We start from the raw sequence: 121,394 nt of genomic DNA on the forward strand, positions 1-121,394 counted from the left end.
TCTGGAGAGCTGCGTCCTCTTGCTGGCTGCCCGGGAGCGCAGGGTGCATCTCATGAGCTGAGGAAGTGAAGGCATTCGTGCTATGCTTGGCAGCCCCTATAAGCTGGCTGCGGGGCTGGACGGTTTCAGATCCGCCCTGCAAGGCACTGGGGGGGTCTGTTGTGTAATAAGAGGGGACAAATGGCATCCAGTGTTGTATTAGCCTAGTGCCCCAGAGCCCGGGGAGGTTGGGAGCCTTGTGCAAACAGGACAGATCGGGGGATTGAGTCTGACCCTGCTTCCACCACCATGAATCAGGGCCAACTGCACCCAAGCCCACCCTGTTACCCCAGCATACCTGACAGGAGAGGGCATCTCCTGCACCTGGCAGGACACGGGATCCCAATGCTCTGCCTGGCACAGGGCCGACAGCCCTGCTTCGTTCGGCCCCTGGTCTGCACAATGCACCAGCTGGCTCCAAACGGTGCCTGTTAACGGCACAGTTCCCCACACAGAGATCTCAGGGCAGCCCGTCTGCACAGAAAGCAACTCCCGGCTGTGCTCAGGGGCAGGGGTACTTGTGGAGCCAGAGCCCCGGTCTACCCGTCCTGGACCCGGGGCTGGACACACGCCTGACGTTGGCACAGATGGGGCGGCCAGTCAGCCTCACTCTCTCCTGGAGGTACAAGCCGGGTGTACGACCCCCGCCCAGTCCTTTCTCTGTGCAGTGACTTCAGGGGGGGGTTGGCTTTCACCGCATTGCTCAGGGGGTGGGGGAAACTGAGGCACAGGGAGGTTCAGAGCAATACACTGAGAAAGAAACACTGATTTGTGGGGGGGGGGGGGGTGCAGGTTTTGGGAACCCAGCCTGAGACATGGGCCAAATCCTGCTCTACCCTTGTCCCCCACCCTGGCTTTTTTGCTGGCAGAGAGGTGAAAGGGCAAATGCCCCCCAGGGCCTGAACTCCGCCCGGCTCTGGCCCAGGCTCCATGGCTTATCTTGCATCGTTCTGGGCTGGAGCAGGGTCCAGGGTGACGGTGCTAACCACACCAGAGGAAACCCCCCAGGGCCAATTTGGAGGCAATGATCTGTAGGCTCCCGAGGCATCTCCCTGTGCTCGTGCCAGGATGTGCGGCTGCAAGGAGCCCTGCCTTTCTGCTCCTGCCGACTCCAGCCAGGGCGGTTTTGGCTGACCTGTCAAGGGCGTTTTTAATGAGGACGGGAAGCCTTCGTTAGGGATGGTGGGGTGGGGTGGGGTGGAGGAGGAGCCCACTGGCGGGCTGGGACCTGGGCAGTGAGGCGAGGAGCCGCACCTGTGGAGGCAGCAGCTCTTGGCGGGGAGCGCCCAGGTGAGCCCTCGGATGCTCTGGGCAGGGGTGTCTGGCCTGGGACGGGCGGGAGCAAGGCACTCGTCTGTGATGCCCCGGGGTCCAGCCAGCGGAGGGGTGGGCTGAGCAAGGCTCTGGGAAAGGCTCTCCGCTACACTGCCACAGCCGTATCACACTGTGTTCCCATCTGTGCCCCCGGGCCAGAGCCGCAGCAGATCAGAAACCTCCCTGGTGCTCCAGGCCCTAGGGCGGTTTGATCCCTGGCTCTGCCACAGATGCCCTGAGTGACCTTGGGCAAGTCCCTCCACCTCCCTGTCTCTTTTCCCTGTGGGTGACTGGGGAGGGGGTCTAATGTTTCCTTAGAGAGGGCTGAGAGGGACTCATCTGAGGATGGTCGCCCTCCGTGCAGCTAGTCCTGGAGCCCAGTCTACTAAAAGAAGAGGGCAGGGGGGTCTTGTCTGGCAGTATCATCCTAAAGCCAGAGTCCTTCTGCATCTTGGTCACTCCAGACCCCTGGGAGCTCTCCCCAGGGCTCAGGGCTGCCCCCCCGCGCCCTGCGCCAAGCCCAGCCTGCTTCAGCAAACAGGTACTGGGGCCAACAGACAGGAGGGGGGCAGGGAGGAGGAGGTGAGATGGTGCTTCTCGGTGCGAGTCCCTGTGGGGTGGGGGCTGGGACACGTGGTCCATTTCCATGCTGTGGACTCTCCTTTCTTTCTGATCCCCAGAGGTCCCCTTTCGCTAGACCCGAGCTAGCAGCTGGGTGAGAAATGATTTCCCCTTTCCTAGAAATACTGAGGCAGTGCAATCATTGTTCCAGCAAAGATCAACCCCCAAATGTTAATTTTTGGACCATCGAAAGCCACAGTCTGAGTTTTTTCAGAATTTAAAAAAAAAGGAATACATTTTAGAGTCTCTTGAATGAAAACCTGAACAAGCCTGGGATATTTTCTTGCTGTGCTAAGCCACTTCCCAGGGAAGAGGTAACATCTCCCATCAGCTCGTCCTCCCAACTACCCCGCTGCTTGCCCACCCTCTGCCTATGAGGACCCCAAACCGGCTAGCTGCAAACCTTCCTTTTGTCTTTGCTGCAAGCCCCCCGGCCCATCCCAAGAGCCGCTCTCTCCCTTTCCAAGACAGGGTCCTGCAGGCTCAAGGGCCTGTCTGTGGGCTGCCATCTCTACCCCGCAGGGTCCTGGATGGAGGGGGCAGGGCATGCATTGAGGGGGGGTGCCCGGGGTAGGGATCAGGTGAAACCAGTTTGGATTAAACAGGAGCAGTGTCTCCAGGGGCCCAGTCCGAGCCACGATGGCTTTTCTCAGTGGGGCTACCTTTGCTTGCTGTCACTGGTGCTTCCATCTCCTTGAATGCAGCGGGGCAGCGCGGCAGTCAGGGAGCCCGGGAGGCCGGGGTATTGTGCTGTCTTGGGATTATGCTGTCCGTGCCCTCCCTCTGGTTGCTCCCACCCACTCCCTCTTGCAGGGCTCGTGTGTGTGGGGCATGACCCCTATTACCAGGCTGGGCTCTGGCCCCCTTGCTGGTCCAGGGATGTGTCAGCCACACTTACTGCATGCAGGGGCTTAGCAGCGGGGCGGGGGGAGGCCTTCGGGCTCCAGCCCCCCTGGAGAACTATTGCCAGAGCACAGCCATGGCGGATGGAGCCAGGAGGCCACGTGCAGTGGGTCTCGCTCTGCTGGAGAGGCTTCGGCAAGGCAGGCCCTCCAAGGTGACCCGCTTGGGCCGCACATGTTCCAGCTGGCTGGCCAACCTCTGCTATTATTAGTGCAGTAGGGCTTTATCGGGGGCAGGATCTTTCCTCTACACAGCTTTCCAGAATCCCCCAGGGCTGGGTATTTTTGCTGGCAGCTCCCCGTTGCTGTTTGGGGTCAGGGGGTGTCTTGCTGCTCTTGCTAAGGACAACCCAAGGTGCCCGGGTGCCCGGCTGGATTTCAGCCCCTTTGGAGGTGCGGGCCAGGGAGAAGGGCTGGGGTTTGAAACGAGCTGGAGTCAACAGGTTGGGATGCCCGGGGCATGTTCTCTACCTGGGATCTCTCGAGTGTACATTAACCACCTTTTCCACAAATGGGACATGGGCTGCCATGGCCCCCCTGCTTGCCCTGTGGCAGGTTTGGGTGTGATGCCTTGTGTTGTGTCGGGGTTGATGGTAGTTTTACTAAGCGGCTGGATTTGTTTAGGATGGGTTGGATAGGCCTGATAGGGGTTGGACTAGACGTGAAGCCTGGAGGTCCCAAGGCTCTGGATGCTGTGAATGCACGGGGAGTCTGGTTGGGATGAGGGGCAGGCTCCTTCCACCACTGAGGCCAGGCTGGAGGTAGGGGAGGGGGTGAGAACCAGCCCGAGGAAAGCCCAGGGGGCTGGGATGAGGGTAGAGAGGGACGAAGACACCAGGCACTTCATGTGGCTAATCCAACAAGGTCTGGCTCCCAGGGGAACAGTGGCAGGTGGCGGGACCTGCTTGCAGGTATCCCGGTTGCTGAACACTGCTAGTGAAACAGGCCTAGTAAGAGCCATAGCTTTCCGCCTCTGTGACGCAGCTCTTCATAACACAGCCCCTTGCAGCCACGAAGCCCTGGGCTGGCACCTGCCACAGCGCAACCACTTGTACGTGCCTCCTCCCGTCCATGCAGGGAATTGCTGCTCGTGGTGTGGAGGCATCACTAGCCCATGGCAACAGAGGGGCTGGACCGGAGGGAGCACGATGTGGCTAAGGAGGAGGAGAGGATCCTCATACTCAGCGAAATCTGGAGGCCGTGGCCAAAGACCCGCAGGAGAGTCCAAGGTAAGAGCGTGGATGCCGCCTGAGAGCAGTGAAGGAGTCCATCAGGGTCACCTAACCCGGGTGGGACAGGAGACCCCATTCCCTTCAACCTCAGATGTGACCCCCACCCCCACAACATCAGCTTCCTAATTGCCCCGATGGTCCTTGATCTTCTAAGCCGGGGGGCAGCAACTACACCTAGCGGAGCCACGGCCCAGGGGTTTCAGCAGCGTTTGGCAGTGGGGGCTTCCCCACGTGAGGTGGGGAGAAGAAGCAGCGGCAGTGATGGTGGCTGGGGACTAGCTCCTGGGTCGTTCCCACCTGCAACCTGCAGCCGTTGCCGACGGCTGGGGAAAGCACCTGTCCCTATAACCCTGTCCGTGCTGGTTCTTTGCTGCTCCCAGGGGACTCACTGGAGCTCAGATGGCGAGGAGGTGGCCCCAAAGCCATTGCTCTGGGCTTGCTCAGCCCTCACAGATGAACAGCATTTAATACCTCCACCTGGTCTTTCCAGCGGGCCCTGACAATTTGTACAGAGCCCGTTCTCTGGACGTTTGACTTCCCAAAGAGCTCTATGCAACCCAGGGCAGGGGATGGGGAGCAGGGTCAGCAGCAGGGTTGGTCTCAATGGGATCAGCTGGTCTGGGAAAGACTCTCGGAAACCTCCGTGGAATATTTCAGCCATAATGAAGCTGCCCATGGTTAATAATTGAGCTGGCTGCAAAGCGTCTTTGTGCTCCTGCCACCCCTGAGGCCCCCGGAGCTGACTGTGGTGGGGTGGGTGTGACCCCCGTGCCCCCCTTGCAGGCTGCCTGGACTGCGTGAAGCGCCAGCTGTTCCGCGTCGGCGAGGACTGGTACTTTCTCTTCGCTCTAGGGGTGATAATGGCTATGATCAGCTTTGTCATGGATTTCACCGTCACCACGTTGCTGAATGGTAACTATAGGTGGGGGGAATCACGACTGTGCTAGTGAGCCAGGACACCTGGGCTGCTTTCCTGCCACTGACCCTCGGCAAATACCACGTGGGTTTCATGGGGACGGCAGCGCAGTACAGACCCTCCTGTTTTAGCTGATGTACCACACTGGGCAATGGAAACTGAGAGCTGGAAGCGAGTGCGGATGCCTGGGGGAAAGATGTGGTTGTGTGGACATCCGGAGGGGTCCACGCTAGGCTGGGCTGCCCCGTGACGGTCCCAGGGTGTTGTAGGTGGGGTATCAGAGTAGATGGACCTCAGCAGGGAGGGGTGTGAGTTACCAGATGAGCCGCACGGCTGGGATATGCGGGTAGCTAGGCCAATGGCCCATGCCCATGTGCATTTCTATGCCCCCCACTTGCCTATGCTTATTTTTCAGCACACCGGTGGCTTTACCAAGAGCTGGGGGATTACTTAGTCCTGAAATACCTGTCCTGGACCATGTACCCCATTGCCCTGTCTGCTTTCTCCACTGGCTATGCACAGAGCATCACTCCGCATTCGGGAGGTGAGTCTGATGCTCCGCAGCTGGAGGCTGCCTGTGGGGGCCTGTGAGCAGACTGATCTGCTAGAGAGCTGGCCTGAACAATGGGAGAAGCTCACGACCAGTGCCCACGTCCCAGGAAACCTTCCCGCGGTTGGCATGAAGTGGATCTCTAGCTGGTCAGCTCGGCAGAGAGACCAGGTGTCATGGCTGAACAAGCACTAGACGGATCAAGAGCCACTAGCTCAGGGACAGGTGATGACCTGCTGCTTGCCTACAAGCTCCTTAAATGGTTGAACATCTTTCTGTGGGGCATGGGCTGATGGGAGTCCAGGACACCCCAAGGACCACTGGAGACTCAACTCCCTTCATACCCCGCAAGGGTCAGGAGTTTGGGGCACTGGCAAGGGTAGCCGTTTTCATAGCTTCAGCTGTTCGGTGTATGGGCTTAGTGCATAAACAGAGAACTTGACTCTCTGGGACTGGTAATGAGGATTTCCACTGGCACAAACCACCAACTGGGGGCAAAACCCCTTAGCCTCCTTGCAAGCAGCAGATACCTCTTTTCCACTTTTGGAAACTAGAGGAAACTGGTTAACCAGCCCTTCTGTCTGCCTTTGGGCAACTAATGGCCTCTGGTCTGAACTGCAAATGTCCTGGTCAGAATACACCCTTGACCTCAGGCCTAGCTAGGAGTTGCCCTGGAAATGCAGAAGTGGAGACCCAGATGTCGCCACCTTCATTTCCTTTAGGTTTGGATCGCTGAGTGGCACCCAGAAGTGCTCTGATGTGTCCCCCATTTCTGGGATTTTCCAGGCTCTGGCATCCCGGAGCTCAAGACCATTCTCACCGGGGTCATGCTGGAGGACTACCTGGCCATCAAGAACTTCGGAGCCAAAGTGGTGGGGATGACTTGCACCTTGGCCGCTGGGAGCACCATCTTCCTTGGCAAAGTTGTGAGTGTCCCCAGACCAGCTTCACAGCTGGTGGGGATGGAGGGGTGGATATAGGGCTGGCAACTGTGGAGTGCTGCCATGGAGCGGTTCGGCCACTGTCAGGGTTAGCGTGAAGGTATGGTGAGGAGACAGGGCCAGACGACAGAGTTGCTGCAAAGAAATTTTCCAAATTGTGAGTGAGATGTGGAGTCAAAATGCTTGGGGATGTCCAGGGAATGGGAGCCCACCCAAGCAGGGGCAAGTCATGCAGCTCCTCTCACTTCAGCGGGGCCCTGTGGCTTTACGTCAGCTGAGCACCTGCTTCCAAGTCACGGCCCTGGAAGGGAGCCCGGTGGCTGGGGGAGTCCTCTGCTTCGAGTCACCCCAATGGCTTTGAAGCCCAACGGGAGATGGGACATGTGTAGACTTAGGCTAATGGGCTGTGATTCATAGCACAATAGTTAGCCTGGAGGCAGGGTCATACAAATACAGCTCTCCTAATTCTGGTTCCTGAGCTAGAATGAGTACAGCTTAGTGCCTAGAGGTCTAGCTTTGCCTTGGCTTGTGTTAAAATAAAAGCCATTTTGCAATGAGCCCAGCTTCCCTGGCCATCTACATTTGTTTTGGCTGCTGTTAACTCCAGCCTTCCCCTTACATTCAGAAAGCCCCGTTTGGGAATGATTGCAGCATGTCCATAGTGCTTCTAACCCTCGAATGCCCGATGCAGGCGTGCAGCTGTCTGCCGCTCTTAAAGCAGCCCTTTGCCCTAGCGCCGCATCTCCCATGTGTCAGGTCCACCAGAGCATCCCTGAAGTTTGCTGACACCTCCCTGCAGTGAGAAGGACCTCCCTCGGCGGCCTGCGCCCATGCGTTTCACTGCGGGAGGAGTTGCAAGCAGCTGACGGTAAAGCATGAACTGCTTTAACCCTAAGCTGAAGTCAGACGTGTGCTGGAGGTGTTCATTTAAAAATAAGAAAGTATTACTATGGTTCCCCTCGGTGGGAACGCCCCCAGTAATAGCGCCACAATGCCCAGCTGCCGGCTTTGCAGGCACGAGGGAGGGAGCATTGGGTCCCTCTAGTGACTGTGACGTAGGGAGCGTGAAGGTCTTGCCACTACTGGCAGGTGTGCTGCCTTCTCCGTTCGCATGGCAGGGGCCTGAGGGTTTCTGGCTGGAAGTGCAAGGGCTCCAGGTGTGCTTCCTTGGGGGCCCATGTGAGCTGGATGGTCCTGGTGCCTGTCGTTCGCCGTGCGGCGCTACGGCACGTGGATTTGTCGATTCATTGCAGCACAAGGTACCAGATAATCTCTGGAGAGGGTCGGCTCTCATGGGCTTTCCAGCTCACACCCTTGCCCAGAGAAGTTCAGACGATCCGCTGGGGCCAAGTTCATACCAGTTGCTTTAACTGCACTGATGTCAGCCGCTTACACCGGGGGTGAACGTGGCCGTCGGGCTTTCAGCTGTTTCTCTGAACTGAAACTCCTGATTTTCAGACCACTGCTCTTTAGGCAAAGCACTCAGAGTCCCATGCCCCCTCTCCTCCAGGGTCCCTTCGTCCACGTTTCCAGCATCATGGCTGCCTATTTGGGAAAGATTCGGACGTCCGTCATCGGGGAGTACGAGGTAAGGCCGAGACCAGAGCAGCACCCTGTTGATGGGGGAAAGGGGAAACTCAGGGCGTCATGCCCCCTCCCCAAGACTTCTCTTCATCTACCAGGCTGATGCATTGATTTGCATCTCATATGCATATTTTAGCAGTGATTTAGTTTAACAGACATGTATTGACATTCTTAGTTGTTATACTTTATGCCTTAAGAAATAAGGAATGGCATTTTTATTAATTCCCCCCCCGGTTTTTGTCAAGCCACTTTGAATGAAAATCAGTATGCAAAGAAACTTGCAAAAAAACTGTAGCAAAGACATTTTTTGTTGAAAACAGGCTGAAAATATAGAAAGGTCTGTCAAACGTTGGCATTTCAGATGAACGCATGCATTAAACAAAGTCGATATTATTTGTTGTCAGTGAATTCAACTGGTTGTTTCCAGTCCCTGTGTGCTTCAGGAGTTTAGAGTTGGGAGATCTCAGCCTTTCCCAGCTAGCTTATATTCATAGACTGGAAATGGAAAAGAAGCTTTCCTGGGGGGCGGTTTCTGACCCGTAACTGGTTTCTGAACTTTGAATAAACACGGTATCATAGAATCAGGGCTGGAAGGGACCTCAGGGGGTCACATCGAGTCCAACCCCTGCTTGAGGCATCCCTATCCAAACCACCCCATACTAGTGCTTGTGTCTGACCTGTTCCTAAACCTGTAGATACAGCCCTATCATGCAGCTACAAGGCACATTGCCCCCAAACCGCGAGGAACACCCGAACTGGTGAAAGGTAAGGGAGGGGGACGAGGGCCTTCTCAAGGTCCTGCCGCTGCAGCTGAGCCAAATTTAAATGACTTTAGTCTCTCTGTATCTCCCAAAAAGTCCCCAGCTAGCAAAACCTGGTTTCTGTCTTCAAGTGCTTAACCAAGGACTTCTCCTTGTCTGCTGGTTTGCTATTCTTTAAAACAGCGGTAGGACACATACACTGCTTGAATATTCTGCTATATTTAAATATTTTAATGGATTTGGGTATTTAGTTTAAGCCTTGATATTAGCTATCAATAGCTAAAGGAAAATATATTTTCTTTAAATTAAAATTAAAAAAAAAAAAGAGTCCGAATACTAGATGAACAAGCGCCCAGGCAGCGTAGCTGTGACTCTCTTGGGGCTAAAGTCTGAGGCCAAACGGCTCTGTTCTGTGTGTGTTGTCCCCCTCTTTCCAGAATAAAAGCAAGCAGAATGAAATGCTGGTGGCAGGAGCTGCTGTTGGGGTCTCGACTGTCTTTGGGGCTCCCATTAGCGGTAAGAGTCTCCCAGGCAATAACCTAAATTTCAGAAGGGAACAAGCAAAGACTTCCTTTTTGAAAATGATAAAACGGGACTGATACAGCCCTGGTGTGGCTCCCCCGATGGCTACACGCCCAACTGTCATGTTTGGGACTCACTATGCTGGACCTAGATGCTCTTAAGCTTCCCGTGGCTTGAGTAGGCTGCAATTCTCTTGCCTTGCTTGTGCTGTCTAGGCACGAGCTGGTTGTTCCCCCTTTAGAGCCCGTCCGCCCTAAATTCCCAGAACCGGTGGTGACCTGTCTGCTCCCCAGTTGCTGAAGCACGCAGTTTCGGAGAGGCCCAGCCTTGTGACTGCTCTGGTGACCGGTATAACTCTATGGAGGATGCATGAGAGGGAGAAGCAGGCAGACGGGTCTGCTTTGTGAGGGTTTCTCAATGCAATGCCTCTTTACTTTCACTAGTGCAAGGTCTCAGTAAAAACACATCTGCCTAAGAACACCTACGTGGTATAAGTCGGGCTCCTCTGTGCTCAGCTTCTTCCCCTGTTGCATGTGGCCTCTCATCTGAATCACAGACTCTGTCTGTCTGCCCCTCCCTCTCTGACTGTTGCATCCAGAGCCCGTCCACTCTCCTACCCAAGCCCCCTGCACCATGGCTGGTAAGAGCCCCTGCCTTTCATAGCCCCTGGCTTCATAGCCCCTGGCTACCAACCACTGGTCAGCTCCACCTCTCCTTGCTTTGGATCCTATCTTTAGCTTGTCCACTGTATTGCCAGGTCTTCCTATCCAAATGGCAAAAAATCTGGATAGTCCACTCAGCCAGCCTAGACATACGTACCCGTACTAATCCACTGATCGCTCGCTTCCCTCCCTGCTTAGAAGTGACTCCTCTGTAGCCACCTAACAGGCAGCATGACTGGCAAATCAGACCAGGCAAAATGTGTCATTAGGACAGTGGAGAATCTTCTGCGTTTTCCACGGGGCCATTCTGACACTTTCATAAAGGCTTTATCCCCATGCTGAGATCTGGCCACTGAACAAGCAACTAGGACCCTCTGGGAGCCTGTATGGCTTCCCTAGGGTGCAATGTGTAAGCAGGAGCACATAGCTCTGTCTGAGATATCCCCAGCTCCTGGATGCATCCAGCTCACAGTGGGAGTGTCTACACGTGCATTTACACTGGCTTAAAGTTAATATGCAGTAAATGGAAACAGGCCAGCATCTACACATGCACAAGTCAGTCCGCACACGCACACACAGTGTTGTTGCGCAGTAAGGCATCTACATGTGCATTACTGTGCAATAGCTAATCAGGCATACATTTTTGATGCAGGTATCAAATTTGCACCCAAGTTGGCATAAGTCACTCTATTTACTGCATAGTACAGGTGTGCACTTGTAGATGCACACTGGTACTGTGCAGTAATTTTGGTTACTGCGCAGTAAATGTGCACGTGTAGATGCGCCCAGTAGGTATCTTTTACCATTAGCACCGTAGAGGTATGACCAGTACCACCGCAGTAACCAGAGACCTGCTTGTACCCAGGGGTGCTGTTCAGCATCGAGGTGGTGTCTTCTCACTTTGCTGTCAGGGACTACTGGAGGGGCTTCTTCTCGGCCACCTGCGGAGCCTTCATGTTCCGCCTCCTGGCTGTCTTCAACAACGATCAAGGTAAAGAGCAGAGCGGCAGCTGCGTGGCAAGGCCAGGGTGCCGTGGCTGGCAATGACAAGGTGGTGGTGGTGGTGTGGGGACCGGCTGTACCAGTCAATCACAGGATGGCTGTGAGCCACCAGTGGGATAGTTTATGCCGCTGGAGTGATTTACAGTAATTGTTTAGGATTCCCTTAAATTTCAGTAGAACCCAGCTGATTTAACCCCTGCTGAATCCTCAAGCACTTTCCCTTAAGGAGCTGCTGTATAACAGCCATATCCCCTTGTGTCGTGGTCCTGTCTCCTCTCATGAAAGAAGAGGGCTGGCATGGAGGTGAGATAGCTCAGGTGGGGGGTTTCGATAGGACATCAGGGGATAAAGTTATCCAGCGTGGAAGCATCCTGCTGATTCACTTGGCAGTCAGATCAGGCGGGCCCTATTCATTAATTCAGCCGCAGCAGTGGAAAAGGAGTCAGAGATCTCTGGAAACTTTGCCAACGGGGCAAGGGATTGTAGAGATGCTGCAGGGAAAAATCCAGTGCTTTGGCTCACTTCTGCCTCAGCTAATAATGTTTTTGTCTTATTACCGCCCTCGGCCCTTTCTCCTGATGTGTTGTGAGAGGCTTTTTTTGTATGCCATTAACCCACTGCCGAGCTCCACCTGCGTTTCAGCCGTGGTAGGATGACTCCTTTGCATGTCTGCGGCTATAGTCTGTGAGGCCCTGGCGATACCTTGGCCTAGCTTGCTTATGAGTCAAATATCAGCAGTGTATTTTATTTTTCTGGGAAAAGGATTCATCTCTTTTTCCAAGACAATCCAGAAAAAGATGCTAGTCTTTGAAAGCAGACTGCTGAGGTTTAGTCTGCGTAACCCTTCCGCACCCAGCTAAAAATCAGCTCTTTAATAGGCCACGCTGTATCTTTGATGACTTGGATGCTGGTGAAAGAATCGCGGTCTATCACATCTTGTTCTGAACTCCGGGGGTGCAATTTCAGACACGGCCGCGCTGGAAAAAATCGATAGACTCCCGTGGTGTCAGCCGAGGGGATTGCAGACAAACAAAGGGAAGATTAAATGAGACGCGCAACCTCTGACGGTCTGCTGCACTGAAGCATAAATGGCTTTGGCAGCCTGTCAGCCCAGGCTCTAATGGATGTTTGCTCGTGGCACAGCCATTTGGTGTGATTAGCGGCCGTGGGGCCACAGGTTGGGGCTGAGATGTGCTGGTAGTGCTGCGTGGCTGGGAGAAGCCAGGGCTGAAACAGCAGCGGAGTGCATTCGAGATACAGAGGAGCTGCTGGTTTTGGTCCTGGGCAAGGTGCTTCCTAGCAGGACCCCAGACTCTGCAGCCCAAAGCTGTGTCAGGTGCCCCCACTCCAGGTGGATATATTTCTTGCTGGGGTCACTTGATCCCAGCTGACTTCCCACTTATGGTGGGGGGGCCTGGACCTGATGATCTCCCGAGGTCCCTTCCAGCCCCTAACGTCTATCAAATCTATGACCCCCTGGTCCCTGCACTGCTGCTGTCCTCTGCATCGTGCTTCCTTTCCTTGGAGCCCGTGCGAACGCTGCATCTTCCAAGTGACCACTTGTGGAGACCAGGCTGGGTCTGGCCCCGGAGTCCTACACCCCGCTCCTCCACTCCTGGCCATCACCCCGTGCTACCAACTAATATACAGTGTTGAATCACCCTGCGGCCTCGCCGGCAATGACCTGTGGTTCTTCCCTTCTCCCAGAAACCATCATGGCTCCCTTCAAGACCAACTTTACACTCGATTTCCCCTTTGACCTCCCAGAGATATTCTTCTTCATGGTTGTTGGGTAAGAGCAGGTCCGGTCTGGGCTGCTGTTTTGCCTTTGTTCAGGGCAAAGATGTTGCCTTTAAGGGGAGGCAGGTCAAGCAGGTCCTCATGTGCCCTGGGATTTAGGACACCTGGGTTCAGGTGCTACCACTGTGGTGGGCCAGTCACTTTTTTGGCCTCGGTTCCTCATCTCTAAAACAGAAGCAGCAGCTTCATGGGGAGGATAGTACCTCGAAGGTTGTGGGGTGCTCTGATGCCCGGTGATGAGGGGTGTTCAAGTGCTGGATGGATGTTATTAGCCAAGCCTAGCAAGACCTCTGTCCTTGGCCTTTTTATGTTCCTGGAGCCTAAGACCTCCTGAGCACAAGTGATCGCCTTGGAGCTACTCAGTCCACATGACCCTTCACCAACCAACACAACGAGCCCCACAAACCAATGTGTTGTAAATATTCATGGCCCAAATCCTCTGCTCCTGACTTAATTTTGACTCCTTCCAGCTTGGAAGTAACTTCCCTCATCTCCCTTGAAAATGGTGTTGGAGTAACGCTGTATCCCCACCCCCGGATGTGTCCCTGGGTCTCACGTGGGGAGATGGGTTGCAAAGTCACACGCTCGACAATTAAGAAATGTCAGAATTAGAGTAGCTGGGACCACCTCACTTTGCCTTCTTGTGCGTGTGCACCACGATACCAGCCCGAGCTGTCCCTTCCCTGCTCTGCAATGTTAATGACTATGCCTGGTGATCATTAATGACCCCTGAATGCCCGCATGGGGCTGTCTGGAAGGATGCTGGGGCAAGAGGGAGACCTGGCCCCTCTCACCTCCCTTCCCTCTTCTCCACAGGGTGATCTGTGGGATTATAAGCTGTGCGTATCTCTTCTGTCAGCGCTGGTTCCTGGGATACATCCGGAGAAACAAGCTCACCGCCCAGCTGCTGGCAACGGAGTAGGCATGCTGGAGGGAGGGATTTTTTACAGCTTAGTGCAGTGGGCTGGTGGGTGTGCTTGGAGACACGTGGATAGCTCTGTGTGCATATAGCCAAAGATCTCCCCTGCCCTCTCTTCATCCTGCCAACCTCCCGACCCGCTCTGCTGCACTGGATGCACAGCCTGGTCCTTATCCCCCGGGAATTAGCACAGCATCTGGCTGCCTCTTGGTCCTATCCAAGGTCCCTTGTGCCCGGCGGGCAGTGGAGACCCATCTGCACCCTGGAGTGGTCTCCTTCTGCTTCCAGCTGGACTCCCCACGCTCCCTGCCCCGTGGCGATGGTGGGCTCCCCTCCCTGCTGCAGCTGGAAGAGGAAACTCCCCCTTCCCTGACACCTTTGCTGGCTGCCAGCCCCTGCTGAGGGGAGAAGGGAGCATGAACATCATAGGCATCAACCTTCAGGGACCTCTGAGGTGACAGTCCAGAGCAAGAGCGGTCGGGGAAGGGCAGTGCGATGTGTGTGTGACTGACCGGCCTCTTTCAGCAAGCCGCTGTACTCTGCCTTGGTGGCCCTCGTGCTGTCCTCCATCACCTTCCCCCCCAGCCTGGGGCAGTTCATGGCTTCCAGGGTAAGTCCTGAGCTACACCCCCCCGGGTCCCGTGTGTCCTCTGATCGCTGGGGATGGAGCTGCCTACACCCGGGGTGTTTCTGTCCACAGCTTGCAGAGGGAATCTGGCCCCTTCCTCACATGTGGCTTCACTTAGACTTTCTTTCTAAGCTTGGCCACTCTTCCAGCTCCTCTCTGCAAATTGTTCGTCCCACTTCCTAAGTCATCTTTATCTGCCCTGAGCGCCCTCTGAAGCCAGTGTTGGCCCTGAAGCTGGTATCCTAGGCTTGATATGACTGTAAGCGTTTTGGGCTGGGGCCAATTTTACACGTGAGCAATGCCACGGATGTCCAGTGAGTTACCCTTGAAGGCAGCTGGCAGCAGAATCAGGCCGCGTCCCTGAGGACAGCCGTGGCAGCTAGGAGGAGGTGGGCCTGTGGGGGATGCATTCGTTGTCTCTGCTAGTCAGACCTCCTTCCTTCCTTCCTCCCCCAGCTCACCATGAAGGAGTATGTCTCCTCCTTGTTTGACAACCAGACCTGGGGTGCCCTTTCCCAGAATGCCTCACTGGCCAGGCCTCCTCAAGTTGACCCAGAAAACCTCTGGATGGAGTGGTGGGACCCTAACATCACCATCTATGGCAATTTGATGGTTTTCATAGTGATGAAGGTAGGCAGGGTGGGCAGCAATGCAGGGTAGACCTACCAGAGGTCATTTTGGATGAGCTGGGGAGGTCCGGGGAGCAGTGCAGTTGCTAGAGCAGAGCTCAGAGAAGACTGCAAAACCCACCCGAGAAGCAGCATCTGATAGCGTGCGCTGAACAGTGGGCTGGCCTGGTGTGGCTGCCACCTGTGCATGAACTAGCTCATTGAAAGCTGTGAGGGCGATGCAGACTTCCCCAGGGGAAAGCCCTAGTCTGGTTATGGCTAGGGAAAACCCTGTGTGGATTGAGAGGAAGCCTGGCCAGCAGCTCCTGCAGTGCCCACCTGTGTCTCATGCTTGGTCCTGAGACCCAGAAAGGCTTGCAGGGTAACTCATGCACAGAGTCCGGCTCAGCACAGCCCTTGCAGCCCAGGCCAAAAGAAGACTTCCTTCCAGGTGCCCCGAGCTGCACCTGCTGGGGAAGGGAGGGCCAGGCAGGGTGCATCTGGAAGACCACCTCGTGATGTCTTCTTCACTCTTTCTCCCTCTTGTCTTTGTTATTCAAGTTCTGGATGTTGATCTTGGCCACTACCATGCCAATGCCAGCTGGGTACTTCATGCCGATCTTTGTGTACGGTGAGTCCGTGTCACCCCGGCAGGAGAACCGTTTCTGCAGCCGAGCCTACCTGGACCATCTTACTGAGCCCATTACCACAGCTGGGCATATGGACGGCCAGCTGGAGCAGCTCGTGCATGTCCTCCGCAGAGAGAGGCTGTTGGGGTCCCTCGGCTCTCCAAGGCTCACTCTGCAGGAAGGTCTTGAGAGAGAGAAATCCCAGCAAGGCCCATATGCAGCCCCGTGAGCTCGGGTCCCTGCCCCGTGGGATGTACAATTGACCGTTGCTCTGTGCACTTGAGCTTCTGCCCCACTCTGGACCCACTCTGGACCTATAGGCTGGGCATGGTTTGATTTCAGCTCTGACTCTTTGTCCAGGTGCTGCAATTGGGCGTTTGATTGGGGAAGTGGTGGCCTTTCTCTTCCCCCATGGCATCAAATTAGGCGGCGCTGCTAACCCCATCATTCCTGGAGGGTATGCGCTGGCTGGTGAGTCTGCAGCACGTGAACTCCTGTTCTGAGCCCTTGCTAGGGGGTAAGAGGTAACGAATGAGGCTGCAGACACTACACTTGCAAATGCAGGAGTTCAGGGGTTGGACCTGTAGCTTCTGCAAAGCCCTGGGTCGTGGCTACCTTAGATCTGGTTGAGGCAGAAGACCTCACCCATCTGAGAGCTGGGCCGTAGCAAGAGGTCACTGCCTGTTTTCTTGTCTTCTTGCCAGGAGCAGCAGCGTTCTCAGGCTCCGTCACTCACACCATTTCCACCGCCTTGCTGGTCTTTGAGATCACGGGGCAGATTGCCCACATCCTGCCCGTCATCATGGCCGTGCTCATTGCTAACGCTATTGCCCAGAAGTTCCAGCCCTCCTTCTACGATGGCACCATCATAGTGAAGAAGCTGCCCTATTTGCCCCGGATCAGGAGCAGGCACATTGAGTGAGACCTCCTCTCTCCTTTGGGAAACTAGATTTTGGAGGGGATCCTGGTGGGTGGGTGGCAGGGCAAGCTGGAGCCAAAGGGGATGGGGGTTGGAAACCAAGCCCTGCTGTGGTGCAGTGACCACCCTGTGCCGGGCGTAGGGGCAGGGCGGTGGTACAAGGATCGTCCTTAGCTTGGACACGGTAAGGACCATCAAGTCTTCACATCAGTCGGAGGGGTCTGCCTCTGGCTCACATCGTACCCAGGCGGTGCTGGCAGCCCAAGGGACCTCAGTGCAGGGTTCATGGAGAGAATTGCCCTTTTCCTCTCTGACCCGTGGCCCTTCCTCCTCCAGCTCCTACCGCGTGACCACCGACCAGTTCATGAACACTGATTTTGCTGTCCTGCCCAAGGGGGCCACTTTTGAGGAAATCCTCCGAGTCGTGACTTCTACGGATGACTTGGAGTATCCCATTGTGGAAAGCGCAGGTACCAGAGCGGGGGCTGTGTCCCTGATGACGTCCCAGGCTGTCCCCGTCCTCCTGGGGCTGTTCATGCTCCTCTCTAACCCCCTCCCCAGGGCTTTAATCCTTTCTTCCTTCCCCTTCCCTTTTTCTTTCCATCTATGATATGAGGAAGTGTTGGAAAAGAGAGGATTATTTCTTCAAATACCAAAAAAGAACTGTTGTAAGAGGAGGGTGGCTGTTCTCTGTGTGTGGTGGGGACAGGACAAGAAGTAATGGGCTTACATTGTAAAAAGGGAGATTGAGGTGGTGGAATAGGGGGCTGGACCCAATGATCTGCAAGGTCCCTTCCATCCCCTAACAACCTGTGAATAGGATGAACTTCCTAATTGTGAGGGCGGTGATGCGCTGGAGCAGATTGCCTATGGAGGCAGTGGTGTCACTAGCTCTGGCAGGTCCTACAGGTGGGTTAGACAAAGACGAGGTGGTTTAGATGGGGATCATCCTGTCACAAGCAGGGGGTTGCATGCCACGACCTCTTGAGGATCCTTCCAGCCCTATTTCGTCTATGGCTTCAGCTCCAGATGCAGGAGCTGAGCACTGCTGCTGCCCTACTTCTGCAGGTCTGGGCGACGACTGGGTTGGACGCAGCACTGGGTTGAGACAATTCCCTTGGAAATGGCTGGTGTTTCCCCTTAGCTGTAGGGCCACCGAGGAAAGGAGTTGCTGCTGCTGCAGCAGATGATATTCTGAGTTTTGTCTCAGTGAATCAGGAATGGCAGGAGGAGCCTCTAAGGGTATGTCTGCACTGCACGGTATCATGGAGAGGTCCCTGAGATAGCTTAAACTAGGTCCGGTGACAATAGCAGGAGCTACCATGTGCCTAAGCCTCAACACAGCCTTTGGTGCAGAGATGCTTCCCTGGAGGACACACGCTCCTTGCCCGCCTGGGTGGAAGAAGTGTGCCTTCAGCTCAGTGCCACGATTAGGCATCAGTTCATTGGTGTAAGGGATCTGAACCACCTGTCCACCGCCTGTGCAGAGTCCTCTCCCAGATTTCCCCTCCTTCATCCCCAGAGTCCTTGTTGCTGGTGGGCACGGTACCAAGATCTGAGCTGGTCAAGTTCCTCCAGACCCACGAAGATGCCAAGCTGTCTTCCCAGGAGGCTGGGGAGAAGGACAAGGTAAGCCCAGAGCCCTTGTCTCTCCTGCTCCCAGCTCTGCAGGGGAGAGATCCCTAAGGAAGTGGCTACCATTGCCCCCAATACTAAAGCGGCTGAGTGAGTATCCGGTTGGGATGGGCTGATGGCATGGAGAAGGTGCCAACCTTGGAGAGCAATCACGGTTGATGAGCAAGCATCCAGAGGAGGGGGCTGGGAGGTTTCCTGGCCAGGAAGAGCCTCTGCGTGTAGGAGGGGTGCCTGCATGTCCCATGGCAGAGTCCTCATCAAGGCTTCCTGGTTGGGTCTCGCCCCGTCCCATAGCCTGTGCAGGATTGAACCCTGCTTGGCATTGGAGAGGCTGGAAATGCTGCTGCGGGCACTGTGCACAAGCACCCTGCTTGTTCGAGACAGCAGCCCCTCTGCCTCTATTTCCCTCCCTTGCAGGCGCTCTGCAGCGGGACACTAGGAGAAGACTGCACCATCAACCCCATCACGTTCCAGCTGTCCCCTTGCACCTCTCTGCACCAGGTAACCACACCAGAAAGGGGATTTGGGACATGCGGTGCTGGGCCCAGCCAGGGGAGGGGTGGGACTGCCCTGGCTATTACCCTGATCATGGTCTCCAGCTGCAGCCGGGAGCCACCACAGGGTGGAAAACTCCATGAGATCCACGCTTGCTTTACTCAAGCCCTGACAACCCACCCGAGGCACCGGGATGTTGGTGAAGCCAGGTCCCTGTGTGCGCTCTCCCTGGAGGTGCTTAGTGCTAATGTGTTCACCGAGCAGTTCCTAGCAGCTGTCTCCCCAGGTCAACATGGCGTGCATTCAGGGCTGTTCCACTTGCAGACGGCTGTGCATGTGGCCCGGACTCACGGTGGGGAAGAGCAGGATAAAACACGTAGGGAGACCCACTCAGGACAGAAGCAAGCTCCCCTGCCCATGCCCATCTCCACATCCTGTTCTCACGGTGCTGTGAGATGTGCTGAAGGGGGGCACTGGGTACCAGCCGGGGTTATTCTGGCTTGTTTCTTCCCCTGGGTGCTCACATGCAGGGAGGCCGGCATCTAGTGTCGGGTGGTGGGTACTGCAGAGTTGCCTTCTCTGCCGGGACTTTCGGCAGGGCAGGAGCCTTTATCCCTCCTTGTCCAATGAAGTTGCCCAAGCCCGTTCCAAACAGATGCCCTGGGCTACCAAATCGAAGTCACCCCATTGCACAGGGGGAGAGATGCCACAGGGTGAGGAGGGAGGAGAGAGACCGCCCCGTGGGAGGATGGCTGGAGAGGGTGCAGATGATTTGGGCTGCCTCTGTGCAGAAATGCCCTCCGGATCCCAAGGGCACAGACACACAGGCCTCTCCTCCTGCCTGGCTGAGAGAATGACACCCCTTCCACCTTTTTTGCAAGGGGGAAGGAAGCCCACCTTGCAAAAATAAGAGCTTGGGACTTTGGAGTCCAGCTGCCAGCAGCTGCCTCCTGCAACCCTGTTCATGGGTCATGGCTTCCTCCCCCTGCAACCTCCCCCCTTCTTCCAGACCCACCACCTGTTCGAGCTGCTGAATCTGCAGCGTGTCTTCGTCACCTCCCAGGGGAGAGTTGTCGGGGCTGTCTCAAGGAGTGAGGTATGGGCTCTGGCCAGAGGGGAATCAGGACAGCTGGGGCTGGGGCTGGGGTGGTGTCTGGGGAGATAGGGGGTGTGCAGAGGCCCCGGGCTGCATCCTGTCTTGGGCAAGGAGAGGGTGTGGGCAAAGCGGCTGAATGGCTCTCCCTTCTGCAAGTGGGGGTGGGGGTGTCATTCATTCCCCAGCTCAGATGGGGGGGATGAGGACAGTCCTCACACCTGCCAGGAGCCTCGCACACCGGCTGATTCCTCCTGCAGGTGAAGAAGGCGATTGAAGATCTGGCAAATCCGAAGACAGGCAAGTGAGAGACTCTGAGCCTTGGAGAACAGCCCGCTCCCTGTGCCCTGCCTCACCCCCATCCCTGCAGCAACGATCAGGGCCAGGGATAGACACAGATCCAGTGCTGGAAGGAGACCACATAGCTTGCTCCCCCAAAACCATTTCTTGTACATTAAAGTGTTCCTCAAAGCTTGTCTTTCCTTCCTGCCTTTCCTTTCCATGCGTGTGATAGCAGATGTACCTGTAGCTCTTTGCCCCTGAGAGCCCAGCCCTCCTCCGTGATAGCAATAGTGCACTACGTCGAGATGAGCAGTCAATGCAGAGGGCAAGTCCAGGCTGTCATGGCTGTAGCAGGAGGACACGTGCTTGGGACACATGGGCTTGGGGCTGCTGTCACCCTCTAGGCCCACGAAAAGTAAGAGCCCACCACTTAATCCCTGGAGTGCTTTTTCCTTGTTCGTTTGGTACAGGAAGTCCCGGGTCCAGATATCACCGGTTTCTAGAACAGAGGGCGACATCCTTTAGGAGCAATGGGCAACCCCAGTCACTGCTTGACTTGGCTGCCGCGGCTGCCCCCCCCCCCAGCTCCCACAGTTCCCAGCATGCGTGTGCCCATAGGCATCTCCTTCTCCCAGAGCATCCCTGGGCTAAAGCTGCTGTCCCCCATTGATCCAGTAGCACTGCCCAAGCCCAAGTGGAGCGATATGCAGGCCCGAGGAGCAAGAGGACTTCCCGCCAGCCTCCGGAGGAAACGCTGCAGCTGGGGGGTTATGTCCATAGCAATGCGGCTGCCTCCACGGAAGCCCATTGTTTCCAGTCCCAGGGTGCATTGGATCAGAGACAAAGCCAGGCACATGCAGATCTCATCGGTCACTTTAATTTCTCCAAGGATACAGAACATAGGGAGGAAAAGACGTCACAGCCACTGCAGCAACCCCGCCCCCCGCCTGTCCCCGGGGCCCGCTCCCCTCGCCGCCGCAGGGAGCGTTGCTAAGGCGCACAAGATCCATCTCCAGGCAGCACGAGAGAAACCAGCTGGGAGGTTACACAGCTCACTGGGAAAGGAGACATGTCGGCTGTGTTGGACTGTACAGTGTCTGGCCAAGGAGGGAGGCGTTCGGGCGATGCCCTGGGCTGGCAGAGGATGCGCGGCCATAAGTTATACTCAGCTGCAGGAAGAACATCCCTGCAGGCAGCTTTCTTTAAAGTCCCAGATTGAAGGTGTCCACTTCAGTGGCAGGGAGCCTGCAAGAGATGCCACCCTGCACCCGGGTCCTATTGCAGGTGTTAGCATCAAGCTGCCTCCTTGACATTAACTGATAATATTCAGCTGTTCCCCAACTCCCTAAGGTAGTCTGGGGTTCCCATCTAACCCATTTCCTCTCTCCTCCACAAAGAGAGCAGTGTAGGGACCCAGTGTGGGACAGCAGGGGCCATGCACAGCACGAGACACCTAGGCAGATGTGCACAGTGATAGTGCACAGAGCCTGATGTGCGCAGTGATGGTGGTAGATCACCACGCTGCAGGGCACAGACTGGGCACAACCATATTGTGACCATATCCTCAAAGGGGATGCTATAGCCTGGTAAGGAGGGCAGGGCCATTCCTGCAGACCCTCCCCAAGCAGCTCCAAGCTCCTGGATGCCATCACTGGCACATGCTTAGCATTTGAACACCATTGAGAGGCAGGAACTGGTGTAACCAGCTTGCTTGCCATTAGCCTTTAGGCTGGGCTTTGCAAAGAAGCCCCAGGAAGGTCGAAGCCTGGCTGCCACTGGAGTGAAATGGGACACAGGGGTCTAACAGCCTTTGAACCTCAGGCTGATTCCCTCCTACTAGCCAGCTCATGCTCGCACCTTGCCCAAGCCACCAGTGCCAAGGGATAGATAAAGCCTAATGTCTGTCTGCAACAGGGCAGGCTGAGGAGCCTGGGGATGGGCCTGTATTTCAACCTGCCAGGCGCTTGTCTGAGCTCCACAGAGACAAGAAACCAAAGCATTGGTGCATAAGCCACACACACACGCTGGAAGCTCCTAGGACAAGCGGCTGCAGCTGCAGAGCAGGTATCAAATGCACAGGGAAGAGGATGCCTTCTGGGCGCTTCCCAGCCCTCGAGGGAGCCCGGCTGTGCCTGCCATCCCCTTGTTCTTGCGTCAGTGCCACTTAATGCAGACCAGTGGCCTCGGAAACAAATCAGAGCCTCAGCTGTGGTGCGCGTGGCCTCAGTCCAGTCGTGGCCTGCTCTGGAGGACTAGACGAGACGCAGTGAGACAGCCCCCTCCCTGCCATCCTCTGTCTAGGCGGTCGCAGCGGGCACTGCTGCGGGGGCCTTCTCCCCACATGCCACGGTGAACCCAGAGACAGCTGCTTCTGCAAGTGTCCAGGAAGCCGGGGCTGGACGAGCACGACTGATCTCCCTGCTGCCCCGGGGAGAGCGGGGAGGGGGCATCTAGTTATAAAACACATCATCCTCCGAGAGGGAGCTGCTGTCCACGTAGCGGAGGGAGCTGGCGAGGCGCTGCTGGAGGGTGCTGCTCGCGCTCTCCTGCTCTCCGGCTGAGCTGGCCGGCTCCTTCTCCACGCTTCCTAGCCCGGAGCTCCTGGCGTGGGGGGAGCCGCAGGGCAGAGTCCCCAGGGAGGGGAGGCTCGAGGTCCTCTCGTCTGCTGTGGGGTGTCCCCGGGGCGGTGGGGACGTGCACGTGGAGGGGCAGAAAGCTGGCAGGATGCCTTCCAGCTGCGGGCTGCTGATCACCTGGGGGCTGGGCAGCATCTTTTCCTGTCGGTAGATGCCCTCCAAGTCTGCAAGCAAAGGTATTTTGAGATGGGGGGAGGTTGTTGGAGACTCAGCAGGATAAAGCAAACCAGGAGACTCTCAACTTACAGGGCCCTGAGACAGATGCACCCCAAGGCCAGCAAGTGTTTTGGCAGCTACTGATTCTGGGTGCCCATCTCGAGACCCCGATTCTCAGAGGTGCTGCCCACCCCAGCACCCTCCCGATGCAGCTCAGGGTGTTCAGTACATCTGGGCCCTGATCCTGCTCCAATGCTACCGCTGTCATTGGCTTTGTGGAAGAAACCCCAGGGAGGCAGAGCTGGCTAGTCAAAGAGGAGTCTGTGATGATGGAAGATGATACACAGGGCCACGGCCAGATGGTGTCTGGTGCAAGACACCAGCGCGCGGGGCATCGAGATCCCAGCCAGAATCCATTGCACACCAGTCCCACAACACGCAAAGTGGGCAGCTGGGCCTATTTCTGCTGCTCCCAGAGCGCGGGGAGCTGCCAAGGGACTGCAGCCCTTCCAAAGGGCTCTGGGTTTGCATGCTTTGCAATCAGTGCTGGAAGGGACCCGATCGGGATTTGCAGGCGAGATGACTTCTGAACGGGGGCACCAGCAGCATTGCAGCCTGATCACAACTGAGCAGGGAGGAGGTACCTGGAAGCTGTATGACATCCTGGGAGCTGCCCCTGTAGTTGATTTCGTCATCATCTAGCGAGGACCAAGCACTCAGGGTGGCTTCGGTGATGGCAAATTGCTCTGCTACACCTGGACGGGACCACAGGAAACCCAATGCGGGTGAAGAGGGGATGGGCGGGAAGCCAGGCCAGGTTCTCACTGTGGTTGTCCCAGGGAACCATCCCACTGGAACCAGTCTCTGCCTGGATCAATTGTAGAGTAACCAAGAGGAGCATGTGGCTTTTCCCTGGGAAACCCACAGGGTCCATCAGTGCTACCAGGCTGGCTCAAACCATGCTCCATCCACCTCATGTCCTGTCTCCAGCAGTGAGCAACATCACCAGCTGCAGAGGACGCTCCAAGAAACCCTGGGATGGGATCACCTGTTCCTATCCTTGAGCAGGGGGGTCTCTGTGGCTAGACAAGAAGGTCAAGCTTTTAGGTCCTGGCAGCCCTAGGCAGCCCATTGGGCTAGCCTGGTTAATGCATACCCATTTTGGTAGTCATAGTCAATGGCACACGACACAGCAGCGTGGCCAGCACCGACTCTGCCCGCTGTTCACTCCCCACCCTGCTTGAGTACATACCCAGGTACCCCTGGTCAAATTAGGGAACTCTTCAGGACAAGCCCTGGATCTGCGGGGAGACACAGTCATTGCCAGGCTTGTCGCTCTCCTGGCAGCTACCTGCTGGGGCGGTCTGCAGCTGCCTTGCCCGCGACTCCCCGTCTACCTGCTGCAAATCGCGCCTCCTTCAGCTCATCGGTGAGGTAGGAATACTGGTCTTCATCCGGCAGCGATGGGTCCCAGCCCGACTGGGGGGCACTCCAGCCTTTCCACTCGATGAGGTGAGCCACCCGGCCACGGGCCATGGCTGTGGGCTTGGTGATGTGATCCTTGATGGTTTGGACCAGCCCTAGAGCAGAGACACAGGGTGAGCTCGATGGGAGCAGGCAAGGTTGGGAGCTCCTGGACCAACCGCACTAACACTGGGCGTGGGAGGAACCATCTGTACGACAGTCTGGCTTCCCTTCTGCATGGCAAGTGCACCGTGGTTTAATGTCTCCCCGCAGCAGCACCCCATCCCTCCAGCCCCACACGACCTCTTCTTGCCACTCTTTCGGTACGGATGATGCTTTTAGGCGTTTTCCCCGGAGCCTCCCAGCTTTGCTTTGGCACGTCTCATTGAACAGAGAGTTACTGGACACTTGGCTGGCAAACACTGCCTCTCATGGAGGGTGCATGTCTATGGCACTCGCATGCAAGCCTTAGCTGCCCTCAATAACACCCAGCAAACAGCGACATTCGCGTGGCACTAGCCACGGTCATTCCAAGCAGAGAGATGCTACGTTTCACCATAGAAAATGTCCTTTTCTTTTTAGGAGTGAATTAAGCACCGGTGGGAGGGGCTCGAGTGATGGCCATGGGAAGAAAACTCCTCATGATGCTCCGATGAGAGCATAAGCAGCCCCAGATCGGGCACAGCATTGCAACGACAGCGCTGGACACTTCACCCACGTCCTGGAGACGAGAGAGTTCAGGCTCCAGAGCTCTCCCATCCCATGGCCTTGCTTTTCTACTGAGGTTGCTACCAGGAGGATCAGATACTGCCATGGAGGGGGTGATCCTTTTGGCACTGGGGACAGCAGTCCATCAGGAATGACACTGAGGCCTAGCAAACTCATTATGCCTGGGCCAGCCCCTAAACCAGCAGCTGCAAAGTCACTGCACTCAACAAGTAGGGGTCCAATCCCCACAGACATCTAATAGGACCGGCCAGACCCAGATCAGAACTGGAGTAGGTGACTGCTTTCGGTACCTTGCTGTCCTCAGCGATTTGGGCTGGATCCGGGGTGAAAACCCCTAGAGCTCTGGGAGGCAGGTCACCAAGGGGCTGCCCCAAAAGCCCATTGAAGCCGGTGAGGTGCCGGCTAAGGATCAGGTCTTGTGCTGGCGCAAGTGGCAACCACCTGTTTTAGAGCTGGCTTCATCACACATGCTGCATACACGCCAGCCCCAGCTCTCCGAACAGAAGGCCGAGTGACCTGGGAGCATCCTTAGGGAACGAAGAAGTTCATTTTCAGGTCTGCTTTCCCTGCTGTGGGTCTGATTCTGGAAAGGGCAGTCAAGGCCCCATCAGGGAGGGGTCTGACAAAGCCCTAAGGGATTTGGCTATGCTGGGTATAAAGCACCGACTCTACCTCTGGGAAGGCCATGGCCCACCCAGAGCTGGGATGGGGCTCTAAAAAGTTGTGCGCGCACCTCTCACTGGGTGTATCGATATGTGCATTAACGTGCTTTAGATAATTAAATCCATTGTGAGGTACTAGGCAAATGTGCATTAACTAAAGAGCGTGGTTTTAAAGTGCTGCTTAATGTGCATTAGTTTATTTTAATGCACATTAATTAAAAAGCATGTTTTTTTTAGTGACACTTTAATGTGCATTAAAATAGGCAAATGAGCCTTAACGTGCATGTGTACACACACCCTGTCTCTCTTTCTGGGTCCCCCACACCCTCCACTTCTAGCTCCTGACTAGAGTTGGACACGCTGCATGGCCATAGCTGCTAAATCCTTCTGTCTGGATGCAACACCTCAGATATGTCTCCCTTCCCAGAGCGGTCACCGGATTCATTGCTCCAGCAATAAGGATAACAGCCGGGGATGGGGATGGAGAATCGCCCGGGGAGGCAGTACTGGGTTGTGAATCTCGGAGTGGCCATCTTGCACTGGACTCTGTGTTCGATGGGGAAAAACTGAACATTTGGGGCTTTTTCAGGGTTTGTGGGCTGAGGGAGAGAGGCATTTCCACCAAATCACCCCAAAACCTTCCTGCTCCTCTGCCCAGTTTGCCCGGGCCGCTTCCTCCCCAGTGGCCATCAAAGCCGAGCATTTGTCACTCAGCCGTGGGCACCGTGAGCTTTGCGGAGGAAAGGGAGTCTGGCCAGACAGCTTAGTGACTGCTGTCTCCATGGAAACAAACACTTTATTAATCTTCACATTGCTCAATTAATTATGCCGGTGGACAGCACTGCTCTGGGAAGCTCCTGGAGCTGAAAAATTCCCCTGGCTTCACCAGGCATGCGAGACCCCAAATTTGGGACGGGCTCCCATACCTTGCTTCTGCTTGGGCCGGACCCATGCAGGGAGGGAGGCAGGGAGCCCCAGCCATAATTATGGGGTGGGATTTAGAGGCATGCCCGAATGGCAGCCCTCATGGAGCCGATGCAATGGGCTGCTGGAGGGGAGCCTGCCGTGGGGCACCGGCAGCCCACATCAACCTCCGCAGTGCTCAGCACCCACACCCCAGGGCACCAAAACTCCTCGTTGTGCCTCTGGCCCTAACCCTAACCCTGTGCTAGGCAATGGCATTCGCCCCAACCCCAACCTTAGGCCGAAGCAGTGACCAAACTAAGGCCCTTTAGCACATTAAAAAGTCAAGACTCAGGCGTATATCAGGTGTGTTAGCCCATATCAGCCTTTGGGAGAACTGCAGGGCTTGTGTGGCCAGCGGTTAGGCACAATAATGATCCTTTTTCTCTTCCCTAGAGCCAAGTCCTGGTTCTCATCAACCCTGTGAGCTCTCCCAGCCCTGTTCCTCTGAGATATCAAGGGTCCTTGCAAATCGGCTTTGGAGGGAGTCAGGCTGGATGACACCCAGGTCTGAACAGGGCAGAGAGAGAACCGGGACTGCACAGGACTTGAAACCATTCCCGGGGGCTCTGTTTAAATGGGGAACAGTGAGAGCCCTGCCGCGAGTCCCCGAGACATTTTTCTCAAACGCTCGGAGCCCCGAGTTTCTCCGCTCTTGGAGCGAGACCTGGCAAGGGAGGACTCGAGTGTCTCCAGCTGATAGAAAGACGAAGAAGATGGGGAGAAGGGAGGGCTGGTCTTTACCTACCCACCAGAGAGGAGGTCGCCAGGGCTGTGACATTGTAAGTGCTGGAGCCCGACTTGGAGCTGGAGAGAATCCCATGGGAGGTCTTGAAACATTTCTGCAGAGACAGGAGACGGTCAAGGTGGCAGGGGGCTCTGCGCAGCCTTGGCCAGATCCATGCAGAGGGACGGGAATGACGGAGGAATCCTGTACACCTCTGAGCTAAAGGAGCCCCAGACGGCTCAGCAGCCCCAAGCGCTGATGGTACCCGGGGGCGACTTCTTCCCACCGAAGCTCAGTACGAGCTGCCCCTCTTACAGTAGCACCCCCTGGCCCTAGAGCTTGTCTGGACACGGGAAACCAAGTGAGGCAAAGAGCAGCCAGCCTGCGCTCACCTGCAGTGGGTCCCAGCAGAAATCCATCTGGTTTTCCTGAAACAGAGCAGAGGAGAAACGCCTAAAATAACGGCTAGTCCCAGAGCTACCCCATCTGCAGGTCCCCCTTCCTTCATGATCCCCTGCATGGCTTGCATGGGACGGAGATGGCCGTAGCACTCTGGGGAGGGTGGGTTTTGTCACTTCTGGGGGTAGCATTTAGCACAAGGAAGCGCCGAATAAGACGCCTGGGCATGGCAGATGCCTTCCTCCACCAGGAGCTCCAGAGTGGGGAAAGATAACAATTTACATTGCATGCCCGCTATCCAGGCACTCCCCTTCTCTTTTCCTGTCCCCCTTGCACCCAATGCCATGACCCTCTGGCTAGCAGGGGGAAGCAGGTACCTGCTGGCACAGGGCAGGCTGCCTCAGTCAGCGGGCAGGGACCCCCCTGTGCCATTTCTACCAACACTGCTGCTGTGGGGTTATGGGGTGTGGGCTGCAGGACAACCCCATGCTCACCACGGGGCCCATCCATGGCCCCCATCACAGACACAGTGCCCCTATTATAGAAGGCAGAACTGGAGACTTGCCCAAGGTCACACAACACCTCTGTGGCAGAGCAGCATCTTGGGCCTGGCTCTCCCAGGTGACAAGCTAGTGCTGTAACTGCTGGACCATCCTTCCCCCCGGCTCTGCTCCCATGTGCACTGATGGAGCTCTGGGATTGGGGTGCATGATTAGCTCACGCACCCCAACGATAACTTTGCAGGTCTCCCCAAAGGTTGCTCCGGCTGGACTCAGCACCTGATGCTCCCCTTCCCCCTTATCCTGTTTTATCTATTCATTCCTTCCCATTCCCCTGCTCCTGGCCTTGCTCCAGCCCCGTGCGTCACTGCTTTTGCCTTGTTTACCTCCCAGGCACTTTCTCCCTCCAGCTGACAGCACATCTTGCTCATTGCCCGGCTCTGTCTGGAGAGAGCCAGCAATCAGAGCAGGCTGAAGGTGGCCGTGAACATCAGATTGAATCTGTCAGGGGGAACAGCACAAGGGATGCCCAGATGTGGGCAGGGGCAGGGCTGGAAAGTCAAAAATCTCTGCCTTTAAGGTGATGCTTGCTCAGCAAAGCGATGCTGCCAGTGGCGGGCTTATTACCGGGGTGCACTCAGCCTGCTTCCATCAGCCACACTCTCCAAGCTGGACGGCGGGCTGTGGGTTATATTGCTGCTGGGCCACGAGAGCGGTGGGTTTGATTCCCTGCTCTGCCTCTTGCCTTGGGCAAGTGGCCTAGGTGCAGGCTCTGAGAGGTGTATACTACTAGGTACCTAACTCTCACTGCAGCCATCTCGCTGAGTCCTAAATCCTCTTGCCCACACAGAATATGAGTAATGCCTGTATTAGGGGGCTGGAGGGTACAATCCTTTCATGCTCATTCGATGTGGTGAAAGCGTCAGATGGTACCTACCCTGGGCAGGCTACCAAAGGTCTGACTAGGAGGGAGACAGCTTGTTATTAATAGGGCTCCTCTGACAAACAGGAAGAAACCCAGCTTTCTGTGGGTGTCTCCAAAGTGCAGTACATTGCAGCATGGACCTAGCTAACTGGGGTACCACTCGCCGACTAACAGCATCAGCATGCAGCTCCTGGGAGCTCAGCGCCGATACGTTTAGCTTGCTTCTTGGCAGCCGAAATAAATTAGATCCCAGCGAGCTTTGTGCTGCTGTGGTCAGAGTGGTAGAGACACGTGCAGAACGAAAGACCATGAAAACAGTCATCTGGCCTAGTGGAGAGAGCATCGGTAGGTGGTGGGCACAGAATACCTCTTTTCCAATAGGCTGCGGCACCAGTTCCCAACCTCTTCGGGGTCCGCAGGCTAGATGCAAACAAGTTATCATTTCCTTTGGAAGATGCAAGAGGCGTTCTTGTGGTGCTGGGGGGGAAGGGGCTGGTACGGGGGCGGGGGCTGGCTGGGGGGATCCCAGGCTGGCACACGTACAGCTTACGTGCCCTCCTGGCTGCGCGATCTTTGTCCTCGGCAGCCGGCTCTTTCGTTACCTTGCTGACGGTCTTCGCCACGGCAGCAGGCGGCCCTTGCTGGCTCTCGCGGGGGGCAGCGGGCGAGCGCTCTGCCTGGCCGGGTTTGCTGGCGGCAGGATATTCCTTGTGAGCACTCGTGAGGAATTCTGCAAGGGAAGAAGGCGAGGGAGGGAGAGGTGGGCCACCCTGCTCTCCGCTCCTTCCTTCCCGCTGAAAGGGGAGCTGTGGCATCGCCCAACCCCAAACCATTTTGGCCGACATCTCTTTCCAGTCGGCGCCGATGCCGCAGGGTGCTGCGGTTTGATGCCCCGCGTCGCCGCTCTGCGCGATACGACCAGATGCCCCCTCCTGCGGTGCAGCCGTCGACCTGCTTGCTGAGACCCTGCCGTGCCGTCCCCCCCGGGAGGCACCAGCCCTTTTGGCACTATGGGACAGCAGATGAAACGAATGGACGGTGTATACAGCTGAGGAACCGGGCAACAAACCCAGCACCCCTCCGTCAACTCTGACTTGCATGGCCAAGCAGCAGGACCTTCACCTAGGAGAGAAATTCCTCAGGTTTCCTGGAGATCCCCAATGGCCCTCGATCCCTCCCCCAGCGGCTGAGGAAGTAGCACATTTGGGGTCGTTTGGCCTGAGGAAGTAGCACATCCTAAATGCAAGGACTCTTCCTGGAAGAGCCCGAGACACCAGCTTCCTCGCTCCTACGTGGCGTTCAGTGCTCCACCGATTATGTGGCATCAGGGCCATGAAAAGGAAACCATTTAAAGGGCCCCTGTGTTGGGGGCTGCCTCTTCCAGGCCATCTGCACCAGGAACTATAACGGAGCTTCGGGGTCTTTAAAGCTGCAGTGGACACAGCCAGCCTGAAAGGGTCGGGGGATATTTTCTTTGCTTTTTATTGTGCTTATCTTACATGTCAAAATCTGGTCTGGCCTACGCTTCTTTTGTTCCAGGAGGATGGATGCTGTACTCTCCCTCTGCCCGAAGAAAGGCGTTTGTACCTAAAAGCTGGAAAAATTGTGCTTTGCAAACTATTTAGCTGGTCTAATAACAGATACCACATCGACCCAAAGAAGTCGCCTGCCTGTGGTGCTTGAAGGCCGGGACAAGGCCATGACGTGAGCAAACCAGGAGTGCTGAGTGTGGGGAGAGGGGATGCGATTTTCCTTTGGCCTGTGGCAATCGGTGCAGCTGGCTTTGCCGAACAGGTCTTTGATTCCAACGCAAAAGAAACACTTGGGAACAAAAATATCTTTGCTAAAGATCCAACACCTCCCCCTGCCTCCCTCTTTGTTTCCCACTCACTTTCTTTCAAAGCCTGTCTTGCGCTCTCCAAAACCTCCCTACCTTTTAAAAAACCAGCGTGCAACCACTTTGCCTTGCAGGGCTGGTTATGGTGGCTTTAACTCTTCCCTCCCCACTCCCTCTGCTTCCATTTACTGAGCCGGAGCGACCGCTGAGAAGCCACAGGTGTTTCCACCGCTGAAGTCACGTTCTCAAGCCCCGCTCGCCCGCTGGGCCCTGCTTTTAACTCCGTGCCCTCTCCTGCCCTGCTTTCAAGCATGGCAGCTTTCTCAGCATGAAGCTCTTTGTCCTGGCTCCCACTGTGCAGCTATTTGCTTGCCGGCCTTGACTGATTAGCTTGGCTGGTTGACAGCGGGAAGTAACAGCACAGATGCAAGAAGCTGCCACTCTGGTGCACGCCGGCTCGGACACAGAATTTTCCACGAGGGTCCACGCCGGTTGTGTCCGACAGCTCCAGATTATGTCTCATCTTTTTAGTAGTCAGAGGGGCCCCAAGAGCCTGTCTACACTGCACTTCAGCTGCATTTCTGGGTTGGACCCATGCCTGGGGGTGCAGCCCGATGGGGACACCACAGAGATGGCATTCGCCATCCTCCTCCTTTCACAGCCATTTACACCTGTGCAAAGTGGGCAGGAATGGCCACACAGGCCACCCTATTCAGGCATCATGAAGTCAGTTCAGTGAAACCAGATCCAGGCTCCTTCCACTGCTCATGTCTGGGTGCATGCAGTAGCGGCCTCACGGGAGGGCAACCCAGGTGACGGCCCAGGGCCCCACACTTTGGGGGGCCCCAAAGTTTTGCAACAAATTTTGGGCGGGTGACATTTTTGCAAGGAAGTGCATTTTAACCCTCGAATATTTATTTAGTTCCCTCAAAGAATATTTAAAAGATCCACGATACATAGGTCATCAAAATTAAGCCTCTACAGGGTCCCAAATGACTCTCTTGCCCCAGGCCCCAACAACCCTAAGGCCACCCACTGGTGCATGCAGTGGCACTAAGATCAGACTGGTTGTTAAACCAGTCTAGAAAATATCTTTGATGAAAAAGAGCTCTTGGGAATCAATCCAATCTCCCTCAAAGTGCCTTTAGAAACAATGACGCCAACTTAGAAACCACTGATGGGAAGCACAACATGGAGCGAGGGACTCATAGGAGACGTGTCCCTTTCCTCGCGGCTCTTCTTGGGGTGCTCGACCATCAGCCTGGCTCCTGGGGACGCAACCCAGAGCCCCCTGCTCACGGCTGTCCCCTTCCCTACGTGCAAGGAGCTCCTCGCTGGAGAAAACAAGCCTGCTCGAGCTCTCCCTTCTCACATCCTTCTCCACAGCAGCTAATCTCTCCCAGGCCCAGCGCCGGCTGCCTGGCGAGCTGCAGCCTCCCTGGAGCTAAAAGCCCTGCAGACAGTGATGTTATTAAGTGCAACCGAAGGTCCTTGCGGATGAGTCAGACACAGGTATAAACTGCTACCTCCTGCCCAGGCTCACACAGCTCCATCCAGGGATGGACGCCACAGGCTGACACTAATAGGCTTTGGAGAGGAAAATTCATCTTCTCTACAGATATTTATAGGGAGCATGTGCAATAAGATTCGGTACAGACCTCGGGCATTTCAAAGCCTTTGTTTCTATACAAACAGTTTCTCCAAGCAGGTTTTGTCAGCACTTAATGGTTTTCCCATCAACTCCCCCCCACTTTTTTAAATATATAAATTCAAACTCTTTGAAGTTTGCCTAGCTCTAGTTTAAAGAGAAACTGGAACTTTCCAAACAGAGGGGAAGTGCTTTAGAAATCCCGCTCCCCACCCCAGAGAGGTCCCAACTGTACCAGGTCTGGCCCCTCTGCACCACTGTGGGTGGACGTGCGTGAAATGACAAGCGCGTGCAAAGCCACCCACTGAGCGAGACTGCAGGGTTGGGGGTCCCATGGAAACGTAAATGGAAAATGGGGCGGGTGTCTTTCTGTAACACCAGCATCGACTCAGGAAGGCTTGTGTTTTCTTAAATTCTACGTGGATTTCTTTTTAGCAGCGATAGTGCAGATTTCCTTGGAGAGTCAAAGAAATGGGGGGAGACTGCATCGCAGAGAGCAAAACTTGCAAGAGCTGGCAATGGAAAAGAAACCAAACCAAGCAAAATTAGGGAATGAGAAACGGACGGCCTTCCCTGAAATTAGGCACAGATTTCTACTTTGAATACACAAGCAAGATGAGAGCGTGAAGAAAGGGTACATTTCATATTCTTTCCCTCTCTGCCCTTTCTATTTGCTTAAAACAGAGCCTGATGCCTCACAAATATTAACAAACTTCCTCCCTTACCACTGCTATGATCCTGCTCTCGCAGATGGGGAAACCGAGGCGCAGATGCACAAGGCTACAGAGGAAGCCTGTGGCAGAGACAGACCTTCAACCCGCGTAATCCAAGACCCTCACCACCCGTCTGGAGTGCTGCCAAGCAAAATTAGAAGCCTCTACTAAACACAATTAGCAGCACTTAACCTTCCCCCCGTCCCTTATAACTCAGACCCAGAGCAGCTGCGGGCCAGGCAGCGTTTCTAAAGAAACGTTCTGCTTGGAGTTTGCTTTGCCTAGGCTTTGCTGCCCCACTTTTTTTTTTCTTTTAAGCAGTGAGCCAGATCTTAAACAGGTGCAAATCAAGGCACCCCTTGGAAGTCAATGGGCTAGATCCTCAGCTGGCCTAAATCAGCATAATTGCATTGGAGCCGGTGTCACTTTGCTGACTGAAGTCAGAGGAGCTCAGCCAATAACCTGACCATGGGGAAATGAAACCTAGTGACGTTCCTCATCCTTTCCCCACCACCCAGTGAATAGGCTTTAGCTCAGGCAGGATTTCATTGCACAAAGCCATGTTTCTGGCCCAGACCTTTGGCTGGTGGGTCCTGGGTCAGAAAGACAACTTCACACCAGCAAGCTGAAATTCTTATTTCCATTCATAGGCAAACATTCCCCATCCCTGGCCTTCCTGGGGGGAACAGGATCGACTGGCCATGGCCAACATAACACACCACTGTTCGTGGGGGCACGGTTCTAGTTGCACGCGCACACCCTGCAGCAGGCTGTCGCCTAATGCTAACTGCTAAAGAAGAGGTTGTTTAAGGAGGAGCTGATCCCCCCCATCCCAAGCTTTTCATTCCTGCTTTGCCCAATTTAGACCTGAGACACAATCTCCCCCTACTCCTAAATCCTTGCTTTTTCTCCTATTATGAGGTTACCTAATCCTTTGCCCCCCATCCCTTGGTCTGCATTACTTAGCTGTGGGTTGTGCAGCTGTCTGACATCCCTGCCTGGGTCTCGGTGTAAGATCTGGGGGTTTCTGACCCGGGTCCATCAGGATTTAAAGCCCTACCGTAATCCTTGGTGTTCAAGCACCGTGCCAACAGCCAACAATGATTTGCCCCATAATTGCTTGGAAAGCGGAGGAAGAACTCGCTCAGACCTGGAACGTGGCCAGGGCATGCGCTCTTCGGTTCTTCCTGAGTTTGTTGTGATGATCGAGAGTGTTTCATCACAAAAGGAGCTGACTACAGCGACAGGTGAGGCATGCCTGGCTCCCGCTGTCATGTCTAAGTCAAGGTGATAGTGGTGTTCAGCCCTTACAGCGCACGGCGGCGTGGTGAGTGACAGCTGGCTGTCACAGTCTAGCCACGCACTACGGGACATTGGGTGTTGGAGACGTGGACAACCTGCCTTCCCTTCTGCGTGTTGTGCGCTTGATAACCTGGTTCTGGGTGGGATGGTGTCCCTAATGGGCTTCTCGGTCTTCAGTTTGAATTCAGGTCGACTCAGTCATGAGTGACAACTTGGTACTATCTGAGAGCTGTTTGTTGGCAGCCGTGGAGTGAGTTTTTCCCCCTCTGCTGATACCTACAGCCTGCACAACAGACAGCCTTGAGGACCCAGTCATTAAATAGGGAGCTAGTCCCTGAGTTGTCCTCGCACACCAAGGGTAGGAGCAGAAGGAGCTGGCATCACCTTGGGCCGGGGGAATTTCCTGGTCCGACAGGCCTGGTGATCGTCCTCACTGTGCTTCTCCCCATCCCGGTTCCTTTAGCCTAGCAAAACCCAAGACCTCCTTATTGGCGTCCCTCTGGTCCTGGCTAAGATGCTTCCTCTGTAGTCCTGTGGCACTGGGGAGATGCATAAAACAAAGTCTTCATTGCTAATTACTACTAGCCCAAGGTGCTTCATCCAAGCCTGCGGGTTAAATCCTACTGGGGTCGCTCCCCATCAATCCTCTTGCTGCTTCAGCTGGACATAACCCCCTTCTCCATTTCCCTCCCTCCCGGCTGCATGATGGTAATAGGGTCTTGTGGACAATGCTGTGCTGGTCCCCAGTGGTGGCTGCATTTCATTGCTAAATTAAATGATTGCTACAAATCCCTTGCAAAACATCCTCTATAATGAATACAGCAGAGGGGCTGGCCAGGGCTGTGGGACCAGACTCCCCGGTTGATCCACTCTAACCACTGCAGCTCAGCTTGCTGCTGGCCTTTTCACGGCACGTAACCCCGCTGGGGAGTGAGCGAGAGAGAGAGATTCAGGGCCCAATTCTGATCGACCATAAGGTGGTGTCAGCCTTGTTGCTCCATGGACGTATACCGAGGCAAATAACAGGATTCATGGCCCTGTCACTCGCTTCTACCAGACGTCCCAACTGGCACCTAATGCCCCTTCTGGGGATAGGAGTGATGCCATCCGCCTGCGTGACTGTCCCCGGGGCCTGGCAAGCTGTCATTTCACCGGGTTTAGGAGCAGGGTGCCTGGCTGGGAGCATACAGCAGGGCAGGAGTTGCCTTAGCAGGGTCTGCAGCCTCCCCTGGAGTGAGATGCCCGAGGGCTGGAGTTTGGGAGGTGAGAAGGGTCAGCCAAGTCCGACCGAGCCCAGCCCATGCCCCACCTCCGGGAGTGGCCGGCTCCGGGAGGAGATGCCGGGAGGCAACATCGCCTGCCCCTCAGGGAAGTTTCTTCCTGACCCCTTAATGAGCAGCTGGAGCAAGGGGGCTCGTATCCACTGTGCCGGACTCAATCCCCGGTGGCTGTACCTCCCTGCCCTCTTTGCCCAGCCCAGCCCAGCATCGGGCGAGCCGCTCCCAGGGGATAAGGCCACACGATACCTGCCTTCCCCTGACAGCCGGAGTCTCTGTAATCCTCCCTTTCCACCCTCCAGCCTTCCCCCTGCCCCATGGGGGCTGGCTAGAATCGCACGGGGGGGCGCAGCCCCGCATCTGGGGGGCAGATCACCAGCTGGGCACATTTACTGCCCACCTCATTAATGCCCAGACCCCTGCCCGCCCTCCCACGCTGCACGGTGCTCACCTTTGGACATGCAGGACCCCATCACGGGGGGCTTCTTCTCTTCTTCCTGGAGGGATGGGGTCTCATCTCTCCTCCCCGGGGCTCATCTGTTCCCACGCCAGCTCTGCCTCCTGCCTGAAGTGCCGAGGAAGGAATCCAACCTCCCCCCCACCCCAGCTCTCCCTCCTAATTTTTGTCCTCTGCCCGCATGCACGTCCCCCTCCTTCTCCCCACTACCCGCTTGCTCCCCGAAGTTTGCGGGCAACCGTGGTATTTCCCCCGGCGAGCAGCGCAGAGCGAGGAGGCAGATGGCACGGGGGGTACCGCGCGGAGAAGAGCCAGACGCGCACGGAGGGGAAGGGAAATTGTAATAAAGGCAGGTCTCTGCCAGTCAGGGCTCCTCGGGGATTCGCATGGCTGTAGCCACCTCCCCTCTCGCTCGCTGCTCTCTCGCACGGCTCAAGGGATGCACAAGAGGCCTTTTGTCTTCCCCGGCGCAGGGCTGGGAGGGGAGGCCACTTGTTGCGCGGGAAGAGAAAGCGGCAGGCCCAACCTGCTTCTTGCTGACGCTGGTCCCCGCAGGGGCTGCCGCCGTGTTGCTCCGGTTTTAAATGGGAGGAGGCCCACATGCTACCTCCCACCCAGAGCCAGCTGCCATCTCAGCCCCCGGGGCAAAGCAACACAAGACTGCACCCCTAACTCGCACCCTGTGCTAAGATGGAAGCAATGGGAATCGGGGCAAAAAAATTGCTTCTCTTTTGCATGGGCTGTTGTGAGCAGTATGGATGTGGAAGTTGGGGGTCCTCAGCTCGAGGCGGAGGGCCCTGATTCTGCAACTGGTTCCCTACCCCCGATCATCCCTGTGAGCTGGGGCTGGCCACGAGCAGGGCAAAGTGTAACACTCACAAGCTACTTGAGCGTTGCCCAGAGGCAGCATGTGGGACATGACGGGCATCACAAATACGAGGTCTGCCTGGGGGCAAAGGACAAAGTTGTTTGCCTGTCTTGGGGTCTCTTTAGTGACCGGCCAAATCCGTTCTGTCCAGAGGGACCGGGACATGGAGCTCAGGTGCCGTTTTAGGCATGGATCTGAGTGTCCGTGGCCACGGTGTGCCCTCCCTGAGGGTCCTGGGCCAATATACCTCAGGGCAGCCGTTGTGGGGGGACAGGCGACCCACCCCCACCTGGGCAGGCTCTGTGGGACCTCGTATCCATGAGCTCTCCTGCCTAATTCTTCTGGTCCAAGGGCATGGGAGACTCTCTTTTCAGCACTGCCAGCTCTAGCAGGTCTTGCGAGGCTGGGTGTGTTCATCAAAGCCCCAGCTCCTGGAGTCACGTGAATGTGCGATAACCCCAGCCTTCGTTCTGAGGAACCAGTAAGTCTCTAGTCCTTAGGTTTGCAGAGGCAAACGTGACCTCATGAACCCTCTGCATCTAATGCTGCTGTATTCGCTGAAGACCGGGAAGGGGCAGTGCCCTGCACTGATATCCATGGTACAACCCTTAAGCAGAAGGCAGATTAAGGAGGATGGTGCTGATGCAGTCATGCCTCAGTCGGTCTTCCTTTTTTTGATCCAACCCCAAAGGTCTCAGGCTGTGATCTCTTGATCGCCGGCGGTCGCAGAGCTCTTACGGATGGTCCGTGGACAATGGGCTGGGCACAGGGAGAGGCCTGCGTCCTCCGTTTCCAGCTGTCGATTTGCATTGAAAAGCTAAAACTACAGGCTGCATTTTTTTTTCCTCTGAGCAGTCTCTATAGGGGCCCGAGGGATGGAGAGCGATGGTAAACAGGAGGTAGGGGCCCCTGAGATGTGCTGCCTGCTATGGAAAAGACAGCGATCCCCTGAGCCGATCTGTCATGCTGGATCGAATCTAACCTGGTTTATGGAGGGGCTGTGAGCTGGTGGGGACACCGAGAGGTGGTTGGGGGTGAGGTGGGGCTAGTCTTGCCACTAGTTGGAGGCAAGTCATCTTCTCAGTTGGTGTCTCTGTCCCTTCTTGGGTTATATGGTTTGCAAGCTCGGTGGCGCACAAGTTGCATCTGCACCGCACCCAGCACCGCTGGCACCAGAGCAGGGATGGTCAATTAGCTTGTTAGGTTGCAAGCTCCTCATTTGCACTGAACTTCGGGGAGGCGAGGCCAGTTGCTTTCTGTAGTCTCTCTCCTCGGCTTGTAAAATAATAGGGGTTGCTCTGCCTTTTCTGCTGCATTGGACTTAAAATAGCAAGAAGTGACTCAGTGGCGTCTGCCGCTGGGCCTTGCTCGGGCTGCTCCGAGAGGGGCAGACGCGCTGCTCCGTCTAGAGGCCGTGGGGCCTGGGACCTTGCTCTGTGACCCTCATCTCCGACAAGGCGCTGGAAGAAATATGCTTGGGTAGTTAAACCAGCCCCACGGGAGACATGCTGGGCCTGATGCTTCTCCCCTTCACCAGCAGTGTTTTATGCAGCTCCCCGGCAGCATCACCGGTGCAGGTAGCTTGCAGGAGACAAATCTCCCAAAACAATGAGACCGCCCTCATTTGGGGTTGAGTGAGCATTTGGGTAGTGGCGACACTTTCTGAGCACCCACTTTTGCACACGCAGCTAGGGGCACAAACAGGACGATGCCACCCACACCTCAGCCTTTCAGAAGGGGAAGAAATGTCAAGACAAGTGCTTGAGGGCTGCAGGTTTATTCCCTGGAGAAAACTGCTCTTCCCTGGGTGTGCTGAGGAATGAATAATTGCAGGTGAGTTGAACGCACTTACGCACCTGTGCGCACACCAACGTACACGGCTACGCACGCACGCACATGCCTTGGCTCCTCTTAGAGCTGTCCAAAAAACTCCATCAGCTGCATTTAGCACTCAGGGTTTCCCCATTAAGATCCGACAGCCCCAAATCGGCGAGAACAAATCCAAACGCTGAAAATGAGGGCCGGGAAAAGGCTGGGAGCGAGTTACACGACTCAGTGGCTCTAGCCTTAGCTGTTCGCTTCCCCACCTCCTGTCTGTGGCTGCATCAGACACAGGCCCCGATCCTGGGGCCCAGGCCATCACCAGGAGTGGGAAGCGGGTCTGTGTTAGTTGGTTTTTTGGGCCTTCCATTACAATGCTTCTAGGGGCAAATGCACTGTCTGTGTCTGTAAAGCACCATGCTTGTTGAGAGGCAACAGCAACTCAGGAGCAAGGCAGGGCACAGAGAGCAGACCCCTCCACCAGGCATTTCCCTGGTGTGGGGCATCCCCGGAGGCCCGGGGGAAGCAGCTCTCGGGGACCGTCACCCCCTGCAGCAAACTAGAGCAGCCCCCAGGCTGCTGTGATGGGCTCAGGCAGGGGGTCAAGGAGCTGTAGCCAGGTCCCTGATGGCTCAGGTGTGCCGCAGCTGTCAGCCTGTGCCGGCTGGTGTCGCTCCCTGCGCTCGCTTCTGCACCCGTGGCTAGTGTCTTTTCCTAACTCACGCCGGGGAAGTCATACGTTCCCGAGACTCGAGGCCCAGCCAGGCTCAGTCCTGTCCTCATAGCTCTGAGCATGAGCTAAAAGCAGCCCTTGCCTGTCTGTCCCCAATGAAATCCTGCCTTCACCTGGACCAGAGGCAGGTGCTGAGTGGCCATGTGGCCACGACCTGCTCGGGACACAACGGCGATGTCCAAGACTTAGCGGCAATTGTGTAAGTAACAGTTCTGTGCTGACGGGGGCAAGGGGATCCCAACAGCTCTCCTCCAAGGATCTGAATGCATTTCTTGATACGTTAGGACCCCTCATCTCCACTGGGCCCTAGGCAAGTATCATGGTGCACGTGGGGAAACTGAGGCAGGGGTGCGATTTGCTTGCTGAGCTGGGCATAGAGCTGAGGCATCCTCTAGCTGCGAGGTGACGCTGCCTCTCTGGTCTCTGCCATCGGATGAGGAAAGAAAGACGCGTGGTTTTCCGGCCCTGTCACCTGCAGGCCTGTGCAGTCTTGTTCAGCTGATGCTCTGCCTGGGGGAGTATCCTCAGATGTCCAGCTGGTGCTCGGTTTCTCCGGCAGAGGGCCATCTCGCACCAGGGAAATGACCCTCATAAAAAATGATGCTGGAAAAGATCAATGACACTTTGCTGCTCCCGGCTCTGGCTTTCAGGCGGCCTCTGTTCCAGTGTCCCATCGCTGCCAGGTCACAGCTCAGGCTTGGGAGGGAAGCAACATGTGCGTGGCAGGGTTCGAAGCCCAAAGCAACCCCACGCCAAGAGCACCGGGCAGAGTTGTCCCAGCCTTCCTCCCAGCCAAGCCGTGCTCTGCCGCCGTCTTCGCAGAACATCCTGGCTGTCAATGGGCTCCCTCCACTCTCCCCGCGACCTCCAGCGTCTCCCTCCCTTTGAAAGCGCTGCTCATTTCGGGGCTCTGTGCTTGGGAAGATTTGGCAAAGCTAAGAGAGGAAGCAAAGTGAGGGACTCGGGGACAGGGCGCTGCAAATAAATAACATCTTGGTTCTCTGGCCAAACCGAACAGTTAATAAATAAAACCCATACTTTTAGGCCAGCCCCCAATCAAAAGGTTTCAGTTTTCTCACAAAACACTGGGGGGGAAGGGGAAGAGAAATCATTTTGGGTCAAACTGGACCAAAACCAAAATATTTCAGTGTCTTCCTGCTTTATACCCGTTCCACCCGTTGTGTGTCATCTGCAAATGTATCGGCAGTGATTTCCACCCCCCCTTTTTTACTTCTAGCTCATGAGACCAGCATGGGATAGTGTCCAGCTGAAATCTGATTTTGCCATGCAGTGTTTCTCTCCCAGCTGGTATCTGCCAGTGAGCCAGGTCTCCATCCACGTGACGGGTCTGGCACCCTGCTCATTTCTAAGTAGCCTGTCACCTAGGTCAAGGCAAATGTTTTGCAAAAGTCTGTGCCAGCCAGTCTCATCCAAAAATGAAGCCAGGGACAAGCCACACATCCCATAAAGAGACATATGCATTGGCAAGTTACAGCAACAGGTCATTAAGAAATAATCATGACCATCATTAGTATGGCCCCGTGCTTTATTTCTTCATCAGCCATATCCCCTGTCAGCTTTCCTGTTACTTTGCCTGAGGCTGATATTTGACTAACCAGCCCAGGCACAAGCCCTGTGGCTTGAAGCCTCTGAGACAGGCGGTCAGGAGGACCAGTGCATCTTCTCCGAATAATACAAGTATTTTGGTCCAGGCCTCCTCTGAGAGTAAGATAAGATGTCATTAGCTGCATTAGCCTGATGGGCCCAACCCGGGCAGCTGTATTATTGGGATGTCTCCCATTGCCTGGGCCGTGGTCTACCCCAAGGAAGGTGAATGGCGCTGTCTGTGTGTGATCAAAGTGCAGCTGAGGATGCCGGGACTCTTGGGTCCTCCTCCTGGCCCTGCCACTGCCGCGCTGTCTGATGCTGAGGAAGTCACTTGGCCACTCTCCTGTGGATTTGCACTGGGTTAGTGAAAAATGGGATTTCATAACCAGAGCAGCTGTGGCCTCTTCTATGAAAGCCATGAAAAGGGCGGTCTCGTTAAAGCCACCTGGGGTTCTCACCAGCTGGCATTTCCACAGCACCCATCAGCTCCTGATACTTTGCTGGAAGGGGCTGGAAATTGCACTTAACCAGTGCAACGGGCTCGGGGACATTTAACGCTTATGCCCTGGCTACTTGATTCAAGACGGAGTTACATAAAGCTCCATAAAGAAACGTATGCATTGGCAAATTACAGCAACGGATCATTAATAAATAATCATGACCATCATTAGCGTGGCTCTGTGCTTTAACTCTTCATCAGCCATACCCCAGGTCAGCTTTCCTGGTACTTTGCCTGCATTACCTCCACCCTGGTGCTGGCCGGGATGCTGCACTGCCTCTTGAGGGCTGTTGGTTCTTTTGGGATAAGCTTGAAGTGTCCCCAGCATTGCCTTTTCAACGTGACCCAAACCTTCAGCCCACCTTGACTGACGGTCACAGAGTTTTTGTCTCGGTCACAGCCTGGTCGTTCCATCCCAAAAACCAGAGCTGGGCCCAAAACCAAAACTTTCAGACAGCAAAACTTGGCAGCTGGGGCCTAGCCCTGCCTATGAGCAGGAGCATGGGGTGTGACTTTCTGGGGGAGCTGTGCACCCCCGTGACCCTGAACACCCATAGGAGTTAAGAGTCATAGAAAATGAAGGCGGGAAGGGAGCTCAGGAGGTCACATCTAGTCCAGTCCACTGCTGCAAGCAGGACCAGCCCCAACTATGTCGTCCCAGCCAAAGAGTTGGGCACTTGAGTCCCATCTCACCCACTGCCTGGGCTGAGGACCCAGGCCAGGGATGTGATCCACCTCCGCTCCGCACATCCTCCTATTGACACCAGAAAGGCTGTTGGCGAAGCAGCATCACAGCCGAGGGCTTTGCCCTTCTCCACGTTGACGCACTGCTGGTTGGAGTTTCCTAGGTAAAAACAGTGGTGGCCGTGGACCACCCCCTTGGGTCAGCAGCCGCATGTCCTGCTGGCGGTCACCACCTCAGACCTCAACCACTGCAGCTAAAGGAGCAACTCCGTTCGCTCAGGGCTATTATCCTCTAGTGGACCAACCCCTCCGAGGGGCGCGTGACCCGTGGCGTGCTGCACTGAAAGAGGTGCGACAGACAAAGAGCTCGTTAGTCCTTGAGCCATGAGCCACGTGGTGAGGAGGGAAGACAGTAATGAGCTGCAGGTTGTGTCCTTCAGCATGAGCCTGCTAGTGGCTGCACCCAGGAGGAACAGGGGAGGCCAGGTGGGTTTCACCACCATGGCAGAAGGGCCCAAGCATCCAAAGTGCCTGGGTGGTGTTAGAAAAACAAGATGACCCATGAGAAGCAGATGACCCTTAAGAAGCATATGACCTTTCCCTAAGCTTAAAGATAGCCTTTTGCTGACAGTAAGCAAACTTGTTCTGTGTATTTTGTAACTTTGTAACAGCAAGCGAGAAAAAACCCCCCCAAAGCTAGTGGAAATTCCCCAAAGATGCACACGCATATATGCCTTATGCCTATGTATACCTATATTTGCATGTGTATGACCGGTTAGCGTAAAAGGTGCTACCGAACTCAGATTGGGGGAGCTCTTTGTCTACTGGGCACTGAGTAACCCCTCTGCGGAGAAATAAATCATCTTGCCAACACTCCCTCGTTCTCTGCCTAATTGATCGCGGCTAGGAACGAGCCCAGCAGAAAGGACAAGACCAGTGCTCCTCGGTGTACGAGCACACCCTTCGGTGTATGGGTGCTACACAGTAGTTGATCAGATTTCCCCAACAGTGGGCTTCCAGCCACATCTGAGGCCTCGTGAAGCCAGGAAGCTCCAGCTCAGCCCCCCTGTCTCTGGGTACCTATTAGGGTCCAGCTGCATTGCCTCTGCCCCTCCAGCCTGCCTACTACCCCAGAGATGGCCCGTCACAGTGCTGCTCTGTGCAGGGGCTCAGGGCAAAGCAGCCCCCGGGGTCACCAACTCTGGTTGCAGCGAGCGCGTTGGCAGTGTCCCCCTGCCCCAGGGAGCTTCCTGAGCAGCGCGGCTCTGCACCTCTGCAGGTCTTGATGCCTCTGCAGCCCAATGACCTCCAGCCGAAGCCCGCACCCTGCGCGTCTCTCTTTCCCACATCAGAGCCTGCAGCCCCTCCAAACAAGGGCCTGCCTTTGCAGAGGTCCAGGGCGGCTGGCTGTCTGCACCACACCCTGTCCTGATAAGATGATCCAAGCCCCTGGCAATTCATTGCACAAATTCTTCTTAGGGACTGCGGATCTGTCCCTTTGGCTTAGTCTCCAGTGGGGAATGCTGATGCCTAGACTGAAGGACCCTTGTCCTTCCCAGGGGGGCAACCCCCAGGGCCCTGCCCATGTTCCAGCCCCGCCGAAGGCGGCTGAAGCGTTGTAACCCACGTGCTCCCAGGCTGAGGATTCCTCGCATGCTTAGCAATTAACTTGTCACTGTGCCTCAGCGAGTCGTGAATCACCGAAACGAGCTGGCTGGAAAAGAGGAACCAGGACAGCGAGGGAAGCGGTTGGGGTGTGCATCAAGGAGCCCGGGACAGCGAGGGAAGTGGTTGGGGTGTGCATCAAGGAGCCCGGGACAGCGAGGGAAGTGGTTGGGGTGTGCATCAAGGAGCCCGGGACAGCGAGGGAAGTGGTTGGGGTGTGCATCAAGGAGCTGGGTTTGCAGTCCCCCGGGGGTCAAGGGCAGTGTCCCTTCCAGCCATCATAGCTCATCTGACCTTTTGAGAAGGGACCTCAGGCCACGATGGTCACAGGCACCTCAATCCAGGCATCCTGACCCATTTGGCCAGATTCCTTGTTTCTAAGGTACCTCCTGGGTGTGTGCGTGTGTTTGTTTCTGGTCCACCTCTATTTGAGGAAGGGATTAAAAATTGCTATTGTTCCCACCGGTTAGGGCAGAGGACACACACACTCAACCGGCATGAGGAAGGAGATGGCATGCTCAGAGGTTTTGTTTCAATTGTTTGATTGCAACCTGGTATTTGAGGGCTGAGTTTCATGTACCCGGCGTGGATGGATCAGTCGGTTTTATCATGGATTTATCCTGCCCCCTTTTTAGCAACTCAGCCTGAGCTTGCACGCAGGCGATAGATCGGCACAAAAGCGGCCGAAGCTGCTTTAGCTAAAGCGACAGCTTTCACTGCATTGACTTTAGGCCCCTCGGGCTGAGAAATCGGGGTTTCTGTACACCCAGGCCCTGACATCAAGTGTCGCTTGCAGTTTGAGTGATGTGTGTGGGCAGAAGGTTGTTGCAGATCAGCCCCCGGGGCGGCAAGGGCAGCCGGGCGTTGCATCCGTGAGCTGGGGTCTTTGGATCTGAGCTGGGTGACGCTTCTGGAGTTTGGGATGAGACCGTTGACGGACGTTTGGGGTTTTTGAGGCCAAACATCCGTAGCTTTCAACCCGAGCGGCCCCGAGTTTCGGCGTTGGGATGATGACATTCAGCAGTGTCAACACTCCTAGAAATTTCGCCTCGGCAGGGGTGCGGACAGAAAGAAAGGGCTCTGTCTTCTTGCTGCCTCTCCAGCAGCGCTAAGCAAACATGCAGCCCCCGGAGCCGAGCCGAGCCGAGCCACTGCAAACAGTTTAGGAATAAGTGTGAGCCATTGACCTTTTCTGAGTGATTTTACATCTGGAGGAAAGGGTGGGCTGGAGTCACAGCCCTGCATGGCCCTGGGGACCAGGCTGGCCTGTCCAGGCAATGACAGGAGAAGCTTGTCGCATATGGACCTCAGGGCTGCCCTGTTGGAAACACTGCAAGGAGTCGGAGGGGATTTCAGTGTTTAGGGCCCGGGCAGTTCTCGGCCTCCCTGAGACTGGCCCTGCTATCCACGGAGACCGGCGGTGGTGGGAACAAGGGGCTGTGATGTGGCCACCATGTCCGGTGAGAGCTAGACTGAGATCCATCAAAGCTGTATCACGTAGAAAGCGCTGAAGGTCCTGTTGGAAAGCAACCTGCCTGGCTACCAAATCTTGCCCCAAACATTTGAGGGTCGTTCCAGCTCCACTTTGAAAGCAAAACAGCCTTCTGGCCAGGATCAAAAGCAGCAGGGGAAGCAACGCGACGTCCTGGGGATCCCAGACCCCACGCTGGCAATGCGGAGCATCCAAGTCCCTCGGATGATAACTGTGCCTCAGTTTCCCCAGCTGCAGGATAGGGGGGTGTGGGCAATGTTGGGGCCTTACACTGCCTGGAGCTCCCCTGACCTGGAGAGGGGACCAGACCAGCAGCAAGGGGCTAACAGCCTTGGCCCGGGTCCTCCAATGTGCATAGCAGCCTGCTGGACCCTGCAGCCTGCTTCTCCCTGGTGCGGGGGGAAAGACATGCTCCTTTTCCCCTGCTTCCCAGCCCATTGCTATAGAAGCGACTGTCACCACCAACCATGCTACAAGCAGAGCAGCAAGGAAGCAGCTGCGCTGCCCCGGGGCTGGCGAGCGAGGCCTTGATTCGGGGGAGTCACCGGCAGGTGCTGGGGTCCACGTGGCATGGCCATCTTGGCCAGGGAGCCCCTCTCTTCTATGACGAGAGGGCCAGCCTGGACCCAGACCTCAGCCCCCGGTGCTGGGTGTGGGCTCAGGGCCAGTTCTCAAGGGCAGACCCTGGAGCAGCCCCTCGTGCCGCAAAGGAAGTAGTGTCTCCCAGGTGGGCCTGGCTCACGGGGCTCCTGGAAAAGTGGAGAGCCCTGGCAGCACCGATGGGTCCCATGGCAGGTGTCCCGAGGCCCGCGAGTCACCTGGTGCTGTGGGATGCTTGGAGTAGCCCAGGGACCCCTTCGCAGAATCACAGAATCACAGCAGTCGGGTCGGAGGGACCGTGTAGATCTTCAAGCCCGACCCCTGCCTGGGCGGGAGAAAAACTGGGCTCAAATGACTCCGGCCAGGTAGGCATCAAGCCTCTTCTTAAAGCCCCCCAGGGCAGGAGCCAGCACCACTTCCCTTGGAAGTTGGTTCCAGCTCCTAGCCGCCCTGACCGGGAAGTCGCTGTTGTGGATGTCTAATCTAGACCTACTCTCCAAAAATTTGTGTCCATGATTCCTTGTTATGCCAGGGCATGCTCGGGGAAACAGTGTCTCCCCCAAACCCTTCTGGTCCCCCCTAGTGAGTTTATAGACAGTCACCAGGTCCCCCCTTGGCCTTCTCTTGTGAAGGCTGAACAGGTTCAGGTCCCGCAGTCTCTCATTGTAGGGTCTGCCCTGCTGTCCCCGGATCATGCGAGTGGCCTCCTCTGGACCCTCTCCATGTTGTCCCCATCCCTCCTGAAGTGCGGCGCCCAGAACTGGACACAGTACTCCAGCTGCGGCCTGACCAGTGCCGCACAGAAGGGGAGGATCACCTCCCTGGACCTGCTAGAGATGCACCTGTGGATGCACGACAAGGTGCAGTTAGCCCTGCCAACCGTGACCTCGCTTTGTCGGCCCATGTCCATCTTGGAGTCAATAATGACTCCAAGATCCCTTTCTGCCTCTGTGCTCTCAAGAAGGGAGTTTCCCATCTTATAAGTGTGCTGCTGGTTTCTACTGCCCAGGTGCAGCACCCTGCGCTTGCCAGTGTTGAAACGCATCCTGTTTATGTCAGCCCACCCCTGTAACCTATCCAGGCCTTGCTGCAGTCTCTCCCTCCCTACTAGCGTGCTCACCTCACCCCAACTTTTGGTATCATCAGCGAATTTAAACAGGTTGCATTTCACCCCATCGTCCAAATCGCTGATAAAGAGATTGAACAGCACGGGCCCCAGGACCGAGCCCTGGGGGACTCCGCTGCCCACTCCCCCCAGGTCGAATATGACCCGTCCACCACCCCCCTCTGAGTGCGACCCTCCAGCCAATCTGCAGTCCATCTGACTGTGTAGGCATCGATGCCACAGTCGCCTAGTTTTTTAATGAGGATGGGGTGGGAGACGGTGTCAAAGGCCTTGCTGAAGTCTAGAAAGACTATGTCTCATGCTCCGGGAAGGTCTCAGCTCCGGGCAGAGGCTTGCTGCCTTTCTGCTGCTCCACATCCGTGGCCTGCGTGGCGTCTCTGCCTGCCAGCGGGCAGGAGGTCAGGAACCGCCCTTGGAGCTCGTGTCCCCTGCAGCCTTCACCTGGTGGGAGCGGGAGCCAGGGCTAGCAGAAGGAATTTGCTAAAATGCCATCCGCAGCCTGCCTGCCCCAGCCTTCCCGGTTCGTTAGCGGAGAGCTGCAAGTTTCTCATGCTGGTTCATTAACGCACTGACTGTGATCGGGAGCTTGCACGCCTGCTGGGGCAGCATCAGAGATCAGGCCCAGCTCCACTTGGAGCTGCATGGAGACACCAGCTGGGCTTTGTCAGGAGTCTCTTGTCAGCCAGCCACCGGGAAGCCACCGCAGCATCTCTCCCCATCTTGCCCACGCCTTCGTGGGCTCCATCAGAGCAGGGCACAGAGGGTGGCACCGGCTGCTCCCGTGGTGCGCGTGCTCAGCTATTCTGAGCAAGCCGACTGCGGACCAGCGTGGGAGGGAGGGTGACCAGAGCCTGGCTGTTTGCAGGGACCCTGCAGGCATCTCCTCTGCCTGACAGGATTTGGCTGTCGGAGTGGCAACCCCCGGGAAAGCTGTGGGTGACTCAGTGGCGGGGTGGTCCCAGAAGGCAGGGCATCGCGGGGCTAATTGCACGTTGCTCAGGGAGGCTTTGGCCAGCACGAACCATTGGCCCCTTTTGATCTGGTTGCTGCGGGGGTGGCCTCTCTTCCCACAAGAACGGGGGGGACACGCAGACCCCTCTGTTCCCTGGGGCCACGTCACGCCCAGGGATTGAACTGGTGACCTCGTGGAGCAGCATTGCCGTGTCTGCCCTGGGCCGGCCGCGAGGCAAATAGCATCGTGGTTTGCAGCCAACCCGGCTGGCGCATAGCTTACGTGGAGATCTGTGCCCAGCAGCCTCCAGCAAGAGGCCATTGCAAACCAGCCGTGAAGGTGCGGGCCGCGATCCCAGATATTCCCCTCGCCCCCGCCAGCTGACTGCGGCCTGCCCTTACGGCTGACCTGAGCCTTCCCGACTCCACGTGACAGGCAGAAATAATTCCCCGTGACCAGCTCCGGTTACCAGCTGGGCCGAGATTCAGCGGAGCACCGGGAGCACCTGTTTGTTGCGCTGGATTTTCCTTCTCTTAATTGGCATTTGCAGGGCCTGATTTTTCACCATTTTGCGGGTGGGGGCTGTGGAAAGGAAGGAAAAAAAACACATTACTTCCAGCTGTGCTCAAGAATTAACCCTTTCTCCTTCCTGCACGGTGCAAATGGGTGTGAACAACCCTGGACCCTGTAAACAGGCGCGAACCAGGCGTCGTAGCGGTGGGACTGACTGCCAGCTCCCACTTGGGGAAACTGAGGCACGGGGATGGGAAGCAAATGGCCCAAAGTATCTTGCAGATTTATTAGGCGGCGATCTAATGAGTCGCGATGCCCAGCCCTTTGCTGTAACCATTACCCGATGCTCAACTGTGTGTCATAGCTTCTGTACTGTGCGTAGCGAATGAGGGTTGTCCCGGTGGTCGTCTCTGCGGAGGCCGGTGTTTGGGGCAGAGGAGGGCCCGGATAGCTCTTTACTGGGACTGGGAAACTCCATATGGCCAGGGCAGGCGGCATGGGATGAACAAATCTGCAAAGGGGAGAGGAACAGCAGAAGAAAACCCTGGTCAGACCTGGGTCGGTCTCCCTGTCAGCATCGGCGTGGGCACCGTGGGGATGGGATGGGACCCGGGGGGCCTGGGCACGAGTTGCCAGCGCAGCACGTACCAATGGGACAAGGTAGCCACGGCCCGCGTGGAAAAGCCATTATTCTCTCTGGAGGACCTCGCCTCGTCCCCCCAGCTTCGTCCCAGATGTTCCTCTTGCCTTTCACGAGGCTCTGCTGGCTGAGGAAAGGCCTCTGTGGAGCGGGGAGGGGGCGCGTGCTCTGCCATCGTGCCCAGCAGCTGTCAGGGCTGGGGATTTACAGCTCGGGAAACCTCTCCCAGCAGCCACCCCCCGCGCCAGGCTGCCTCGCGCAGGCCTTCTTGCGGGAGAGAAGCCGGGTTTAATCACCGTCTGGCCTGGGTCCCTCTTGGGTGGGTCTCCTTCGTGGCCCCCCTGGCTCCATTCCCTGCCGGGAAAGCTGCCTGGCGGATTCCTCCGCCCCGGGGAGCCGCAGAACGGCCTCTCAGCTCTGCGGGGCTCCTGTTTGCAGAGGCAAAGACGAGGCTTAAATCTTCTCCCCTCCTCTCCCATCCCTGTGCTGAGCCCACCGCGAGGGCAGGAAAATCCAAATTGCAATGGAAACAAGAGGGAGCAGAAGGCAGCCGCTCCCCATGCACGTGCAGCCGGAGCGGAGCAGCCCCAGCCCTGCTTTATCTGAAGGCAGAGTCTGAACCTGCTTGTTTGGCCATGCCCCATTGAGCTGCTGGATCCGTACCTCGCTGCCACCCAGATGACCCTGCCGAGACCAGGGCTCCTTTGTGTTTGGTGCTGCACGGAGATAGCCCCTTCCCAGAGATCACACAGCCAAAGCGGGGGAAGGCAGGCAGGGAGGAGGTTTCCGGGAAGATTGGTGGCTGAACCAGGAGCAGAACCACGTTCTCCTCGCTCCCGGGCAGCTTCTTATTCACTAAACCAGGCTACCTTTGCTTCCCCCAACAATGCAAAATGCTCCAGCTGACGGCGGTCTTGCTAGACGCCAAAGGGAAGACAGTACAATACAGCAGGCATGATAGCACCCAGGGGGTCCACATGGATGCCAAATTCCTTCCACATCCTAGGATGCTCTTGGTGCTTCTAGTCTTGCTCCCTGCATTAGTGTATGAGGGGCTGAAGTGGATTCAGGGGCCTGGGCTGGCTGCCCCTCCATCCTGAGCTATTCATATTATGCCCCCCTGACACAGTGTGTGCTGCCACTCTTATTTGACGACTGGGGAATGGAAGCCAGAAAGGCTCGGCGACCGGCCCAGGGAACTGAACCTATATCTTATTCCCAGGCAAGCGCGCTGACCGTGCACGGTCTGTCCTCTTGATGGGAAGAGAGGTGCAAAGTGCAGATCCAGCCCGCTTTAGACAGAGCGTAGGAGGTTGGAGGCCGCCGTGCTGCCGAGGAAGACCCAGGTTGGAAGCTGCCATGGAGGAGGCTGGAGGCCGCCGCAGCTCCAAGGAAGACCCAGGTGCCCTGACTCCTCCGTGCAGCCAGCCTCGGCCAATAAAAACTCACGAGTTGCACGTGAATCACGAGTTTGGCTTAATCGCGAACTTTTAAAACAATAGCCAGGTGGCTTCTTTTTCTCCTGGCTTTGGCGCCTTTGCCATGCACCCGGGCCATGCTTTCATGGGCTTCTGCTTACTCGCATCAGTCCCTCCAGTTTTGCTTTAGAGGCAATAACAGGACTCCAGGAGCTGAGATGTTATGAAGACACCCATTGCAATTCACTGGCCGTCCCAGGGATCCCATGCAACGGGCTTCGGTAAGGCCTGCAGGACTTGAGGGATTTGTTTGAGGCTTCAGGCCACTGACCGACCCTGCCGTCACTCCTGGCTGACTCTGCTCCTAAGTCCCCTCCTGTGGAGTCTCCCTAAAGCCTGGCCTGGAGACACCTGCTCTCAGCCTCACACATCTGTTAGCAGCTGACAGATGAGGATTTGGAGGTAGTGGGGTCTCGCCCGACTGTGCGATGTGACCCCCCCACTAAAAATATTTCTTTATGCCTCAGTTTCCCCACCTGTAGAGTAATGTGTGTGTGTGTGTGTGTGGGGAGGGGGGGCGTTATATTGTTGGCATAACAAGCTAGCTCTGTCTTCGGAGCATCTTGACCTCTGTGGCAGAGGGGCGTGGGGGCTTAACGAATTCCCACTCCTACTGCTCCTCGAGAGGCCTGGATTTATGGCACGGCACAATGTCAAAATGGCTCAGCGGCACTATTTATGACCCCCCCAGGAAACACAACCCTTTTTTCGTTCCTTACTGGCCTTCCCCACGCTACAGGTCCTGCAAAATCCGTGGCTCGTTGTGCGCCAAGTCTATCGGACTGTAAATAAGATGGAGTCAGAAGTATACGGCGCTCCTGGGTTTTATGCCCCTTAGGGCCAGGGGAGCGACGCGGTTGTGCAAGCTCCTTCAGTGGCTGGGTCGGTTGGGGAGCCAAGGAAGGGCTCGGCCTCCCTTCTAGTCAGCAGGTGCTCGTCGACGTAGCCCAGTTGCCCGAGCAGGGTTAAGCTGTGATCATTCGAAGGCGGGGGGCTACACGGAGCCTTGTCTACACTAGAGCCACCTTTGGGGCATCCTCCTTCCCACCGTGGGGCGGGTTTAGGCTGCAGCACGGCAGGCCTGGGGGGTCTCTCTGCCCTGGCGCCGATTGCTGCTGCCCTCGCACACCCTCCCTGGAGGCTCCCGCAGGAGGGGCGCTGGCAGGGACCTGCTGGTGCCGTGCCAGGACCCAGCCCTGCTGCGGCAACGCGGAGCCTCGGCAGCCCCAGGGCACGTGGAGCCCACCCCGTGGCAGCCGCCGCTCTGGAGCGTGTCCCCAGCTCACCGCAGGGGGGTGGAGACGTCCCAGCTGGAGCGGAGCCGCGTACCTCGCAGGATTGGGGCCGCTGTAGGAGCAGCGCCGGCGTCGCTGAGGGTCTCTCGCCCTGTTCAGAGGCATCCCCAGGGACCCGTGGAAACAGGCCTCGGGGAAGCAGCCCAGGGGCTTTGCCTGGAGACAAACCCATCCCTCAGCTGCTCCCACTATCTCTCCTGCTGGACCCCTTTCTCTGTATATCTGCCCATCCATTCACCCCTTCACTCCTCTCTATCGCTGGGTTGTTTTATCTCTCCATTTACCCCCCTCTCCATAAACAAGCCCTTATCCCTCCGTGCCCCTCGGCCCAGTGTTTATCTCCCTGTCCACCAACACCTTCATCCTTTCACTCCTCTTATAATCCCATCCCCTCCCCGGACCCCTTCACACCTCCAGCAGAAGGGCCACCCACGGGGGAGCAGAGCCGCGGGGGAGGTGGTGGAGACAGCAGGTGGGCAGAAGCCCCCGGGGCTGGCTGGCAACGTGGGAAAGTGGGCGAAGCGGAGGCAGAGAGCAAAGCTCCTTCCCCCACGGCACCGTGGACGATAGCCAGGCCAGGTAGCCCCTTTGGAGTCGCATGGCAGAGAGCAGGTCAGTACCCAGCTGGCAAGACCAAAGGCCCAGCAGGTGCTAAAGGCAGCCAGGGGCTCCCAGAAGCCAAATTTGCACAAGTTCTGGCCCTTCCTATGACCCTGAGTACGCGCATCCCTGCTCCGTGCCTCGGTTTCCTCATCCGCTTGGAACGACACGTCTGCGGGGCCCGTGCAGTTGGCGTCTGCCCCGGGCTCTGCGTGTCGCGCCGTGCCGCCCCCGAGCCACGCACGGGGACCCGGCGTTGGGCTGTCCCCGTTCCACGCCCTCCCGCCTGCTGCGGGGCCTCGGCCCCGTCCCCGTGGCCAGGCGGTCCCTCCTGCCATTGTGCTGATTGTGCAAAGCCTCCCCTGCAGGAAACCGCGGCGCTCAGCACTTTGGCCTGGAACAATGCGAACCGGGAGGAAAAACAAGTTTGGGCTGTGTGAGCTGAGAGGCCACGTGACCCGGGCCAGCTTCTCGCTGCTTCCAGCCTCCCTGCGCCGTGCTGGGTGATCGCCTTCATCCCCTCTCCCAGAGCCCAGGGGTCCGCACGCTGCATCAGGGCAGAGCATCCACCCCGGGAGCTCAGAGGGCACCGATCCCCGAGCCGGGGGCTCCACCACCGCCTGCTCTGGGGTCGCGCCTTCCCATTCAGACTACCGGGCTGACCAGACAGTGGGCTGGCACCAGCTGCATGTGTTTAGAGCAACCCCATTGACCTCGGGAGGAAAGTCGGCCTCCCAGGCAGCGCCCAGCAAAGGAAGGGAGGAAATGCCCTGCACTGCACCGCGCCGAGATATCCCGGCCCCTTGCTCTTGGGCTGTGGGATCCATTCACTCTTCCCTACATCTTCATCCCTCCCTTTCTCCCCCTCTCGAAGACTGAGCCCCCACGTGGCCTGCAGCCAGCCTGGGTGGGACTAGTACCTTCCCCAGGTGTTACCACGCCTATGCCAAAGGCCCCATCCATGAGCCCATCCCCACAGAGCTAAGCATTGCACAGGTGTGTAGCGGGAGGCTGTCCCTGCCCCAAGGAGCTTCCACTGGGAAGGGAAACTGAGGCACAGAGGCACAAGTAGCCAGCCCACAAGAAAGCAGAGGCACCATCGCAGCTAGAACCGAGGTCTCCTGAGTCCTGGGCCAGCGCCAGCTGCTCGAGACCACCCTGCCTTGGCACGGGTAACCCTCGCACCACTCAGCACAACCTGATTAGCAGCAGCATTTAAATATCACGCCCTGACATTTCCATCGTCTCTTCCACCCAAATACCCCCAAACCCGGGCAGCCTCTCCTACGATTACCTAAATACAGTGTTTTTATTTCCATCATTATCCAGTGCCCCAATTACTGCAATTAAAGCTGTAAAAATGTTTTGCAACAAGCTGCTTGACAGACGCTATCACTCACTCACCCCAGCCTCGCACTGGAGTCAGTCCAGCCACTTCCCCCACCTTGCTCCTGATTGACCCTGGCCAGGTGAGATCAGGCCCGAGAGCAACCGGTGTTAGTTATAACAAGGTGTCACTCCTTTGCCCTGCCACGGGAAGGCGGCTGCATCTGGGGTGGAGGGCAGCAGCCTTCAAAGCAGCACCCAGCGCTGCTAGACAAGAGATGGGGATGGGAAAGGGAGAGGATCCAGTTCCAACCCCGCGGCATTTCAGGTGGGTGGAATATAGTGGAATCCAGCCAGCAGATTGCCTCTTGCTACGGAGCGGTTTTGGCAGAGGGATCGTGTGGGATCTGAGTGGCAGGAGGGCTTGCAGACTCCTTCGAACACCGGGCCACGGCCCAGCTTTTCCCACCTCGAAGGATCCAGCCCCGTCTGCACCTCGCCCCGCTGGGTCGAGATGGCAATCCCACAGCCTTCCCGCTGGGAGGCCCAGAAGCGCCCATCATAAATCCTGAGCGTGCCCCGAGGACGCCTCCCACTGCCGGTGTAAATCAGGGGGCACAACATCTGCCACGTTCATAAAACAAAACGCAGGGACATCTGGCTGGCTTTGCACGCCTTTTTATATGCACGGGGGCCAAGCTGAACACCCAGAGCCACGGCAGTGCCGGACCGGAGGCTGGCATGGGGGAGCTGTGGGTCTGGGGTATGGCGAGGGGCCCGCGCCCGGCTCCGCGGCAGTTCTGCTGCAGGACGCCTCGTTGCACCCATCAAAGCTGTGTCGTGGACACGAGTCGGTCTCTCGCTGCTATAGGATTGCACGCAGATGCGATGCAAGCTGGCAAAACCGGGCTTCAGTCGCCGGTGCCCTTCCCAGGGCAAGCCGGGCCCTCAGCTGATGCGCAGCCTCCTGGCCGAGGGCCGGCGTGGACACGTTCCAGTGAACCGGGGCTGCTGGCAGCTGCTGGGCCTGGGATCCCACCCTCCCTGCCCTGGGAACGCGGGGCCCTGGCCCGACCTCTACATGGGCTGCAGCAGTCCGCGTCTTCCCCCGGGGCCCAAGTGCGAGGTGTTTCGCCAAGGGCTGTGCAAGTGCGTGACACTTTTGCCACTGCCTTGCGCAGACCTGGCAACATCCACCTCTTTCCTGTGCAAAATGAAGGCCTGCATTCATTTTTCTGCTTGCACCGTGTGAGGCGTTTCCCCATGCAGCTGTCGGACGGGGGACAGACGTAGCTGCGACGCGTAGCCTGGATTTGAACCCCCAGCTAGAGGCTGGACGGCGGAGTTGCGTCGCTGGCAAGTGATTTCAGCTGCCCTGTGCCAGGGCCCTTCTTCCTGCCCGTTTTTGCACAGCTCCTGGCACAGGGGTTCCCGGTGCAGCACTGGGGCTCCTCGGTGCTATTGCAGCACGGGTCGTGTTATTAATCCTGGGGCTTGGGGCTCATCCAGCTTCCTCCCTCTGTTCCCATATTGGTAAATAAAGGCCTCCGCCCAGGCGTTCAGCCAGGCCACACCTGCCCTCGGCACCTGAGCCGTGCAGTTGCAAAGCCCACGCGCTGCCTCAGTCCCGTGCCTTTGTATTTCTCCGTAGGCCCCGAGTTCAGCCTCCATTTTGTTCCCTGAGCTGCCGCAGCATGTTCCAGGAGAGGCCGCCCCGTCGCGCTCTCTCCTGAAAGACGTGAGCTTTGCTCTTCCTGGTGCATCCTCAGCTAAAGTAAGAGCCCGCTCCGCCTGTGCATGCATGCACCTTATGCCGGGGTCCCTCCCAGCCCCAGGGCCTCTGGAAAGTCCTACCCCAGCAGCAGGGCGGGGAAGCGATCCCAGCCCTGCCATGCTGCACGGCCCATGTTGGTTGGAACGACAGCTTTAAATGCAGGACAGCAGCAGTAAATGAGTCCCGGGGCTGGCCTGCTCTTCTCTTCGGCTTTCAGTCTCCTGCAGAAGTGCTTTGTGGTCTTGGTGAGATCTGGCCAGCTCTGTGCAGTGCTCACTGCCTGATGCTCATGGCTGAAGGACATCCCCCCCTTCTTGGTCTAGGGTCCCCCTCAGTCCATCAGGAGGTCCCGTGTGGAGTTTGGGGGGGTCTCAGCTCAGCTCTTGATGGGTAAGACCAGCAAGACCAAATGGTCAAACGCAGTTGGCAATAGCCCAGCACTGAGCTGGCCTTGGAGGCTTTCCACACGTCTGTCCCTCCGGTGGGACGGTTTCTGGGAGGCCGTGGGGCGCTGCAATGAAGGCTCGGGATGTGGGGTTGGGAGAGCTGCCTGTGACTTGGACGGGCTGCATGTCTTCCCCAGCCCTGCTCCTTGCCTCGGTCTCTCCGTTTCTACAACAGGGATAATGAGGGTGACTTGCAGGTGTGAGGACCCATGCTTAGGTGCTCTCAAAATGCTGGGTCCTGCCAGCCGGATGATGCTGGTGGAGGACCAGGAGTCCAGGACTGTAGACACCCTTGTTTTAATCCGCAAGGTGTTGACAGCATGCCTGGCTCCACACAACATCCGGGACACAGACGGGCCCCTTTGCAGAGCTCGTGACCAATAGGATGGTCATTGCCTGCCTGTGCAGCACTTAGCACGATGGCGTCCGGAGGGCGCGAATTCAGGACTGATCTAGAGCAATAGTCCTGGGACCATTGGTGTGGAGGCTCCCCAGAGTTACAGAAAATCCCATCTCTGGGTCACGGGGCTGTATGGGGACAGCTTGGGTTGCTTCATGCTCCCATAACTGCCCGGGGGCGGCTTTGTCACCAAGAGGTCAGGCCCCAGGACAAGCCTATTTCCTCAAGGCGTGCTGAGATTTCCAGGTGAGCTCATGGCTTGACTCACCCACCAGCCACTCCTAGGCCCAGGAGATTTGGTAAAGCTCTCCCCCTTGGCAGAGGCTGAGCATGCCAGAGGCCTGTGGTGGGCGCTGGGTACTCTATGGGGTGCCCAGTGCTAATGGGCTGGCGTCCACCTTGGCATCAAGCAGGCGTAGGATGTCCCTGATGGCTGGAAGCAGCCTGACATCATGTGCCGCAAGAGCCAGGACGCCAAGGTCCCTTCTCTGGAGTAACTTATGCCCCATGTCCCTAGGGCCTTGTGCCTCAGTGTCCCCATCTGAATCAGGATGCTTCCCAGGCTTGGCCGTGAGGCTCGGCTGGTCGCCGCATGCAGCGTGCTTCGAGGTCCATGGCTACGCGGCGCTTGCTGCTGCAATGACGGGCCTCTGAGCATTGATGGCGGGGATGCCGCCGGATGGAAAGCAAAGGCTGGGGAACATTTTGGTGAGATGTGGGCTGTGTGGGCACATGCCTGGCTGTTCCAGCTCTCCAACACAAGTGTGCGTCTGGCACCAGCCCTTGCACGCCCGTGCACACTGCGGCAGTACGACCCATTCTTCTTCTGGCATCTGGGTGGGGAACGGGCCGCGCCTTGGCTTAGCATGGGCGGTGGCACCGCGCTTTCCTTCTTGGCCTGTTCTGCTCCTTTGTGCGATGTGTGGAAAGCTTGAGGAGGGAGAGCGAGCTGCTGGCAGTGGCCCAGGATGGCACCCCAAGCTGTGCCCCATATACCTGATGGGAGAACAAGGCAGGTGCATCTGGCCCTGGTGTGGATAGGGGGCAATTGAAATGCAGGGGGCTTGGCCCAGGAGGGAGTGCAGCCGGGTGAGGGAAGGGAGAGGGCTCCAGCTGGTCTCAGACAGAGAAGAGGGCATCTACATGTCTGCTTTAATACGCATTATCCTATTTTAAGGCACATTAAGGGATCACTAAAAACCATGCTATCTAGTTAATGCACATTAAAATAGATACATGTGCATTGTCACTTAAAACCATGATCTTTACTTAATGCGCATGAAGACAGACTAATGCGCATTTTCCTAGTACCTCACACTGGAGGTGCTAGATTTAATCCGCATTAACTAAAGCACATTAATGCATGTGAGGATGCACCCTTTATGCCCTTAAGGGCCTCCAGAACTGGAGAGCTCCTGCATCCACAGCCCTGTGAGCTCTCCAGTGTGCCATAGAGTCTCCTAGGCAGCCCTAACCTTTTGCACCCCATTTCAAAGGCCTCCCTTTATGGCAAGTCACCCCCCGCACCCTGTTTCTGTCAGTAGAGGCGGTGCCTGCTACATGCTGTAATTATTTCTGACATGCCTGAGGATGGGGCAGGCACAGAAAAGTCCCTGCCCCCAAGCTCTGTCATACTGAGCATCAGGACAATGCAGGGACTTCGAAGCTGGTTGCTTCCAAGGGTTTGAAACAACCCCCTTTCCCCTGCTCTTCCATTTCACTGCCCCCAATCTTTGGGGAGAAAAGTGGCTGCTGACTTCTCTTTTTGATCAGAAACTTTACCAGCTATCTCACAAAGACACCCCCTCAATCACCCCGGGTTTTCTGTACGTGAAAAATATCAAATCATCACTTTCCATGTTTTTTTGGATACAGATGGCTAAAAATGCCCAACATTTTATAGGAGAAAGTTTCACTTCAACGCATGGTTTTATTTTGCCAGGACAAAGGCCAGATTTTGTCCAAAGCGGAGTCTTTTCCCTTAAAAATTTAACCTTTGTTTCAGCCTCCAGAGCCGGTAATAGGAGCTGCTTCAGCGAGACTAAGGGATGGCCCGTATAGCAAGGAAAATTATTCTGCCGTAAGTTAAGGTTTGGATTCAGGCTGAGGGGCTCCCTGCCTGTGGCTGCACATATCCTGGAAGAGGATTTCCTCTTCCAACGTGGGTGATGTTGCTTGGGAAGGGGGTCGAGATGATCTGGTTTGCTCAGTTTTTCTGCTGGGCTAGTGCAGGCTGCACGGGTATAGCCTGCACGGGGTAAGGGCGAGTCTTTCCCTCTTGCTGCCAAAGCTCTTCCCGCTGCCGTTCAAGGATATTTTGCAGTGAGGTTGTACCACCCCCCCACCCCAGAGGTGGCTGCATGGCAGCAGCACATTTCTTACATATACCTAATCCCTCGCAAGGCGGGGAAACCTTAATCAATTCATCTCCGCAGGGATCCTCTCGCCGAAGATACTTGGGAAGGGCAAACAATTCATCATAGAAAGCAAACATCCATTTTCCTCCCTTCCCTCTTGGTTCTAATTAAAACGAGATCTAAAGAGCGAGAGCAGGAAGGAGGGGTAGACAAAGAACCATTAAGGCAGGGAAATAAATCTGGAGGGATTGAAAATTACAGGCAGAGAGAGACAGAAAACAGAAAAGCCAACAGAGACGGGAGTAACGTTTTTACAGCTGATTAAAGGCCAGACTGAAAACCCGGTTATATAAATCCTGTGTCATCACCTCCTGGAACCTGATGCTATGCCGGGGATTAATTCCAAGGCTCCTAAACAAACTGTGTAGATAGCAGCGGCGAATTGCGACAGATTTACAACGGGGTTTCCTATCTGGTGCTGCACAGGTTGGGGGTAAAAGTTCCTTGTACAGATTAAGATCATGTGTTGCTTTGGGAGGCGCGTTTCGTCGAGACTGAGAAGAGCCGTGCAAACGCCCAGCGAGACGGAGGAGCAAGGTCCAGCCTGGCGAGGGGAAAGCCCCGCTGGGGTCGTGCTGCATTTGGAAGAGGTTTTGCAAAAAGGAAAAAGGAGCAGAGAGCGTGGGGGTGGGGGTGAATCCACTGGAGAGGAGCGGAGCCAAGAGACACCCACGGGCCTAGGGCGCTTGGGTTAGCTGGGAAGTGCCAAGGAAAATACACAGCTGCAGAGCGGGATGCTGGAACAGGCAGAGCTCCTGGTGCCGGGGGGCTGGGCCGGTCCGGTTGACAGATGGGTACACTCGGGGCAAGCCAGCGTTCGGCAAAGTGGCTTCTGGTTTTTGGGGTCCAGAGAGCGTGTTGGGGGACAGCGCACAACACTGGACCTCAGAGACCGAGGTCCTCTCTCAGCTCTGCCACCGGCCATCTGGGTGACCACAGGCACGTCATTCCCCCTGGGATAATGACAGTGACCTCTTTTCAGAAACACTTTAAGCCCTGCCAGCGAGAGGGCCCCAGAAGAGCGAGGCAGCGTTGCTATTTTGGTTCAACTTAAAACATTCCCCCGTGCGCGCGAGCCGAGCCAACCAAAAGAAGAGCGCTCGCGCAGGGTTTACACTGGTTTGACTAAACCAGCTTCAATTCGCACCGGGGACGAAACCGGTTCTCCGTGCGGACAGAAGCAAAACGCGGGCGGCCCGACACCCCCTCCTCCCTGTACACGCACGCGCCTCTGCCAGCAGCCAGCAGCCACCCAGACCGGAGGCTTTCAGAATCTATTTTTCAGCAAATTTGCTGGATAAAATGTGGCCAGCGTAATTTCCCCCGGGCCTGGGGCAGTTCCAAAACACATTTTTGAAAGGCAAAAAATAAATAAATAAATAAAATAAAAAACCCGAGAACCCCAGTTCATGTGGCTGGTTTTAAATGCATCGCAGTGCCCAAACAATCCAGAGGCTTATTGGTTACAGCTGCTCCTCCGCTTGCCTATGCCGCAGCGCAAAATGGCCGCGTGCCTTGGTCGTATGTGAAACATCTCAAGGCGTGGTTGCATGCCTTCGCCCAGGCCCACAGATTTTAAGGCCAGATGTGATCTGCTTTGAGTCCCCATTTAGCAGAGGACAAAGAGCCCTGCATTGAGCCCAATAACTTGTTTGGCCTACATAGGCCATCCCATCTCCATCCGAAGGCTCCCCGAGCCGGAGACGCCACCGCTTCCCTTGGTAATTTGTTCTGGGACTCGTCACCTGCCCTGGTAAAACCCTGGGCCTCATTTTTAACCTCGGTGCGCCTGGTCTGGTTTCTCACCCTCGCTTCTTGTTTGGTCTTCCTCCGTTGAGAAGCTGTGAGTGCTGCATCTTTTCTCCTGGGCGATGCCCCTTGTCCTGTGAACAGCGATCAGCTTGTAAGTACCCCAAGATGCATATTTGGAAAAGAAAGCAGAACCTGATAATCTGTAAGGTCCCTTCCAGCTCCTAAAAACTATGAATTAGCTGGTGCTTTGCCCCATGGTCCGTGTCCAGGTATCCTGGCCAGCTCCAGAGACTTCAGAGAAAGGCATAAGCGCGTCCTACCACACTATTAGGGGTAGGTTCAGGAAGGTTTCCTCTGAGCCTCCTACCAAAGCTGGCCCATAGGTAATTGGATGGATAATTCGAACCCGATCAGGCTGTGGGCATATGACCCACATATACCCTGTGGAAGGTGTGGAGGACGTGCCACGCGGCAGCTGACCTGGGATAAGTGGTTGGTGTTTGCTCTCCCCTGCGGGAAGCGGAAACTAAATGGGGGGGAAGCTTAGCCCTGAATGAAGCAACTTCAGTTGCCGCGGATTAGCTTCTGCTGATAGCGGGATAGAGCAGACGCACAAACCACCTACCATGCAGCAGTGGCGCGCGGCGAGCCCTTCCCTCCTTAGGCTTCTCCGAGAGAACCGCTGCGTTGCGTCGACACAGCCCGATGTTTCCGCACGCCTAGGCAGCTCTGCCCAGGTACATCTTAGCATGCACACATGTGCTGATGTACTAGGGAGCCTAATTACGTGCACAAAGCCGGACCGTGCCATGCACACGCGCGTGCAGGCAGGAGGTGGGAGGGGGCACGGCCTGGCTTGTTCTGGCAAGTCCCCTGCTGCCCGGAGGCATTTAAAGGCTCAAAATATCAATTACAGGCTAACGTCCTCGGTGCTGATTCATCCCTTTTCATCTTGGTGGCTTTCCACGGCTGTCTCGGCCATGCCAAGGGATGGATTCCTCCGGTTCCCAGCTGGAGACAGGGGACCCGCCGGCTCGCTTCCCTCCCTGGCCCTGCTGCTGTCCGGACCGCACGGCCGCCAGCTTCCGGGTGACAACGCACAGCGCCTACAGCCCCCTGCGTTGCCCCCCTCCAGACACCCGCATGCTCAGCGACAAGCAGCAAAGCACGTAGGCTGCAAGCACTGTGAGGAAGGGGAGCCTGGCCGTCGAGGACGTGGGCAATGGGAGGTCATATCCTAGCTTTGCCAGGACAGATCGCTAAATCTGGGGTGCTGGCAGCAGAAGGAGACGTGCCCCAGCCAGCAGGCACATTGTGCCCCCTCTCCATGCCTCACTTCCCCCCTTGGCGGTGGGGATCACGACATGGACCCTCGGGGCGCTATGAGCGGTCCTCGGAGACCCTCGGGCCGTGGGCGAATGCACGCTGCCACCTCCCAGTCCCAGGCCAATGCCCGGCGAGATCTCTTGGCGCTGCCCCTGATAACACGGGCTCCAGGCACGCTGTCAGGGCTGGGCTGGTTTATCAGCGATGAACTACTGAACAAAGTCATCCGGAGCCTGGTCTGCTTGGGGTCCCGGCTGCTTTCTCCAGCACGGCAATGCCACCCATTGAAGTCTCTGATGAGCAGCGTGTGACTCAAGTTCACCCCTTTGATCTCTCCCGTGTGCACCCCGGTCTCTGCCTCCCCCACCCTCGACTAATCTCCGGGGAGTTTCCTTCCGATGTCCCTTATCAGCGCTGGAATAACACGGCCCCGGAGCCGCTCCCTGCCCGGCGGAAGGCAAAGCCCTGCGGGGAGCTGGCCTCACCTGCAGAAGAGGTGAGTGTTTGAGGAGCCGGGCTGCCCGCCACTTGCCCCCACTGCACTTTGTGCCCCACGAGAAACGCCCCTGGGGAAGTGCGGCGCTAAATGCACACCGCCGAGTGTGTGCAAACAGCGCCGAGATAAGGCAAAAAGGGCCTGACTCAGCCTGGCTTGCTCTGAAGTTGCTGGACCTGGGGCTTCAACACTGAATTGTAGCAGCTGGAGCTGCATTTGCGTTGCTTACCTTCTCCAGGAGGCCACCCGCCGCTGGGGTCCGCCTCGTGGGTAGCAGGCCCGCAGCGCGGCCTGGTGTCAGGACTGATCTTGTGGCCTCAGGACACAAAGGGAGAGGGCGCCGATGACAGCGGGGGTGGCACGAAGCTGGGAGATGCTGGCAGTCCGGGGGAGCAGGCGCTCCAGGCAACCTTGAGGGCCGCACTGAAAGCAACGGGGATTTAGCAGTGACAAGTGCAAGCCTATGGAGCAGCCTCCCAGTTGCCAAATGGTTTTAGGCTGGAGCCTGGTAGGGGCCATTGCCCTCAGCTGGCCCTGGTTACCTGAATGGGCCTGATTGCTACCACCCTACTGCTGGCAGCGGGCCCTGGCTGTCTGCAGGGGATTGCCTGCCATTCCTCACCTCCAGGCTCTGGTCCCACCCAGGCTGCCTGCATACATCAGTGCTTCTCACCCTGGTTAGACTCGAGGCCCTCAGAAAGTGTCAGCACTTGGCTTTCGTTCCTTTTTCGCCTACAGAAAAATCCTTGAGCGATTCTTTTGGTGCAGAGAGCTGAGGAAGCCGGAGACAGGTCAGCATGCTTTGGATGCTCTGCATTCCTGCTTGCTTGACACGGCTGGGTTTATCCTTCGAATCGCATCTGCACGCCTAATAGGGCTAACACTGCATGGCACCCTAGAAAGGACCTCAGGGTGCCCCAAGGTGCTGTAAGACCCTGCTGAGAATCACCGACCTATGTCCTGGTCCCTTGCAGACCGACCTCAGCCTCCTGACCCCCTTGTTTCGTGGCCTTTTCTCTTCTTGATCCCTCGGGTTGTGACCCTTTAGGCCGAGCCTCATCTACCTACGTCCTGGTCTCAGCCCTGGCAGAGCGAGATCAGGCTGTAGGAGGGCTTGTGTGATGCAGCAGCCTGTGACAGATGGGATCGGCTGGGACTTGACGACACAGGAAGTCCCTTTGGGTGCTTCTGTTCCTCTTCCCGATGCCCCTCTGGGGGGTTATGCTTCCCCCTACCATGATGATACCTGTTGTGTCAGATCAGTGGGTGCCTGGGGTTTTTGCAAGGCGTGGGCTGCTCCCTGGAGCAGGGTTTTGCTGGGAGGCACTGGCAGGTTAGGAACTGGGGGGGCAGGTGCACTTCCTTTGTCCATCACCATTCAGACACGCTGCGGGGAGCAGAGGGCGGGATGGACACCGGGCGCAGGGAGGACCGGGCACTCTGCAGCGCACCAGGGTGGACAGGCAGCTCCTGGGGTCCCAGCTCCACGCATTTCTGTCCGCAACAGCCCAGCCCACATGCAACCCCTGCTTCGGGGCTGCAGCTCCAAGGACCCTGCCGGGCATTTCCCGCCCACCCCAAAAGATGGGCTGGATCCAGGGATTTTGGCATCGGGCGGTATTCCTGCTCCTTCGCCCCCACCCGCGGCCCTGTGCCAAGGCAGGCGTCTGGCCACCGCCCAGCCACAAGCCCTGGCGTGCACGAGGAATGCAGGGAGCTGGAAGCCTGCGCCTGGACGAGCTAATTCGGTCCCGGCAGGGCTCGGGGTGGGAGCCGGACCCAGACACGGAAAAGGCCAGAACCCTCACGGGGTCTGAATGCGAGACGCGGTGCAAACGAGGCTTGATTTACCGGGGGGCTCGAGTACCAGCTGGACCCTTCCTGTGCTACATCCCATGGTTATCTACACTGTGTCAGCGGTGGATCTTGCAGAGGATGGGGAGCAAGCACTCGAGAGCTGACATGCGGATGGGTCTGGGGGAGGCACGCAGCCCTCCCGAGCTGCGGTCAGCCTGGTGGAGATGGTTGGGGGCCAGGGCCCAGCTCTGCTTGCCGGACACGGGTGTCCCACCCTGTGATCCAGGCCGGCTAAATGAGGGGTCATCAGTGGTGTGGAGTTGTTTCTCCCTGCTGGGGAGAGGCTGTGCCCTTGGCCTCGTGGCCCAGGCGCTCACAGTAGGACATCCCCCTGGCCCACGGGCCCAGCTTTCGCCTGCCTCCTAATTGAGCTGCCTGGTTTAATGGTGGGAAGTGGGCGGCTGTAATTAATACTGCAAGGGTGAGGCTTGGGAGGTCCAAAGGACCCTCCGGCCCAAGGGGAACCACAGCTGTCCGCCCCAGCCACAGCTGCCCCCTCTCCTTGGGAAATTTCCCAGAATGCACTGCTTTGGGGTGCTAAGGGTGAGGCGTGTAGGGTAGGTTTGCCCCCTGGAGCATTTGCAGGCTTGAAGCTGGGCTCATTTGGACCTGCTACAAAGCTTCTCGTGCCCGGGGCACGGCCAGGCTGGATCATGCTCCAGGGGCCATGAGAGTCGGGATTTTCACCCCTGGAAGTGATGGCTGAACAGGGCCCTACATATGAATCCCTCTGCGCTGCCCCTAGAGAGCAATGGCCGAGGTCAGCGGGGAGCAGCTGTGCAGGAGCAGGGGGAGCCTGGGGTCCTCCGTCCGTAGGGCAGGCAGGGACCACGGGCTGCACGCGAGGCCGTGACATCCAGGCTCCATCTACCAGATCAGCTCCATGCTTGCGGGTGCAGGCATCCCCTGGGAGGGGGCAGTCTCTCTTGTATGCAGGAGCAGAGCATCGCTACGGACCCGGCTGGCATGGGAAGGCCACGTAACGCACAGCGTTTTGCATGCATGCCACTCCACCCCAGAAGCAGCTGCATTTGATCCACAATGCTGTATGCAATGCTCTGGGGATCCTCTACACAGCGAGGCTCTCCAGAAATGCCCCCTTCTGTTGCGGTCTCTGGCCCTACGCCCTCCTGCACAGGGGTGGGTCTGCCTGGTCATCCCCAGCATAAAATGCACCAAGAAAACCTCCAAGTTGCTCCATCCCGGCACCATCCGATCCATGGGGATGACTCAGTGGCCGCAGGGTAGTGTGGGCGGGGGAGAGGAGGGAGCAGAGGAGGGCTGGCGCCTGGCAGAGGGAAGGATGACACCGCCCTGACCCCCATGGCGAAGGGCTGGGAGCTGCAGGTGCGCAGCTCGGCTCCGCTGCCCCCCACCAGGCCAGGCCTCAGCTCGCTTCACTCCTGGCGTCTCGGGGCAGCCAGTTCCCCCCGTGACCGAACTGGACTTTGATTTTTATTTAACCCTGGGCAGCGGCCCAAGTCAAACAATCCCCCTCCAGAGGCAGCGCAGCCCTTGCCTCACCTCCGGCCCCGCGGGGATTCCTTTGAAAAGGAAGTTGCCCTTCACGCTCCGGTCCCCACCGGATTCGCGGATGAGCCAGCCCGACGGGCTTGGGCGAGCTCTGATCTCGGAAAGGGGCCGGGGGTGACGTGGAGAGGCCCAAATCCAGCCTCCGCAAGTGAGATCCTGGCCCAGCAGGGATTCATAGATGCTAGGGTCGGAAGGGACCTCAATAGATCATCGAGTCCGACCCCCTGCATAAGCAGGAAAGAGTGCTGGGCCTACATTACCCCAGCTAGATACACATCTAGCCTTCGCTTGAAGACCCCCAGGGTAGGGGAGAGCACCACCTCCCTTGGGAGCCCGTTCCAGACCTTGGCCACTCGAACTGTGAAGAAGTTCCTCCTAATATCCGATCTAAATCTGCTCTCCTCTAGCTTGTGGCCATTATTTCTTGTAACCCCCGGGGGCGCCTTGGTGAATAAATACTCACCAATTCCCTTCTGTGCCCCCCTGACGAACTTCTAGGCAGCCACCAGGTCGCCTCTCAACCTTCTCTTGCAGAGGCTGAAAAGGTCCAGTTTCTCTAGTCTCTCCTCGTAGGGCTTGGCCTGCAGGCCCTTAACCATACGGGATGGAGCTGAGCTCAGACACGCTCATGTCACCCAGGGGCTGCCTAAGACAGGAGTTTGAGTCTCTCCCAGGGGCTCTGAGATGCAAAAATCATCTCCACACCCACCTTACTGGGGTCAGTCTTTCCTGCCCAAATGCCGATGATCATCCTGGACCCAATGACCTACCCCTAACTTCTATGAAATTACCATTATTAATGCTAATTGTTTATTATGAATGATCTCATCCAGTGTTTCTCTGCTTTTTTGAGCCAGCAGCCCCTTATTCAGAGTCAAAAGCGTCCGTGATCCCTTTACGTTGACTTAGAAAAATAAGAACAAAAACCGTATCAGCAACTGCTGCATCACCTCTGTCAGCCAGTCCTGCCGCTGCTCCGCTTGACCTCACATCCCTGGAGGATTTTAACTGCTTGGTTAATCCCTACCACGCGCTGTTCAGGATGGGACGGGATGGTTGGGTTGGCAGGGGAAGTTCTCCTTCCCAGCGGGGTTTGATCTCTGTGCCTGCGTGGAAACCTTCCCTCTGTTTCGTGCCTCTAGGCACTGTGCTAAACACATCCGTGCGGGCGCTCCGTCACTCTCTCTGCCGCTGACATGGGTTTACTGGGCGCCTCGTTCTTCAGCCCAGCTGATGTGCGAGTTGCTTGTATGCAACACCATCCCTTCCCTTTCTAACGAGGCTCCTCCGTTGGCCTCAGTGCTCCATTGCATCACCATAATAAATAATTAGCATTAATAAGGATCACTGGGGCTTACACAACCCACTTTGCTCCAGAAGCACAAAGACATTTTGGAAGTGACCGGGTGAGGCTTTTCGCGCTTGGTGTCATGGGAAAATATGACGAGGCCCATTTTTGAACCCGGGTCCCATGGCAGAGCTGGGGGTGGGAGCCAGGAGGCCTGATGAGCTCTGCTTGGAAAGGATCGTGGATAATTGTAAGTGGAAAATGTTGTCTCGCTGGACTGGAAATATTTCTTCAGGGGTTTTGGCAAGAAAGGGTCCTCTGTTTGAGGCTGGAGTTGCTGATCCAAAGGGGGCATAGCCATATGCACACACCACCCCACTCCTGCAGCGGTGGGCTTGAGCTATCAGAGACTGGAGTTCAAATCCCTGCTCTGCCCGTCTCAGACTCGGGTCTCTGAATGATGTGACCAGCAGGGAGGTCTCTTTTTGGCTTTTGAAGGTCTCCGTTTCATCCTGTCGTGCAGTTTCGGAGAACGTTCACAGGCTAGGAGGGCCGCATCCTGCCCGTGCCCGAGCCCTGGATCCCCCCAGGCCAATGGGAGATACGTCCCTGATGGGAGGGCTGTAAAACGCTCCCGCTTCCTGCAGCAGCACTGTTGGGTGCTGGTGCCTTGGTCTTGCTCGCTCGAGGCTGGTTGCTCTTGTGTCTGTCTTGGACCTCCTGGCCTTGCTGAACTGCTGGCCCTGGCCATGATCTTGGCTTGACCCCCTAGGAAGCAGACTGAAACCTGGCTTTGACCTTGGCTCTGACTCCGGTGCTGGTTCTCCAGTGCCTTGGTCAACCCCAGGTGACGTCTGCAGCAGGCAGATGTTGGCACAGTGCAGTTGATTTGAGCTGTGGGCCTCGGGGTGGGAAGCGCCTGACTTGCCACCGAAACCCAGAGGAGGCCAGCAGGCCGGTCCCCTTGGGCACGGGTCAGGAGCTGTTGGCAGGCAAAGTGCCACCTGATGCTGAGGTTCAGCGCAAGGCCTGTCCCTGCAGATCTCCCGCCGGAGCATCTTGCTCAGGATCTCTGTGTCCATGAAGCTTGGCCGGACGGACACCAACTTGACCGGTAGTTTGCAATGGCATGAGCTCCTCAACCTCTGCATTTGGGGGCTGCAGCGATTTCACGTCCTCGCTGTGTTATTGGATAAGGTCACGCTCCAAGCAAGCAGCTGGTTTGAAACCAAACAGCAGAAACTTTTCCTTTTTTTTTTTTTTTGGATTCAAGAAGGAGAAAAATCAAATGCAACATTTCAATGGGAACGAAACGCTCCTACCCCCTTCCTCTCCTTCTCTTCCAGGTCACGCCATCACCCCCCTTCCTCCCCTTCTTTGACAGGTCGCGTCATCACCGATCGAACACTTTCCTGCATGTCGTCTTGATTATGGCAGAGCGGAAAAGCCTCCCGTTGGAAAATCTTTCGGCCCAGCTCCAGTTACCAGAGCGCAGGCCTGGGGCTGACTCTCCGCATGGGGCGGGAGGGGAACTGCTCCACCGTGGCAACAGCTGCCGCCAGCACCTTAGGAGACGACCTCCTCCGTTAAATGGCCCGTCTCCCGAGGGGAGGCTTCAAAAAGAGGATGCGGTGCTGGATGCTAGCGTGCTGTCCCAGCCGCGGTCCTCGACGCGTTCTCCCACCTCCACAAATCAAAGGGGACGCCATCCTGCTGGACGGACCGTAGCCATCACGTCCGCGGGCCTCAAGTCCATCATCCCGAGAGCGACGTGCTCCATCCTTGGCAGGACTGGCGGGGTTGTGCAATGCCTGTCCGCCGTGCGAGATGCGCTGGAAGCAGAGCTCTCTCTTAGAGGATCTAAAATAGCCACAGACAGGAATAAACAAGGAGACAGGAAAGCTCAGCTCCAACTGGAGCTTGAAAGCGCGGTCCCAGCATGAGAAAACATCTGTCAGTGATATGCAGTAAACACGGCGCTAACCGCAGCCCTGGATGGGAGTTAGACAAAAGCGACTGGGAACCCCAGGCAGGAGCTAATTTAATAGCGACGGCCAAGCTCAGCAGGCTATTTGCTTTCTGGTGATGGATATTCTGAGGGAGGAGGCATAGGTGTGGCGGGGAGCAGGTAGTCAGTGACAAGTGAAAGGGAGGTGATGCGGTCGTGTGGTTGGGGCCGGCGCAGGAAGTTTGCTCTTTTAATCCTGGCTCAGATCCTGATGGGCCGTGCAAGTCTTCAGGCACGGTGCCGTGCCTCAGTTTCCCCCTCTGGGGATCAGGTCCAGAGCTGGGTGAACAGGGTTGAGACCTGGCGCCGTGCTGTGTGTTGAACCCCTTTCCTTTATCTTGAGTTTCTCCCTGCCTTGAGCGCTCTAGCGAACGCGCCGGCTGGCGGCGCAGGCACTGGACCGTAAGCACACTGGGAGAGCGGCCGTCTCGTAGGCTTAGTCTGTGCAGCCCCCGGGCAAGGGGGTGCACGGGGTCGGCCCAGTGGGAGGCGAAGCCCCTGGATGCTCGTTCCTTGAGTCCGAGCCAGGACGAACCAGGGGGCAGGGGACCTAAAGGCTGGGGTTTTTGTGGGAAGCAGCTCAGGAGACCAGACAAGCCAAGGACCCCAGCAAGCATCCTCTGGGGAGACCGACCATGTCCCATTGGTGCCACTGGTGTCTCGAGCACAGAAAACGCTCCCCACCAGTTACCACAACCGGAGACTTGGTGAATAACGAGCAAGCCTGGCTCTAACGAGTGGCCCGCAGGCAGGACACGTGTGGACTAGACGGCTGAACAGTGGTAGTGGAGAACGGTCTCACAGCAAGGGCGCTGAGGCTCGAGCAGTACCAGCGACGTGCCTGGAGCGCCCTACACCAGGGAACAAGGGGTGCGTTTCGGCAGCGCTGGCAGGGGGGTTTTCACTGGTCCTCCAAGGGGGAATGGATCTCAGGCCTTTTCAACGCCCCTTGCTCAGTGTCTCTCAAGCCAAAAATCATGAGACCAAGGCTCCCTGCAAACATGCAGACTCATCGCATCCTACAGGCCACCTGCCAGCCCCCATCTCCTGTGCCGATGGCCGACCGACTGTCCAAGCATGCTGGAAAATTGAGGTGGATGAAGAACTAAGCTGTAATTATGGGCAGGACCCGCTGGAATGTGCTCGAGCGGAGCAGCGGCAGATGCCTGACAGCTATTGTGGGGCTATTAAAATCTGGAGAAGCGAGCACGAAAGGATCACAAACGGCGCAGATCTGCCTGGGTCGGCAGATGGCTGAAGGGAAGGCAGGGTGCCTGGATGGCCAGAGACAAACGCTCCTGGTGGGTTTGGTTGTGTGACCTCCCCGTGTTGATGGCAGCGATGCATGGGAAGCTTGGAGGACCGAGACCCTTGCCAGCAGCGATGTGCCAGAAGTGTCACACGCTCTCCGACCAAGCCATGAGAGGAGGGGTGGCAGTTCCCGGGCCACATCTTGTGGCACGGATGGCCCCCTGGCCTCTCATCATCTGTAGAGCTCAGAGGCAAGCCCATCCCTGTTCTTCAGATGGGGAAACTGAGGCACAGAGAGGGGTGGGGACTTGCCAAAGGTGGCCCAGCACCTCAGTGGCAGAGCGGGGACAGCCCTTGGGCTTGAGTCGCACTCTGGTGCTCCAACGTGGATGGGCCAAACTCAGCCTATTTTTAAAACCACTGGAGTCACATCAGGGAGGAGCGTGGCCTCGGGGTGGTCTGCCCGTGTCCCCTCCCAGTCCTCCATGTTCCTTTCCCCTTCGCTGCATCCCCAGGGCTCGGGGGCTGCCCCCAATGTGAGGGGTCCCCTGGTTCACCCTGGGGAGAACTTGTCTGCCCTCTCCCTTGGCCCGTGGCTCCCCTGCCGCCCCTCCGGTCACTGGAGGCAAAATGGTGACCTGTCACAACACCTTCAGTGCCGGCACAAGGCCCTGCAGCCCCTCTGGAGACAAGGGAGACCCCCACCAGCGGCTCAGCCACCTTGACATTGACCCCTGTCCCCCGGCTGGACCTCTCCAAGGCCTCCAGCCTCTCCTCCAGGAGGTCCCCTGGGACCACATCTAGCCTCTGCCCAGCAAGCAGAGCCGTGGCCATGGGCTGTGGGTTGAGTTACCCGTAGGTGCCCGCGATGGCCGTCTCCCATGGGGTGCATCCCGTGGTCTCACCTGGCGAGTGCGGGGTCCTGTCGGCTCCCACGGCAGCCCCAGACACTCCTCGCCGGGCCCGTCGCAGCAAGCGGTCAGCAGGGCAGAGGAGAGGGACGCGCTGTGTCGTGGGCACCAGCCCCTGCTTGCCCCGGCTGGGTGAAGGGAGCAGCCACTTGTACAGCAATAAAGGACAGGAGAGAGCACAATGGCCCCTCATGCAGTGGCCCCCCCCGGCAGGGGGGCGCCGGGCGATCATTTTGCAGCGGCCGGCAATGCGCCAAGCTCCATCGAGGCAGAGCCCCCCTCTCCGCAGCTCCGTTACAGGCTGCAACAAAGCCCCTGTTGTGATGATGTGCTGGGAAGGGAAGGATTGAAGGAAACCCCCATCCCCTCCCTGCCCTCTCCGGGGGGCAGCGCAGGCAGGGATGGGGCATGGTCTGTGGTGCGGCCTGCTGAGCAAGGGGCGCGCCCCCCCCGGGGGCTGTGGCGTGGCAGACCGCACGCACGCACGCTGCAGCCGGGAAAGGGCTTCTGCCAGGGCCCCCACTGGGCCAGGTCCTTTTTTCTCTCCTCTTCACCATCCATAGTTGATGGGAAGGGAAATCACCGTGCCTCGAGGGTGGGGGTGAGGGGAACGCGCTCCCTGTGGCCTAGTATTTGCCCCGGGGAGGGAGAGGGGCGAGCCGTGGGACCCAGGGCTGGCATTGGAGCTGGCTGATTTAAGACTCGAGCGGGACAAGAGTGAAACTCGGCTTGTCTAGCGCATCGGTTAAAGGCGTCCCAAAGCAGCAGAACGCACTTGAACCTCTGCGCTAGAGCGTCAGAGGAAAAGCCGGCTGACCGGGTTCTCCACGTGGGAGCACCCCTGCCTAGGCCAGCCCAGACAGGCGTTTGTCTAACCTGCTCCTAAATACTTCCAGGAGGCTCCACGGCCTCTCTAGGTCACCTACCCTCGTACTTAACCCCCCTGGTTAGAAAGAGCTTCCTATTCGCCCACCTAACCCCCTTTGTTGCAATGCAAGTCTACAGGGAGTGGGTTCTTAGCTCCATGTTGCAGGTGGGGAGACCGAGGCACGAGGTAGGTTGGAGACATAGGGTCACAGTTAGGAACAGAAAAACCCTTGTGTCCTGGCTTCCTGTCCCAAACTGACCCGCTGCAGAAGACTCCCGCCCCGTGGGAGCCTGCTAGCCTGAACATCAAGAGCCGCAGTTCTTCTCCACGCGCAGGGAGGCTCGGGCCGCGCACGTGGCTCTGTGCGAAGCGCGGCTCCGCGCTTGGGGGGGACGGCCTCTAGAATAGGCCACCATGTGTTGGGCACCAATTCACAATTCAGCTCTTACATCTAGTTTTCTAGCTGGGTCGTTTCGTGCGTCTTTCTTCCCCACTCTGCGCTGACAGCGCGGACGCCTGGCAGGCGAAGGCACGGGGAGCTGCGGGCACTGACGCCGGCTAAACCCAGGCTAGGAAGAAGGTGCCCAAAGGCGGGTCATCAATGGTGATGCAAGGGGGCAGCGCGGTCCCTGTCTCAAGCCTGGCTGCCCCAGCCCATGGGGCTCGAGCTGGAAACGCCTCGGGGACGCTCCTGGCCCGTGCCAGCGAGAGGTTAGACCAGATCCCTCACTTGGCCTTCGCAGCGATGGAAGCGCCTGTGGCTTTGGCTGTTCTTCCAGCAGAAGTCTCCTTTTCTAAGGGCTTTTTTCTCCCCTGGAAGTGCGGGGAGAGCAGCCCCGTGCGGGGAGCGCTGGCTCGCCGGTTTGGAAGGACTGGAAAGCTGCTTGTCAACGGGCCTTCGTGCCTGCACAAAGGAACAAGCGCGCGGGAAGCCACAGCTCAGCGTGAGCACTTGGAAACCCGTGCTCGTGCCAAAGGCTGCGCCGGCTGCATTTCGGGGACAGGGATTAAAAGAGGCATTTTGGTTTCTTAAAGGCTGGGACGTTGCCGAAGCTCAGGCCAGAGCGTCTGACGTCTCCGCAGGAAAGGTGCCATTCGGAAGCAAGGCGGTGGCCAGGCCTAACCGTGAACGTGGGGTCGGGGGGCCTGGGACGGCTTCTGGTCAGCGCTCGGGGCCCAGACGCCAGGAAACGGGCCAGCTCCTTGGGCCGCGCGCTCGAGCGCTGCTGGAAGCACATTCCTTCTCGTCTGCAGGCAGACGATGGTTTGGAGGGAGCCGCGGAGAAGAGCGCCCTGCCGAGGGAGGGGAGCCGGGCAGGGGAAGAGACCCGGGACGGAAACCCCGGGTTTGGGCTGCTCCAGCCACGGCTCCTACACAAAACAGAAGCGTTTCCTGGGCGCGAGGAGATGAGGGGTTAATTGATCCGCTCCTCTTCGCAGGCCCCTTTTTCTCATCAAAGGGAACCAGTAAGGTTCCCGCCAGCTCCATCGGGCTTAGCCGCAAATGGCTCCCAGATCTGTGCTGTCACACGATGGCAGGAAGCATCCGGAAGAGCGCGCGGGGCCGGGGGCTGGGACACCGCCTGTTCCCTGGGGACAGAGGGCTTTTTCCCATGTGCTGTTCCTGCTTGACCCCGACCCAGGCAGCTTGGAGCATGTGGGATGGGAACAGGGCTTTGCTGGGCCTTCCCAAACCCCCGACTGGTCCCCACACAGAGCCGCTCTCACCCACTCAAAGCGGCACTAGGAAACCCTCCCCGCTGGGTTTTGCAGTCTCCGGAGGGTGCAACAGCCTGGGCCAGCCTTGGCCTTGCAAATCAGCATCTTTTGCCTGCTTCAGAGCCTGGCCAAGGGCTGAGCCAGCCGCACGGACTCTACGCAGGGCGCGGAGAGCTCGCGCTGCTCCCAGACAGACCCCTTGCGTTTCAGTGCAACAAGGTGCACGGGGGCCGCTGGGCACCGAGTGCCCACGGAGCTGATCTCCACTGCAAGGTAAATGCAAGGATCCCAAAGCCCCTGGCTCAGACTCCTTAAGCGTGCATTTAACTTCAGCAAGCGCTTGAGTCTATGGGTGCTAAAGAGCTTGGCTGAATGAGCTCTCCTGGGGGGCAGTCTGCCAGGTTTGGGGCTGGGGGGCCAGTCTCTCCTGCCAGCCTGGCCGAGCGGACTCCACCATCTCTACCACTCTGCCGGGTCCCCGAACACACCCGCAAATAAAACAGGGCGCAGGCTCACGGCAGAAAAGACTTAACAAAAAAACCCCACAACATTTATTCAAATCAAAGGCAGCCTTTTCTGAAAACCATGGAGAAACTTCATTTCAATGCCTGTGGTTTCCATCCAAACAGCAAATCTGAGCAAGCAGAACAGGGCTTTGATTTCTATCAATAAATATAAAAAAATAGAATAAATTATATTAAAAAATAGAATAGGTAACACTGACAGACCAGCAAATGGCTTGTAGCGAAACGAAGCGGAGCCTGTGGCAGGGAGTGGAATGGAAGAATAAATAGAGAGAAGGCAAATGATTATATGACCTTGAGCCACAGCGATCAGTTGTCACTAGCAAAACCATTGCACTCGCTACCAGAGGAATGTCGTATTTTAGGCACTGGGATCTGCCCATCTCTTGAGATACAAACCAACAGAATAAAAACTACAAAACATAGCGGGGGGGGGGAAAAAAAAAGATCCTTAAAGTTGCTCGTAAAAAACCCCCAAGACTATGGAACGGCCTGGGTGCCTGGCTACGGGAAAAGGCCAAGCAAATAACTTGAGCCAGGCTTCGGTTCAGCCTACACCTGACATGACGGCAAGCGGGCTTCCTTGCCGCTGGAAATGTAATGTATTGCTTGTAACACCGTTTTTAATGTCGGTTCCTCATCATCCTCTTATAAAGAGCAAAGGCAAACAAACATCGCTTTGTCACTGCAAAGTCTCGGCAACTCCAACCCGAGCGGCTTCGAAGGCAGCTGGAAAATGAGCAGAGGCCACTTTGGGAACGTCCCGCATCCCTGCAGCTCAGGAGCGGATTCGAGCGACAGGGAAGGGAAAGGCAAGCGCTCTGCTTCAGCCGGCAGAGAGGAAGGACAGCACCACGGAGGCAGCGTTAGCGGCTCAGCAGCCACAGACCCGGGTCTCAAGGCCGCCTGTGAGGCCTTTCCAGGGATGCTACGTGGCACCATCGTGGCTGGGTACAACCACGGCGCTTCTTCAGGGCACACTGTGGCCTCGTGCTCCCCTCCGGAGCCAGCGAACCTGGCACAGCAGCAACGGGAGAAACGACCCGACAATAATAATAGTATTAACAATAAATAAAGGTGACTGCTGCAGAGGTTGAACTGTAGGTGCAGGCCAGGCGGGAAGGACTCCTCCGAGGGCGCTACCGTCAGTCCCGCAGGCTGGTCCCCGCAGACGCTTTTGGCTGGAGGATGATGCCGAGCACACTTCAATTCTCCACTTCAAGTATTTCCTGCTTTGCACGTCCGCCGAGTGTCTCCGTAGCCCCAGCGAGGCGCTCGTGGGAGGGGGCTGCGTCTGCTGGGGAGGTCTCCTTCTCAGATGGGGATCCCCACGGTGTTGATCTGGTCCTTCAGCCCCATGAGGCTGTAGGCGATTCGCTTCTGGTGGCCTGGCAAGCGTACCCCGATCTTCTTAATGTCCCTGGGGAACGAGAAGGGGGGCATTACCACACAGAAGAGGCTGGGCTGTTGTGGGGGGGAGCCGCTCTCCACCTCCAGGCCAGAAGCCTGGGCGAGGGTCTCCAGCCGAAGCTCCCTCCACCAGCTCCTCCATCCCTGAGACCTGCTCTGAGCAGGCCAGCCGGGACCGCCCCGGCCTGAATGCAAGATGCTCTGGTCCCCAAGTCACCACCAGCTGCTCCAAACCGGTGCGACACCGGTGTCGGGGTCGAGGAGCCCGTTATCGCCAGGGACGCCTTCTTTGCCCCGCTCCTCTTCCCCTTTGGATCCCAGCCCGGGGCCCATGTGCACGGAGAAGCCTCCACGGGCTTTGGCTCCAGCCCTGCGTTCTCACCCACGGCTAGACGCTTTCTCATGCCCTGCCCTGGTGCTGCTTCCTTCTCGCGGCTGCCGCACCTGAACAGCGAGCAGGGGCCGCCCCATCGCCTGATGATTCAGTCCCTCCCCAGCTGCTCAGCCCCATGCAGCGAGTTAATTAAAGGGTGTCAGCTCAGCTCTTGAGACATGGCGGGGGACGAGCAGAGGGAAGCATACACCTCCACGGGTAATTAACCACGGCAATTAACTCTATTCATCACTAAACCTGGCACAAAAGGGCTATTATCCTTGCATTATCCAGGGGGAAGCGGGGAGCAGTCGGGCTCAAGCGGAGAAGGAGAGCTGCCACCCCCGAGGCCAAGCTGCCTCGGGGGACCGTCCCGCACGGAGGCCGCAGCAGGCAGCGGGGAAGCAGCCGCCTCGCCTGGCCTGAACACCCAGAAAGAAAGAGGCACCCTCCTCCCTCGGTGTTTGGAGCCAGGGACCTCACAGAACCAGGCCCTGAAGGAGTGAGGGGAAACTGAGGCATGGGAAAGGGGAGCGACTGTCCCAAGGCCATCGAGTAGCCCGGTGGCAGAGCCTGGAAGAATCCAGCTCTCCCCACATGCAAACCACCCTGCCTGCTCCTGGTTTGGCAGGCTGGGCCGGCTCCAGGAGGAAGTTTCCCCAGGCCAGGCAGAGCCAACTTCGTTCCCGGCACACGATGTTCTCCTGAGATCCCCAGATACTGCCCCCCCGCTCCAGTCCGTCCCCAGGGTGCAGCCGAGTCATCCCGTGGACGGTTCCCAGCCCGGCTCCTGTTTACACAGAGGCTATATTTAACCAGAGGCGCTGCAGCGGGGTCACTTCCTGGGGGATGAGCCTCCCTGGGGGTTTGGGGGGGGTGAGGAAAGGGGCCTCCTCCGTTCCCCCCCTCCCCACCGCCCTAAGGCCAGGCGCAGGGGCTCAGTGCGGTCCCTCACTGCATGTTGCCAGGCTAGTCCAGAGCCAGGAAATCCAGCTGGAGGGCGAGAGGGCAGCAAGGGAGCTAATTTTATCCCAGCCCCAAACCGAGCCAGACGCACAACTGCCAAGGAAAGAGGGAGCAAACATCCTTCTCCCCCGGCAGCAGGTCTGAGGCTGCTCCAAGTCGTAGGGTGCTGAAGTGCCCCTGGGCTCAGCCTGCCTCCTGCGAGCCCGAGCCGACACGTGCCAGCTCGGGGAGGGCTGCGTCATTCGTTCTCAGCCACCCGTGGGCATAGGCCCCGCTGCAGCCCCCCGGTCCCGTGGCCATGAGGGCTGCGGGGTGCGAGCGCCCCGCGGAGACACTCACTCGTTGGTCATCTGCGCCACCTTCTCGATGGTGGTGTAGCCGGCCGACGTGAAGTGCTCCGTGTACTGGTGCATCTTGATGGACTCCAGCCACTCCGCGACGGTGCGGAAGGGGATGCCCTCCGAGCCGCTGGTGCTGGGCAGGCGGATGGACACCCTGCGAGGGCGAGACAGCTCCAGGCATTAGCTTTGCTGTGCGGCGGGGCAGGGGAGACCCCCCTCCACCACCCCGGAGACAGCCTCACACGGGGCAAGGCTGGGGGCTGGAGTTCGACGTGCTCCAGCTTTAGGTGCAGAGCAGGATGGCGGGATCCCTCGTGCCCACCTCCAAGCCAGCGCCAGCACTCAACCCGCTAGCTCTGCTATCCGTCACCCCCCTCCCGCAGCCCGGCTCCCCCCAGCCCTCTGCCACCAGCCCCCTCCTGCTTGGCGGCTGTCCGGCAATGCCAGCTGCACACGATTTAGTGTCCCCCCCATGCCTCCAATACCACGAGCGTCTCAGGCCCTCACACTGAGACCCTCCGGGCTGAGCTGGAGACGGGGCACAGCAGCTGGGCTTTGGAGGGGGTGCCTACCGAGGGTCGAAGTCAGCCATGGTCTTGAGGGAATCGGGGGCCCGGATGAGCTTGTCGAGGATGCTGACGATGTCGTTGAACTTGGGCCGGCGGCTCCTCTCCTGCTGCCAGCACTGCATCATCAGCTGGTAGATGGCGGAGGGGCAGTCCACGGGCGCAGGCAGCCGGAAGCCATCGCTGATGGCCTTCATGACCTGCCACGGGGAAGGGGTGGTGTGTGAAGGGGGCGAGCGTGCTGGCGAGCGGGACCCCCAGGGAAGCTGGCTGGGTCCTGGGTATATCAAGCTCCCCCTGGGTACGTCAAGACCCCCAGTGCTGAGCAAGGAGCCGTGGGTCAGAGCATCCTCCGACACACGCCCCATTTGACCCCCGCAGGCTGTGAAGGAGCTGGGCTCCATGGAGCGCGCTGCTCAGGGCCCAGGCAAGCAAGGGATTTGGGCACGGCTCCCCCCGCGCCCGGGCTGGCTGGCGGGCAGCGCTCACCTCGTGGTTCGAGAGCTCCCAGTACGGGCGCTCGCCGTAGGACATCACCTCCCACATGACGATGCCGTAGCTCCAGACGTCGCTGGCCGAGGTGAACTTGCGGAAGGAGATGGCCTCGGGGGCCGTCCAGCGGATGGGGATCTTGCCGCCCTGCGAGAGAAGATTGCACTGGTCAGCGATGGTCCCTGTCTGACCCCTGCGCTGCCCGGCTGAAGCCTGCTGGGCTGGGGTGGGGGGTGGAGGTCCCTGACCCCGGGTTTGGCCCCCACCAGGTCCGATCACGAGACGGTGCCTCTTTGATCTCCGCTTCCAGCCATGCTGGGTCGGAGGAAGGGGTTTTCTCTGGGATGGACAAACAGCTGCCCCGAGCTGTGGGAGCACAGGCAGGGCTGCTCACCGCTGGCTGGGGGCTGAGCGTCCCAGGGATCTCCCACCCCGGCTGTGGGGCACGTCCCTCGCCAGGCAGGCAGGGCCCCCCAGCAAAGCCCAGGAGCAGCTTAGCTTTGCACACCCCCGGCAGAGGCCCAGGCTTGTCCCTGGCAGGAGCCGAGCAAAGCCGGGGAGGGCAGGCGGTGTGCTGGGATGGAGGATCCTGGATGCACAGTGGTCCAGGGCTGGAGGTGAGGATGGCAGGGCCAGGGTGGACAGGCACGTGCCCAGGACCAACACGAGTTGGCCAGGTTTGGGCGGAGGGGGAGCCTCCGGGAATCCCAGCGCCCAGCAGCACTCACGCTGGTGGTGTAGGTGGCATCGGGGTCGTCCTCCAGGACGCGGGACAGGCCGAAGTCAGACACCTTGCAGACCAGCTGGCTGTTGACGAGGATGTTGCGTGCGGCCAGGTCCCGGTGCACGTAGTTCATGCTGGCCAGGTACTTCATGCCCGCGGCGATGCCTCGCAGCATGCCCACCAGCTGGATCATGCAGAACTCGCCGTCCTTCTCCTGAGGAGAGGCCGTGGTCAGCGCTTCCCCACCTTCCCCCTGTCGCCAGTGCCCCTCGGTACGTCATCCAGCGGGCCACCAATGCTACCTATACGGTGCAGCTGGCTCTGGGGTGGGCTAATGCAGTGCCAGGGACACAGGTGCCAATGCAGACTCAGAGAGGGCTGGGAGAGCTGAGGTCCTAGATCGGGCTCTGGTGCAAGACCTGCACACAGGAAACCTCCAGGGGCTCAGTTATCATATAGGGGAGGAGAAGTACTGGCTGAGAGACCCTGTGCTAGGCGTTCTGGGAAAACACTGTGCATTAGACGGCAGATGCCTTTCCTTGCCGGTCCCTCAAAGCGGGAGGGACCTGGCAGCTGCCTGGGGACTTCCCATCATTGCCGCTGCCCTGCTCGAGCTCTCCACGAGGCAGGTCGGAGTCACCCGGGGTGGACAGGCTCACGGCTGCCCCCACGCTCCCAGCAGGGAGCAAAGCTGGCCCCGCCGGCCGGGCCGTGGTCAACCCTCCCCTCGTGCGTGCTCAGCGAGGAAGCAGGACACCTACCCGCAGGAACCTGTCCAGGGCTCCGTTCTCCATGTACTCGGTGACGATCATGAAGGGTTTATCTGAGGAGAGACGGGCGGATCTCAGCACGGGCGGGCAGCGCTCTCGCCCCGTAGAGCGAGCCCTGCCACTTTCCCGGCGAAGTCGCTGGCCTCGTGCCCCGGGCGGCGCTTACATTTGGAGACGACGCCTTCCAGGCGGATGATGTTGTGGTGGCAGAACTGGCCCATGATGCTGGCTTCGCTCAGGAAGTCGATGCGCTGCTTCTCCGTGTAGCCCACCTTCAGCGTCTTGATGGCCACCGGCACGTCCTTCTTCCCGTTCTTCAGGGTCCCCTTGTAGACCTCCCCAAACTCGCCTGGCGGCGGGAGGGAAGGCAGGGGTGACCCACGCGTGGCTTTGCTTCCCGTCTGCCCCTTCTACGTAAGCCGGCCACCCTGACTTCGGGCACGGCTACCCCAGCCCCCGACCGCGGGAGGAGGGGGTGACCTACCTGCCCCGATCACCTTCTGGCGCGTGACGCACGAGGGGTGAATCTCAGTGGTGAACTTCAGCACGGCCTGGTTGGGGTCCTCGTAGGTGTGGGGGTCCACGTACGTCTTCAGGGGCTTCAGCTGGTCTGTGGGGGCACAGGCAGTGAGGCTGGAGGCTCAGAAAACCAGGAAAGCACATCCTATGCCAGCAGCAGCCTGCCCCCAGGTCTGCTCAGCCCAGCGCCCTGTCTCCAGCAAGCGAAGGAGAGTCTCTCCGGGGCCCGGGTGGCTCGGGGAGCAGCCGGACCCCGCGCGGCAGGGAGAGGGGCGAGGGAGGAGAGGCGTGCGCAGGCAAGGAGCAGGGTTGCAATGACATGGGGGAGTCATGCCCTGCTTGCTGCCGCACCCCTCGCTGCGCGGCGTGCGGGGAAGGGGACCCCATCCCGGCTCGAGGCCTCGCTCACCAGACTTGGAGTAGTAGACGTCGTTCTCCGACTGGCGGGCGCGCAGGTTCCTTTTCCTAAAATAACAACGAGAGAGTTGGACCTGGAGCCTCCAAAGCATCAGGGACTCCCCAGGCAGAGACCAGCCACCCCGCGGGGAAGGGAAGGTGCAGCCGCTGCCTCGTGAAAGGAAAGGAGGAGAGAGGAAAAATACCTTCGGTGAAAGTACAGCACGGCAGCCACCACGAGGGCCAGCAGGAGGACCCCGGAGACAGCGCCGCCGACCACGGCCGCCGTGTTCATGCCCTCAACACCTGCAGGAGGGAGGAGAACGATTGGGAAGCTGCCGCCAACGCTGTGCGACAGGATGTGAGCTAGGACCATCACCGCGGCTCGGCTCCGCGGCCGCCTCGGCTGGTCCAGACCCTTGTTTCTCTGCCTACATCTCTCGTGCCTCCCACCCATTCAAACAACAGCACCACGGGGCTGCGCCTGCCTCACACGACTGACACATGGGTGCAGGCGTGATGGGAATGGTCTTGGCCTGGGAAGGAAGCAGGACCCGGGGTCCCACGGCTGACCCGCAGAGGGACTCTGGGCACCCAGATGGGTCTGAAGAGCCAGCACCGCCAAAGCAGATGCTCACAGCAGAAGGATATCTACGTTTCAAACAGCGAGATCAATCACAGAAGGCCCCAGAAAACCTATCAGGGACCCAGCGGTGCAGAGAAAGGAAATGATTCAAATATATCAAGGACAAGAGGTACAGAGAAGGGAAATGATTCAAATGGATAAGATGCACATTCATCTCCAGGTGTAACCATCTCAGCAATATCCAAAAGCAAAGCCATCTTAAAATTTCTAAGCCCTGAAGTCTCTAACTGGTGGCCAGCCCATTAGGGAAAGGCCCGTTTTACCTTGGTTTCAGAAATAAGTCTCTAAATGGCACTAATGAAGTACACGTGCAAGGGGGCAATTCGGAAGAGCCATAGCTTGAGGCCAAAGGGCACAAACTCCAAAGGGGCCCCAGCTTTTACCCTCTATGGCTTGGCCAAAACATAAAAAGCTTACTAAATTAGGCAAGAAATTGGTGCTGCTCTAATTAATATTCACATGCCTATTCTTATTCCCTACGTAAGCGCTGTCTGATCTAAACTTAGCCGTGTCTGTGCTCCATCCACTCGGTGTACTTGAAGCGACTGCGATTTTATTCCTGCCCCTGCCCCATTGCACAGCCTGGGACAAGCCACAGCCCTGTTTTATGCCTTGGTTTTCCCATCTGTGAAATGGGCACCGCTAATGGGGGGGCTCAATGCTCGTCCCCCGCACTCACCCCCTGGCAGTGTCTCAAACTCGAAGGTGTCGCTCTCGGTGCTCTGGCCCTCCTGCGTATGGGTCAGGATGTGCACCCTGTACATGGTGCCCGGCGTGAGGTTGGATAGGGTCACGCTGTTTCCTTCGCTGCGTACAACCGAGTAGCCTCTGCTATCCATCTGCAGGAAGGAAGCAGGAGCCCCCCGTCACCGAGAGCTGGCAGCCTCAGGCCCCCTGGCCTCACTTCAGAGCTGGGGATGTCTCCGTTCCCCGCTGCCCTCTCAGCCCAGAGCCTTACGCACCCAGAGCTTGGCCAAGAACAGCAAGGACTCATGACACGCATGGTCCCATCCCTCCAGTGAGCAGAAGCCCCCGAGGAAGCTCATGGCCTCGCTACCTTTTTTCTGTAGGTGACCTCGTATCTCGAGACGCGGCTCGCCTGCCGGGCTGGGACCATCCAGGACAGCGTCAGGCTGGTGGCCGTGTTTTCCTCCAGGTTCACCGACATCACCTTGGGAGGCTCTGGGCAAGGGAGAAGGCGGCTGGGATGAAGCAGGGGCCGAAAGGGACAAATGCCAGAGACGTAGGCATCACAGAGCTGCAGCCAGAAACCTCCCCTCGCCCTTACCGGTCTGGTTGACGCTGATGCTCGCAGTGCCGTAGTTGCGGGTGTTGCTGAAGGACGAGACCCCGTTCCTGGCCTCCACGGTGAAGGTGTAGTTCATGTAGGGCTCCAGGTCGCTGATGGTCACGGACGTGCCGGTCAGGCCGTGGGGCGGGTCGGAGTAGCGGATGCTGGAGTCGCAGGGCCGGCACTCCCCGGTCTCGGGCCGGCACTGCTCACACGTGATGGTGTAGGTGACATCTTTGCGGCCCCCCGTGTTGCGGGGTGGGGACCAGCGCAGCTGCACCTTGGCGCCCAGGCCGATGGCGGTGACGCCGTGCGGGGCAGACGGGGGACCTGGGGGTGAAGGACGGTGAGTCACAGTGCCCGGGACTTTCCACCGCTCCGAGGCAGGGCAGAGCCATCACCTGGCTCCAAGGGCAGAGGGGAAACCAAGTCCTGAGCCTGTGGCAAAGCCACGGCCAACACACACACCCCACGGGGAGCATCGGCTAAATGCGCGGCCACGGTCGTGCCCATCAACACAACCAACACGCGTAGGGAAACGCAGTAACGGGGGTGCCCCCTGCACCAGAGGAACGGCGGAGAAGGGGCAGGACTCCTGATAGCTTGATCCTCTGGGATGTCACCACCCCAGCCTCGGTTTCCCCAGTGATAATAAGAGGCAGGAAGCCCTTCCCAGTCCCCAGGGTCATTGCAGCAACCCTTGCACAAGACTGAGACCTGCCGAGGGCAGCGCTAGCTAGTCCAGCTGAGCAATGGCTGGTTCATACGGGTGGGTACCGGAGGGCAGCTCATTGCCCTGCAGGCCCCGTACTTACGTGAGCAGGGAAAAGAAGGGGGATCCTCCGTGGACCGGAAATAGCCTTCCTCACACGGGCACAAAGTGGAGCCTTTGGGGGAGGGCAGCGTGTGCGGGGGGCACTTGGCGCAGGTGCCATCGGAGATGTCCGGTTTGAAGAACCCGGGAGAGCAGGCTGCAGGGGGAGAGAGCGAGGCCGGGATTAGCTCGTCCCCCAACCGTCCGCGGCATCGAGCACGTGCGCTGGCCCAGGCACCAGCCACTGATCGGCAGCCATGCACCGCACAGCCGTGCTCAGGATGGCTGTCTGGAAAGGACTAGCCCAAGGCTTTGCAATGACCCCCCGCCCCGGTGCCAAGTGCCCTCTGTCCGGCCTATCTGCACCACCCCGCAGAGTGCCGAAGGTTGGCAGCGGTTGCTAAAGGGACACATCTGCCACATCTCAAAAGGGACTAAATCGACAGGGTCCAAGCCCCTTCCCATCGGCACGGCTGCAGCCTCGCCAGGTCATATCGCATTAACCACCTGCTCTCAGGCTGGTACCGCTGGATCCGCTGCAGAGCTGCCCCCAACGCATCCTAAGCCGGATGCCGGCAGCAGGCCACGCCTGGCTGGGACTTTTTTTTTTTCCGCAAACTCTGCTAGTTTCTTTTCTCTCTTTGTTCAGAACAAGGAAAGTCGGAGCGGGGGGAGTCTCGGTCGTGTTCCTTGACACGCGGTTTTTCCACAGGAACCTGCTTTCCGTCTCCGCCAGCCTGGGGGGTCCCTTGCTCCGGCGCTTTGCAGAGGAAGCGGCTTTGGAAGCCAAGCAGCCTGGCTTTTCAGGAAGCCTCGGTGCTTGGGCTCAGCCCAGGGCACTCACATCCCTCCTCCGTGTTACTGGGTCGTTAGCCGAGCACAAGGATCCTGACCAGGCAGGGGAAAGCTGCTCTCACCCCCAGGAAAGCCCGGGGCAATAGTGCGGGGACTGGCAGAGCCCAGCTGTGTGCTTGGCCCCTTCCCCAACAGCCTCTGCGGCCCCCAGCCCTTACATCAGGAAGCTTAATGGCCCAAGACAGGAGTAAATCTCCTCTCCGGTCTGGCTGCACTGGGGAACAACAGGGCCCTTGGAGGTGGAAAACAGGATGGTGCTGCACCCAACAGCACCCTGAAAGCTCACCAAGCAAGAAGGCAAGCGGAAAAACCCCAAGAGTCATTTTCTTTTCGAAATCAAGCTCCTGGGAGGTGGGGAGGGGGGGGGGGGCGCTGAGGAGGTAGACAAACAATTTTGGCAGTGCCCACTGCAGAGACAGGGGCTTGTACCAAAAAGGACAGCTTAGACACAACCCTAGGGCTTGGAGAGCCAACATGCAAGTCCTTGCTCTCCCACAGCTGTCCTGGCCTCTCCGCGTGGGCTCCTCATCTGCACGGTGGGCAGAGCAGCCCTGGCATGAGGACGAGGACACCACGTAGCCAGAAGTGCTCAGCTCCTGCCAGGAGAGGCTCCCAGGGATATCGCTGCAAAGCCCAGACATGGAGCAAAGGATGACTTTGGACTTTAAGATATGCAAAATGCAAACCAGGCAGAGACTCGGGAGGATCACAAGCCTCTCCGTCCTGGGACCTGTAGTTTCCATTGCCAGCACCTCTACATTGAAGGAGACACCTTTGCCCTCTATGGCTAAGCATGGACTGGGGTACAAAGGTCTTCAGTGCCCATGGGGCGGGGGGGGGGCATATGCCTTGCAGCAGCTCCCACTGCCCCAGTTCGGAGCTGGGTGCACATGTGCAGACACAATGGTCTTGCTGAGGGTTATAAGCCTGTGGGGACAGGCGAGCGGCCCAGGGAACAGTGGACGGAGAGGGGATGACGGCAGACTCCGGCTGCAGGACCAGAGGCGGGAAGTAGGAATATCTGTGTTTATTCCTGGAGATAAACTCCTTCGTTTCCTTCCCTTCGGGCTCCTTTCCCAGAGGCTGTTGGGCCCCGAGGGCTAGTGGTAGCTGTCCGGGACAGGAGGTCAAGGAAACTCTCCGCACAAAGGGCAAATTCCCATCTCCACCCCCGTTCCCCTTCCGCAGCAGGAAGCACCTCCATCTGCCCCGGGGGGAGCGGAGGGGCAGCCCTAAGACGTGTGGGGGGGGTGCACGTGTGTGCATGTGCGTTGAGGGTTGACTTTACCGCGCAGGCCTATACCCCAGGGACCAGCGCCCGTACCCAGAGGTGCAGCCCGTCGAAATGCAGGCCCCAGCAAGCAAGAGCCTGCCCGCAGACAAGCAAAGGTGCCAACCCGAGAGAGACGTTGCAGCCACATGCCCGGGAGGTGCCAGTGTGGTTGCAGCCACTGCCAGGCCCAATTGCCCTATTAAAATCCGAGGGCGATAGGGCACAGCGTTGGCAGGTCTGGCGAGGACGCCCTCCACCGTGTCTGGCGCAGGGAAGAGTGGAAACATGCCCCAAAAGACGAGAAATCCCCCCATCCCACGCTAGCCAAGGGTGGAGGGAAAAGCCGGGCGGTGGTAGGACAAAGGGATGCATCTGCCTGCTTGGTTTACAACCCGCCAGGGTCACTTAGCTTAATGAGACCATTAGCCAGCAGGGTCCCTGTCCCCTCCCCCCCGCGCACACACACACAGGCCTGCACACACAAAGCCTCCATTCAGCCGGCACAGAGCGCCTGTGTCCGTCCCGACACCCCGTCAAGGGTCCTGGCGAGCGGACGGTGGGCGCTGGCTCTCCCAGGATGACAGCGGGGTTGGAGCTGGCTGGTGCTTTTGACCCTTCCTGGCCAGGCAGCGCGAACGAGAGGAAGGCGTTGGAGGGAGACGGGTGGAGCGTGGCTGACAAGTGCCGGGCAGGGGCACTGCTGGGGAGCGACGTCCGTCCACGCCAGGGAGGTTTGCCCCGCAGCTGGCACCGGGGACACCCGGGAGAATGCCAATAGCCACAAACCTGCAGGGTCTGAGTGGGGAGGGCGCCACATCTTGGCCCTTGGGGGAGCTTCCCCCATTGGTATCCCTCCCCATCCCCTCACTGGTCACCTGCATGACCCCTGCAGCGGCACCCTGCCGTGCTAGGCGCTGGGCACACACCTGCCCCGTCGACGGGGGAGCGCACGGTGCCGCGTGGGCCAGCAGAAGCGGTGGTCTTGGGGTGCTGCAGGCCGGGCGGCTCTGGGGGCGGGTGTGATGGAGGAGGCTGACCAGCCCTTCAGATACGGGCGGCTCCCTCCCTGGGAGCACAAGGGGGTCCCTCCTGCTGTGGCCCATGCTCGAGACATGCTCCACAGATGGGAAAAGACCTCGCCGTGGCTCCGGGGACCATCTCTCCTCCCCGTTCCCGACCGCCCAGGCCCTGAGGGTCCGATCTCAGACGCTCTGCTTAGGCATCCGCATGGCGAGGAGCAGGAGCAGCCCCAGGGCTGCCCAGACCCCTCCGCACCCAACTCAGAGGTCCCAAACCCTCTGACCCCAATAGCTTTCCTCGCCCCCACGGGAGCCCTGGGCAGCCGGCCCAGAGGCTCCAGGACGCGGGGGGAGAGCAGGCGATGGAGGGATCGCGTTTCCCCCGCGGCTCTGGAGTCCGCGCCCGATCTCCGAGCCGGCCCCTCTCTGGCAGGGCTCTCGCACCGCGACTCCTCCGCTTTCTTATCATCCTGCCCAGGAGCTGGAGGCACTTGCACAGATGCCGGTGCCGAGACGCTGGGGGGACAGGCACAGCCGGGCAGACCTACCTCTGTCCTGGGCTTTTGGCCCAGGGCATCTCTGTCCAGCAGGACAGACGGACCCAGCAGCAGCTCCTGGATTGCAGTAACCCAGCAGCACTGGACCCGGCACCCGCAGCCTTGCCCGTGGGATGGGCTGTGCTTTGTGCTGTAGTTACGATGTTAAGAGCCAGCTTTTCCCTTCTATTTTAGCAGGGTCCTCGGGGACCCGCTCTGCCAGGGACTCCCGTGTAACTGGACTTCCCCGCACCGCTGGCCAGAGGAACCGGGCAGCCTCGGGAGGAGGAAGGGGCTGATGATTCACCCCCAAGGGCTGCTGTGCTGGCAGGGCCATCTGCCAAGGGGCAGGGAGGGCTGCTCCTCCTGGCTTGTGTTTGCACAGCTCCTAGCACACGGGGCTGGAGCTGGGAAGCTGGGGGAGGGGGCCTTTGGGCCCAATCTGGCCCATGGGCCAGCCCCACATTTGGCACCACCCTGAAGGCTCTTTATCTCCTCCCTAGGGAGCTCCTGGGGGTGGGCCTGAAGGAGGATTTGATTTCCCCTCACATTCGTCCTGATCAAACAGAGCCCACGCGGCCCTGCCAGCCTCTGCATCCTTATCTGCCCTTGGCGTCCTTGCTTTCCTCTCCGCCCCTGGGAAGTGCCCTTGTCGGCTGTAACGAGGGAGCAAAGAGGCCCCCAGCTAAAGGGACCTGGGCACGGATGGGCCAAGCCCCCACCGCCTCTGCCCACGAATGGCAGGGGAGGGGGCCGGGTTGGGTGCTTGGACAGGAGGGGTCCTGAGCCCTGCACAGAGCCAGGCACAGCCCTGCCCTGGGCTCCTCCGGTCCCCAAACCGGGACCCAGCCCCGTGTCCTCTGCTCTGGGACAGAGACACTCTCCGGAGAGCTGCAAGATGGCAGAGGGACGCCAGCCCCCAGCCCCCTTCGTCCTGCCCTCGGCGCCAGGCAACCTGGCCAGGAGATGGTGCACTGGGGATGACGGGCACTGGAAACCCAGCAAGGAGCTTGGGGCTGGGGGGGCAACATGATGTATGCCTGGGCCGCGATTTCCCTAAGCACCCAACAGCACGATCCCCTGTGCCACACGCCCTGCGCCCCATTCTCCTGACGCAAGACCGAGGCCCTGTCCCAGCACAACGCTGCCCCTGCCAACGCCCTTCCCTGCTCCTCCCCTCTTAGGCCTGTCCCGGAAATGGGCCGAGACCCCCACGCCCGTGACCCACAGCAGGTGGCGGGGCTCGGGGGGTCGCGGAGGCCCTGATCCAGCCCTGGGTGAAAAGCAAAGCCCCGTGGAGTCGTCGGGAGCAGCCCCGGTGCCCCCCAGGCGCTCCTTTCTCCATGGGGAAAGAATGCGGCTCGGCGGCACGCTCATTCCTCGCATAGCTGCCACGCTCCCCCTGCGCCGCGCACGGCCCCGGGCAGGGGATTCCCACCGCGCCGTGCCTGCCTGGGGCTGCCGGAGCGCAGCTCGGCACTGCCCTGCAAACGGCATCCTGGCCCCTCTCTTCCCAGGGCAGGGCCGGTGCCCCCGACGCTGTGGAGGGAGCCGGGCTCCCCGGGGGCACGGGCAGGCCAGACGTGGCCTCTTCCCCCTGCACCTTCCCGGCTGCCGGCTCTTATCTCCCAGCCCCCGTCCCCCCCTCTCCCCACACATTCCTCACCACGCATGTAATGAGGGAGTTGCCAGCCCGGCACAGGCATCTGCTCCGTGGCCGCCCCCCCCACCGCCCGCCCAACACTGATGACTATTGTTTGAGAGAGATTTATCGTGAAGGCTCAAATCTCAGCTCCAGGGACCCGGGGCACTCCAGGGCTCTGTGCAATCCAGGCCTTTGCAAGGGGAGGACGCGGGGCAGGCTGGAGGGGCTGGGGTAGAGGGTGCTGCTGGTCACCATGGGGCTGGGCAGCTGGAGACCGAGGTGGGGGCTCAACATCCAGACAGACAGACAGACCCATCCCATGCGCCCCAGCAAACCCCTCCGGGAGCCTTTACCTTTGCAGCTGTGCTCCACCTTCTCGTAGCCGGCCCGGCACTGGCACTGCCCAATGGGCACCAGCCACTCCCCGTCCGAGTTGCAATGCATGAAGGGCTCCTCGCTGGCCACCGCGTCCTCCACACAGGTGCCCTGCACCTTGGCCAGCGTCTGCGAGTCGGCGCCGGCCATGGTCTCGGGGAAGAAGGCCATGTTCTGGTGCACGCTGGGGCACTTCTTGTAGTAGATGCGGACGGAGACCAGAGCCACGCAGGCCCCGATGTCCTGGAAGGCCAGGTAGAAGCCCTTGCGGGTCAGGGGCCCCACGGAGCGCACCTCGACGTTCAGCTTGACGTTGCGGGTGGTGAAGTCGTCGCGCATGGTGATCTCGTCGGGCGCGATGGTGTCGATCTTCTTGAACTGGCGCTTCTGGAAGTTGGTGCCGTAGTCCACGTCCGACTCGGCGTAGTAGAGGTTGAAGGTCTCCTTGCAGGAGCTGGCGCCGCCGGGGAAGCTGTTGCAGTCGCGCACCGTGAAGTTGAGCTCGATGAAGATGCGCTGCGCCTCGCTGCGGTAGATCCAGTTGGTGCGCAGCCAGTTGTCCTGGTCGCCCTCCATCACGTTGCAGACCGAGTAGATGTACATGGGCGAGTCGTTCATGATGTGCTGCAGCAGGTCCCACTGCCCGGGGCAAACCAGGAGTTAGGTGACCACAGGGCCCACAGCAGAGCTCGCTGCCAGGCTTGGACCCGGGGTGAAGCCCACCCAGATCTGGTCCCCATCGTGGGCAATTATGGGACATTTCCTCCCGATTTCCATCAGGCTGCTCTGGCCTAATAAAACCCGCATCTGCTCTGCAGGCACTTTCCCAGCACATCTCCCCGTTGTGCTGCCTCCTCTTGCCATGCCAAGATTTCCCATGCATCCCCCACAGCCCACAAACTCCCTGGCAGACCCTGGTGCTGCCCTGGGCTTTCACAGAAGGGGAAACTGAGGCACAGGGCACTTAGAGCCCAATACTCATAAGGGTCTTGGAGTTGAGCCAAAGGGGAAGCCTGGAGCTGCCAGCCAGCCCCCACCTGCTCAGGGAGTTATCCCACAGTCCAAGGACCTGGGCCAGCCTGGAGGGGCTCAGCCGGGGTCTCTCTGCGAGATGCCGCACCAGGGTCTCTGCGTAGCCAGGGGCTGCAGGCAGAGCTGGGCCTGGGGGCGTCCAGGCTCCACCTTGGAGCACATAGAGGATGAAGGAGCCGGCGGGAGGGCCGTGTCAGCGCGGCCCGGCTGGCAGCGCACACGCTCCAATTAACCTCTTGACAGGGCAGGGGCAGGGCAGGCAGGAAACCCGCCGGGGGCAGAGGAGAGCGGCAGCCCTCGCTGTGGGCTGGGGGGAGAGAGGGGAAGGGGTCGCCAGCCTGGGGGTCTGCGCCGCTGAGGACGAGGGCTACTTGACCCCACCCAGAAGCCCCTTGGCCGCACGGCTGCCTTGACCTCTGTCCCCCGAGATCCACCCCGCCATGCACCTGTGGGGCTGGGGTCTCTCACCTCGGGGCCAGCTGTGCAGTGCCCTGGGCTGCGAGCTCAGCATCGGGCCCCGTGGGCGTGGGCTGCGTCACTGCAGACTGCAGCATGCGAGGGGTTAAGAGCTTCAGCTGCGGGGGCCAGGATGCACATCAAGGGCTCAGCTTCAGACCCTGCCGTCCCCCTCCCAGGCTCAGCCCAGGCCTGGAGATGCAAAACCCTCCCTCCTCCCGTGCCTCAGTTTCCCCATGTGGGGACAAACCCCCAGCCCTGCTCCTACCCAGAGCCTGGTGCTTATCTTAGCTCCGGCCACTTCCCCTTCCCAGGCAGATGCTGCAGTTACCCTTTTGAGGCACCCCGGGGCCATACAATGCCCTCTCCAACCCATCCCTAAACCCACAGTCCTGCCAGCCCACACATCCCACCTGCACACATATTTAGGGACATTAAAGCAACCCAGCTGCACCCTCCCCACACTGGGGGAGGGGGCTTTGTTTTGACTCCTTAAGTCACCCTGCTGAAGCCCCAGCTCCAGGACCCCGGGCAGAGGGCCTGGGGGCAGAGCACTGCTGGGGACCCTGGAGCAGGAGGGCAAAGCATCGATGCCGATGTCTCGCCCCCATGCTGCCCTGGCAGGGCCCGATCCCCGTCGAGGGCCAGCACCGCCTCCCCCCACACAGAGACGGGGTCTCCTCTTGCTAGGGGGTCGGGACGCAGCGCCAGGCGCGCACACTTACCCCTCTCCCGTAGGGATGGGTCAGCCAGCCCAGCTCCCCTTGGGCTTTGGCAAAATCCAGGAGGACGACTGGAAGAGAGAGAAGGCAATGTGCCATTAGACCTGCCCTGCAGACGCCTCGTCCAGACCACGGTCCCGAGCGACGCGACACCCCGGCGGGTTGGACCCTCGAACTGGGGGAGCACAGAATCAGGCCCCGGGAGCACAACTGACCCCGCGGCTAAGAGATCGGGGAAGCCCAGACCAGCCTGCCGCTCTGGGGAGCGATGCCGTGCCCCCCTCCCAGACCCACATGCCAGCTCCCCAAAGCCACGGGCACTGGGCGGATGCAGCGCTGCGGACACCGGCAGCGCTTATCTTTGTTGGCAACAAGCCCCGGTGTTTGAGAAGCTGAGTAACCAGCGGGGACATGCGCCCTTTATTTAGGAACAGGGCGGCAGCCCCAGGAGGAAAGGATAGAGGAATCAAAGGTCCCGGAGGGAGTTTCCAGCGATAGCCCATCGCTTCCACATCATATTAGACACCGGGACCAAACAGTCCACGCTGCGACCTGCTGAGTTACGCCAAGGATGAATCTGGCCTCCATTGCAAGGGTTATCAGCCCTCGTGCTTCAGGGCATCAGCTTGTCGAGGCTCAGGAAGGAACGGCTTCCCCCAGCTGAGCACGAGAGGGACCGATGCCTCGGGATACCAGGCAGGACGCTCTGTGCCAGGGCAGCAGCTCCCGTTGCAAATGCCCCTGCCTGGCCCGCCCCGAGCACGCCCTGCCAGCAGAATTTCGGCCTTCGCGGCTCCCGTTCTCCGGCGTTTTTCCTCCCCCCGCTGTGTGAGAATGAGCTGTGGTGTCGCAGGGACAAAATCTCTTCCAGACGCCGGTTTGGAGGCCCGGGCTGCTTGCAGCTGCCAAGGCTGAGAACCGCTCATTAAAGTCGCGCTGCAGCTTGGAAAAAACAACCCTCCTGCCTTCAGAGGAGCCGTGTCTCCGCTGCCTGCGAGCTCCCACTCGGGCTGGGCGAGGGGCCCCGGGACATGCTGCCCCCCGCGGTTTAACCGGGCCTGATTCTGCTCTCACTGACTCGAGTGCCTCTTTGCAAGACCCCGGGTCGGTGCTTGGCTGGGCGAGACCTGCAGGGAGCATGAGCAACGGTCCTGCTCCGCAGGCAGGCGACGTGCAGCACTGAGCTGAGAGGCCTGAAGCCCAGTGAGTCCCTCTGCTGCGACTGCTCCCTTCCACACCCCCGGGTTTCTACCACTTGGGGTATTTCCACTGGCCCCTCCGGGCACCTCCCAGCTGACTTGCAGTGGATTTTGCCCCGGGGCCTCTATGGGAAGTCAGGCAGGGTCCTGAAACCCACAGGGAGCGGGGAAACTGAGGCACAGGGAGACTAAGTGACTCGCCAGAGGCCACGCAGGGAGGCTGTGGCAGAGCTGGGAGTTGAACCCAGGTGTCTGGCGCTGCGGTGACAGACCAGGCCAGTTAGCTGCACTTTCAGCGTGTGGCGGCCGTGCCCAAGCAAAGGTCACGAGGAGGGAGACCCGAGACCACGCGGCAGGGGAGATCCGGGAGCACCGCTAGCCTGGGATGGGAGCTGGGGGCAAAGTCCCCGGTGGTGCTCCCGGAGCTCAGGCACGTCCACACATGCCCGGCTAAGACCGGCCGGTCCCAGCAGCAAGCAAGCAGAGGCCGGATGCTACCGAGGGATCCGCCGGGCTCAGAAAGAGGAAGGAAAGCACAGGGGGAAACACGGCCGGATGGAGCCCGAAATCAAAGGGCCGGCTGCCGAGGTCGGAGCGGAAGCGCTTACCAGCTCCTGGACCCGGCCTGCCAAGCGCCCCCAGTCAGCCCTGCGGGGACGTGCTCCGGGAGGGGTGGCGGGCGGCATGGCCGCTCCAGACCCCGGGGCGCGGGCCTGTGATCCCACGGCCACGGCCGAACACCAAGGGGCTCCGTCCGGTGCCCCGCGCCTGCCCGACCCAAGCACAGGCACGCCAAGGGGGGGCATCTAGTCACGGTGACCCCCTGCTCCAGAGCCAAGCCCTGCCTAGAAGGAACACGTCCCCCTTCCCCGTCTCACCCCAGCTGAGCACCACTGGAGCCCCCTGCAACACCCTCCTCCCCGGCCCACCCCCCTGAAGAGCCCCCAGGTCTGGACTGCCCGCCCGGGGTCCCTGGGGCCAGGCCGGCGCGTGGGGGACCGGGGAACAGGAGCCGGCTCCGGCTGCCGGCCGAGAACGAGCAAACTCGCAGCAGATGCAGCCGGGGAAGCAGGTCCTGGCGCTGCACTAAGGGCCGGTCTGAAGGCACCCCTGCCACAGCGTGGCTTGCTGATCCCCAGCCCACGGGAGGGGCAAGAAGAGACCGCTGTCCCCGCCGTGGCACGGCCCGGGCTGTACGGCACGGAGCTGAGCGCGAAGGCACTGGACCCACCCTGCCGCGGACAGGGGAGACTGCGCCGTGGGTAAGAGCCACGGGATTAGTCTCCGTCTTCCCCAGACGCAGGGGAGCTCGCCAGGGAGACCTTGCCGCGGCTGCCCACGCACACGGCCGCCAGCCCGGCCCGTGGCCCCGGGATCTCCCTCCTGCCTACACAGCGAGCCCCGTCCGAGCCGGTCGTGCCCCGTGCGGAGGGGGGAAGCTGTTGGTTTTGCGCAGCGGGGATTTCATCCAGGCCTTTCACTTCCTGCCTCCAGCCAACTCTGCCAGTCCCGAAACGTCTCTGCCACCTCCCGGCTTAGGCGAACCCGGCTGGTTTATTTACACTCCAAGGTGGGCTCATCTGGTTTCCATCCCCGGCAACGCAGGGCGCCAGGCGGAAACCGGCACCATTTCCTCCGCAACCTTAACCCATTTCTTTCCCTTTGACTATTCCCCACCCTCCCCCTGGCACTGGGCTAACCCTAATCCGAGCCTCCCAGAGCTACATGCCCCAATTTCATTGCAGGTGATGGGAGAGCTGCGTGGGAAGATCACAGACCCATTTTACTGCCGGGGAAACTGAGGCACAGAGCGGCAGAGTGACTCGCACATAGTACATGCCCCGGGCCTGCTGAATCGGGCCGGGGCAGGTGAGGTCTCATGATGCCCCGTGCTTGCTTCCCCGGATACCGCTCCCACCCCAGCCCTGCGCCTGAGGGTGGCACGATACCCTCGCATGACATCGCCTCGCCCGCAGCCGCTTTATCACCAAGCTGCCCCTGCAGATTTTTATTCGCAAGCCGCCTCTTCTAAGCCAGGAAAGAAACCAGCCCGGCCACGGCCCGGCCCAGCATTAGCTGTGTCATGCAGACACGGCTTTCACGGGCCGGGAGAAATGCCTCCCCCCCCGCCATTTTCATCTTTCTTTTTTCTCCCCCTTGCTTTGCAGGGCATGACTCAATTGCTTGTCATCGGACACGCACGGAGCCTAAGCAAACACAGGAAAAGGATCCTTCAAGACGGCAAGTGATTTATTTGCCCAAGACCACAAAGGCTGGCAAAAATTAAACCCGTGAGCATGGCTCCACGGCAGGCAGCTGCCTACCACAGCCAGGGCTGCGGGGTTTCCTGTCCAAACACCTGTCTGCACAACAACTCCTGCCACGGCTGAACGGCCACCACTTCATGTCAGGCCCCAAATGGGACACGGAGCAGAGCTGGGATTAGAAATCGGGTTCTCAGCCCAACCAAGAGGCCACTTCACCCATCCACCCTATGCATTTCTGTAAGGTGCCATCCTGCCCTGCCTTCTCCCAGCATCAGATGGCACGTCTCTCCTCCCGGCTTTGCACAGCCAGCGATATTCTGCTTTACCGACAGGTGGGGAATGGCCCAATCGCTCCCCTCGCCTAGGACATCGGTACGTGCCTCTAGTGGGAGCAGACCGTAAAGTGTCAGGATCCATCAGGCAGATCAGAGACGAGAACTTTACGCTCGAACAAACGTCTGAGATTATAGCCCAAGGACGCGTTCAAAGCGTGGCTTTCTAAAGGAGCCGATTTAGCTCTATTGCGGCATTAAAAAAAAACTATAAAAATAGACCCGAGGAGTTTACCGAATTAAAATCCCTCCCTGAAGTCCGCAGCAACTTTAATTTGAAACTGCAATTTGGCAAGAGATGAGACACCAATTATGCTGGCACTTGGAAAATAACAAACACAGCATTTGTCTTAACAAACTACGGTGGCTCTAATCTGAGCGCGGGAGCAGCCCGGAGAAGCTGCTGTAGTAATGCCTGGGGTCTGTTTCTTTTTTTAAGAAAGGTGTAATGTAGTCAAAAAACTGCTGCTAGTTCTGAAGCACCGGCTTTCCCCCACCACACCTTTTTAGGTGCCCGCCAGAAGAAGGCAAGTCCTAGGCACCCAAAAGAGCACTGCTCCAAAATCTGAGCGCCCAAAATTAACAGCTGCAGTTAATTCATTTTTTGCCTTAAATAACTATTTACTTTATTGACTCTTCTGCCTCTTACTGCGCAATTACAGCCCAGCCAGCCAGGCATGCCCATTATTCCAGTGTCTTCCGCATCCAAGCCACACTTGGTATGGGGTTTATTTTTTAAAACTCTTCCAGCATCCAGAATAGCCCTGGGCTCGGCCTGGGACAATACCTCAGGTTTGGATGCCTCTTTTTTGTTGTTGGAGACGTACAGAAAGAATCCAATTAGAACCGGCAGCTCCTTTTTCTAATGATTACTTTGGATGACATGAGTCCACGCTAGGCTCTTCCATCCAAGCCGACTCTGGGAGCATTTCAATCTAGATGGGCGTTTAATCCACGCGGTCGCTCTCGTCACTGCAGGGCAGGCTCCGGGGCCGAGCCCACCCTAGGCTGAGGGGGGAAAGTTCGGACCCCAATCTGGATCTGAACGGTGCAGCTCTGCCCGCAGGCATTTCGAAGCACCCTGCTTTAATCTCTCTCTGGGCGTCATCCAAAACTCGGGAATTAATGGGAGTTTTCCCACTGCCTGGATCAATTACTGATCCCTGCAAGCTTGTCTGCAAACAGTTTTTTAAAACCGATTTGAGCGTAGCGATTTAGCAACAGATCTAGTTAAATCTGTACACACGTACGCACACAGGACGACTGCAGCAGGACGGTGCTTCTGGGGGTGCAACACACCCCTTTTACAGAAATGGGCATAGCAGCACCCTTCTAGCAGGAGCAGGGAGCACCGAGGCACAAAGCCACAAGGTCAGGCCCTTAAACTATTCCAAAATGTTCCTCACTATTTTCAGGGCACAATCCACTCCTGCTTTTAACTCCTCTCCCCCGTGCCCAGGGAGGGAGGTGAAATCCCAGATCTCTGGCTATGTCGCGGACGCGTGCTCCCAAAACGCCTGGATCTAAACTTTGGAGTCCACATCTGGAGCCAGACCTCCGAGCACGGCCCTACGCGGGGAACCTGGGCCAGCTACCTTCTGCAACAAGGGAGCAACTTCTCTGCCAACCAAAAAATCAGCACCTGTGGTGGTCAACCCTGTCCAGGGCCAATCCCCGGGGCCAACGCCACATTGACTCTGGGGAGATAAGAGCAGCAGCAACCCCACGCGCCCAATATGTGCTCCTGGAGGAGACAAACAACAGATCCTTTCCCCGCCGCTTCACACTTCTACACCGGGGTTTGCACAGGATACAGAGAGGAATCTGGTGGCAACCCCCTGCTGATCACACTCCTGGGCGTGAAAAAATACCTCACCCACCTCCCAGCTGCTTACTCAACCTCCCTGCCCCTCTGGCCCAGCCCTGCCCTGGACTCATCCTGCATCCCAGGCCCCAGCTGGGGTGATCTGGGCAGCTGAGCAATCCCGATGACACTCCTTGAACTTCCCCACCAGTTACCTGCCCCTGACTCAGCCACCTGGGGTGGATTTGTGCAAGGGCCACTTCCTCAGCCATGAGCCAGGAGACGCAACCAGTTCCAGTAACTGAGAGGTTTTCCGCCTTTCCTGACACGTTTTGGATGAGGAAACCCATTCACCTGCGGCGGGGCTCCAGCTCAGCACAGGCTCCCTTACACCGCCCTCTGCTTTCCACCCACCCTGGCTGCCCGGATCCTGCCTCTTGGCAAATTTCTCCTCCCAAACCACGCACCCAGGCTGGCCTCACTTGCTCTTCTGGCCCCCTGAGCACTTTTGATGCAAATCAATAGCACGCAAGAAAGACACATGGGCGAGAGCCTGGCGGGGGGGGGGCCTCTCTGGGTACCCTCCACCCCCCCACCCCATCCCATCCCACCGCAAAGACTCTCCAGCGTTGCTTTTTCCTAATGGAAACTGGATTGGGGTGGAGGAAACCCACCCGGCTGCCAGTGGGACAGCAAACCCCTGCCTCCAGTGGGCCAGTGGACGTGGCCCACATCTGGGGGGGGAAAATACCCCCTTGGCTGGCAAAGGTACTGGCTCTGCAGCCCCTCATGCCCCGAGCCCGGGTGCGGGCACCCCAGGGGCAGGCGGCGGGGGTGTTTTCCCAGCAAAGAAGGGGCAGCGGGGTGGGGGCCCGGGGTGCCACCTCCCAAAGGGCTCGGGGAAGGCAGGGCTGGGCGCCCCTTTCCTTACCTTCCTTGGCCCGGGCGCGCAGCAGGGCGCTGGGGAGGAGCAGGAGCAGGAGGGAGACGAGCAGGGGCCCTGGCCCCTGCCTGCGCTGCATCTCGCCCTGCCCTGGCTCCCTGCTGCCCTGAACTTCTTAATGGGAGTTTGTGGGAAACTTCGCTCCTGTTCATTCATGCCCCGGCTGATGTCACGCAGGCCACGCCCTGAGGAATGCCTGGGCCTGGCCCTTAAAGAGACAGCGCTCCCACATCAGCGCGGGGGCGGGGGGCAGGTGGGATCCCTGCTGCAGCTTTGATCTTTGATGGCTGCCCCATCTCTGTGCTGTCCTGTTGGCAGCAGGGGGCAAAGCTGGCAGCAAAGCTGGAAACCAGTGGGGCATATTTTCACCCAGGCATCTCCCCACCCCACAGCTAGAAATAGACCCCGCGCCCCAAAATATACCCCCGTCCCGTCACCTGGAAAGATACCCCCTCGACTCTCACCCAGAAATATACCTTCACCTGCCTCCTTGCCCAGATATACACCCCCGCCCTGTCACCCAGAAATCTCCCCCGCGCCCAGACCCCTGCCCTCCATCCCAGCCCGACCAGGTTCAGTTCAAAGCAGGCAACTTGGGGAGAGAAACCTCGTGCCAACAGCCTGGCCCGCGAGCAGCCGGCCGGCCGCCCCCCTGCCAGCGGCACTGAGCTACCTACAACCTCTCCCCCACCCCGGCCACAACGACTATGTCTTTAAATGCCCCTGCCTGCTTCGAGCAAGCAGGGAAGGTTAGTTGGTTTAGTCTTTAAATACCACCCGTGGACATTGCCCCTAGCAAGCATGTGCTTTTTGCAAACTCATTCCCTGGGGTGAAATTTTCCGCCCATCCGGTGCAAAGGTCTGGAAAACTAACTCGTGGTGGGGGCTGAGCACATGCCTCGCTGGCCGGCGGAGGGGGTATTTGAGACATTAGCCCTGCACACCCTGCTTTTAACAACCTGCTCCATGCCAACAGCTCCAAAATATCCCCCCACCCCGTCAGCCAGAAAGATACCCCTCGACCCTCCCCCAGAAATACATCCCTGCCCCGTCACCCAGAAATAGGTGTAAACTGGGAGGCAATCGGGGCAACCGTGCAGGCGAGAGAAGGATTTGGGCAGGGCTGTGTGGTCCCTGCCAGGCACTCGGCGAACCCCCTCATGCCAGCAAGAGGGGATTGAAGACATTTCAGTGCCGCATGCAAAGGCTGGAGCTGACCCTGCGTTGGCCGGGGTTACACCGTGCTGTTATATGGGATAAAGGAGCATTTACTCCGATTCGGAGCCCAGCAATAACCCTGTTAGCAGTGCAGCTATGTGCAGGCTCCCAGTGCCCCTTTGCAGAACAGACATCACCCCCCACCCTGCATAAAACAGCCTCGTGGGCTTGCTTTTCCACACCCAGCAGCTCCGCTGGCGGCAAGCCTCAGAGGCAATAATTGCAGCCAGCCCCATAGGGCAAAGGATCTCTCTCTTCCCTGGTGCAAGGGAAGGCCCCAAGGGGCCACACGCCATTCCCGGCCCACAAAGCGCTTGTAAAACTCCAGCCCTGGGCTGGTGTTTACACTGGTGGGAAGCAAAGTGTGGTGGCAACAAACCCTGGCAAGGTGTGAACGGGGCTAAAGCTCGAGTGTAATCCCTTCCCTGGCTCGGCACGCCTGCGGGGGGGTCTGCCGTAAGCTCCCATCTGCTCCCAGGACTGAGTCGCGCCAGGCAGGGGTTATTGTGCACGTGGAAAATGCCCAGTCCTGGGACCTCTCTGATGCCCGGACCCTGCCGCTTGTTGCCAGCAGGTGTGGGCCCGGGGAAAGGGCGAGTCGGGGGCAGGTTGGGAGCTGCCTGCAATGCGGCACTGGGCAAGGCTGGGGTCCAAGCGGCTGCCCAAGAGCCCCTGTGCATTCAGGGCCGGGACCCTAAATCACTGCCGGAAGCCAGTCATTAAGCTAAGCCTGTTACTGCTAATCTACACAGCGTGCTCTCTCTGCCCGGCCCTCGCCTCGTCCAGCTGCTCTGGGGATGTCACCTGTCACCGTTCGCCCATCCGAACGGGTGAGCTCTCCCTCCGGGCGATGCTGCTGGGTTGGTTGTTGGTACAGCACAGACGCTGGCTCCGCCTTCACTTCCCATTTGCAGCCACATTAGATCAGAGTTATTTGGAGGAGACAAGCGTGCAGGAAAAAAAATAATCAAGGGTTTCTTTTAGGGATTTTCACCAAATAACTTGATTTTCCAAAAAAAGGGGAGATGTAGCTGGCCCTGGTTTTCGAGCGTTGCCCTCTGAACAGATTCGGACAAGTGCTATTCCACCAGGCGGTGGGATTTAGGCGCCACGGTTTGTGCGTGAACTCGGCCGTTTCATGAGAGATCATGCCTCTGAGTCACTACCTGGAGGATGGGGGGAATGCAACAGCTCATCGTATCTGCATTCTTTCAAGTAAAAAAGTTGGGCTTCCTCTGATCTCATTTCAAAACCTGGCCAGGAACAGCGCGGAATGATTATCCTGCTGGATGCTTGATAATCTTTGTTCTGCCTTTTGCTTCGACACCTGATGTGCCGCTCCACCGGGAGACGCAAGCTGTCTGAGCACGTCGGCGTGCTTTGCGGAGATTAAGAGGGTGCAGCGCTAGAACAACACAGGGTGACAAGGGATCGAGGGGCCCTGACAAAGCAGCCGGGAGGAGGGAACGCGGGGCTGGCATAGCAGGGTCCGAGGGCTGGGATGGAGGGGCATCGGCACCCAGGCTAGATCAGGATGGAGATGTGATGCCCCGTTGCAGGATGTCCTGCCGTGCAGAGATCTGCAGGCAAGGGGTGTCTTTTCTACAGGATCTCGAATTCACCCTGCAGGGCAAGGGATCAAGCGGCTCCAGAAGCTGCTGCAGTATCCCAGGCCCTGGCTCTCCCCGCTTGCACTCTCATCCATCTCCACCCCATGCTCTAGGCGCCACATACAACTCTTCCCATTTGGGGCTTGGTCCCCCCCAGAAATCAAGGGCAAGACTCTTAGACTCAAGTCTCAGTGACCCTGCTATGCCCACAAATGCCCTTGGTATGTCTGCAAAGGGCAGGCCTGGGGCCACCGTCTCCGCCCACACCTGTGCGAGGGCCCTGGCGCGCTGCTCCCCGCACGGCGTTTGAAGTCGCGAGCGCGGCGCTTCCTGCGCAGAAAGTCCCGGTGCGGTAATTATCTCCCCCATAAGTGGCTGCCGGGCTGCGGTTGCTTGAAAGGTGAGCATCGCAGCCTTGACTTCCTGCTTGGATCGATCGCGTTTCACAGGAGCCTTTGAAGTAGATTCCTGGAAAATCCTCCCCATTAGACAGCGAGCGTAACCATAGCCCTGGCCTGCCTGGGATTTGCCAGCCACACCTTGATCGATGGGTTTGGTGCCAGGGGCTTCTCCACTCCAACAATCGCGTCGCTTGTCATTTTAGCTTTGCAGTTGCAAGGAGGGGCGATTTTTCTCACCCGAATGAGACTGAGGCAAGGCTAGACGTGGCTTGTGGAGGTGCTGGGTGAGCTTCCTCTGTCCACCCCTACCATTGCACTAGCAAGGGTGCCCTCTCCTAGCACAGCTCTCACTTCATCAGCAGCACCCTCTGCCTGGCTGGTCCCAAGCTCAACAGCTCTCAGAGACACCACATGCCTGCCCTGCAACACCCCGTGACTTTCCAGGCCCGATATCCCTTCCTAGGTCCCCAGAAACCAGCTCTCCTTCACTAGTATTCCCACCCTGGGGTCTGGAGTCTATGCTAGGCCAACCCTTGGGCATGATCTGACTTCTCACTTCTCTTTTGGATTTAGACGGTCACTGTCATTGCAGAAAACTTGGCTACCGAGCTCCTTTGCAAGCCATGTTGGGATTGAGGGGTGACCGAGCCGGAGAAGAGCTGGGGATTATGATGGAGGGACAAGAAGAAGGGGCAAAAGAGAAGGGGGGAAAAGGGGAGGCGAGTGACTGAGCAGATGCGCCCGTGTGTCCTAGGAAGGAAGAGGCTGAGTGGTGCGTGCAGGAAATGCTCGCTCAGAAAGATGCTGGCTGAGCCCCTTGCGCTCCTGACCGGGAGGGAGAAGCCATCCAGGCTCTTGTCCCCTTTCATCCTTCGAGCAGTCTCCTGTGGGGCAGGCCCTGCCCGGGGTAGGGAGGGGAGCACTGGCAGGACAGGTGCGAGACAGGAGAGCTCAGGGACAGGAGACCAGGCACCACCTTCGGGCCTATGTCCTGCGACGTCTCCCTTGTCCCCTCAGCCCCGGTGCAGCTCTTGGACACAGCCCAGTGCAAAGCCACAGCCCTCCCGGCTGCTCGTTCCTCCTGCCCTGTCTCCTGACCCCTTTGCAGGGTAGGCGGTCTCGTGGCATGGCCCTCGCCGACGGGACGAGCCGGCTCTCAAGCCTAGAAGCGGGTTGAGCAAGCCCGTGCTCCTGCCGCCAGCTCTGCCCATCGCACCCCTCCGAGGCTCTTTGCTCGGCCCGCGGCCCCTCTGCTCCCCGGTCAGGAGCTAGATGGACGTGGCACCCCGACGCGTCTGCATCCTTCGTTTGGGGGGCGGGGGGGTGAATGGCCTGGAAGCCCTGATGGTGGGGACCCAGTGGCTCCAACAGGAAACCGAGGGCTGAGTTTCAAGCAACGCACCCTTCGGCTACTCCGTGGCACCCTTCCCTGGCCGAGCAAGGGCCATCACCCGTGGTCCGGCTCGGCAGCGAGACGAGGCTGCGCCTGCTCCCGCGAGTGCAACGCACGGGGGCTCAGCTGGAGCATCCTACTCCCTCGGGTAAAGGATTTATCCTGCAAACAGCACCTGATTTCCCCGCTTCCCTGCTGAGACCGCAGGTCCTGGCTCACCTCCCCGGCTTCCCTGCACCTGCAGTCGCTCCTCCATTGTTTGCTCGCCAGTGGCTGGGAATCGATCCCGTTTCCCTCCGGTACAAGCCCTTGCCTTGATCTCGCTCCTCATCGGCATTGCGCCTGGAGCGTGGCCAGAAAGCACGTACCTGGGCCTGCCAAACTACTCCCCGGAGATGGGGGGGAAAGGGTCCCAGCCAGCGAGGGGAAACAAGCTTAAGATACACCCAGTCACAAAGCTGCCAATTAGCTCCTTTAATTATCATCTTGGGTTTTCCTTCCAAAGGCTCCACATGAATGGGGCTTAGAGAAGAGGAAATGAGGTTTAAATGTAGCAACGCGACAGCAGAGATATTTAAGGCTCTGACTGAACTACCCCAGATGCGAGGAGTCTGCCCTCCAGTCTGCCCAGTTGAATACTCAGGTTGGGATCCTTGTTCCCACCTCATCAACTTAATCTCTTGGGGGGAGAGGCATTGATGCAAGACCCCAGGGACAGGGATTGAAGCCCACCAGCATCTGGTGCTGCCAGACACCAAGTTTGCAAAGTGGGGAGCCCAAAAAGCGCATCAGAGAGACAGGAACAGGGGCTTCCCCGGGTTGACTAGGTCAACGTGATTCATCATTGCACCTCGGTCTCTGGGAGCCCACATGGAGACACCTAAAATGGACCTGACCATCAGCAGGCGATGCTCCTGCAGTTGGGCTGCTCAACATCACTCTCCCCTTTAGAAAACGCTGGGCCTTGCTTTGGGCCCAGTGTTGGGTCCATTGGGTCTGCAGCAAGACAGCAAACTCCGGCCTCCCGGGCCAGTGGGAGACGGGCGGCACTCTTGCGGGGAGCACGGCAGGAACGCGCGCACGGCAGGCGAGACTGCCGGCCTGGTCCTGGCTGGGGGCATCGGAAAGTCACCACTTGGGACGTGGCGTTCGGCTTTTATAACCAGGAACGCCACCGGTGCCGGGCTACCGGGGCCTCAGCCCCAGCACAGCTGGAGATAGCCAGCCCCGCCAGGAGGTCGGGAGCCCTTTCAGGCCTGCCAGGAGCGATTTCACAGCAATTAGCAATTAAGCGCCTTGTTAACCTTTAAGCCTCTCTCACAGCCCCGCAGTAAGAGGCAACCAAACCAAGGAGCCTCCCTCCCAGGCCAGGCGGGCACCCTCTGTGGGGTGAAAGGGGGCCACTCCTTCCTCCCCTGGCCCGGTGGGGTTTGCACCATGGCTTCGGACAGGGCTGGAGCATCCTTGCACGGCTCAGCTGTGGCCACTTCAGACCACCCCAGCTCATCGCGGTGTTACCCCCGAGCTCCACAGCACCCGCTGCAGACACTCCCGTGCGGCGAGTCCCTGGGGTGGTGGTGGTGGTGGTGGTGCCCCGCCGGCCACCATGACTCTTTCCACCGTTACCACCCTGCCATTTGAGTCCCTGCAGACTGAGCTGGGACGTGGCTCTTCCTTGCAAAGAGTCCTGCGAAAAACAGGGGAGGGTTGCACGGCCACCCCTAGACACCAGGGAGATGGGGACTGAAAGACGGTCCTTGCGAGGGGTCCCCAGAGCAGGGCAGGGCTGAGAGAGGGAGCAGGGGTGAACTGCCTCTCACGCGATGTCCCGCCAGCCCCTGCACCCTGCGGGGCGCCAGCTGGAGAAATTCCCCCTTGCAAAAACTTTTACAAGGAGCATTTGTTGAGGAAACAACCCGCGGAGGCCAGGACCCTTGAGGCAGCGGGGCAGGAGGCATCTGGCTGCATTTGGGGTGCAACGTGGCCCCCCGAGACGCTGCGTCCCAGGCCGCGCGGGGCTGGCCGCACCTCCACCGGGGGGATAGATGCTCCACCTGGATGTGCCCTCAGCGTGCGGCGCGCATGGCAGCGACCCCCAACCCTCCTGCCCCCCAGCCCCAAAGGCCGCCTGCCCAGCGCCCCCCGCTTCCTGCATCCACCTCATAAACCAGGTGCCTCCCCTAACAGCCCAGTGCCGGCCGGCCTGCGTTTTATGGGCCTCGCTGCCTTCAAAGGCAGAAAATGCCAGCCCCCTCGTAAAGCCTTTAACGGGGGCTATTTGATGAGGGGAGGCCAGGAAGTGTGTGTGTATTGCAGGGGGAGGGGGCCGCAAACAGGCTTGAATAGGGCCCTGGTGTCACACAGGGCGGCTTCCTCCCTCGTTAAACCCCCATAAAGCTCGGGCTCAGCTGGAGGGGAGGATGCGAGACCCCGGCAGCTCTCCCCCACACCTCCACCCTCGGCTCCCCCCCGGCAGGCGCAGCCACCCACGTTTTGCCTGCCCCGTACACCCAGCTGCCATCCCCGTATCAGCCCCTGCACCCCGAAAGCAGAGGGTCCGCACCGGGGGTCGGGCCCGGCTTCGTTACGCCAAACGAGGGTCAACTGGCGTCCAGATCTCAGATGCATCAGGATCCAGGAGGGCCGGATGCTGCTAGCAAGACCCAGGGCCAGGCTGATGCACAGGCAAGCTAGGCTCCACGTGAGGAAGGGGCCCAGTTGTGCTTGTTTGACATATTATCATTACTGAGTGAAGAAAAGGAGTATAAAGATACAGTATTAAGTAGGGGCCCATGAGTTGGTTTGCCTAGGGCCCACCAAAGGGTTAATCCAGCCCTCAGATCCGATTTGGGCTCCCGGTTGCAACCCCCCTCAAAGCCGGAGGGGCTGGTGCCAGGGTCTGGGCATGGCGTGACCCCCGCACTGCCCACCAAAGCAGAGTCGGACCCCACGCAAGCCGGGGCCCACACACCCCGGCGGGGATGGGTGCTCGGCCCCAGCAGCTGGGATCAGGAGTTGACCACTGACATTCCCGGCGTGGCAAAGGGGATGTCTCTGAGGCCACGCGCTATATAGGCAAGGACCCGGCCGAGCACAAAGACCTGCCGGGTTCGATCCTGCTGGGATGCAAGGCAAAGCTCCTGGGGGGGCTGAGCTTAGCGGGGAGGTGAGGAATCTCCCACCCCTCCTGACAAATCAATCAGCGAGCCCTGAAGCACGCACGTGGGGCCGCGGAGGCGTTTCTGTCTGCACCAGCCCTGCTGCCAGCTGGCCCCGGCTCCCCTGGGAGCGGTGCTGCGGGGCCCCGGCATCCCTGTGATGCCCGCTGGAGTCCCCCACGGCAGGACTGGACCCCCCCAAGAATTTGGCATCCCATCAGGTTGTGCCCCCCAGGCGAAGGAGCGCGGAGCCCTCTGCAAGGCTGGGGAAACTGAGGCACAGAGGGCAGGATCCGGGACAGTTCGCAGCCTCTGCGCCGCCAGGCCCCTCCGCTTGAATGGGATTCCTCAGCGCTCCCGTAATACCCGCCGTTCCTTCCCACCACGCTAATAGCTGCCTCTCTCTGCCACGCCGCGCTCCCCCTTCCTTTCCCCTCGCTCGTCCCCCGAGATGCTGACTTGGCAACGTGCGGTCGCCAAAAAAATGTTCTGGTGGAAAGCAAAGGGGCCGTGTCCCAGGCTCCCGGCCCCACTCCCCTCGCCGCGGCCCGCCGAGGGGAAGCGGGAAGCCAGCCTGGATCCACCAGGAACCGATGCGAAGCCGCGGCCAACGGCCTGTTCCCTGCCAGGCGGAAAAGTTTGTGGTTGGCTCTAATCCTCCGTGTCCCTCGCAGCTGCTGCGCTTCCCAGTCTTGCTCGGCACGGCTAGCCGGGTTCCCGCTGCAAGCGGGGACGGCGCGGGCCTGCTCTTGGCCAGCCGTGCACCGTCCACTTCTGGGGTAGAAATGCAGCCACTTCTGGGGTGGGAAGTCTGTCTACACTCTACAGCCATGGGCAGGTAGCCAGGAGCCACAGTTCTGAGCCCTGGGAGGTGTGTACGTGCCAGCCCTTTGCTTGGGTGTTGCCTAACGGCTGGCAGGCTCCCTCCCGCACCCAGGGAGCCCAGGGCAGCTGTGGAAAGGCAGAACCAGGCTGGGCACGCCGTCTGCCGGGAATGATCCAAGGGCTACAGTGGGTGCCCGGTGCCCCTCTGGGGGCAACACATCCACTTGGGGCCGGTCATGTAGCACAGGGCACCCCAGGGATGCAAGCCCAACCCTCAGCTTGCTCCACGAGTTGCACTCTGCCCCATGCCTCAGTTTTCCCCTCTGGAAAGTGGGCGCAGCAAGACTCCCCCTGCTTTGCCACAGGCCCAGGTACTGAGCACCCTGAGGTGGTGGAGACGGGAGGCAGAGGATGGTCCCTTGCCACCCCAATGCCGCTCACCCCTGCTGGGCAAGGCTGCCTCGTACGCCCCATGCCCAGCCCTGCAGGCTGCAAGCTCCGGCAGCCCCCCATGTCTCAGGGCAGGGACTGATCCAGGATGGCGCGCCCCTGGCAGAGGCATCTACCCCTGCACCCGGGGTGGGGGCCTGGCAGCCTACCCAGGGGAGGCCACAGCCGCTGGCTTCACCCTGGGCAGCCTGGAAATCTGGGCTCAGCTCTTGGAGCCGCTCCTCCCCGGGGAGCTCCCGACGCAGCCGTGGGGGAAGCCTGGACTCCAGCTTCCTCCTCCGCCCGGACCAAGGGGTCCCCAAGGCCAGGGATGCTCCCGTAAGGGAGCAGCTAAGGCCTCCCTTTGCTCCGCAGCTGCTTAGAGGTCGGCTCCGCTCTGTCTAGGCGCGCGGCCGGGAACAGCTGGTGGCCCAGATGGGCAGGGGCTCGTCTCGTCTCTGCCGGTTCCCTTAATCGCTGCCGACAGGAGGCTTTGTGAGCCATTGTGGCAGGCCGCTCGCCCCCGCGCCTGCTCACCCGGAGCGACACGGAAGCCTCTAAACCCGGACCCGGATCTGCCTGGGTCCCTGCTGGGCCCCAGAGGCCTGGACGGGGCGGGCTGGAGGGCAATCGGCATCCCCGGCCCACGTGGGCGTCAGTCACCCCCACTATCCAGAGCACCAGCGCAGTCCTGCAGCCAGCCTCTGGCTTGGCTTTGCCCTAAATCCCCAGCTCCTGGAGTCAGAGGATTTGGGGCAGAGCTCAGCTCCCTCCTGTCACAAGCAGCAGGCTTGTTGCAGGACCAAAGCTCCAAGAGAGACCCAAAGGGCTTTAGGGGTAACATCAAGACACTTCCAGAGGTCCTGCTGGGCTTGGGGGGGGGATCAGAGTAGCAGCCAGGGAAGGCCTGGCCCAGGTGAAAGCTTGCAGCCAGGGAAGGGATGCCAAGGCAGGGGGAGGAGCGGGGCACTGGCACAGCCTGGCAGAGCCATCCTCCCCGTGCATCCGCTGTCCCGGGGGATGCTTTGCACAATGCACAATAGGGACAGGGCCTGCAGCCCAATGCTGGGGCCCAGGCAGCAGAGTGGGAGCGTCCTCCCGCTGGCACGGCACAGAGCCCTTGGCATCTCTGCCAGCCCTCAACGGCCCGCGCCCGCCACTTCCAGTTTTCGCAGCCAGGTCCCAGCCTCGGGGCATCGCGGCAACACCTCCCCGTGCTCCCTCTGCACTGGTGCCAGGGCCCTGCCTGCTATCACGAGCCCTCTGCACCCCTGTGCCGTGACACGAGCTCCGCGGAGTCCCCCGAAGGGGTCCAGGGGCTGCCACATCTCTGCCCCACGCTGGGGCTGGCACTCAGCTGCCAACCCACCGGAGAGCAGAGCCGGTGGCGGGGCTGGCTCTCAGAGAGGCACGCTGCATCTAGCGTGGGCTGCGGGGGTCCCGGCTCCTGTCGCCCCAGTGCTTGGTGTCCCCTGCTGCTGGAGCACCTGCATCCTTGCTCCCGGGATGTCAAAGGGGGGTGGTATCTGGGATTGTCCTCCTCCCCGCTTGCCAGGCCTACCTCGGGCTCAGAGGGCGAAGAGGACCTGAGAACCCTGGGGCTGGGATGGGGAACAATAAAGATAAAGGAAATACGAAGGGGGAGGGAAACCGCTGGGCGGATCAAAGCCGGGGAGAGATAAAAGAAACAGGGACAAGGCCAGACGGAAAACAAATACGCGTCACCAAGGCGCAGGGACAGGGTGCCATGGGGCACGGGAGAGAGGCATCCACCGCCCTGGGCAGCTCCGGATCGGCGTCTACACTAGGGCTGCGCAGCAGCCGGCAGGCGAGCGGCTGCGACCAGCTCAGGATTTCCTGCAGGTGCCAGGCGCGGCCCCCGCGCTGACTCAGGCCCGCGCCACCCCGCGGCCCCCGCGGGCAGGCCGGAGGCTCCACTTAGCAACGGCCGCCGGCAAACACAACACACAACCTGCCTCCGTCTCCTCCGCCACACCTCCCGGAGGAATGCGGCCGCATTCCTGGCCCCTGAGGACAGAGGAAAGACGTCGGGCGGCGAAGGGAAGCAGAGCCCTTCATCGAGAGGCCCCTGCACAACTCATCACACCTTCTGCTCGCACTTGAGCGATGCCACAAGCCAGCTCGTAACCGCTTGCTGCCTGCATTCCTCTCCCTGGAGAGACCTTAGCCCAGCACGGGGCTGAGGGATGGGGAGAGCCCATGACTTCTAGCCCTGGCATTGCTGTTCCAGCCACAGAGGCCCCGGGCCCATGCAAAAGTAGGGCAAGAAAAAGCTGACAACATGCTACGGTGTATTAAACAGGGAATTGCAAGCGAAGCCGAAAGTACCACGATGCCCCTTTATAAATCCAGGGGGCATCTACGCCGTGAAAGCTGTGACCACACCTCAAAAGAGGACAGAGAGGAACCAGAGATGGGCAGCTCATGAATATCAAGATAATTTTGGGCTGGCCCTGCTTGGAGCAGGGGTTGGACCAGATGTGACCTCCTGAGCTGCCTTCCACCCTCATTTTCTACGAGTCTAACAAGGATGGAGGGGCTTGCATATGAGGAAAGACTAAAGAGCGGGGAGATAAAATGGGCTTACAAAACACCCAGGGGTGAAGAACGGCAGGATCGGAGAGGAGCAGGGCTGGGAGGGAGCTCCAGAAGTCAGAACTAGTCCAACCCCTGCCCGAGGCAGGATCAGCCCTGTCCAGAGAAAGTCAACAGGGATTTATTATTGTCTGTCTCTCTCCATGCAAGAACCCGGTTCAAAGTGCTTGGGGGGCATCGGTGGCTATTGAGCACGGGAGCGAAGGGCACGGCCTTTGCATCATAATGTCCTAGACCCTAAATGCTGCAGGGAAGCTCGCCCAGGGGGTAGGAAACCCTGGTCAGACCCACATCGCTCTCCTTGCCCCCGTGTGATGCAGGAGGCTGGGCAAGACGGACCTGGGGCGACAGCACCCACCACCCCTCTGGAGAGAGCCGGGGGCGGGGGCCTGGGGGGGTTTCGCTGGGAGGGCCAGGCTGGGACTGGGGCACAGCCCGGGGGTGGCAGGGGCCGGGAGCCCAGAGCATGCCGGGATAAGCCGGCGTCCCGTGCTTTGTCGGGCAGACAAAGCGCTCCGAGCCCCGGGGCTTAGGCGCTGAATAGGGGCGCTGGTTCCCAGCGTGGTCACGGGCCAAGGCCGGCAGCGGGCAGCCAGGCCGCATTAGCGCGCAAACCTGATGAGGTCGGCACTTCCTTTTCGGCCGGCTCCGCTGACTGCCTTAGCAACGCAAACAGGAAGTTCAGAGGTCGCGGGCCGTGGCACGGCTGCCCCGGGAAGGCCAGGGATTAGCGGGCGGCCAGCCAGGGACGGTCAAGCTGCATGGCGGCTGCAGCCCTGCTGCCACCGGCTCCCGTGCGAGGCCTGGGATCTCAGCCCGACTCCGCAGCAGGTCCCGCGGCCTCGGCACCCCCCCGACCGCAGCCCCAGGCATCGCCCCGGACCCCGCCGCGGGGGCCGACGTCCCACTGGTGCAAAGTCATAGATGCACGCGAGACCCCAGGCAGAGGCTGTGCCCCTGCTGCAGAGAAAAGCAACCCCCCCAGTCCGTCCCAGCGTGACCACGGGGTATAATCCCTTCCTGGCCCCGCACAGAGCAGTCGGGCTCGCAGGACTCGATCGCAGCAGCCCGGGCACCTCCGGCTTTAGGCTGCGCGCAGCAGCCTCCGGCCTAATGCCATAAGAGGGGAAATGGGCAACTATTTTGGAGATCAGCATGGCAGCATCACACTTCTGTTATGTCAGTGATGCCCAGGGCCAGTTCCTCCAGCTCCTGCCATGCCCGACAGTCTCATGGCATCCCCGTGTCGGTCCAAGGGCAGCACGGTGCCCGGTGAAGGGGAGTTGATCTTACATGGGGCATTTAAGGTGCTTTAGACCCGAAGTGAGTGATGGGAACTCACTGGTACCTGTTTCGGATGCCCTCAAGGTGACCTCGCCAAGCCAGGCCAGCTCCCATGTGCTCTGGGAGGTCACACCCCAAGGTCATTAGGCCTGAAGGGCAGTGACCTTAATTCCTACCTCCTCCTCTCGACTCTTCACCGAGGCTGTTGCATAAAGGTTGGCTCCCGTGCACTCATTACTCAGCAGGCCAGCTATTCTGCCCCAACGGGAGGGATTTACCTGCATTAAAAGCAAGCAAGGATCCAGGCAGTAAGTAGTGGGATGGCTTTGAACCTCCCTTCACCCAGCCCTCTCTGTCTACGGTATCCATCTACCTATTGCCACAGATGCCCTCCATCCAGATTCACAGCAGGTGCCGGGGGGCAACTGCAAAGGGGACAAGGATGCTCATCCATCCTTGCAGGCAAGCATAAAGTGGGGAATCAGACATCCTGGAGATGGAGAGGACCTGCCCAGCTGGTAGTTCAGTTAGGGGCAAGGGGGGAGGAAGGCAGCTAAGGAAGACACCAAGTAACCTGGATAGAGGCCAAGCATGAAGAGGCAATATGGGAAGTTGTCTCAGGGTTACAAGAGGGAAATCAGCTGGGTAATAATCAGCTAGTCATCTCACATGCTGATACACCAAGGCAAAAAGCATGGGGAATAAGCAGGAAGAACTGGAAATCCTGGTATAACGAATCACCTCCGCGTGACGTAACTGAGATAACCGAGGCCTGGTGGGATGGTTCACATGACCGCATGCTGGCATCATGGGTGGGTGGGCATGACAGGGGCGGGTGTTAGGGAAAGTAGTGGGGTGCCATATTAAGGAGGCGGCATTGCTTTATCGTGACGAAATCCCTACTCCTGACGTGTGGCACAAAGTCGGAGCTAGGTGCATCGACGGCTTCTGGGTTGCAGCGGCAAGGAGGAACAAGAAGGGCCACACGTCACGGGAGGCATCTGCTCTGGACCCAGCCTGGGGCAGGAGGCCGATGGGGCATCTTTGCAAAGAAAGGACCCACGGATGCGAGTCACAGGACCCAGGGGACTTGCTTAGTTAGCTCAAACAGCCCTTAAAACGCCAGGCAGCTCTTTGTTTTCCCAGGCACCCTTGTCTCGTGGGAACTACCTCTGACCCACACCGGACCTCGACCCACTTCACATAGTCCAGACAGGGGGGCTCACAGTCCTGAGCCTTCTCCAGGCCTCCGGCTCCCTGCCGCTCTCTCCACGGTTCAGTTTCTGACTCGAGTTTCCTCCAGGGTCTTCTCCCAGACCCCACGGGACTGCCCTGACCCGGTGCTGCAGCCGCTAACTGAATCCCTCTTTTTTCCTTCCTCTCTCCTGTGGGCCGGTAGCTTCCTGAGGCCAGTCACTTATTCCCATCAGCTGGCCCAGTCCTCTGGGCAGAGCTGCAATCAGGCTTCACTGCCCGCAGCTGGGCGGCAATCTCTGCAAACCTGCAGACTCTTGTAGCGGGACGTGTCCAGCTTGCGGCAAGCCTCTGCCGGGGCACTCATGACATCTGTCGGGACGATCGCACAGCTACGGCACAGGCATGTTTTGGAGCATGTTGGCGGCAACTCTTTGGTACAGAAGGTGGAGAAATCAATAGGTGGGGGGAAACATTGCTCACAAAAGAGGGGGAAATTGTTGAGCTGCCGATGGCAAGTTGGGCAACAGTGAGGATGCAGTGATGGAGGTCAAAGTCCCAAAGACAAGGAGTTGGGAGAGGAGCAGAGTCATGACACTGGACTTCGCAAAAGCAGAGTTTAACAGAGCCTGAGAACTGGTTTTACTTTAAAGAGGGAGAGAAAGATGGTATTGAGGCTCAAGATGAGGATATTGTGATGTGAAGGACCGATAGGAAGTGCAGCAGGAGGCTGGCCCCGCTAAACAGTAAACTCCCTAGTGGCTTGAGACTTAAAAAGGCATCTCACAAAGGAGTGGAAACTTGGCCGTGTCACAAGGGAGGAGCGTAAGAAGCGTAGCACGTCGAGTGAAAAGGCAGGAAGGCCAAGGCACGAGTTGAGCTACAGTTGCAAGGAATGAAGGGCCATCTCTCTCCTGTTGCATCCTCCCACCTATCGCTGCAGCGTCCCAGTGACTTTTGCATAAGAAGTGGTCACAAGAGCAGGGTGCCCAGCTCCCCGGGGGAGGAACAGGCTGCTGGCAACACCAAGCCAACAGTGGTCTCTGTTGCTTTTCCCCGTGCTGCAGCGAGGGGGGACCATGCTCCAACCTCCACCTAGAAACCACCCCTGCCCCTGCCCAGCCGTGGCGCTTATCCGAGAGAGGGATGCGGTCACCCCTCAGCTCCGTCCCCGGCCTGGAAAGCATGCAGACACGGGACCTTTCTGCGCTCAAAGGTGGGCAAAGCAGGCACGAGCCGCGGTGGCTTGTCGCTCAGTAATTCTGCTCCACCGCTGCATCCCTGGGAGCGGGAACACGCCGGGTCTCCGAGGAGCTGGAGGAGGCTGGCCCAGCTCAGAGTGGTCCTAGGAGACCGGTGGAGGGATGGGATGACTCAGCCTGCGTGGAAAAGAACGGAGGCTGGAAAATCGCCATAGTGGCGAGATGTGCTAGAGCCCGGACCACGCTCCCAAGGGGAAGGAGAAAGCCCCGTGGCCTGAGTCACTGACCCCGGATGGAGCCAGTCACTGGGGGAAACAGTCCAGCTGGGCTGCAGAGTCGGAGGAGATGGGGGCAAGCAGGACTCGGCCCCCCACGAGCCTTGGAGAAGTGCCGTGATCTGGGCCCCTTGTGCTGGAGCTCCCAGACTGGAGCAGGGGCCGCGGTGCAAGCTTGGGAGGTTTCAAGCAGGCCTGACAGCAGATTTCGGTGGCTGGTTCGAAGGCAGCAGCCATCGCCCAGGGAGGATGGCTGAGCCGGCAGCCGAAAAGCGTTCCCCAGCACTGTCGTAGGCTCCAGCGCACCCGGCTCCGGGTTTCAGAGATGAGCATCACGGTCCAGTCCCACACGGCGTGGATCAGGGCTGGATTGCAGCTGATCGGGGGGTCTGCCCATAAAGCATCCAACTGGAGGAGCACAGCCTTTACTCCCCCTTCCCTTCCTGCACCAATGCTGCTTCCAACCCAGCCCCTGGCATCTTCGGGAGGTCCCTGGTGTCCATGTAAAATCCCCAAAGACATGGGGAAGGCCAGATGTGGGGGCTGGAGCACAGCTGTGTCCTTCTTCTAGGGCCTTCTCCAGTCTGTGCAGGGGCCAGCTCCCAGGACACCCCCAGGTTACAAAAGCAAAGGCAGATCCATCTTCAGAGTCCAGCAGTCATCCCCCAAGATCCTTCTGGGCTCTGCCCAGACCCGGTCCTGCCACCCTGGGGGAGGCATCACCCCCCACCTTCCTGCCCAAAACTTGCAGGGCTCGTGGCCTGGCTCTACACCCCCTTCACCCCAAAGCCATACACCTGTGCATAGCCAGGCACCTGCGGGCTGGGTGTGACACCGGTCCTGGCCGAGACCCCGCAGGGGTCTTAGTTTGGGCTAAGTTGAATTGAAACCAAGGGTCTGTACACCCAGTGCGTGGCCAGCTCCATGTCCCTGGCCAAGATGCAGTAGCTCCTGCCTCTCCCTGCCCTGCATTAAGTGCTTAGCTAGCTCGGGGAGCAGCGCACCGAGCCCAGCACTTCCCTTATACGCAGCCTGGAGTCACCGCTGGGAGCAGAGGCCCAAGCCACTGGTGTCCCGAGTCCCCCCGTTCTCAGCACAGACCAGCTGGGCAGGCGGCTCAGAGAGTGGAGGGGTGCTGAGAGAGACCCCCAAGAAACCCCCTTGTCCTCGGTGAGTGCTGGAGGGTCCTGCATGGGCAGTGCTGGCTCTGGGATCCAGCATCTTTCACTGGCGTCATCCTGCCTCTGGCCAAGGCTGGCACCCGCCGGGCGAAGCCACGACTCCCAACCCTTGCATCCCCTTGCCGCCTCCCAGGCCAGGGGGGCCAGGTGCTTCCCAGGCGCACGCGACCAGACCCGAGATGAAAGGGAGCGGGCGCTCAGCCCCGCGGGCTGGGGTGGTGGGCGTCTTAGCCGAGTTGGCTGCCGGAGCTGCCCTCCGAAGTGCCGGGCTGAGCGGATGGGGGAATTCCTGCCTTTGAGATGGTGCCAGGAGCTAAGCTGCCTGTGCGAGCCCCGGAGAGAGGAGATTAGGGCTGCTAATGCGGCTAAGCTAGACTTTCCGGGCTGGAGCCATCACCTGTAATTAGCACAGCAGCATCGTTACGTGCTGCGTCGGGGCTGTGGGGAAGGGGGGGAAGGGAAGAACCCCTCCTCCATCGCTCGCAAGGGGACGTGGGGTCCTGGCGGGCCCTCGCCACCGAGCCCGGGGAAGGGGATCGGGGCAGGGTGGACGTAGGCCCAGCGAGCCTGAGACAGGGGAGCTCATGGGAACCGGGTCCAGGAAGGGTTGAGCTGAGGGGCTGGCTGTACCTGCCCAGGTGGCCCGTACCCCCGCTCTCTGCCCCGCCACCATCCCCACGCGGCTAGTCGTTCCCACTGCACCTTGGAGCCCGGGATGGGGAGTATTTGGGCTGAGACACCCACATGCACACATGCATGCGCATACGTGCACAAACATGCGCACACCTGCACATGCACAAACATGCACACACCTGCATGCCCGCAGACACACACAGTTCACCAGCTCCTAAAGAAGGCTCGAACCCCAGCGGGCTGAGCCCGCCGAGGCCAGCTTTACGCTGCTTCGACTCCGCAGGCTTCACCTTGATTTCAGATTTACACCAGGAGCTCAAAGGCTGATCCCCTGTGAGCTGAGAGGGGCGGCGGGGGAAGAGGTCAGACCTGACCGACTGCGGCGTTGGGCAGAGTTAAGGTGAGCACAGGGCTCCGGCCACAGCGGGTGTTTCCAGCACTGCCCCATGGAGGTGCTGGGCTTTACACCTCCCCTCCAGCTCAGGCCTTTTGGAGCGCAGCCTCGCTCTCCGCAGCAGTCTCCCATCCCCTCGGGGCAGCGCTAACCACTGCTCCCCAAACTGTCCCCCTGCCCCTCAAAGCTTCCCCTCAGCCCACCAAGGGAGACGTGGGGGGCATGGTGGCACTGGCCAAAGACCATGGGGCAGGTCATGTGGCAGACAAAGAGCCCTTTGTGAGGCCAAAGGCTGCAACTGTCCTTCCTCCCCCTCCTCCCTCTGCCCTGCCTAGGCAAGACGAGGGAGCAGCTGCATGCCCTGGGCTGGCCCATGGGCCTGCGGTCGGGCGAGTCATTCCCATGGCACAGAGCAGGGGATGGGGAGCAGGAAGGGAGCCGCCGGGGCAGGGACGAGCAAGGCTGAGCTGGCATCGCGGCGGGCTGGGACCTGACGAGCAACTGGTGCCCGCGGCAGGGAGCAGCGTGGGGTCCCCGGCCTGGGGGCTCACAGGCAGGCACCTCCACCTCCAGCCAGCTCGGTGCCATGTCTTCCCACCTTCCTCCTGCTTCTCCTTGTTCCTCCCCAGCTCCTGCACGTGCACACACATGCATGCACACAGACATGCATGTGCACCTGCATACACCCCCACACATGCACGCACCAGTACACACATGCACGCACACACATATATGAGCACACAGCTGCTCCTGGAGGCAGCAGGGCGGCTCTGGAGCCAGGCAGAGTGGTGTGACAGGAACGCCCTGGGGTGGCAGGATTGCAACATGGGCCTGGGCTGCCTTTGCTGCGCCCCAATCTGACTGAGCCACCCTGGCTGGCTGGGTATTGCCCAAGGGGCACGGTGAGCTCACCACACTGCTGGCATTCCCATAACCCACGGAAGACAGCGGTGCCTCGCACCCGGGACCAGCCGCGGTAACCTGGGGATGAGGCCTCCTCCTTTGTACCCAGAGATGCCCCTGGGTTTTGCTGCTATGGAAACCAGGCAGTGGTGGGGGGGTGGTTAATCCAACTCTGATGCCTTCCCCTCCCCAACAGTGACTCAGTGCAAACCACTTCCTGCTGCGTGCCTCGGTTTCCCCATCTGTGCGCCCTGAGGGGGATCCTACCCTGCCCTGCTGGAGGGAGAGTCGGGGTGAGGAAGGTTTGCTGCGTGCTCAGAGAGCAGGGGGTGGCAGGTGCCTGGATAAGCAGCGCCCACCGGGCACTGGAGTCAATGCACTATCGGGGTACTTGTACACGTCACGATTTGCCCATGTCCGTGCTGGAAGCCAGAGGGGGGCACGACTACTGGCTCCCAGGCTCTGATGCCCTGCACCTGGGCTCTCGGGGGCACCAGGATGCTTCTTCCACCCCCTGGAACTCCCCCGTTCAGCCTGCTCCACCCAGCCACGCACACCCCAGCAAGGGCAGCAGGAGCACCAAAGTCTCCTGGGTCTCCCTATGGGACCTGCCGGCCTGGAGGCGGACCACAACGTAATGTCTTCTGTGGGGAAGACGGATCCCACCCCCACACGGAACAACCTGGTGCAGGTCTCATCCCCACGCAGTGCAGACAGGCACGGGGAAGAAGGAGCAGCGTGTTGCATCCTGCACCAATACTAAAGAGCTGGAGATGACCTCATGGCCACATCTGAAACCCACGCATGTGCTTTGTTTTCATTTATGGGAAAAAATGAAAGAAAAATGAACTCATTTTTGACCTGAGATTTTGAGAAGCTAAAAGGGGAAGGAAAAAAGGCCCCTGGTGCTCAGAGCTGTACAAACTCTGAGTCCAAATGACAGTTCTTGGCAGGGAAACAAGCCCAATTGCATTTCTATAATGCCTCAGTCGCATCTCAGCCAAGCCGGGCAGCCCTTGTGCTAGGTGCTGTGAATATCATAAGCGAAAGAATGAGCTTTCAGCCAGGCGTGATCATTTTTGGCTCTCACACTGCACTTTTCACCTCTAGCTTTTGAAGCACTTTACAAAGAGGGTCAGTAGCATCCACCCCATTTTACAGATGGGGCAACTGAGACACAGAGCAGGCAGCTACATGCCCTGGGACTCTCTGCAGGCAGAGGCCAGAACTAAAAAGCGCACCAAACTCTCCAGAGGCCCAGCCCAGTGCATCAGTCCCTAGGCCACGGGAAATAGCTCATCTGTCCCAGGCGCAGTCCTCCAGGCCCCCCCACGCAGGGGGGGGATGTGGAGGAAAGGAGCTCCCAGGGAGGACAATGCTCCCAGCGGATGGAGATGGTACTTTTGCTCATCCCAGAGGACAGCGGGTCCCCAGAGGAGACGGTGGGGGAAGCGTGGGCACCCGCGGCACCCGCACCCAGCACTCGAGCTCCCAACATCAAAGACATTCCTCTCCCCCAGCTGAAGGTAGTGACAGCTCTGCAGAGCCAAGAGCCTGTGTAGCCGCTCGCCGTCATTAGCAGGATCAAGTGCTGCCGCTGATCCCGTCTCAGCCGCTCTGAGCTGCCAGCAGTTACGTGACCCCCCCGCAGGAAAATACTTTCCTTTGAGGGGGTAGAGCTGGGGGCTCCTGCGTTCAACTTCTCCACGCCTTAGTTTCCTCTGCGGGATACGGCTCGTTGGGGTCAGAGCTGGCTCTTCCTAGGAGCCCAGAGGGGCCCCAACCTGCAAAGCAGGGGATGGGGGGGTCTGAGATGAGCTAGGAGCCCTGGGCTGTGGGAGCAGCCAGGGCCCCGCAGCTCTCCCACCCCAGAGGGAGCCTTCCCGCGGACCCCTCCCGGGAGGCAGCACCACCCCAGCCGCGCCCTTCCCTACCCAGAGCCAGGCTCGCCGCAGCCGGGCACCTGCGTACCTGGGAGGATTCCCACCTGCCTTACTCACTCCCGGCTTGTTTGCACAGGGAAAGGGCCCGGCCCTGCTGCACTCACACCCTGCCCCATTGCAACACTGCTTCCCCGCACCGCCGGGCGCGGGGCGACGGGGGCACGCAGCGCAGCGGGGTCCCCTGCACTGCTGCCCTGCCCACTGCCTCCTCTATCCTCTCTGGTGGGAGACGACCGGCACCAGGCCCTCCCCGTTACATTACAGCAAGAAAGCGCAGCAGTGATGCCAAGTTCCCCAAAGCCTGAGCTCCTGGAGTCATGGGAAACTCTCTGCTTCCCTCCTGCGTGCAGCGGGGAAGAGGAAAGCCCGGCCTCTTTAACAGCAAAGCAAAAGGGGATAAATCAGGCATGAGAAGAAACATAAGCCAAGAGTTTTGCAGCTGGGCTCACCGCGGTGCTGGCTTCTGGCTGCACGGAGCAGAGGTTCAAGAGGGGAGTGGGGGGTATGTGCCGGGCCCCCAGCAGTGCATTCAAGTCCCAGGCCAAGCCTCTCCGTTTATAGGCACGGTGCCCCCAATCCGGCTCCATGGGTCGATATGGGGCACCTCGCGGGCCGAGGAGCTGGTCCATGCCCAGCACTGCTGGCTGCCCTGGTAACTTGTGCGACAAACAACAGCTCCGGGTCTTTCCCCACAACACAACGCCTTCCCAGTGCCCGTAATGCTGCCTTCCAGGGCTGCCCTGCTCACACCGTCCAGACACCAGCTTGGCTTTTCCCAGGGAAATTTGCTAAGGCCTGGGCTGTGGCAGCAGCCAGGCAGGCACAGCTGACATGGCCAAGCACCCAGCCCTGCCTCAGTCCTCGAAGCTGTGAGATGGGCGGCCATGTGGTCCCCCCGGCCTCCTGGAGCGAGCTTTGGGGAAAGGAGAAGTCCCTGCAAGCTGATGACATGAGTGGCCGGACCACTTCTGTCTTATCGGGGAGAGAAGAGGAAGCAGGACTTGGCCTGTGGGTCTTGCAAGGAGTGCAGAGAGGGACAAATATTGCTGGTGGCAGAGGGGCCAGGGGCCTCCGTGCCGAGGGTAGCTGGGCACAGCAGAAAGCTGGGAGATGATGCCATCTCCCTGCTACACGGGTCACACACAGGGCCCAGCACTAGCTTTTCTTTAGCAAGGCCGCCCCTTAAAACGTTTCACAGGCAGAAGGCATTCCCATCCGTAAAGAGCCCACCCCGCTGCTCTTTCGCTGCTCCGTGCCAGAAATAAACCCCTCCTGGCTCCAGTGCTGAAAGCAAGGAGCATCACTAATGCTGCAGAGATGTGGCCACCTCTGGGGTGGAGCAGAAAGGAGACATTTCTCTCGTCAAGGAGGCTAGGAACGACCGTCGGTGATGGCGAGCCCAGCCGCGGAGGCTGCTTCTGCTCCGCGTGCAGAGACGCAAGGGGAACGAGCCAGGCTTTGAACCAATGGATCTCAAGGCCGCCTACCTGGATGCATCCCAAAAGCCAGAATAGGAGCCAGCCTGAGCTGGCTGAGTGACAAGTGCCCCTGTTAATGTGAGATCTCTTGCAGGGGTACGATGCTGCCCGGGCACGGCCCTGCCTGCAGCCACGTTATGGCGAAACAGGCCACGAGCTGGCCTGGCCCCGAGGGGAGACTGCACGGAGCAGCAGGGACTGCAGCATGGGACCAAGCTGCCCCTCAGCCTTTCCCTGCTGCGGGGGCACAGAGCCAGGAGCCGCAGTACCGTGAGCTGGGGCCATCCCCACATCGTACGGCAGCTCCAGGTTCAAGATCCAGCCAAAGCCGAGCCCCAAGTGGGCTCTGGCTGGGTCCTGGTGCAGAGGGAAGGCGGGCAAGGTGACTTTTGCCATCTGCAAACACAATCAAAACGGGCTCATTGTGCTGCCTTCAAGGCCTCCTCTTCCTGGAGGCAGCCTGGCTACGGTCTGAGCACAGCGGGCCATCTAGCCCGGCCTCGTGCCCTCCCATCTCCATCGATCCTTGCCTTTCTTGTGCTTCGGCTGCAAGTGCTCTGCCTGCCGTCTGT

The 121,394-nt window shown here is 58.8% G+C and overlaps 3 protein-coding genes and 1 long non-coding RNA gene across 10 annotated transcripts; 1 reads left to right on the top strand and 3 right to left on the bottom strand.

The window, feature by feature from the left end:
* The first annotated feature begins 1,228 nt into the window (after window positions 1-1,228).
* Window positions 1,229-20,243, top strand: LOC149854444 (chloride channel protein ClC-Kb-like). Of its 5 annotated transcripts, none has more exons than XM_090024081.1 (20): window positions 1,229-1,329; window positions 3,954-4,105; window positions 4,892-5,020; window positions 5,440-5,568; window positions 6,361-6,500; window positions 8,026-8,103; window positions 9,298-9,376; window positions 10,910-11,035; window positions 12,754-12,838; window positions 13,663-13,764; window positions 14,291-14,375; window positions 14,850-15,023; window positions 15,563-15,632; window positions 15,991-16,101; window positions 16,335-16,548; window positions 16,886-17,019; window positions 18,072-18,178; window positions 18,602-18,685; window positions 19,689-19,775; window positions 20,033-20,243. In XM_090024081.1, exons 2-20 carry the CDS (start codon window positions 3,991-3,993, stop codon window positions 20,078-20,080), a joined length of 2,097 nt encoding a protein of 698 aa, XP_089880207.1. In that variant the 5' UTR covers window positions 1,229-1,329; window positions 3,954-3,990; the 3' UTR covers window positions 20,081-20,243. The 5 variants fall into 5 exon arrangements, with proteins under 5 accessions (XP_089880207.1, XP_089880208.1, XP_089880209.1 ...); XM_090024082.1 differs by having other exon boundaries at window positions 1,303-1,329; window positions 3,861-4,105; XM_090024083.1 differs by lacking the exon at window positions 1,229-1,329 and adding an exon at window positions 1,714-1,894.
* A 672-nt stretch (window positions 20,244-20,915) lies between these two features.
* FAM131C (family with sequence similarity 131 member C) lies at window positions 20,916-37,008 on the bottom strand. Of its 3 annotated transcripts, XM_090024200.1 has the most exons (7): window positions 36,444-37,007; window positions 29,818-29,945; window positions 27,784-27,819; window positions 27,413-27,506; window positions 24,244-24,426; window positions 23,491-23,601; window positions 20,916-22,854 (listed from the first exon to the last, which is right to left on the bottom strand). In XM_090024200.1, exons 1-7 carry the CDS (start codon window positions 36,463-36,465, stop codon window positions 22,505-22,507), a joined length of 924 nt encoding a protein of 307 aa, XP_089880326.1. In that variant the 5' UTR covers window positions 36,466-37,007; the 3' UTR covers window positions 20,916-22,504. The 3 variants fall into 3 exon arrangements, with proteins under 3 accessions (XP_089880326.1, XP_089880329.1, XP_089880327.1); XM_090024203.1 differs by lacking the exon at window positions 23,491-23,601 and having other exon boundaries at window positions 36,444-37,008; XM_090024201.1 differs by lacking the exon at window positions 23,491-23,601 and having other exon boundaries at window positions 24,198-24,426; window positions 36,444-37,008.
* A 10,529-nt stretch (window positions 37,009-47,537) lies between these two features.
* LOC149854446 (uncharacterized) lies at window positions 47,538-62,195 on the bottom strand. Its single transcript, XR_016438672.1, has 3 exons — window positions 61,764-62,195; window positions 61,193-61,269; window positions 47,538-49,521 (listed from the first exon to the last, which is right to left on the bottom strand). It is a non-coding gene; the product is annotated as an uncharacterized LOC149854446 (long non-coding RNA).
* Window positions 62,196-74,923: 12,728 nt separating this feature from the next.
* EPHA2 (EPH receptor A2) lies at window positions 74,924-98,833 on the bottom strand. The gene is made up of 17 exons (XM_090023174.1): window positions 98,674-98,833; window positions 92,144-92,211; window positions 89,909-90,569; window positions 84,229-84,384; window positions 83,411-83,743; window positions 83,180-83,304; window positions 82,802-82,961; window positions 81,683-81,782; window positions 81,490-81,545; window positions 81,046-81,171; window positions 80,728-80,910; window positions 80,553-80,614; window positions 79,796-80,005; window positions 79,065-79,214; window positions 78,582-78,775; window positions 78,008-78,163; window positions 74,924-76,339 (listed from the first exon to the last, which is right to left on the bottom strand). Exons 1-17 carry the CDS (start codon window positions 98,762-98,764, stop codon window positions 76,234-76,236), a joined length of 2,937 nt encoding a protein of 978 aa, XP_089879300.1. The 5' UTR covers window positions 98,765-98,833; the 3' UTR covers window positions 74,924-76,233.
* Window positions 98,834-121,394: the final 22,561 nt, after the last annotated feature.

The sequence above is a fragment of the Crocodylus siamensis genome, chromosome 12 (genome assembly GCF_052110815.1).
Source record: "Crocodylus siamensis isolate JL-2025a chromosome 12, ASM5211081v1, whole genome shotgun sequence".
NCBI classification, from domain to species: domain Eukaryota; kingdom Metazoa; phylum Chordata; order Crocodylia; family Crocodylidae; genus Crocodylus; species Crocodylus siamensis.

Excerpts from the sequence above, each read along its gene's own strand:
- LOC149854444 (XM_090024081.1), top strand. The coding sequence starts at position 3,991 with ATGGCAACAGAGGGGCTGGACCGGAGGGAGCACGATGTGGCTAAGGAG. Across the intron at positions 4,106-4,891 it reads GACCCGCAGGAGAGTCCAAG|GCTGCCTGGACTGCGTGAAG; the intron begins GTAAGAGCGTGG and ends CCCCCCTTGCAG. Across the intron at positions 18,686-19,688 it reads CTTGCACCTCTCTGCACCAG|ACCCACCACCTGTTCGAGCT; the intron begins GTAACCACACCA and ends CCCTTCTTCCAG.
- EPHA2 (XM_090023174.1), bottom strand. The coding sequence starts at position 98,764 with ATGCAGCGCAGGCAGGGGCCAGGGCCCCTGCTCGTCTCCCTCCTGCTC. Across the intron at positions 84,385-89,908 it reads GGTGGAGCACAGCTGCAAAG|CCTGCTCTCCCGGGTTCTTC; the intron begins GTAAAGGCTCCC and ends CTCCCCCTGCAG. Across the intron at positions 80,615-80,727 it reads GGAAGGCGTCGTCTCCAAAT|ATAAACCCTTCATGATCGTC; the intron begins GTAAGCGCCGCC and ends GTCTCTCCTCAG.
- FAM131C (XM_090024200.1), bottom strand. The coding sequence starts at position 36,465 with ATGGGGTCCTGCATGTCCAAAG. Across the intron at positions 27,507-27,783 it reads TCTGCTGGGACCCACTGCAG|AAATGTTTCAAGACCTCCCA; the intron begins GTGAGCGCAGGC and ends CTGTCTCTGCAG. Across the intron at positions 24,427-27,412 it reads GGCGACCTCCTCTCTGGTGG|GGCTGGTCCAAACCATCAAG; the intron begins GTAGGTAAAGAC and ends TCTCTGCTCTAG.